The 144,179-nt window shown below is 38.3% G+C and overlaps 4 protein-coding genes and 1 non-coding gene across 6 annotated transcripts; 3 read left to right on the top strand and 2 right to left on the bottom strand.

Moving 5' to 3' along the window:
* Window positions 1-27,356: 27,356 nt before the first annotated feature.
* LOC127445092 (CRACD-like protein) lies at window positions 27,357-48,655 on the bottom strand. 2 transcript variants are annotated; one of them, XM_051704861.1, is made up of 12 exons: window positions 48,620-48,655; window positions 39,695-39,903; window positions 37,817-37,874; window positions 36,296-36,452; window positions 35,436-35,565; window positions 35,058-35,219; window positions 34,885-34,953; window positions 34,172-34,396; window positions 31,442-32,816; window positions 29,903-30,321; window positions 28,606-28,723; window positions 27,357-28,457 (listed from the first exon to the last, which is right to left on the bottom strand). In XM_051704861.1, exons 3-12 carry the CDS (start codon window positions 37,863-37,865, stop codon window positions 28,306-28,308), a joined length of 2,856 nt encoding a protein of 951 aa, XP_051560821.1. In that variant the 5' UTR covers window positions 37,866-37,874; window positions 39,695-39,903; window positions 48,620-48,655; the 3' UTR covers window positions 27,357-28,305. The 2 variants fall into 2 exon arrangements, with proteins under 2 accessions (XP_051560821.1, XP_051560822.1); XM_051704862.1 differs by having other exon boundaries at window positions 37,817-37,871.
* Window positions 48,656-49,162: 507 nt separating this feature from the next.
* LOC127445255 (testis-specific gene 10 protein-like) lies at window positions 49,163-63,519 on the bottom strand. Its single transcript, XM_051705177.1, has 17 exons — window positions 63,467-63,519; window positions 60,131-60,281; window positions 59,789-59,944; window positions 59,082-59,261; window positions 58,678-58,755; window positions 56,381-56,532; window positions 55,939-56,054; window positions 55,619-55,773; window positions 55,386-55,441; window positions 54,600-54,768; window positions 53,977-54,108; window positions 53,668-53,853; window positions 53,087-53,254; window positions 50,527-50,729; window positions 50,332-50,436; window positions 49,935-50,117; window positions 49,163-49,622 (listed from the first exon to the last, which is right to left on the bottom strand). Exons 2-17 carry the CDS (start codon window positions 60,209-60,211, stop codon window positions 49,592-49,594), a joined length of 2,151 nt encoding a protein of 716 aa, XP_051561137.1. The 5' UTR covers window positions 60,212-60,281; window positions 63,467-63,519; the 3' UTR covers window positions 49,163-49,591.
* Window positions 51,385-51,457, top strand: trnar-ccg (transfer RNA arginine (anticodon CCG)). The gene has a single exon. It is a non-coding gene; the product is annotated as a tRNA-Arg (tRNA).
* Window positions 63,520-66,690: 3,171 nt separating the features above from the next.
* Window positions 66,691-93,852, top strand: LOC127445498 (serine/threonine-protein kinase 10-like). The gene is made up of 18 exons (XM_051705627.1): window positions 66,691-67,493; window positions 69,163-69,327; window positions 75,152-75,200; window positions 75,569-75,718; window positions 77,190-77,262; window positions 77,350-77,544; window positions 78,258-78,339; window positions 79,114-79,245; window positions 79,646-80,350; window positions 81,836-81,966; window positions 82,699-82,822; window positions 83,969-84,148; window positions 87,045-87,174; window positions 87,737-87,861; window positions 90,238-90,429; window positions 90,849-90,974; window positions 91,043-91,156; window positions 91,377-93,852. Exons 1-18 carry the CDS (start codon window positions 67,344-67,346, stop codon window positions 91,521-91,523), a joined length of 2,970 nt encoding a protein of 989 aa, XP_051561587.1. The 5' UTR covers window positions 66,691-67,343; the 3' UTR covers window positions 91,524-93,852.
* Window positions 93,853-122,903: 29,051 nt separating this feature from the next.
* zp3c (zona pellucida glycoprotein 3c) lies at window positions 122,904-126,024 on the top strand. The gene is made up of 8 exons (XM_051704337.1): window positions 122,904-123,404; window positions 123,632-123,744; window positions 123,854-123,957; window positions 124,281-124,452; window positions 124,572-124,920; window positions 125,053-125,141; window positions 125,360-125,424; window positions 125,870-126,024. Exons 1-8 carry the CDS (start codon window positions 122,904-122,906, stop codon window positions 126,022-126,024), a joined length of 1,548 nt encoding a protein of 515 aa, XP_051560297.1.
* The last annotated feature ends 18,155 nt before the right edge of the window (window positions 126,025-144,179 follow it).

Genomic DNA, 144,179 nt, shown 5'->3' with positions numbered 1-144,179 from the left:
AATAAAATCACACCATGTTATTTGAAGTACATGATATCAATAGATGTCCAGTTAGCGAACTGATTGAAGAGTCATTTTGAAAGAGCACACAGATGAAATTGTGGCTAGAAAAATGTCAAGGAAGCGTGCATGTACATTTAATGATATTCAAAAAGAGTTTACATTTCTAAAAAAGGAGTCACAGACAGAGCCTAGTAAAGTGAGGTGTGAGATTTGTGGAGCTCACTTTTCCATCGCCCATGGAGGCCACACTGACATCGCGCAGCATATTCATACAAAAAATCATGTGGATGCTGCTAAAAGTGTGCCACACCAAGTGTTAGCGATTGTTTTGTGAAGCAAAGTTGCGAATCTGACAAGGTGCATGCAAGTGAAGGACTTTTTGTTTATCATTCAGTTGTGCACGGCCACAGTTTTGCACATTCATGACCTGAGAAAAGTCTTGCAGGCCAGGCTAGAGGAATCATTCATACCCTCTGACATTAAAAAGCAGTTGGATGCCCTGCATGGTTGAAGCTGGTGACATGCGAGCGGATGATTTCTTTTGTGCAGTCAGAAAATTTTATTCGGTTTCGGTGGATTACTTCCAAAATTGGAGCTGCTCAGAACACAGAAAAATTTGAGTGGGCCGTACTGAGAGACATCCCAGAGTGGAAAGACATTCAGAGCAGCCTCGAACACTTCCACTCCAGAAACCCCACTCTCAGTTTGATTGATGAAACCACGCTCTTTGATGAGTGGCCTTGCATGAAAAACATTGTCACTTGTCGCAAACCATGTCTGAGAGATGGACAGATGTTTTTCGTGAGCTGGAGAGCAAGACCATCAACTCCGGAGTCTTAGCCAAGGTTGTGGAGTTTGTTTTATGCCTGCCTGGGACATCTGCATCTGTGGAGCGTGTGTTCTCATTAATGAATGCAGCATGGACAACATGGATAAATCTCGGACTGCATTTTACGATAAACTCTTGAAAGACAAGTGCATACTGAGAAAAACTGCTGCCAGCGAAAAGTACAAGGTGACAACAGTTACAGATGCGGATGCACCCTCTGCTTTGCTGTGGAGGGGGACGTGGTCGTGTGTCTGTCAGTGGGGAGAGAGGAATCTGTAAGAACCATCACCTGGTGATTATTGACTCTAAACGCCTATGTCTCATTTCAGTGATGGCGGAGACAGGTTTTAAAAGGCCAGTGGAACGCCAGACCGAGAGAGAGAGAGAGAGTCACACACACACACAAACTTAACTGGAGCTGAATGCTGTAAAGCTATTTATGTAGAATCCCTGAGTTTATGTTGACTGTTATCACTGAAGCTGATGAGCGTGAACTGAAGTTCCTGTTAAAAAGACCAAAGTGTGACTGAAATCCTGAAAATAAAAGTACACTCACGTAGACTGCAACAATGGCTCCAGCGTCCTCCTTTCCACCTCGAAATTGTGAACTGTTACATTCGCATTGATCTGCGCCTAGGTTATAATACGTCAATTTCATTTTTGCTGGGAATGGGCTGTCCCATTTTCCACAAGCAGGAATCTGGTCACCCTATATATATATATATATATATATATATATATATATAAAATGTATGATGTTTCAGTTTTGCAAACTGATTTCAGTTGAGCTTGGACAACTCAATCCAAAATACAGGAAGAACATTTTTCAGGCAAGTAATTTAATTATCCTCTTTTGTGTTAGATTATGCTATTTGTTTATTTTTTGGAAGAGCCTGGAAAATTAAGATTAAATCCCAAGGGTTTGGTTGGCTAAATTATCAGGAAGAGATTATCAAGATTTTTTTCGAAACTAGAGGTGGAGAACCTCCACTACGTGACTTTGCCATGATCATCCAGTAAAACGTGTTCGGTGAGGCCTTCAGAAAGGGCTTGCAAGAGGATGCTGCTGTAGATGATGGAGCAGAGGCCCTACAGCTAGCTGGCTGATTACATCGCTACATGAGTATGGCTTCAAAGACTCCCCCGCTGCCCAGTTTGACCAGATAAGGGCACTCAGGCCACGGTTCAACTCCTGGACAGGAACACAGAGAGGGGTCAACAACAGGACCATGAGGGCCTTCGTGCACAGGAAGACATCAGGGACAACAATGTAAGAAAAACAGAAACAGATTGGGCTGCCCATGTTTTAGCATATAAACTATATATATATATATACAGTATATATGCATGCTGGAAAGGCATATTGTTTAATTCATGTTAATTGTCTAGCATCGACAGGCTTCCAGCAAATATTATTGAAATTACTAAAGAGTTTATAATGAGGGAAATGTAAAAAAAAAAAAAAAAAAACAAGTCTAATGAGCCTAAAATACATGAAAGTATAAAACATTCACAATTCTTTGCACCAAAACTAATCAAAATGAGGCTGATGCTGCATTTTCAGGATTCTCAAATTGATATTGTATTTTGATTATAATCATGAAGTGCATAATTTTTATTTACTTATTTTATTTTATTTATGTATTTTTTTTTCTGAAATTTCAGGTTTGTTGTGAATTGGTCTTAAGGAGTTTTGTGATTAAAAAAGTCTGTGTAAGATTTCCTTTCAATGATAATCAAAGGAAATGCAAAAATTACATCACAAACTGTGTTCTGGCTCCACACCATGCAGCTCACTGAGATATGAAATAGCATTTCTGCAAGAACATTTTTCAAATGAACTGCAAATACACTTGGTGTTTACACAAAGTCAGGTGAGTTTATGTAGAATGCATTTTAACCATTCTAGAAGACCAGTCAGGGGCTGTTCACACCAGGTTTGTTTTTGCATACCATGCTGTTTTTCAATTCATTTTTTTTTTTTTTTTTTGGTTTATGTAAACATGTGCTACATGGACATCTTTGACCATTGCACCGCAAATCAATGTTTTTTTTTGGTGTCTCATTCAGGAGCGCCACTTTTTTTAGATATTGTGTCAAGTTAAAAATAACTTAAACTTTTTAAACGCTTTAAGACACATATGTTCTGTACTGTTCGTTACACGGCATCTAGCTTCTTCTTCTTTTTTTGCCCAAGATCATGTTCGGGCTGAATGGCCCTAAGACTTGCTTGTACTTTACTCTATTTAAATCTTGTCATCTCACTGTAGTTAGATGAGTTTTACAGTTCCTGATGCATTCTGTCCTTTTACAGGCAGAGACTCATGCAGGCTTAGAAGTCCAACTCTGCTACTCCACAAGTATGAATCACGGAGCTCATGGTAAAGTTGTGCTACATCTAAATAACCCCTGCACTTGTGCTTTAGGCTGAGTGTCAGCACCTATTGGAGCTCATATATCACAGAAAGGGCCTGCAGTGTGGAGATCATTCCCTCCTACATTGGCTGAAGTAAGGCTTCAATCACTGCCTATTCAGAGCTAAGAACTCCCGAGACAAGCCTGAGGGGAGGTGGTCTTCTTGGCCTGCTTGGAAAGCTTTTGACAGGTAAAGTCACATAAGCACAAATGAAAAGGTGATATCCAGTCCAAACAAGCCTCAATACACCTAATGACGAAGACGTGCAAGGCGTCCACTACAGACCTGGCTAGTTTAACATAGCAAAGAAAAGGACATGTTGTGAGTCTGGGTGCAACAATCTGCCCTCCCACATAAAGGATAAGCGGTATGATGATATATATATATATATATATATATATATATATATATATATATATATATATATATATATATATATATATATATATAGATAGATAGATATTTGTGTGAACATTAGTGGGCAGTAAGGTTTTATGTTTTACACGTGAGAACAACAAAGAAACATAGAGGAAGGCAAAAATACAAGGAATTGCTTTAAGGGGTTGAGGGGTTAATACAGAATTTAACATCACAGGTGTGATTATCAGCTTTTTTTTTACATCGATTTACAATGACAACGACAACACAGCTCATCCAATCAGAATTTGAAGTCTTAAAGGTATCATGAATTTTTTTGTTATATAATTTTATTATCGTCCCTGAGGTCCACTTATAATGTCAATAAAGTTCTTTGCACCAAAACTGTCATTGTTTAGTAATAAATGATCACTTTCCACCCTGTTTCTGGTCCTCTGTCTCAAACGCTGAAGTATCTTTCATTTGCAAATTACTAAATTCACTGGATTATGCAAAAATAGGCAAGACCACACTGAATTTCTAGCAAAAAATAACTATATTATGATTTCAGTTTGCTAATACTGTAATATTAGAAATTTGGACATACCGCCTACTCCTATATGACCCTTTCAGCAAGTTACTCTTACATTGAACATGAACAGCCTGGTGTCTAGACACTTTTCATGTGAAAACGAAAAAAGAAAAAGGCTTATCTAGTGACACTTATCCAGCTTAACACAAGGCTTCAATTTCAACAAATTTGTGCGTCGTAGCATTTTGCTTGGATCTGTTGTTATTGCCTTATTACATTGCATTCAAAGAAAACAATAACATCTGATGAATGTAAGAATTATGACTTGGCTAGATTCATTTGCTCCTAAATGGGAAGTGAAAGGCCTATGAGTGATTTATAGATGCCCCAAGGATCTAAAGTTTAATGATTAATGTTCAGTGTCTTTTGTGACTTATATCCCCATTTAAATATGACTCAGAGCTTGAGAGAGAAGTCTTCAGATCTTGACTCTGCAGGCACCGACCAGAGGCCTGCTCAAATGCCAGTAATCGTGTTTTGTTTGGACAAAGTTTCTCTTACATTAAAATAATGGGAAACAAATTGCCTGAGCATGTCCCTCCTTCAACCACGGGATTCCCAAATCCAAATCCACCATCGTGGTAAGAAAGAGGGAAAAACTGAATCACATGGTGAGCCGACTGCATGGAGTCACCATACATCAATACCGAGATCCAACAAGGGGGTAAGAAGGGAGTAAAAAACCGAGCTGAAAAGACCAGCTCAATCCACTATGGTTTAGTCTATGGTGGTCCAAGCTGGTTTTGTTAGGGCTAGTTTTGAGCTGGTCTAGCTGGTCAACCAGCATGGTATTCACCTATTGAAAAACAAAGCTGGTTTGCTGAATTTAGCTGGTTTAACATGATCTAGCTGGTCTTCCAGGATGGCCAAGCTGGTCTTGAGCTGTTCTAGCTAGTCTCCCAGGTCTCCAAGCCTGGCCAATCTGGCGTTCTATTGTTTCAGGTGGTCAGCCAGCTGGCCTTTCAGTCTGACCAGCTGACAAGTGCCCAAAAGCCCTGTAAAACCAGCAAACCAGACCAGTCTGACCAGGTTAAGAGATCAGTTAAGATATGAAACCAGCATAGGCTGGTTTAAGCTGTTTTATTCAGCTGGGTGGTGAAGCTGGTTGGCCAGAAAGGTCTATCTTGTGAAGCTTATAAAAAGTTAAAAAGCCAGATGGGGAGTCTGGGTGACACCAGCATCCCAAGCAGAGCTTCCTGGCATGGGAGCCCCAACATGAATAAATCACATCATAATCCCTGTCACCACAAAGAAAATGGGAAAAGGAAAAATCAGACCAAGCATTTGGCTTGCAGAGAGAAAGAAAGACCACAGTCACGCTGCTGGGGAACAATAGAAGCCTTTCACATGAACTTGTATAAACATTCATGAGAAGATGTGCTCACAAAGGATGAGGGTGACATATCAAAGGCAAGGGACAGCATACACTACTGTGCACCATCAGCAAGTGTCTAATGCGAGATAGAACCAATAGTCCAATATGGGTGAAAGGCAAGAGAGAAGATCTGCATTTGTCAGGGAGGTCTCTCTTGTAAAGGGAGCTGGGAGTGTGTGTGGCGCTCGGGCGGGGTGTGTGTACAAGAGTTTCTTCGAGTCCCGACATGAAAAGGAATTCTTTCATCATTGCTAATCTGCAAAACATAAACATTAGAGCATCCACATAGTCTGTGATTCTCTCTCTGTGTGCTTCAGGTCCTCCACCCTGTGGATTGTGGCTAGGGATGTGGGAACTTGTGTTTGTAAGTGTGCGTGAGGAGCTTTGACTATTTGTTTATGCTTTCCAGAGTCATTGTAATTGCATAGATCGATATCCTTAAGGTCCCAAGGCAAGTTTGGAAGAAAAACAATTAATTGTCGCCAGTTTGAGAGTCTGGAACGAAAAACCCAAAAATCTATAGGGGCGTTTACACTAACAGAGTTTTGCAGCGACAAAGCGACCTGAAGTCACTAATTTCCAATGAGAATGACCAATTTCTGGTATCATTTGTGACAGCAATGCCACAAAGTGGAGTAAAGCTCAACTTAATGCAAATTAGCTTTAATGCAATGGCATCTATCAATGAGCAGACAGTTAGTTATCTGCCGATTTATAATAACAATAACTAGTGGTGTTTTCCATGGCAAAACTCGCTGCCACAATGTCCCACCAAGGGCCTCAGTGCACTTCCCTAAGTCAAAAAAAGCACACCCCCATATCTGTACGACATTCTGGTGCTGAGATATGGTGTTCTGGGTGGTTGGTAGGGCATTGCTAGGTGGTTGCCAGAATGTTGTGTGTGGCTGCTAGGTGTCACTAAACTTGCCTTACTGCCACAAGTGAAAAGAGGCCACCCCCATGTCCCCCATGACTTTCTGTACCGGAGATATCAACCCTCTGCTCCATTTTTAATGTTTAGTCTAAGGGCTTTTTTTAGTCTACTGAGCAAACATCATACGTCCTACCTCTTATAAAGTCATAGCATAACCCCTCCTCATTAATCCAGTCAGTCTGATTCCTCATCCATGGGTGTGCACCAAATGTGTGGGAAGAGTTCCGCAACAATGTTTTGGCGGGTTAGGAATTTGGGAACATATTTGGGCTATAGCAGACATCCATGCAAACTCTCAGGTAATGTTGGAACAAATTTTTGGCACAGACAGCTACAAGTAACTATCGCTTCTTGAGTACTGAGGTTTCATTGTAATGCAACGAAAGCATGTTCAGTGGGACCACAGGCTTCCAATGCATTGGCAAAGCATTTATGTACTCACAAAGAGTGTGTTTTGAGGATAAGGGTGTGCAAAAAATTTGATTTAATGTGTGGTTCCTTATGTTTGTTTGCATGCATGAATGCCAAACCTTATATTGCTTAAATGTGGGTAAATATGTGGTTCTGTGGTACTGTGGAACTGGAGGCCTGTGGCTACAAGCTTGAGCGTGCTTAGATTAGTAGGAGACAGACAGTCATATTCTCGAAATAACTGATAATTAGTCGTATTTTCATGTCTAGCTCACTGTTCACTAATCACATTTAAAATCACCATAATTGCATTTAGGGAGCAAGTGTGGTGGAAGCGCATTACTAACCACCAGGTGAGATCCGATATATTCACCAATCAGCAGTTCAGTGTCCAAACAAGCTGTTACTTACTTCTCAGGTGAAACCTATCCATGGAGAATCATCCCTCACTGAAAGATATCGTAATTCATTTTTAAAAAATGTCATGTGAAATATTGTCGCCTAAGACTCAAGAAAGATTATCTTGGGGTCTATGGCCTGAAACTTTTCATTTTGCTCCCCAGTGCCTTTTCTTTCATATACATACATACACACATGTACACACGCACACACACACACACACACATTTAAACAAACTTAGACACTCCCTGCCTGCATAAAAGCCAAAGCTGTTTTTGGAGCATTTTAGAGATAAGGCCGGTCAGTTCATGCCAAAGTACCAGCATAATCCAGTTTTCAGCCCTCTTCTCTTCGGTCTCCCATTCAGCAGTCACTGTCATTCAGCCGCATATCTGTGACAGATTAGGCCAGATCACCCTGGATTACCTTCGCCACATCATGCCCCTTGACACTGTCCATGAGCCGTCACATTCCCTCTCTTTCTTACAACATTTCAACCTTTCAAATAGCAAAGGGAGATGTATACTTCTATGGCCGAGTCTAAGGGGAGGCTAGAGGGGCACTGCCCAAGTCGGACATTGAAACCAATGCAACTGAGACACCCTCCTATCCCATTTCATATTTCCCACCCTAAAGGTCAAAATGCCCCCCCAAAGATCACATCCTAGAACCGGCCCTCCAATTTTTTTGCAACAAATCATCGCTGCTGAAAAGGATATTTTGAAAACTGGTTCAGAGCATTGGATGCTGATATGCCGATGTCTTTTTAAAAGGATAGTTCACCCAAGAATGAAAATGTCATCATTATTTGATCACCAATGCTGAGAGAACAATGGGGACAGAATTAAAAAAAATATATATCTTGACCTGCAAGACTTGCTGGTCAACCTGCTTCATCGTACGTTTTGCTGGCAAACAGCATGACTGTGCTGGTCCTGCACCAAACCAGCACTAATTAGCAGAAACCAGCATGGAAATTCTGGTTCTTTTCAGTAGGGATAGCACAAAAGAAAGATGAAGGGCACGTGGACTATGGAAAAACAGATAGAAAGCATGAGTGGTGTACTGGTGGAAGAAGAAAGATAATCCCATTTTGTGTAGGTCGTATGTGAGACTGTACTGTCTGCGGCATCCGTGGTTATCACCCCCCGAGAGTTTGCTGAGGCTAGAGGACGAGGGCTGTAGTTTAGAGCTCTAATCCATCCCAAGCTTGGGCATTAACTCTGTCCCTCTATTCACACTTGCTGCTCCAAAGCCACTGTATACAATTTACTGAGCCCTCCACAGTGTCATCTGCTGACTGCAGTATTTAACTCCATTATGAGTAAATATAATCTCGGCCACACAGTGAACATTCACTAAGGTCTTTAGCTCCTAATACAGTCCTAGAGATGTGAGTATGTGATCTTTCAAAAGTCATATTCTGTGTTGTTTTAGGCTGTCAGCTTTTGAAGCGTTTTGTCATCTAAAGCTGTCGTCACCATTACATAATGTGCTTTTATTTGATGTTATATGAGCAAAAACCCTTTACAAAATGCCTGTTATTGTTATAACAGATGTTAAAACACCACTGGCCTTTCTGTTAAATGGTCCTCAGAAAGAAATACTGTATGACCTATAATACAAAAAATTAAGAGAAGGCAGACTGACTTTCCTTTGTTTCCCTGTTCCGTCTCAATGCACAGTGCCCTCAAGCGGAAGACCATGGAATAGCATCTAAAATGAATAATTCAAACACAAATTATTACATTTGTAAATACTCTTTTGAAAACATATTTAAAATGTTTAATGTACTTAGATGCGCATAGTGTATTTGTAGGTTTGTTGTCTTCATCAGGCTTGACTACACCATATAAAAGCATCACCAAGTCAAGTCCTATCGATTAGGTAGAATAAAAAAAAAAAAAAATGACAATATTGTGTTTTAAGGCTTTAAATGTAGATAAATGCAGTACAGAACGTGCAGTGCATAGTCCACATTATCGTCTGTAAAAAGCCATATTAGAACCACCCCTACAATCAAAACTTTGACATGACTTTCATTCATATCAAACTCATACGCAATTTGCAACATGATCACACAGGAAGTCGGCATGTTGTTTCCGAGAGTTCCGGCACTCTAGACCATAATATACTGTTTCACCGAAAAGTGCCATCTCCTAATCGCATTTTGGTAAGCACAGACTGATTTTGGCTAAAGAAAAGTCAACCTACTCAATGCCATCTGATTTCATGAAACGGCTTGTGAAAATACGATTTCTTCTCTCCTATGGTCAAACACATCCCCTGAACTCAATCTAAAATCTATCATCTATACATAAGAGATGAATGGAATAACTTTCCACAGGTACAGCCATGAACTCTTATAATGCTCACACCTCCTGCTCTGAACTTACTGCGCTGCATCAGCTTCAAAGAAAACTGAGCTTGAACCATGTGTATGGTTATAATAATTAAGTATTTCGACAAACTAATTAAGAGTTACAGTTAAAGTCAGAAGTTTACATACACCTTAGCCAAATCCATTTAAACTCAGTTTTTCACAATTCCTGACATTTAATCGTAGAAAACATTCCCTGTCTTAGGTCAGTTAGGATCACTACTTTACTTTAAGAATGTGAAATGTCAGAATAATAGTTTCTTTCATCACATTCCCAGTGGGTAAGAAGTTTACATACACTTTGTTAGTATTTGGTAGCATTGCCTTTAAATTGTTTAACTTGGGTCAAACATTTTGGGTAGCCTTCCACAAGCTTCTCACAATAAGTTGTTGGAATTTTGGCCCATTCCTCCAGACAGAACTGGTGTAACGGAGTCAGGTTTGTAGGCCTCCTTGCTCACACAAGCTTTTTCAGTTCTGCCCACACATTTTCTATCGGATTGAGGTCAGGGCTTTGTGATGGCCACTCCAATACCTTGACTTTGTTGTCCTTAATCCATTTTGCTACAAATTCAGAGGTATGCTTGGGGTCATTGTCCATTTGGAAGACCCATTTGCGACCGCGCTTTAACTTCATGGCTGATGTCTTGATATGTTGCTTCAATATATCCACATAATTTTCTTTCCTCATGATGCCATCTATATTGTGAAGTGCACCAGTCCCTCCTGCAGCAAAGCATCCCCACAACATGATGCTGCCACCCCCAAGCTTCACGGCTGGGATGGTGTTCTTCAGCTTGCAAGCCTCATCCTTTTTCCTCCAAACATAACTATGGTCATTATGGCCAAACAGTTTAATTTTTGTTTCATTAGACCAGAGGACATTTCTCCAAAAAGTAACATCTTTGTCCCCATGTGCACTTGCAAACTGTAGTCTGGCTTTTTTATGGCTGTTTGACTTGTGGAGGTCCACAATTTCTTTCTTTTTTTTTTTTTTTCTGAGGTCTTGGCTGATTTCTTTTGATTTTCCAATGATGTCATGCAAAGAGACACTGAGTTTGAAGGGAGGCCATAAAATACATCCACAGGTACACCTCCAATTCAGTAAACCTCCTATCAGAAGCTAATTGGCTAAATGTCTAAAGGCTTGACATCATTTTCTGGAATTTTCCAAGCTGCTTAAAGGCACAGTTAACTTAAACTTCTGATGCACTGGTGATATAGTCAATTAAAAGTGAGACAATCTGTCTGTAAACAATTGTTGGAAAAATTACTTGTGTCATGCACAAAGTAGATCCAAAATGACTTGCCAAAATTATAGTTTGCTAATATTAAATCAGTGCCGTGGTTAAAAATTCAACCTATGTGTATGTAAACTTCTGACTTCAACTGTAGATTATTAGTTTACAATCAAAAGTTTGGAAATGCCTTCTCATTGTTTATGATTATTATGGTTGCACTGTATTTTACAGTATGTGTACTTTCAGTATACTTACAGTGTACTTACCCAAGAAAGTACTGAGTAATATTAGGTAACTACATGTACTTAATATGGGTTAAAGGTATAGTTCACCCAAAAATGAAAATTCTCTCATTATTTATTCACCCACATGATATCCCAAGTGTGTATGACTGTCTTTCTCCATCAGAACACATTTGAAGAAAAATCTACACTTCTGGTGTGCACCCGGGGTTGAATGATGTCAAAGTTTGGTTAGTTTTGATAATGTGAATGCAGTTTTCCGAAGTTGGGTGCGTACCCGGGAACCGCTCACGGGTCCGCTTGAAAAGGTGGTCTGGGGTACGGTTCATGTGAACTCTGGTGCGGTTCGCTACTGATTTGAACACAATCGTACCAAATCACGGAAGTGAACCGATTGTGATGATGTTTTAATTTGCATCATTGAAGGCTCCCGATTGCAGTTATTATGGTATAATGCATTTCTCTTACCTGCTTGTGTGCAAATACACCGCCTTCATAGAGCAGCTCACATTCTTCACATCTCTCGCAACGATTCCGGCAGACAAACGTTAATATTCATCAGATCATTGCACATTCCGCGGGAGACAAACACAAGTGTTGTTCTGTTTATGCAAGTTTTCGTGGTAAATCCAAAGAGACAAACTTTAATACTTCACTTAACACAGTGATGTCTTCTCGAGTTGTTACCTAGTTACAGTGGTAAACAGCTGCCACTTGTGCTCACGTTGATGATGTAATCAGACCATTGTGAGTAAAGAAACACATAAATACAGATCTAAACCAAAACCAACCAAGCTACTGTACAGTGTTCCTCCTTCTCACTTGTAAACAGCGCTGCTCTTCCGGCTGTGACGCACGTGCATCAGTTCTAACATGTTTCAAATTCCAATGCGATTACGTCACACGCGTGTACCTCTCCTGACCGTAAACATGATTTAGGGTGTGTTCACACTTGTAGTTTGGTTCTCTTGGTTCTCTTGGTCCAGACCAAAAAAGAAAATGATACATTTAGTCCTGGTTCGCTTAGCATTCACACTGGCATTTTTAACACCGAACCTAAAGATATAAAACAAAAGGTGTAAGGAAAAGGTCACAACCTGATTGGACAGCTTTTATGACATATATTTTGCGACGTAACTTGATGAACATCCAAAACAATGCTGGCTGCTGGGCTAAATGTACTCGTTGGACCCACTTTCCCTTAACCTATCACTGAACATTTTGAACACTTGCACATTTTTGTGCATTTTTGTGCATTTTTTCCAGTATACTGGAAATATGCTCGTCGGACCAAATGTTAATAAGGAACTTTACCTCCTCATTGCTCCATGTTTGCCCTCTGCTCATTTTGTTTTGCGTACACCGCTCTTACCGCTCTTTCTATGCTATCAAATCATGTGATTTTTAGGGTCGCATCTTGTGACATCACATCCTGTTATTGGTCCGTTTAGACATCTTTGGTCCATGCTGCATTCATATATCAGTCGAACCGCACCAGAGTTCGTTTGGAAGTGGACACCTGTTTGGTGCGCACCAAGGTTCGGATGGCAGTGTTCACACTTGTTCAAATGAACCGCACTAACAGAGCAATCGCACCAGAGTTCATTTTAATCGAACCAAACCTGCCAAGTGTGAACACACCCTTAGAGTTAAAAAAAAAAAGTACTTAAATATTTATCTTTATCATACCAAAATCAACGTGTTGCTTTAGAAGACATTAACAGCTGGTGTCGTATGGATGAAGTCTGTTGTCTGTGATGTCTGTGATTTTTGGAGCTTCAAAAGAGAAATCACCATCCACTTGAATTTTAAGGACCTACTGATCTAAGATTTTTCTATTTTTCTTCAAATGTGTTCTGGTGAAGAAAGAAAGTTGTACACACCTGGGATATCATGAGGGTGAGTAAATAATGAGAAAATCTTTCATTTTTGGGTGAACTATCACTTTAAGGTTAGGGTTGGGGTTAGGTTTAAGTTTAGTACCTAGTAATTAATGTAGTTGTAATTATATAGTACGTAAATGTAGAACAGTACTGTAAAATAAAGTGCTACCATTATTGTTATAAGTATATAGTAAACATTTTATTATAATAATAGAATAATAATAAAGTCACAACTAAAATAGTAATAATGAGAAGAAGAAATAAGAAATTCCTATGTATGCTGGGTAGTTTATGGCTGCTTTTTTCCCATATCTGGGCTAAATCATCTATTTAAAAAAAATATTAATAATAAAATGGTTTACAATACGTTTCCAGTTGTTAACATTAGTTAAAAGTAGCTAACAATGAACAATACTTTTACAGCATTTATTAATCTTGGTTAATGTTAATTTTAACATACTGCATACTAATACATATAAAAAAAATTAAGTTGTATACAATAACATCAGTTAATACATTCTGAACTAACAACGACCAATTGTATTTTTACAAACAAACATTAAGCAAGATTAATGAATGCTGAAAAAAATAAAACAATAAATAAATAAACTTTGTTCATTGTTAGTTAGTTCATGATCCCTTATGTATTAACTCATGTTAACAAATGGAACCTTAAAGTGTAAGTGTTACCAAAATATTTTTGTACCATTTTAGTTCTTTAAAGAAATTGAAGAAATGCTAAATGTAGGTACAATTTATTTTTGTAGGCAAATCTAATTTCAAGCATTTAAGCATTGCCCTCAGATCAAAAAGGATTATAAGATAATTAAAAGCAAATTCAGTCAAATGTTTTTACACTATTGACTGGCCTGTTTAAGGAGTTTATCCCTGCCACTGACGTCTTTGGCTTACACATTGAGGGTTTGTAAGGCACGATTCTTTTCTTGTAAAGCTGCTGTGGAACAATATCCATTGTGAAAATTGCTGTACAAATAAACAGAAATTGAAAATTTCAGAAGAAGGTTCAGTCAAACCACCCTACCAATCAGGTCTGGTCAAAACTTCAGAGGCAGTTGTGCAGTAACATAGCTAAAGTGCAGTAACATACCTAAATACATAAAACCTTTGACTAGGACCACTTGGAGAAAAATAGGGAACATAACTGGGTTCTAGTTGTGAGTCTGGCCACCTTGACTGGACCCAGTGCGGGTGTCTTTGCGACCCCCTTTAGAGCATACACAAAGACAAGACGAGCCAGGGCTTACCGACGCCACAACAGCGGTGCGGCCTCATTGTTTTCTGCTCTTTCATCTCAACTCTCTCAAAATATTTGGAGGAATGCTCTGAATAACATGAAGGTACTGAGAAAGACATGCTCTGTATATTGTTGAAAGGAACTCTCAGTCTGTACAACTTTTCATCAAAGTCTATTTTGTTTTGATATATTTAGCTTTTTTTCTATTCCCAACATATTTGCAATGCGAAACACAATATGGAGGATATACAGTATTATTGTTCTAGGGATCAGGTTGGAGATCCGGGGCCATCTGTCCATTTATTTTTCATGCTTATCGTGATTTGAACATGCTGAGGAAAGAAAGAGATGATTATGTTAAACTAACAGTGGGTAATAACGGAATATAACAAAGTAAATGAAATCAAGTATATAATATAATATGCTAAATTAAAGGGATAGTAACTTTACCCCAAAATTTAAAATATTGTTGTGTCATTCCAAACCTGTATGATTTTCTGGTCACACTTTAAATTAGGTGGCCTTAACTACTATGTACTAACATTAAATACATACATGACTATGTATTTATCGTGTAACTATATGTTGTTCTGCAAAATGCCCACAGTTGCTGCTACTGAGGTTGAGGTACGGTTAGGTTTAGGAGTAAGGGTATGGTTAGGGTTAGGATTAGTGTTAGGTTTTGGGGTAAGGGTTGGGTTAGGGGTAAAGTTAACAGTGTAACTACAAAAGTAATTAAATGCAAGTATTTTAAATGCAATTACAATGCAACAGCATGTATGTACACTAATAAGTACATTGTATCAATTTGTTAAGTACATAGTAGTTAAGGCCACCTAATATGAAGTGGGTCCGATTTTCTTTTTTCAGTGGAATACAAAAAGAGCCTCAGTCACCATTCACTTTCATTGCATTGAAAAAAAGTCTAGTCCCTAACATTCGGCCTAACATCTGCTTTTGTGTTCTGGGATGGATTTGCAACATGAGGGTCTGAGAGTAAATTATGACAAAATTATATTTTTTATTTAAATAACCCTTTAACCATTCATCAATACTAAAAAAGGTCTGCTACCTACCCATGTATTCTTAATGTCTCTCAGCTGAAGTGTTCTTGAATAAAATGAAATTAAGTGGCAGCTTTAACCGAGCTATAAAATGCACAAAGATAGCACGCTGTTCTTCAAGTGATCAATGACAGCCATCTGGGCACATTTGGGCAGGGCGTAAAGCATTGTCTCTCCCTGTTATCTGTTCAGTGGCATGTTCGTTGGGACGCTGCATTGATTAGGCCTTGAGGGGGCCCTGCAGTGCTGCTCCGTCACAGGAGCCAAATGAGTGACAGCTCTAATGAAGTGTATAATCATCCAGGCAGAAGCACCAAAGCTGCCAAAACTTCAATCAGTCCACGTGATGACCAAAGAGTCTGCTCGCTCTTACGCTCAAAGTAAGTGGTTGGCCCTCTGGGACCACACCACTCTGTCCCATCTTTGAACATTATTCATGCAGCTATTTGGTGCAAAAACCTATTATCAGCAGTAGTCTGGGCGATATACCGGTTGCTAACTGCAACAATGAGTGAGTTCACATGTACTTTAAAAGTTCGATTTCAGTCATACTAAAGCAATAATAGTCTTTTTAAAAGTCATGCAAACCATTTAGACCGACTAAAATCGAACCAGTCCGGTTGTTTCAAACTCCAACAAACAGACCTAGATGCCACTGTAGATTGGTTCCATCTAGCATACGTCAATCAGTCTACAATTGGCCTTGGTGTTATACATGCTCTGAAAAACAGAAGTGCCACGTGGCATTTATTTAACCCGGAAGTCGAATGCAACACAAAGCAGAGAAGAAGAAGAGTAACAACAACATAGTGGGTGTGCCCTATTCCCTTCGAAGACTTTACCATTCACTCTTAGAACTTAGGAGGGCTGAAAGGTGTGTGGCTCAAAAATAACATTTATTCACAACTGACCTTTTAAGTCATTTTTCTTGGAAATTCTGTTTGACGTGATCTTACAGCATGGCTACAATGATTGCTCTCCCTTCGAAGTGCCCTTCGGAGACTGATTTATCTCCTTTGTAATGCAGGTACACATGGCGAATGCTAGAAATGTTCATTTTTGGATGGTTTAGCAGTCTGTAAACCATTTACACACCCGTGACACATTGATGTGCCTCTAATTACTTTTCTTTTGTCTATTGACTAATCCTCCTATCTGTTTGCTATAGCTCATATCATTCATGTAAATGTATATCACCCAACACAAATTTTTGCTGTAGCTATTCATGTCTTTCTTTAATAAAACAAGCATTAAAAAAAAATTATGTTACATGAAATCTTACATGGACTATTTTCACACATTCCTTCCATCATAAAATATAAAAAAAGAAGGTAACAGCATACTATGGCCAAGGTTAGCATGCTAGCATTAGCTTCATGAATGCAGGATTACACTACATAACAAATTATCTACAGCTCAAATCTCACTTTCAAATATCATTGAGTGGTTATAACAGCTTCTTTTACTGATCTCATGTGGATTCCATTCATAAACTGAGGCAGAAAGCATTACTTTTATTGAATATATCCACAGTTTTCCTGAGCCACCCCTGGGCCGCGCCATGATGATTCTAGTTGCCTGTTTTCTGTTTCTGGTCTCTAGTTTTTTTTTTTTTGGAGTAAAAATGTATTTGTGCTGTCATAACAACTCAAAGTAGTTTATGATATTAACGTAACTAACCTCAGACAATTCATGTCATCTACACACTCAGGTGAGGCACTGTCAATAAAAAACGATCATCTCGACTCTGTAACGTATCGGCACTATACAACCATATGTTTTTTGACAAATTTTACAGATGTAATACCTTAAACATTACATTACCGCTAAGAATATACGCGATGTGAGTGAAAACACGGAGACCGGATATTGAAAACAGTTGAATCGTGAAACACTTCCGCATTCAGGAAGATAGTCTGGAGCAAATGACAACTACAGATACAGAACATTCTAGGTACACAGACAACAAATACCAGTGATCGCTAGGAAAAATTGACAAACTATATATTTTTTAATCGTCTATTTATTCACTACATTTCTACCCAGTCTAAAAGTTATTATTAAGGTTTATACAGAGATTATAAGAATGAAAGTGAAGCAAAGCTGGGCTTGTATAATTAGAACAATCCAGGAGCAAACTGCGACATCTCTCTTCAGACATCACCATAAACACAACGGATAACATACATCTGATCTGCATCAAAAACAATGCGTAAAGAACGTAAGAAATTCACATGGCTGTAAAGTTGTCCATGTTGTTATGACTGTTGTGTTGGTCTCACTGTAGCTGACCTTGATGCACTACTATAACACAAAAGGTCAACTGTTTTTTTTTTTCAGATTAACATTTTCATTGGTTGATCCTCAAACATGACACATAACAAAGCAAAACATACATGCACAACCATTATCGCCCTTAAACCCCACTATTTCCCTTTCCCCCTCCCTATCCCCAACCCCACCCCGACCCCCAACAAACATCCCTGTGGCCAAAGCCTGAGTACACATGCAGATTTTTTATATATATATATATATATATATTAAAAAAATAATAAAAATAATCACACACATTTAAAACTATAAATCCCTCTCCACTGCCCCTCCCTGAGAGCATTTTAAAAAGGACAAATAGCTGCCCCACTTTTTATTAAATAACTCCCGATTGCCTAGCCTTCTATATGACATTTTTTCAAAAGCTTATGCACCACACCTCCCGCCACCACCCCTGGAAAATCATCCTCCTTTCTTATCGTGGCTGCTAATGGTTCCAGGGCAAGACAGAACAATAAGGGGGAAAGAGGGCAACCCTGTTTGTACCGCCGCTACCGGGTGACTATAAAGTAACTTAATCCGTTCAATAAAAGTATTCCAGAACCTGTACATTTCCAAAATCTTAAAAAGATAATCCCATTCTACCATATCAAACGCCTTTTCAGCGTCAAGTGAGATGGCAGCGACTGGAGTCTGATCATTCATCACTGACCACATGATATTGATGAAATACCTAATGTTATCAGAAGAGCTACGGCCCCGAATAAACCCCACCTGATCTATATGTATAAGAGATGTCATAACTTTACTTAATTGGTTAGCCAAAATTCTGACAATATTTTAAAGTCTAGCTGGATCAGGGAAATTGGACGGTAACTCTTAAACTCACTTGGATCTTTGTCCTTTTTAAGAATCAGACTGATCCGGGCTTGTGTCATGGTTGGCAGAAACTTTCCATTCTTTAATGATTCCGTATAAATTTCTAGAAAAAGTGGAGCCAGTTCTGTAGCATAAGATCTAAAAAATTCAGCGGCAAAGCCATCTGGCCCCAGAGCCTTGCCTGTAGGCAAGGCCTTAATTACCTCGTCAAGCTCCTCCAAGGTTATCTCAGAATCAAGAGTATTTTTTTGAACTTTTTGGAGCTTGACAGCCATGATCACTATGAAATGCCGTTGGACAGAAAGTCTGGCCAAATAAAAGCACATTAAAATCATTGCAATATTCATGATGTTGCTTCATGTTAAATGTTTTTGCCAGCAAAATCATGAATATATCATGAATATTCAATATATGTATTGCTCTAGATGGTAGCTTATTTTTTTTTATTCTATTTAAATACATGCTTGAATACCCTATCAGATGAACAAACATATTGGTTAGCCATCATCATTTTATTTCCCTGTGTGAACATCAGTTATCAGCTAACCCCAACATTGCAGTGGTATAACAATATCATATCTATTTCACATTTGTTTTCCACTCATCTGTACATTTTACTATTATAAGGCAGATCTCTTTCCATCCTCCTCTCCCTCCACGTTCAACAGAGGGGTTCTGAAGTGCAGTGGAACCTCTAAAGGCTCATTCTCTCTTTGTTCTATTATTCACAAGCCTGGGCTTCAGAACTCACCCGGTTCTCAGCGGGTTTTGAAGATCTGCTTTTACAGCACACGAGAGATAGAGAGACGGACAGATCAAGCAAGCAAAATACAGATTCTCTGGAGAGATGTTTCCACCTAGGACCAGGACCCACTTGAGAACCTATGCAGTTCTGTGCTCAAAGAGGCAGACCATTTATTAATAAGCTGGAAACTGGTGCCACTCATTTATTAATATTGATACCATGTTTATCGACTACATTTCCAAACACCTGACTGAAAATATTCTCATCGTCTCATCTGAAACCCCATTGCTTTTGATCATTTACACAGTCACAAGGCAGCAAAACTGTTTTAATTTTAGCACTTGAGAGAAAGATGCCTATTTGTTTACTGAGACTGCTCATTTGTACCATAAGCGGTTAATTGTGAGCTTAGGGCGCATGTTTATTTTTCCTTTTAGATTTTTCTCTTCTGCAATGTCCCACAGGCATAACATACACTTTGGTAATAAGGACCAGACAAATGTTTAGCACAAGCAGTGCTAGATGCTTTGATGTGCTCTTAGATTAAGTCTACAGTGATGTCTTCAAAAATACAAATATAAAGGGAGCAAAGTTAATACAATCTTCCCATCTGCACTTTCCCCCAAAGCAGCATCATAAAAAGCTCGGCATGAAGTGCTGCGGCAACTGGAGATTTGTACGGACCTTGTCGAAAACTTCTGATGAACCATTCCCCTGAGAAGCAAGCTAAAGAGGACCTTCAGAGGGATATCTCTGGCTTATTTTATCCCAGCAGAAACTGTACTTCATTGAAAAGCAAGCTTTTAGCATTAGCAGCTTTGAACCAACAGCACAACTGAGACTGGTTTCTTAATAATCCAAAACTCTATAGAAGAGTGCTGATCAAACTTCTATCTATCTATCTATCTATCTATCTATCTATATATGCTGTTTCAGAAGGAAATTGGTACTTTAATTCACCAAAATGGCATTCAACTGATCACAAAGCATAGTCATATGTCATTACTGATGTAAAAAACAGCACCATCACTATTTGAAAAATGTCATTTTTGATCAAATCTAGACAGGCCCCATTTCTAGCAGCCATCACTCCAACACCTTCTCCTTGAGTAATCATGCTAAATTGCTAATTTGGAACTAGAAAGTCACTTGCCATTATATCAAACACTGTTAAAAGCTATTTGGTTCATTAAATGAAGCTTAACATTGTCTTTGTGTTTGTTGCCACTGTATGCAATAGACTGGCATATCTTAAGGTCAATATTAGGTCAGAAATGGCAAAAAAGAAACAGCTTTCTCTAGAAACTCCTCAGTGAATCATTGTTTTGAGGAATGAAGGCTATGCATTGCTTGAAATTGCCAAAAAACTGAAGACAACTGGACAACTGGCTCTAACAAGGACAGAAAGAGGTGAGGAAGGCCCAGCTGTACAACTAAACACGAGGATAAGTACATCAGAGTCTGTAGTTTGAGAAACAGATGCCTCACATGTCCTCAGCTGACAGCTTCATTGAATTCTACCTGCTCAACACCAGTTTCATGAACAACAGTAAAGAGAAGACTCAGGGGTGCAGGACTTATGGGAAGAATTGTAAAGAAAAAGACACTTTTGAAACAGAAAAACAAAAAGAAAAGGTTAGAGTGGGCAAAGAAACACAGACATTGGACAACAGATAATTGGAAAAGAGTGTTATGGATCTTAACCCCACTGAGCTTCTGTGGGATCAGCTAGACTGTAAGGTGTGTGAGAAGTGCCCGACAAGACAGCCACATCTATGGCAAGAGCTACAGGAAGTGTGGGGTGAAATGTCACCTGAGTATCTAGACAAACTGACTGATAGAATGCCAAGCATCTCCAAAACTGTCATTGCTGCATGTGGAGGATTTTTTGATGAGAACTCTTTGAAGTAGTTTAAGAAGTTCTGAGCACTTTTTTCAAATTGTAATAGTAATTTTTCACGTTATTAATGTCCCGACTATACATTGTGATCAGTTGAATGCCACTTTGGTGAATAAAAGTACCAATTTCTTTCCATAAGAGCAAAATCTGTACATTATTGCAAACCTTTGGCCGCCAGTGTGTGTGTGTATATATATATATATATATATATATATATATATATATATATATATATATATATATATATATATATATATATTAACACAAAATAATTCACAGAATGAGTCTTCTGAAAGTCTTTTTTGTGACAGTTGACAGTTGATCTCATCGAAAAATCTGATGCCTAAAACAAGCTAATTTTAAGATAAAATGAACCTTTGTTTTAACCCAAAAATGATGCCAATATTATGTCCTGTACATCTATAAATATAATATATTGATCTGTTTCTCACCCACACCTTTCACATCGCTTCTGCCTCCTTGCCTCCACTATTACTTCACCACTGATAAAATGATGCTATATGTGCTTCAATAATTATTGCTTGCTTGAGTTTACTAAGCTCCTGGAACAGACAAGCAAGAGAAAATTATTTTATGCCTGTCTAACGAGGTCAAGTCACTTTCAGATGTACTTTAAAGTAGGTTTAAATAAGATATAAGTAAAGCATGTTCTGTATTTAGAGTGTAAGAAAGATTAGACAACAAGATAGAGAAATAGATATTAAAAAAACAACAACAGGAGGGCATTAAATCAAGGCAAGGGGCTTGTCGTTATTTTCCAATGCTCAATTAACAGCTCCTGCCCGCATGCTTTTTCTCTAGGTCATGAATTATTTATCTTTGAATTGTTAATAAATAATAACAGAGGGCTCAGGGGATCCCGCCTGGTCAATTAGGCAATGAAGAGGGTGAGACTAAGCAATGGGGGTCTACACATTATTAACATCATCCAGATCTCTCACTTGCTTCATCTTCATAATATCGCTCTGCCGATGCAATGCCCATCTTCAAACAATCCTGCATATCCAGTCCTCATTTTCCTCACCAGTTCTTCTTTATATACCTCTTTTTGCTGTCTTTTCACCAATTGCTCTGGTTTAAGAACTCTAATATCCACACCGTTTAGACCGAGTTTCTATGATTTTTGCGAGTGGTTTGTGTTTGCCAAGGATTTCTACAAGAATATATTCTATATTTATTCTACAAAATAGAGACTGCAAGAAGCAAATTAGAATCAATGGAATATTTTAATGCTTGAAAATGTTTATTGATTCAAAGAAATTTCCTTGACTTTTAGGATTTAATTCATTTCCACGAGTTTTCCAGGCCTGGAAATCACACACACACACACATAAAAAAATCAAAACAAAATCTGGATGCCTTATTTATTTTTTTCACAAATAATCTTCATCGGATCTACTGATGGCTGCGGACTCTGGAGCCATCACTTTCCTGGTCCTTTTAGTCATCAGTTCTGCTTTTGACACTATCTCTCATAGCATACTCATTGCTAGGCTCTCTGCAATTGGCATCTCAGGCATTGCTCTGTCGTGGTTCATTTCTTACCTCTCTGGCCACCAGCACTACATTTCTATTCGTCAGTTTAAATCAAATTCTGTTCCTGTTTCTCAAGGTGTCCCCCAGGGTTCTGTACTTGGTCCGTTGCTCTTCATCGCCTATATGCTTCCTCTAGGTCACATAATTCACCATCATGGCCTCAACCTTCACTGCTATGCTGATGACACTCAACTTTATATCAGCTCTAAGCACACTGCCCCATTCCCCACAAGTTCCCTCTCTGAATGTATTAAGGACATAAACTCATGGATGATCAGTAACTTTCTAAAACTCAACACTGATAAAACTGACGTACTGATAGTTGGGTCTCCAAGTGTTTTATCACGTCTCCCCGATCAGTTGGTTGATATAAATGGTGTCCTGGTCAGACCCTCCTCTATTGTTCGTAACCTTGGCATTATAATTGACCCCACACTCTCTTTCCATGCTCACATCTCCTCTCTCACAAAAACTGCTTTCTATCATCTCCGTAACATTGCGCGATTTCGCCCCATTCTTAGCACCAAAGATGCAGAAACTCTTGTTCACGCCTTTATTAATTCTAGACTTGATTATTGAAATGCCCTCTTTTCCGGCCTTCCGACTAATAGAATAAACAAACTGCAAAACATCCAGAATTCAGCAGCTAGGCTTCTCACCTACTCAAAGAAATCCTCTCACATCACTCCCATACTTTGTAGGCTACAGTGGCTGCCTGTCTCCTATCGTATCCAATATAAAATTCTCCTTACAACATTCAAAGCTTTACATGGTCTTGCCCCCTCATACATCACTGATCTCGTCCACCGCTACACCCCATCCCACTCACTCAGGTCATCTGACTTGGGCCTATTATTCATTCCACATTGCAAGCTGACCTCACTAGGTGGTAGGGCTTTTGCACACTTGCCCCTTTGCTTTGGAACTCTATTCCTCAGTCTCTCTCCATACATGATTTCAAAATCAATCTCAAAATATATCTCTTTGACCTATGCTTCTCTGACTCTTAAATTGGTTATTTATTTATTTATTTATTTTTTTTTGTTTTGTTTTGTTTACTCTCATCCTGTAAAGCGATCTCGATCTATATAAAATAAACTATATATATATATATATATATATATATATATATATATATATAAAACCCATGTGCACCAATAAAAAAAGTTACTCAGAGGTCCTTAGAGGACAAAAATGTCCGCGTCAAAAAACTACCATAAAAATATTAAATATTAATATTATTTTCCACTTTCACTGACTTAATTTTTTTAACCAACATTAATCCTGATCATAACTACCAACTATTCATTCTTTTTCAGGATTTTAACCATTTAAATGCCAGTTTGTTTACATAATGCCACTGTTATTTTTTATACACACATGCACACACACACACACACACACACATGTTGGTGCAGCTATCATTATGAGGACTCTCCATAGATATAATGATTTTTATACTCTACAAACTATAGATTCTATCCCCTAACCCTAACCCTACCCCTAAACCTAACTCTCACAAAAAACATTATGCATTTTTACATTTTCAATAAAACATCTTTTATTATGTTTTTTTAAGCGATTTGAATTATGGGGACACTAGAAATGTCCTCATAAACCACATTTATAGCATAATACCCTTGTAATTACCAGTTTGTAACCTCATAAACCACTTAAACCTGCCCACACATACACACATACACACACATTTCTCAATACACACATACAAAACACACTCTGACATCCATACCAACACACCCACACAATTTAAGCTGCATCATTTATTCAATTGGCCTGCAGTGCTCTATAATACAGCAAACAGAAAACTGGAAAAAGCATGTATTAGCTCCATAGGCTAAACATGATTAAAATGGCACCATCTGGTGGAAAATATTACAAATTAAAATTTTGAAGCCAGTGCCCCGGAATGCAAGCATAATATCATATAATTCATAATTTTATGCTTTAATGGCACTGGGATCAAATATTGAATTTTTAATGGGTTTCAATGCTGACATTTTTTCCTTAAGGTCCTGAGTGTAGCTATTTTGTGTACACAGTGTATAGATGTATTATAAGAACTGAGGTTGAAATATCAAAATTCCCCCAAAAATACACACGTCTGGCAAAATTTATGCCGTTGGCATTAACACAGCCAAAATGATCGAAAAAACTCAAATGAAAAAGACAATAATGTCCCAAAGGTCGCACAAGGGTTAAAAAGACTAGAGATGGCCCTGGTTGTGGTAGTTCAGTGTGATCTATTTGACAGTAGACGTATTAAATGGACTGTATAGTCTACTTCTATCTCTAACAGCATCATTTTCAATCGCGAAAAATTCAATTTGGCATCTACCCAAGGTTATTTGCAAGCAGTTCTGCATTGTATGACTTTCTTTCTTCACCAGAACACATCTGAAGAAAAACAGAAAAATATCTTAGCCCAGTAGGTCCTTAAAATGCAAGTGAATGGAGATTTCTCATTTGAAGCTCCTAAAATCACAGACAGTCAGCATAAACGTCATTCATACGACACCAGCTGTTAATGTCTTCTAAAGTGACACAATCGCTTTTGGTGCGGAAAAGATAAATATTTAATTCTTTTTTAATTCTTAATCATGCTTATGGTCAGGAGAGGTACGCATGTGTGACGTAATCGCATAGGCATTTGAAACATGTGAGAACTGACACACGTGCGTCACAGCCAGAAGAGCAGCGCTGTTTACAAGCGAGAAGGAGGAACGCTGTACATTAGCTTGGTTGGTTTTGGTTTAGATCTGTATTTATCTGTTTCTTTACTCACAATGGTGCATTTGTGTGCCTATCCTAGACGTCAACCGAGTGGAGAGCCAGAGATTACATCTGTATCCATGGCAACACGAATACATCACACGAGAGACCGCTTGGACTCCAACTTCTCGTGAAGCGTTGGATTATAGTTAAAAAGTACTTCAATATTCATCTTTTTTCACACCAAAAGTGATTGTATCGCTTAAGAAAACATTAATTTAACAGCTGGTGTCAGATGAATAACGTTTATGCGGACTGTCTGGGATTTTTGGAGCTCCAAAAGAGAAATCTCCATTCACTTGCATTTTAAGGACCTACTGAGCTACGGTATTTTTCGATTTTTCTCCAAATGTGGATCTTCTAGTGAAGAAAGAAAGTCATACACATCTGGGATATCATGAGTGGGTGAGTAAATAATGAGAGAATTTTCATTTTTGGGTGAACTATCCCTTTAATCTTGCTGCAATGTGTGATATGTCCATGAAGAGATGACATAGCATACCTTTATCTTTGGCCACTTTTTCTGATCCTGCCTTCTTTTTTCGTTCTTTTAAAAAAAAAATTGATATTAAACTTTTCATCCTCGAAGAAGCCAATATTAGCTAGGCAACATTAAACAGTTACTTCTATAACTCAAGTTACTATTCCCTGTCCTATACAGACTTCATTATCGAAGGCCAAGAACCTTGATATGGTCTCGATTTCATTAATTACAATAAATAAATAAATAAATATAATTGAAACTACAGTGGATGTATAAGGAAGGAGAGCATTTACTGCATTTTGTTATTTTACTGATTTGACTTGGACCTTGACCTGTAGCCTAATTAGGAACTGACAGTCTCAGTCACCTTTCACTTTCATTTTATGGAGAAAAATAAAATAAATAATAAGATGAAAAGAAAGTGAATGGTGACTGAGGCTGTCATTCTCCAACATTTTCACTTTCACTGATTATAATCAAATGCTGAGATACCCTCATTGTTCCAAACCTGTTTCTTCTATGGAACACAGAAGGAAAAGTAAATAATGACAGAATTCAATTTTTTGGGTGAACTATACATTTTTAAGGAATATACAAGTTAAACTTATTCAACAACATTTGTGGCATAATGTTGATTACCTTTACCACAAAAAAATTATTTTGACTTGTCGAAAATAAAAAGGAGATTAAAGTGAGGCACTTACAATGGAAGTGAATGGGGCCAATTTTTGGAGGGTTTAAAGAAATAGTTAACACAAAAATGAAAAAATAAATAAAATAAAATAAAAATGTACTCACCCTCATGCTATTCCAGATGTGTATGACTTTCCTTCTTCTGCAGAACAGAAGAATATCTCTATTCTGTAGGTCCATACAATGCAAGTGAATGGGTGCCAAAATTTTGAAGCTACAAAATGCACATAAGGGCAACATAAAAGTACCCCAGACGACTCTGGTGGTTAAATCCATATCTTCAGAAATGATATGATAGATGTGGGTGAGAAACAGATAGATATTTAAGTCCTTTTTTTTCTCCCTGCTCAGTCAATCTCCACTTTACTTTCATTTTGACATACTCCTTCTTCTGTTTTTGGTGATTCACAGTCTTCATACATATCGCCCCCTACTGGGCAGGGAGGAGAATTTATTAAATTTATGTTTCTCACCCACACCTATCATATCGCTTCAGAAGACATGGATTTAACCACTGGAGTCGTATGGATTACTTTTATGCCGCTTTATGTGGATTTTGGAGCTTCAAAATTGTGGCACCCAATAACTTGCATTATGAGTACCTACAGAGCTGAAATATTCTTTTAAAAAATCTTAATTTGTGTTCTGCAGAAGAAAGGAAGTCATACACATCTGAGATGCCAGGAGGGTGAATCAATCATGAGAGAATTAAAATTTTTGGGTTAACTATCCCTAAAGCTTATAATTTTATGAAAGCACTTACATTAATTCTTCCATTAAAACTCATGTATTATTTGAGCTGTAATGTTGTTTAAATCGTTGTTTGTACGGTCATTTTAGGGTTTACAGTGTTACATTGTCATAGCAACAAAGTTGTAAAAATTGGATATAACTTCAATCAGAAAAGGTTTGTATGTGATTTTATAACACTACAATAATGTTAACACTCATATAGGTTATGTATTGTGGCTATACTTTTGACACAGTGAGTATTTTAACGTTTCCGAATTTAGCCCCAGTGGTGTGCTAGTTAGGGTTTTTTGCTACGCTTGTGTGCTAAGATAATGTATCCACCAGAGGGCAGTGTAATCATCATGAATCCTTGGAGTGAACTAAGCTGGTGATCACCATCACCAGGAATAAACATAAAAAAGCAATTAAGTTGCTCTGCTAATGGCAGATATATATTTGTAACTGTTAAGTGATGTAGTTTATTATCACTATCATAAATTCATTCCTCTGTTGTTACATAACAACATATCATTGCTGTAAAAATGAACTACGGTCATACAGGTATGAACTCTATAATTTAATATATAGGAAAACTTGATCAGTAAAAGACAACAAAAGCCATGTGTAATATATTTCAAATTTTTTTTTGTAATTCTTTAAAGCTAAAGGAAAGCCTTGTCTGTTGCAAATGCACTATACTTAAAACAATCTAACAGCAAAACAACAATACAAATCTCACTCAGTCACTCACTCACACACACACACACACACACATACAACCGATCAATTATGTACACACATAATGTTTACATTGATTCATTGTAACATTCGCTATTCCAACATTCCATTTCTGAATGTCTCTGGTTGCTTGTTTCAAATAAATTCTAATGTTTTGTCACTCCAAGCTAAAGACTTCCTTTTGGCAAGCTCCATCCAAGATGGCTGAGCTCCATCAGACCGAACCTGCTGCTGTGAGTCTAATGATGAGGATGATGATGATGAAAGCTCAGATGTGATAGTTGGTACTAATGTAAAGAATCAAACACACACACACACACACACACACACACACACACATACCAATGTGAATGTCAGACTCATCAGATAATGATAAAACTTTGAAGAGCTTATATTAAAAACATAATAAAAATTATAGTCTAAACAGCAGTTTACATTCTGTGTTGGTGGGTGTGACAGGGCTTGTATTCCCTTCCATCTTACTGGGTACTGCTGCTCTCTTTGTTGCATCAGTTACTGATGTACTGATCCTAAATGCAGGGATGCTTTTATCCTACAAAACAATGCAATAGACAGAGGAAAATGTCAGAATGATATTTAGTAGGTGGAATATGATGTTGTTCACAGTGGTGTTCATTCATAATATACTGAAACAACAGCATGATTGCGATATGACTGGTCGACTGTACATTATCCCACTTATTAAATCGCTACTTAACCTTTTAATATAATATAAAATAATATAGCTGCAAGCGCAATTATTGGTGTCCAAGCACATATGGAGAGAGAACAGATTTGACAGAACAGATGCTGTGGACAAAGCTATTTTGGTGTCAAATTTCAACTGATTTATGCACAGTTTTCTTAAGTTATAGCACCCTTATCATTGATCAGATTTTGCACGTGACCTCAGAATGTTCTGTTGTCCATGTGTACTAAGGTTTTTTAAGTTTGGATATTGCGCTAACAAGATACAGGCCAATTAGACATAATGGGTCACACCCAAAAACACATTGGCTTATACGTATCTTCTGAACAACTACACATTCCAAAATTCTTATGATAACTTTTTTGTTAGGAAGGTCTGTAGATGATGTGCACCAAATTTTGTGTGAATCAGACAAACGGCCTAGGACAAGTTCTAGAACTTTGAACTTTGTTGATCAAATGGCTGCAGAGGTATGACAGTTTTTTAGTTGTAGCACCCCCTATGGGCAGAATTGTACAAAATTCTGCATGCTTCCTCAAAATGTCCTGTTGACATGTATACAGGGTTTTGTTACATTTGGAATTTGTGGTAAGTAGATATTGGTAAATGAATCAAATTGTGCATTACCAAACAAATTGATTTGCTTATATCTTTGTAACAATTTTACATTTAAATTCTTCTGATCAATTTTGTCATGAGGGTCTGTAGATGATGTATACCAAATTTCAAGCGAATTGGACAAACAACTAAGGAGGAGTTCGAAAAAGTACCTTCGGTGCTTGGACCCCTAATAAGAATAATACGAAAATCAATACAAATGCAATAGGTTCCAGCACCTTCGGTGCTTGGGCAAATAAAAATACAATGGAAGTCATAGAATATCAAAAATGATTAATCAGAATCAAGTATTTCAGAGAGCCATATAATAAATAGCTACGTAGTTATAAATAGTACATTTAGGGGGCTGTTAGGGGGCAAATAGAAAGAAAAATAAAGAAGCAAAGACAATCAGTTCTCACTTGCCTTAATGTCATTTAGTTTTCCTCCACCTGCTGATGGGCTAAATGTGTTCTCTGCCCTACAACCTGATGATACTTGCTTGTCATTTATTCCACTTGGGGTTGGTTTAGTGGGAGATCTCGGTGTTGTCACTTGTGAAGATTGCTGGTTGGCTGTCTGAATTGGTGCGTTTAGTGTGTGCTGTGTTTTCAATGGAAGAAACATGGTGGTTGCTGGCTGTGTTTTGGGCTGTGAGGTTGGTGTTGGAGGCTGCGAGGTAGGTACTGTTGGAGGTGGAGTGTGGACTTGCGGTGACTGATTTGTGGCTAATCTGCTCATGAATGGCTGGTAAGCCCTGGTCTTCTCTCTTGCTAGACTCATCCAGCCTGGCTCAGATCCAGCCTCTTTACTTTTTCCCAACATGTCTTGGGCAGATCTTCCATCTATAAATTGATACTTCATTTTAATAATAATGCTGATCAGCTTGAAACACTCTTAATTAAAGGGATAGTCCACCCTATTCTGTCATCGATTACTCACCTTAATGTTCCAATCCCGTATGACTTTCTTTAGTGGAACACAAAAGATGTTAGGCAGAATGTGAGCCTCAGTCTTCATTCACTTTCATTGCATCTTTTTGCCATATAACAAAAGCGAATTTTGACTTTTGGGCCTTTCACACCGAATGCAATTTTGCGCCACTCATTGTTATTCTTTATAATAAGCGCTAGATGGACGTCTTTGACAGTTGTGCTGCTTCTTGCTGTTTTTTCCAGCATCTTGCACAACAGCACAACATTTTTAGACGCTGTGCCATGTTAAAAAGAACAGAAACTTTTAAAAGTGCATCTCGAGACCCCTGCGCTTTGTTATAATTGTTGCACTCTAATATAGCTATATTTAGCACAAGAATGTGTCAGTCCCTAACATTCCTTCTAAACAAAGGAACATACAATATGCAAGTATGTGAACACAGACACTTCTAGCTACACAATCTCAATTTAGTGCCTTGTTGGGTTCCAAAATATGTCAGACCACAATTCATAATGCAACGCAAGTATGCGATGCATTCTCAATGTTGACATAAGGCGCGCTATTGCAGATTTTTATTTTTCAAGTCAACCACTGTCATGGCGGAGCAACAGTTTGAAAAGAATATTGCTGAGAAAGTAAGTTAAATTTAATATATTTAGAGAAACTTATCTGAATATCAACACATACAAATGAATGAAACAGACATCTGAAGATAACTCTATCGCCCCCTTCATTCTGCTACCATCTGCATTCTCGTGTTTGTGTAAAGTTTTGCGTAATGCATAATGTTTCCGGACTAACATCTCCTTTTGTTTTCCACGGAAGACAGTCAATCATATATGGGTTCAGAGTGACATTAGAGTGAGTAAATGATGACAAAATTTGTATTTTTGGTTAAACTAGTCCTTATACAATAGTTCCATTTGGTCTATTTCTTAGTTTTCTGCTTGCAGCAGCTCTATGCACTGAATTACCACCATATAACATAACATATTTTAAAGGTAATAAAGAGAAGAAAGACACACTCACTATCTGTGGCAGCAAGCTGAGAGTGCAGATTCTGTAAATCTTTTTTTTCGGGAACACTGGGCTTTTTGTTGGAATTGCCATCCAACATATTTTTGGAGGTATCTGCTTTCCCAGCATGCTCTTCTGAGGCTGCTAGCATTTGATTGGGCTCTAAACTGTATCGCTTGGTTTCATCCATAATTTTGGAAACCTCAGAGCGGTATCTCAGAGACTCAGAGGTGGTGCGAAGCTGCACCCCAAAAGCACTCTTCCGGTCTTCAGGTTCCTCTGTAGAGGTCTCAGCCTTCTTAAGATGGTTTCCTAGTGCTGGTTTGGACATAACAGGAGATATTACTTCTCTATGGTTACTGCTCTTTGTCTCTTGCAACTGATGAAGGAGCTGCAACTCTGTTGGTTTCATCTCCCTTGCTTCGTCCTTTAGAGGCTCTGGGTTGGGTTTGTTGGATTGCATCTTGATTCCTGGAACATCTTTCGAATTTCCCTCATCCTGCTTCGCCGCAGTCTCACTGGTCATTTTGGAGCGATATTTAGCAGGTCCGATGGAAAACTGAAATGCTCCAGTGTTAAGTGTCTGTGATTTGGCATCACCCTCTCTTGCAGAAGGGGGCCCAACAACTCCTTTAAAGGGTGCTGTAGTCCTACCAACCAGTTCTGGTGTAGAAGATTCCACTCCAACTTCCCAAGGCTTCTGAGAGGCTTCTGTGGCACCTTTAGGAGAGGGAGGGTTCCTTATTTCCATTTTTGTTTTTTTGGTTTGAGGCACAGGTACAAGTTGTACTTTGAACAGTGCTTCTGCTTGGATCCCACCTTTGTTCTCATTTGATCCTTGAGATCTTTTTTCATCAAAAATCAAGATCTCTTTAGTTACAAATCTCTGGATTGGTGAATGGACTCTTAATGGATCTACTTCCCTTGATGGTTGGATCTCCTCTGCCTCATATCTCTGGATAGGTGAATGGGCTCTAAATGGCTCCATGTCCCTTGATGGTTGCATGGATTCAAGATAAAGTTCTGAAGGTGATACTCTGCCAGAAGACAGTGTGGTCAATCCAATGGGTGTCGGCTGCAAACAGAGAGGGTTGGCGGTGACCTTCTCCTCAGGTTCAAGAGACTTGAGGGTTTCAACATCAGTAAATGGGGGATGAATATCAATTAAAGTGAGTATCTCCTCTTGGATCGGCAGTGAGTTTGCAGGTGCAGTTGTTTGAGGTTCTGGAGAGGTAGGTTTCTCAGTTAACGTCAAAGTTGGAGAAGAGCACAAGTGATTGTGCATTGTCTCTGTGGACATCGTGGTTTCAATATCATCATCCTCTTCAGACAGAACATTGTTCAAATCATTGAGACTTCCTGAGTAATGCTTGGGAGAGAGAGATACCTGGGAGAGACAGATTTTGTTGTACATTTTTGCAAATGGTATCAATGATAAGTGATATTTGTGTTCTTTAGTTGCACCCCTAACATCAATTAAAACTACACAGCTAATCATGTTCCCTCTAAAGGCTTGGGTATATTTCATTTTTCTGCATTGTGGATCAGATTGCGCCCGGTCGACCGCATTGCCTTTCAAAGTATACTCGTTTGACCGCAAGCGAATATGCACACAATTGACGCATGTGCACTATGACTGCTCTATGATACTCTTTTAGTACAGTCAATGACAGGTAAATGCACCGACGATGCGCACAGGCGAGGATTGTCCACGTGTCAAGGAAATCTTTACCACGCACAGACTGTGCTGATGACGAAATTTGCATCATGCATACTGTGCGCAGAGCAATCTGCAATGCGGACAACCTAAGTATAATTTGGCCTTAAGCTGTGCACTTCTGATGCTGCTCCAGCACAGATGAGGGAAAAAATCAGCACAGATAGCAGTCTCAAAATTGTGTAGGAAAACTTCAGGTAAATGAATGGTTCATTTACCATGAGCTATTGATTTTATTTTGTCAGTATGGAGCTGAAGCTGTGATAATTCTTGAAAACAAGGAAACACACAGCACTGAAAAATTCATGAAAGGACGCATCACCACATTTACTGCGAGACACGAGTGCACTTGGTGAATGCGGTAAATGTGCGGCTGCACACATAAACACTCAAATGCGCTTCATAGTCATAATGCTTCAACAAGTGTTAACACAATCTTTCGACTTACGTGAATGCAAACAGGTGCAACAAAATATCAGGTATGTGTCCAAAAATCGGATCTGTGAATTAGACCTTACTGTCTTAATGAATCCTAATATACCTGCTGCTAGTATGTATGTTAATCAATATTAATCAAACAACAATAATATTAAACAGGGAAACTCAGAAACTCATTTCATAAGCAATATTAAAGCAATGCTAACTTAATTAAAAAACACGTGAAGGCAACGTGGCTTTGTTGTAATTTAAGAGTAATATTTACACTATTATTTAACTATTTAATATTTACCTTTTTTAATATTTAGCATATTTTCACATTTTTGCTGTGGTATCGAAATTGGTAGTGAGAATAATGAACTTTCACTGGTATACCGACTACTGAAATTGGTCTCTATATTTTATATAATAATCAATGTATATTTCTCAGGTGGACGAAGGGTAGAATAGAAATAGGTTTTGCTCAACAAGGACAAAAATGAAAGGGAACATTGACAGCTTAATGGCTTCATTTGAAGTAACTTAGGGGATGTGAGTTTTTTGTTGTTGTTGTTTTTTTTGTTGTTTTTTTGTCCTTGCTGTCTTACCATTGGCACTTTTTTGCCCTTTGTACTGGCTCTTTGGTTCCTGGGTTTGATTAACATGCGATGACGAGCGGCCGAGTTATCCAACCTTGGTGTGTAATACACAGGGCTAATGAAGTCAACTCCTGTAGAGGGTGTGTACAAAGCTGAGGTGGGGGAGATGATTGGCTGAGGAGACAGCTTAGAAACTGGCGATAAAGGCCTTGATGATGACTGGAAAGGATCACCCTGGATGAGACAAAATTTGCTAGCGTCATATAATGTATATATGCAGTATTCATATAATGTATATATGTAGTATCTTCCTTCAAGTGGCAGTTCACCAAAAATGTGTTCTTGCAAACCCGTATGACTTTCTTTCCTCCATGTAACACAAATGAAGATGTTAGGCAGATTATTAGGGACTGATAGCCTCAGTCACCATTCAGTTTCATTCCATACAATTCCTTGAAAGTGAATGGTGACTGAGAGTGAACATTATACATAACATCTCCTTTTGTGTTCCACAGAGGAAAATAAGTCTTATGGGTTTGAACTTAAAAAAATAAATTAAAAAAATCAATAGGTTGAGTAAATGAATTTAGATTTTTGGGTAAACTATCCCATTTCTGTTCCTCTCAAAGAGCCTTTTTAAAGCCCTGAGCGTTGAAAGCCTATTATGACATTGATATCACTAATTGACATTAAACCAGGGTTGATTTTGAAAATAATGTTACCTGTTCCTCCTCTTCACTACCTGTTCCTGCTAAACTTAGACAGCTCAGATGTTTCTGAGGTTCTGGATACTGGAAGAGAAATGGCATAAGGATTCAAATCATTTTCCAGGTGTTTTAGGTGGCTGTGTTTAAGTCTAGCCTACAATCTGTGTATATCCCTGTTCTTTGTTCACCTTGTAAACTACTCCATGCATCACTCGCTCATGGAAGGACATCTCAGGTGGGCTGCAAGGTAAACCATCGTCCTCTGAAGTTGCTCCCGAGTCCTCTGTGCATTTACCAGGGATCGACATTGGAGGAGGGCCCAGACGCAAGTTCTGTTGCTGTAGTTTTAACTATCAAAACAAAACAGAATCACCTAACAGTAAATTTATGGAACACCTTCCTCAAACGTCTGCAAAAATGAATTAGCCAATAAAAATCTGACTCAGATCAAACTGCTGGTACTCAGTAAGGATCCTTGTACCTGATAAAATCTAATCTCCCTCAATTAAATAATCTGTGATTGGGTTTGCCAGCTTTCAACCTCCTTACAAAGAACATTTCCTTACTTGCAAAGCCTTAATTTTGCCATGAACGTTCTCTTGTGAAAAAACCCGTGTTGGTTCTGTGGACTGGGTCTGATCAGTAATAAAGATGCTATCATGGGACATCGCCCTGGTGCTCAGGCACTGTGGGTACCTGTGGGTCAATTTGAATAGGTTTGTGTTATTTAGCTGGACATGGATACTATAAATATGGATTCAGTCATAACTTCATACTTTCAGTATAATATATATACTAACACAATATAGCACAATACATACAATACGATAACACAATGTAGTGTACAACATTTTTATAATTCAAAACAATAAAATATCAAACTTTGCCTTTTTGATATCCTATCAGACAGTCAATAACAATTGCTATTTTGTGTTACAGTAAATAATGGCCAGGATAGCACTTTTTTTTTAAATTGATTAATGCACTGTAGCGTATTGTGTAGTTTTGTTCAAGTTTTGATTTTTGTCTTTTATTGTGAATTTTAGTTCTGTGTCATGTCATAGTCTATTTCCTGTTCCATTCCTTCCTGGTTCCTGTCTTTGTCATGTGATCTTCCTGTTTTGTCATGTGGCAGTTTATTAATATAATCTAAAAACGCGAAAGTACCAATACAATAATACAAAACAAAAATGAACATTAACTTAAAAATAAAAGATATGACAAAACAAAGGACATAAACCGAAACATAAAAAAAAAAAAAAACACACACACACACACGTCACATACCGTCGTCACAACAGGAACCAGTAAGGAATGGAACAGGAAACAGAACTATGACATGACATGGAACTAAACTATAAAATAAAAGACAAGAAACAAAACTTGAACAAAACCACACAAAATGCTACACGCATCAGCCACTTACAAACAGTCGTCCTCAGAGTCATATCCTTCCCTCCCACCCTCTGGAGCTGTGATGTCACTGGCGGACTGACTTTGCTTCATCAGGCCTTCACTTTCCTTTTTCTTCAGTTTCCCAAAAAGACGTGTCTTCAGCTGTTTAAAACGTGACTTCTTCCTCCCTGTGGAAGACCAGAAATCAACAGTATTGGTTTAAATAGATCAGAAATACACTTGTTTTTTAAGATTTACGCATTTAAATTTTATAACATGGCATTTTATTAATTACATTTTGTTAAAGGGATTGTTCACCCAAAAATGAAAATTCTCTCATCATTTACTCACCCTCATGCCATCCCAGATGTGTATGACTTTTTTTCTTCTGCTGAACACATATGAAGATTTTTAAAAGAATATTTCAGCTCTGTGGTCTATACAATGCAAGTGAATGGTGACTAGAACTCTGAAGGCCCAAAAGGCCAGTGGTTAAATTTATATCTTCTGTATCATTAAGATAGGTGTTGGTGAGAAACAGATCACTATTTAATTCCTTTTTTACTGTAAATCTGCACTTTCACTTTTACTTCCACATTCTGGGCTGGTCAAAGGTGGAGATTGATAGAAAAAAAGGACCCACACCTATTATATTGCTTCAGAAGATATAGATTTAACCACTGGAGTCATATGGATTACTTTTATGCCTCCTTTATGTAGTTTTTGGACCTTCAAAGTTCTGGTCACCATTCACTTGCATTGTATGGACCAACAGAGCTGAGATATTCTTCTAAAAATCATTTGTGTTCTGCAGAAGAAAGAAAGTCATACACATCTGGGTTGGAATGGGGGTAAGTAAATGATGAGGGAATTTTTATTTTTGGATGAACTATCCTTTTAAAGATTACTCAGTTACATTTGAGGGAATTTTATTATTAAATTAAAATGTGCAAATCTTTAAAAAAAAGGCTAACATTTTTTTTGAGTGACAGATGCATGACATTATGTGAAGGAGAGAAAAAAAAAAGACTAAATACCCATAAATGAAATGATTAGATCTGATTGGACGAGACACTTTGAAGCCTTTGTAAATTAGCTGATAAACACACTCCTGTGCTTCACATTATTTGCATTCCATATCAATGCGTCATCTTTCTTCGTTCTTTGGCAACCATAAATAGCCTGAATTTAGGCTATTTTAGCTCTTTTTTTTTTTTTTTTTTTTTGCTATTTTAGGTTAATAAAGAATTGTGGAATGTCTGTTGTGATCATTATTATTAATAAATGTGATTATGTGTTGAAAACTGGTGTCTTTTTTCAAATTACTGTTGCTGCCATTTTATAAAAGCAATAAGCCACTCTAGGCCAAATGTTACAGTGATTTTACCATGGTTAAGAGAGTTTTAGGCACTTTTGTTTAGGTTTTAGGTTTTAGGAACACCCCTTAACTATAGTAAAAATCACTGTAGCATGTTGCCACTCATGTACTGTTAATGAAGAATGTTCTCATTTTTTGTGAATATATCTAAAAAAAAAATAATAATTCTCCAACCTGTGAGTTCCTCTCCATTCTTGTCAATTTCTCCAGTGCTGGATTCCATGTTTATCTGCTGATCCAGATTGCATGAGAAAATAAGTATTATTTATCTTCAAAAGACATGAAAAATAACATAAGGAAACATTAATCTCTGACATGTGATGATGCTCGTTAATATGGATGGTCTGCAGACTGGCCAAATGCAATTGCCAATCAGACTTTATTCAAAAACCTACTCTTTTGTGTGGAAGAGACTTATCTACTGCATGTCTAGCTGTAAAAACCAGCTGATCACAGTTGACTGATACACTCTGTTTGCACACTTTATTACATCACTTCCTGTGTTCAAAAGTGAGTTTGTTAGTTTCTTCTGCAATGCCCTTATAAGGAAAGAGCTGATTTGCTACTGTTTTCAGTTTAAAGATCCTCATGAAGCGAAAAATATACGAACAGATATGGAAACAGCTTCAAGTCAGACAAATTTGAATAGCCTAATTTAAGTGGCACCTTTTGCAAGCCTAAATCAAATGGCGTATTACTGTTAAATTGAGTATTGTATACTGCTGGCATATGATACGTTATCATATCACTCAGAATATTGCTTAAATGATTCAATGACGTAGACAAAAAGGGAGAGATTTACCCTCTTTGCTTTTATTTTCACAAACATGACCATACAACATACCCTGTAAGGCCGGTCTTATTGGCTAACCACAGATTGTACAAATGTCTCCTGTGTCTTTTTATTGGCATTGTATTGTGATATATCAGTGGCCTCTCGTAATACAAACATAGACATTTATGGGGGGAGAATAGTTAACTTTGGCCTGGGCAGAGACACCAGTTGCCCAGTGATTCACAAGGGTGATGCGATGTTACAGCGAGTATTAGACAAACAGTGTGTGTGCACCTTTGCCGCAACCTGGGTAACCAAGCCCTTGTCCAAGCACACTCATATCCACACACATTTCCTCACTTCTCAGTATTAGTCTTTGGAGTGTTGTAGAAGAGTGGAACATACTGGCATAGGTATAAGACAGATTTCTGCATAATGCTAAATCCCTAACCCAAATTAATATGCCTGTTTAAGAAGCACCACTATTTAAAAAAAAAAAAACAGCATTCTGATGTCATTTGTCATGGCTGTAACTTTATGAGCTACAGGGGAAACTAAAAGAATTAGCTTTGCCCTTTATGTTGTGTGTGTGTGTGTTTGTGTGTGTGTGTGTGTGTGTGTGTGTGTGTGTGTCTAAAAGATTTTGCATGATATGATTCTATTAAAAACCTGATCTATTAAATCCAACAATGTTTTGTGTACACTGCTGTACAGGACATAAGCCTTGGCACACATACACACCTATTACTATTGTCCTAACTCCTTAACCAAACAATCATATGACAGAAATTTGCCAATAAGCTCTGCTTTACACTGTGTCTACTGTCATGTGGCTGTAAGCATGACTAAAGTATTGTGCGTCCACGTTACCTTCATGTACACAGAATTCAAATCAGCACAATACCAGACAATACCTTCTTGTTTCACCAAAAGACCAAAAATCAATACGCCATTATGTCATCATAGAGGAAGGCTAAACATCAAGGTTCGAATTTCCAAGTAATTTTCCTGCAGGTTGCATTCATAAATTTCAATGGTCTTTATGAAGCATTTCGACACTGAAGCCACACTTCCAGTATAAATGTATGAATGTCATTGCATTCAACAGCAAGATATCAGACCAAAAGGAATTTATTTTAAAGATAGAAAGATATTTACAAAGATAGGAACTCTTTACTTTTTATTTTTTATTTTTTTTTATTGATTCCTAAATGTGTTGTTAAATGAAAATGAAAAAAAAAAAAAAAACATGAAATAGAAAATTCTTCTTAACTTACCAGCAGCTCTACGTTCAGTACGTTCAGGCAGAATGATATCTACTTAGTGGTTCAGTTGTTTTCTACTGTGCTTTTTTTTCTTTGGTCCCCGCTCCCCATGATAGTTTTAGATTATTGGCATCTGCAAATGAAGTTTAATAGGGCAGTAGTTGTGCAAGGTAGAAAGACAGAGTCAGGGAAAGAGAGACAGAATGCGTGTGCATGTCTGTCTGTGTGTGTGTGTGTGTGTGTGTGTGTGTGTGTGTGTGTGTGAATGAGAGAGAGAGAGAGACAGAGAGAGAGAGAGAGAGAGAGAGAGAAGAGAGAAAGAGTTAACAAAGAGTTTTCAAGTAACAAAGGATGACAGGGTTGTAAATTAGATGTATTGTGAACCTAGCTGGGGTCACATCTTCTCAGACACGGTCACTGGGTCCGTGTGGTATGTCCCACAACTTTATGAATTCTAACATGGTAAATGCAAAAATGCATGTAATTATAGATATTAAAGGAGCAATATGTAACATTGACATCAAGCGTTTAAAATGGGTACTGCAGCCCAAATTCAAAATATTGGAGAGAGTTGTCTCCCCACCCCCCTACTCCCCAGACTCGAAGCTCATGCGGGTTGCCAGGTTGAGGACACGCAACAGGAACGAGCAAACTGACAATGGCAAGCGACTTACACTGTAAGTTGATCAGCTAATATATACGACTGCAGTGTTTTTATTGTTTGCAAATTATAAACCAGCTCATGTGGATTTTATATAACTCTGTCAGTGTTAGGTAGATGTATTGCTGGCTTCCATGGCTGCAGCACGCTATGTTTCATATCTGGCAACCCGGGGTGTTGAAATACTATTTGGAAATGGGCAATGGGCGGGATCACACAGGCCAAAACACAAACAGAAATTCCGGCCCGGAATGGACATTTCAAAGTAGAAAATACTGGCTGTAGCATTGTTTCTGGAGCAGCCAGTATTTCAACTTAGCATGTTTCTTAAATCTTTGATAACATATTATGATAATTTTATGCTTTAGTACAGTAAATATATTACATATTGCACCTTTAAATGGATAGTTCACTCACATATTAAAATTATCTAAGAACTCAGTGATTTGTATTAGTAAAACCCCTTACTAAAGTATCTTTGTCTACAGTAAGAGTTAATAATTATGGTAGGCAGGTGACTTTTCTCCTAAAATATTAAAGAGAAGTGTGACTGACAAAATGGCCATTCAAATTTTACCACAACATCCATTTCTGAAATGATATGTGACCTGATTATCATGTTTTAGGTAGGGTGTTCATTGTGATTGAGGTTTAATCAAGGGCATGGCTTTTTTATCCGACCACAAATGTCTCTTAGAAACAAGAAGCTGAACACACACACACACACACACACACACACACACACACACACAGAGTGAGAAGGACAAGAGAATTCTTTCTGTAGTCTGAATCTTGAGCTGGACAGTTTGCCATTGCATTACTTAAATGTTCTGAAATAATCAATGCATGACTGAGTACTATTACTGTAGTAACAGAGGTGTTACAAGTTGTCATGAGACTTTGTTTTCTGGTCATAAATTTGATCATATGCATATGCACAACCAGTAACTACATTTTCTTTACCAGAAAATGTAGTTACTGTATTCTAGCACTCACAGCTTCTCTTAATGCAGAGTTGTGTGTTGTAAAGTGTGTTGTATATGGGAATTTAAGGTGTCAGATGGATATATAACTCCAGATCACTCAGTCATAGTTGCAGGAGAATTCACAACCCTGAACTGGTCCCCTGGTTTGCCAGACATGTACCCTGTGGAACATCTCTAGGATACAGTTAAACGTTCACTTTAACTGTGGAATGGGATGTCCTGCTCCTAAACTGACACCAGTGTTATATCGCCACCTAAGTCCCATTTACAGGTGCATCTCAATAAATTAGAATGTCTTGGAAAAGTTCATTTATTTCAGTAATTCAACTCAAATTGTGAAACTCGTGTATTAAATAAATTCAATGCACACAGACTGAAGTAGTTTAAGTCTTTGGTTCTTTTAATTGTGATGATTTTGGCTCACCTTTAACAAAAACCCACCAATTCACTATCTCAAAAAATTAGAATACATCATAAGACCAATAAAAAAAACATTTTTAGTGAATTGTTGGCCTTCTGGAAAGTATGTTCATTTACTGTATATGTACTCAATACTTGGTAGGGGCTCCTTTTGCTTTAATTACTGCCTCAATTCGGCGAGGCATGGAGGTGATCAGTTTGTGGCACTGCTGAGGTGGTATGGAAGCCCAGGTTTCTTTGACAGTGGCCTTCAGCTCATCTGCATTTTTTGGTCTCTTGTTTCTCATTTTCCTCTTGACAATACCCCATAGATTCTCTATGGGGTTCAGGTTTGGTGAGTTTGCTGGCCAGTCAAGCACACCAACACCATGGTCATTTAACCAACTTTTGGTGCTTTTGGCAGTGTGGGCAGGTGCCAAATCCTGCTGGAAAATGAAATCAGCATCTTTAAAAAGCTGGTCAGCAGAAGGAAGCATGAAGTGCTCCAAAATTTATTGGTAAACGGGTGCAGTGACTTTGGTTTTCAAAAAACACAATGGACCAACACCAGCAGATGACATTGCACCCCAAATCATCACAGACTGTGGAAACTTAACACTGGACTTCAAGCAACTTGGGCTATGAGCTTCTCCACCCTTCCTCCAGACTCTAGGACCTTGGTTTCCAAATGAAATACAAAACTTGCTCTCATCTGAAAAGAGGACTTTGGAACACTGGGCAACAGTCCAGTTCTTCTTCTCCTTAGCACAGGTAAGACGCCTCTGACATTGTCTGTGGTTCAGGAGTGGCTTAACAAGAGGAATACGACAACTGTAGCCAAATTCCTTGACATGTCTGTGTGTGGTGGCTCTTGATGCCTTGACCCCAGCCTCAGTCCATTCCTTGTGAAGTTCACCCAAATTCTTGAATCGATTTTGCTTGACAATCATAAGGCTGCGGTTCTCTCGGTTGGTTGTGCATCTTTTTCTTCCACACTTTTTCCTTCCACTCAACTTTCTGTTAACATGCTTGGATACAGCACTCTGTGAACAGCCAGCTTCTTTGGCAATGAATGTTTGTGGCTTACCCTCCTTGTGAAGGCTGTCAATGATTGTCTTCTGGACAACTGTCAGATCAGCAGTCATCCCCATGATTGTGTAGCCTAGTGAACCAAACTGAGAGACCATTTTGAAGGCTCAGGAAACCTTTGCAGGTGTTTTGAGTTGATTAGCTGATTGGCATGTCACCATATTCTAATTTTTTGAGATAGTGAATTGGTGGGTTTTTGTTAAATGTGAGCCAAAATCATCACAATTAACAGAACCAAAGACTTAAACTACTTCAGTCTGCGTGCATTGAATTTATTTAATACACGAGTTTCACAATTTGAGTTGAATTACTGAAATAAATGAACTTTTCCACGACATTCTAATTTATTGAGATGCACCTGTAACAGCTTCTGTCCTCATGTGGAAATCCACCAAGTTCTTTTGTTTTGCTAACATTTGAAAGCAAAAAGATCCTCTGACTGCAATCTTTCAAGGTCTTCAGGTAATGCCTGAAATATGCTTGGAAGTCATGCAATTGTCTTAGGCTGTTGTTCAGCCTTGCATGCTACCATCTACAGTAGCTGCCAAATATTAATGGATCTTTTGTATGTAAATAAGCAATTAAAACAACAAGGCACACCAGTTTTTATCAATTACAGAGCCATGGCCAAATTGATTAAATAAGTAATTTAGTTCAAAAGCTGTGCTACCTGTGATATTTACGCCAGTAATGGCATTGAAACCTTCTGGCTGTACCATGCCAGGTGTGTTTTATGTTTTCATTTCAGCTGTGTTTTCTGGACATGGTTCATGGAAAATAACACTATTTCAGATCCCTGCCCTAATGTTCCCAGCAAACTAGAGCATATCTTCAATCTCAGCTGAGTTGTGGTGACCGATATACTTATGTAAATGTATCTCTTGCGGTGTGTAAAGTCTTGCAAAGTGTGAAGGGTGTTCTCATTCTAATTCATAGGTATACGTAAATTATTCCTTTATGTCTTTCTAAGTTTGGATTGTCACTAAAATATACAATATCAATGTACTGACACTGACAGCATCTAAAACTTGAACCTTTTTATGTACAGTATATACAACTTCAAAGATGTAAAAATCTTTAGGAACCCTCTGAAGACTGGTTGAAACTGAAAAATTACTGCAAAATATGAACAGTGCACAAACAGTAGAACAAGCATCTAGAGAAACATCTGTTTATAAAAGAAGAAACATCAAGAAAAAAACTAATTCACCTAATCAAATAATCCAGTATAAGGTGCGTAAACAGAAAGAGTGGAACACCAGCTAAATGAACCGCTTTACAAACAGTTAATTACCTCGCTCAAACGCATCCTATTTATACATTAGATTAATCACTATATCCATGACATATTCGCAACAGTACAACTTGCATAATAAGTAAATACTGTATACTGTATATATAATATGTATGCACAGCACGCTAGTGAAGGGCGCTGCTCTGTTGACACACATACATAGCACACGCAGTCTGGTGATGCGCTCGCGGCTATTTTCCGCCCTCAGAGCTCACTGTTATTTTCATGTTTGCAGCTTATCCATTAACATTAGAGACACATCTGCAACTTCCCGTGAGTGCAAGTGACACAAGAGGAGTTTCCCAGCAGACCTTTCCTAAAATAAACTGTAAATCAAAAGCTTGCACAATTTACGAATGTCAACAAGCTTTAAACAACCTTTCGGCCTGCTCATAAAGAACCTACAGATGCAGGGGCCTGGGTAGCTCAGTGGTAAAAGACACTGGCTACCACCCCTGTAGTTTGATAGTTCGCTAGTCGAATCCCAGGGCGTGCTGAGTGACTCCAGCCAGGTCTCCTAAGCAACCAAATTGGCCTGGTTGCTAGGGAGGGTAGAGTCACATAGGGTAACCTCCTCGTGGGCACTATAATGTGGGGCATGTGGTGAGTTGAGCGCAGATGCCGCGGTGGATGGCGTGAAGCCTCCACATGTGCTATGTCTCCGTGGCAACGTGCTTAACAAGCCACGTGATAAGATGCGTGGGTTGATGGTCTCAGATGCGGAGGCAACTGGGATTCATCCTCCGCCACCCGGATTGAGGCAAATCACTTCGCAACCATAGGACTTAAAAGCGCACTGGGAATTTGGCATTCCAAATTGGGTAAATAAATAAAAAAAAAAGAACCTACAGATGCTACATTGATCCTCTATGAGAAATCCAAGCATGAGACAATATTATGTAGCTGGCAACCAGTGGTTTTGACCTTGGTCCAGCCAAAAACCCTCTCTCTTATTCTCTCTCTTAGATCTATCTAACTTTAGCTCACCTTCTCTGGCTTCATTCTTTCAGACTTGACCTTCCCTTCTCTTCAGGAATGAATGCACCCATTCAAGTACTGTGTTACTCAGGTGAAATGCAATCTGCACAGAAGAACAAAAATCAGGCCCACCTTTGTACATTGTACAGCCTGTGGTAGATTTAGTAGAGGTTGTACAATTCAGTACATTAACTAAAAAGCACTCAAAATCCCATGACAAACTTTGTTAAGGACTGATATTTTTTTTCCAGGCTGGCTATGAGACATCTAAAGGATGTAGAGGAGACATTATTAAAATACATCATTTTGTTGAACTATGAAAATTAACTAGGAACAAGTTCCAATTTTATCTAGCAGGGTACTAGTTATAATAGTAAACTATAGTATAGTAATGAACGCTGTCTGCCATAGGTCTAACAAATAAACAGCCCCACCCCAAACTCATGCGATTGGTTGAGCCAATGATGTGTCAGGCTGGTCGGGATTCTCCATACAACCAGCAATCTTTCAAAAGCACCACAGTGTTTCTACTTATTGCCTATTGTCGTGTGTATTCTGTTGATTCATGTCTTTTATTTTGAAATTCTAGTTCCTGTTTCATGTCATGTGTTCCTGTTTCCCTTGTCATGTGATTTCTGTTTTCCCTCCATGTTCATGTGTCATGTTTTCTTTGGTTTATTGTTTAATTAGCTTGTTATGAGTTCTGTTTGTTCATTGGTTTATGTTCTCCCATGTCTTGTATTTAAGCCTCATGTTTTCCATTGTGTAGTTGTCTAGTATTGAATGTGATGTTATGTGTTTGTCAAGCCATAGTCAAGCCCATGTTTTGTTTTGTAGTCAGGGTTATTGGTTCACGTTTGTAAATAAACTGCACTTGGGTTCTTCATCTTCATGTCATCTTCATTGTCAGCAGCCAGCATACGTTACACCTATGAATGGGCAACCCACTCTCATGGAGAAGTCATATGGATTCATACAAGTTGGCTAAATCGTATGTGATCATTCATCGAACAAATTACATACTTCTGAACAGCTTGGTGCTCTTTCTCTAAATCGTGTAAACTGCAAACATTAACTGCTCAATAGAGAGGGTGACTAATCTGCTTGAACATTAACTGTGTTTTGAAGATACTCAACCCCTCCTTAACCCTGCTTTCATCTTAAACTAACTGATCTATGGATTATCTTTTTTCCTTTTCCTGTAAACATCATACAGCTGTTTTTGTTTTTTTTCTCCCCTTTACTCCCCAATTTGGAATGCCCAATTCCCAATGCACTCTAAGTCCTTGTGGTGGCATAGTGACTCACCTCAATCCAGGTGGCAGAGGACAAATCTCAGTTGCCTCAGCATCTGAGAACATTAATCCACACATCTTATCAAGTGGCTTGTTGAGCATGTTACTGCAGAGACATAGCGCATGTGGAGGCTTCACTCTATTCTCTGCAGCATCCACACACAACTCACCACATGCTCCACCAAGAGCGAGAACCACATTATCACGACCACGAGGAGGTTACCCCATGTGACTCTACCCACCCTAGTAACCAGGCCAATTTGGTGGTTTAGAAGACCTGGCTGGAGTCACTCAGCACTCCCTGGATTCAAACTCACAACTCCAGGGGTGGTAGTCAGCGTCTTTACTCGCTGAGCTACCCTGGCCCTATCTTACAGCTGTTTTAATAAAAGTGTAGGAGTTATATCACAACCTGAACCCCTACTGCTCTTTACCTAATCAACCCTGGGCTGGTTTTAGTTGAAAGAGCAGTAGGGAAGGAGATTTACCATTTAGTTCTTCGCAGATTATGTCAGATTATGTGTAAAAAGCATCTAAATATGCCTGATTCTATCCCTGACTGTAGGACACTAGCCAACTAAAAAGTATTTGGACACTTTTGGACACTTAAATACCAAATGTATGCACTTTATTGCATTAGATAACAAAATATCAAACAACTTTTCTGTGGCATTTATTGCAATTACTTTTAACCAACCGGTGGATAGTGGAAGGATGAAGTCAATTCCCATCAAGTTCACACAAGTTTCCTTGCAGAGTAACTGCATGTATTTCATCACATTAAAGGTATAGTTCACCCAAAAATGAACCTACCATCCCAGATGTGTATGACTTTCTTCTGCTGATCACAAAGGAAGATTTGTAGAAGAATATCTCAGTTCTGTAGGTCCATACAATGCAAGTGAGTGGTGGCCAGACCTTTGAATCCAGCATAAAAGTAATCCATACGACTCCAGTGGTTAAATCCATATCATCTGAAGTAATATGATAGGTGTGGGTGAGAAACAGATCAATATTTAAGTCCTTCTTTACTATACATCTCCACCATTGACCAGCCCTGACCAGTAGGTAGCGATATACACGAAGAATGTGAATAGCCAAAAAACAAAAGAAGAAGAATGTAGATGTGAAAGTGGAGATTCATAGTAAAAAAGGACATCAATATTGATCTGTTTCATCTATCATATCACTTAGGAAGATATGGACGTAACCACTGAGTCTTGTAAATAACTTTTATGCTGCCTTTATATGATTTTTGGAGATTTGAAGTTCTGTCCACCATTCACTTGCATTGAATGGACCAACAGAGCTGAGATATTCTTCTAAAAATCTTCCTTTGTGTTCAGCAGAAGAAAGAAAGTCATACACATCTGGGATGGCATGAGGGTGAGTAAATGATGAGAGAATTTTCATTTTTGGGTGAACTATTCCTTTAACACAGACAAACCCTGCTATGAATAATAGGCTCTTTGTTATATGCCAGTTACTTGGTATCTCACTAAAACTAAACTGCACTAAAACTGAAGTACACTTCACATGTCAAGTACAGTAACCATGTGTTTTATAATGATCTACTATCACAAGTAATGCATGCACATGCTTAACTGAACACACTGTCCTTACAAGTGTATGACATCATGCGGTAACACAGCAAGTCTAATGCACAGAGAGTTGGTCACTCAGGGATTTCTTTCCAAACTCTTTGCTATTGTACATATTTGTAATAATAATAAGAATTGAAAATCAGTTGGTGAGATGTATGCACTCAGTAACAGAATAAAAAAAATGAGCATCTCTATTTTCTTTTACTTTAATATCTCGAATAGTCTCGTTTCATTTTATATCTCCAGACAAGAGATTATTTTTAGCTTCAGATAGGAACTTTGTTCTTAGAGTTTACCTTTTCAACAGTTTAATATCCTTCTTCACCTTACTTTCTGTCTAAACCAATAACCAAGACGTCTGCATTCAAAATCAACAGCTATTCTGCACATAATAACCAATGCTTTTGTACTTCTGATAGCGGCTGCATGTCAAAATATAAACTGCTAGTGTATAAAAATCAGTGTTTTCAAGTTAAAGATCTCTTAGAAATATGCGCTCTTTTCTTGGAATTGTATCATCTTCCCAGAAATAACTGTCTCGATGTTTACTAAAACTCCAAACTATTATCACTATTCTCCGTAGAGAGGATAAGTAGAAAATAAAAAAACAGCAGCTTCACAGATGTCTTACCTTTGTGGAATGAATCTGCAGAAGCGCGCAAGTGCGCGACTATAATCAATAGCGCTTGTCCAGCTCGAGCTACTGTGGAAATAATCTAGTGCGCTCACGTGATTGGTTACACCCCAGACGATGATGTCACACAGCTTCACGCAGAGCGCAGGAAGTCGGACAGGTGAATAGTGCCTGGAGAAAGTTGGGATGTGTGATCAGATTCAGGATTTGTGTATTTGAGGTATTGTTTTATTTCAGAGATGATATTATATTTTTGCAATGTACATAAATATAGTATTGCATAGTTATTATGTTGGGTAATTACCATATTCATGAGAAAAATGGGCACTTGGCAAACTAAATTTCTCACATTTTATAAATGCATTCAAAATATATGTTAGCCTTTTTAGAAACTGAGTACTGAGAAAAGGTAACATTGTAAAGGAACTAGATTTATAGTCAAATTACTTTTTAATTATTAATTTGACTATGTACTGCTTCTGCACTAGTAATTTTCAAATGTAAGTTTTATTGTATTGAACAAAAGCATAAAAAGCAAATAACATTATTCTTGTGAAGTGCAGTTTTCTGGAATTATTCATGCTAATAGATGCAAAAGCATAGTGAAAAACACTTCTCATTGTGCAGCATTTGTTTACATTCAAGCACACTGGCATCTTCACAGCTGTCCTGATGTCTTTATACAAAATACATACAAATGCATTTTAATAAATACAAATTCTATTAAATGAATAAAGCAGAAACATATATAATTATCATCAAACCACTCCCAAACAATTTACAACTTAAATTCTGTGTGCTTTAATGACAAACACAGAAATTCTCAATACAGTAAAATTTAGATACATTAATTGCTTAAGTGAAACACATGACCAAGATATCACAGTAAATCTGATCGCATCAGTGTCTATTGATTTTCTTAAGGCAGAATCCAGCCAAAACATGGATGATTTGTGCAATGAGAGCTTCTCAGCCGTAAAGATCTGTGAAAGTCTGACTCCTGTTGAAGGATAAAAAAAAATGTATTATAAACAAAATAAACATAACCAACACCATCACTAACTGATAATATAAAACTAGAGTGACAAATACATTAGTAGTAATGTAGCCATGCATAGTATTTCCAAAAATGAAATAAGATTAAGAGATAACATAGAAACTGAAATCACTGTTGGGGCAACAATGGATGTTGACCTGCTGAAAGTTTATGTGATCCTGTTCCTGATTATGAACAAAATATGGCCTGTCACCCCAGCCATCACATTCTGAATAAAGATTATTACAGGTGTGTGCAGACTGCATCTGAGCACACCTGTTGGGGTGGTGTGACACAAGCAGAGAGTCAGATGAGTTGTGATCAGAGCGTTCTGGAGACCAGGATTTATGAGGGCTCAGAAAGCGATGACGGGAAGGGGATAAGGAGCGCATAGTGGAGGAAAGGACAGGATATATCGCTGAGAGACCCTGCCTGTGCAGCTCCTGTACTGCACGCTCCCTGAGAGAGAGAGAGAGAGAGAGAGAGAGAGAGAAGGGGGAAAATATAGACAGACACAATTTGACATTCTAATCAAGTCCTTATGGTGAAAGGATAAACCATATATAAAATACATAATACAGTTCACACACACACAAATTCACTGTCACTAAGCTTTAGTGTCAACTTCTTGGTCTTAAAATCTTACTGTTTGGTCTTACGGTTTGTGTCTCACCTCTCATAGCACTCAGTGGACAGGTGTCTCTTTGTCATCTCAAGATCTCCCTCCAGCTCGGCTGATCGTGTCCTCAGCTGAGCCATTTCCCTACTCTGACAGCTCCTGAGAGAGAAAAGAGTGAGAGAGTGAGAATGAATGGACATATGTGCTGCTCTCTATGAGTCTATGTGTGCATATGTGTGCTACACTCACACTTTGCTGTCAGCCATGCTGAGTTTGTCTTTCAATATTTGTATTTCAGTCTGTCTTTCCTGAGAAGTGAGTTGTCTCTGTAGCTCCTTTTCTCGTGCAGACACCAGCAGGCTCTCCAGACTCTGAACAGAGAGACGTTCACTGGCCAGCTGCTTCTGAAACTGTTCCATCTCAGAACGGCATGACTCCAGCTCATGCTGCACCTGGATGTATAACACATTAATGTTTGCCATATACATGTCAGACAGGAACTACAGATTATCTACTTCTCTGGAGTTTTGTTAGCAATATGCAAAAGAGAAAGTACTGTGGGCAGTCCGAGGCTAAGATGCTCAGTCATGCCACTTGCCCAGTGGCTTAATGCAGTGATTCGCAAACTGGGGTAGGCGTACCCTGGGGGGCACTTAAGCAGATTCCAGGGGGTTATGCGAATAGAATTGGATAAGGCATCAGTCTCCAGAGCTGGGGATTTTAGGTTCAAGTCCCATCTGGGACGTATCTGAAGGACTAAATTTAAGTGGGTGCAGCAAAATTAACTGGGTAATTTGCAAAGCTGCTGGCCAATGAAAGTGGAACGCACTTTCTCTTCTACAGTGCTCTGTACAATAAGCATCAGTTATAAATGTTTAGATGTGCCAAACACAGAAGGCCCAGTGGCCAAATGGATAAGGCATAAGCCTCTGGAGATGGGGACTGTGGGACAAACTTGGGTGCAGCAAAAACACTGTTTTTTTTTCTCTCTTTTTTTTTTTTTGCCAAGCTGCAAGCCAATCACAGTGGAACTGCCTTTCTTATGTTTCTGTGCCAGTGTTGTGTACAATAAGCATAAGTTATCGCACAATCAGGCCAATTGCAAATAACCCAGTGGCCTAATGGATAAGGCATCAGCCTCCGGAGCTGGGGATTGTGGGTTCAAGTCCCACCTGGGTTGTGTCATAAGGACTACATTTATGTGGGTGCATTAGTTTAATTTGCAAAACAGCTAGCCTATGACAGTGGAACTGACTTTCTTATGCTTCTCAGCCAGTTTTGTATACAATTAGCATCGTACCATCAGTGATTGACTGTGGCCAGTCCAAGGTTAAATTGCTCAGTCATGCAACTTGCAAAAGCCAAATGGATAAGGCATCTGTCTCCAGAACTAGGGATTGTGGCCTACCTGGCTTTAGTATGAACTGCTAGATTTAAGTGAGTGCTGCAAAATTAAGATTAATGTGCATTGCAGCTAGTCTATCATATTGGAACTGCATATCTTCTGCTTCTCCGTCAGTTTTGTGTGCAATAAGCACCAGACTATCAGTGAACAGACTTTGGGAAGCATGAGGCTTCTTTAAATGTGTGCAGCAAAATCACCTGGGTAATTTGCAAAGCTGCTTGCTAATCACAGTGGAACTGACTTTCTTATGCTTCAGTGCTAGTATTGTATACAATAAGCGTAAGTTATCGGACAGTTGGCAGTCCGAGGCGGAGATGCTGAGACAAACCAGTGGCCTAATGGAAAAGGCATCAGCCTCCTAAACTGGGGATTGAGGTTGAAGTCCCACCTGGGTTGCACAATATTAACTCTAGAAGACTTTATAGATATTACAGCTAAATTTTCTGTTAAAGCATGATTTTCTGTAAAGCTGCTTTGAAACAATGTGTGTTGTGAAAAGCGCTATACAAATAAAAATGACTTTACCCAACTTGACTTGTGTGAAGGACTACCTTTAAGTGGGTGCAGTAAAATGATCACATTAATTTGCAAAACACCTAGGCAATCACAGTGGAACTGCCTTTTTTATGCTTCTCTTAAAAAAGTCCTCTTCAGGTCCCACCTGGGTCACATTAGAAGGACTATATTTACTACATTTACTTCATTTACATTAAGATTAATTTGCATTGCAGGTAGTTAATCATATTAGAACTACATACCTTCTGTTACTCCATCAGTTTTGTGTGCAATAAGCACCAGACTATCAATGAACAGACTGTGGGAATCATCTCAGCCTCTGGAGCTGGGGATTGTGGGTTCAAGTCCCACCTGGGTTGAGTACTTTAAATGGGTGCAGCAAGATCACCTGGGTAATTTGCAAAGCTGCTAGCCAATCACAGTGGAACTGCCATTCTTATGCTTCTCAGCCAGCTACTGGGCAATATCAGACTGTGGGCAATCCAAGGCTGAGATACTAAGACATGTTGCAGTTGGAGGCCCAGTGACCCAATGGATAGGATATCAGCCACTAGAGCTAGGGATTGTGGGTATAAGTCTCACCTAGGTTGCTTATGAAAGTCTTCCTTTAATACCGTAAATGCACCATCATTTTTGTAAAGCTGTACTATAAGCTAAGTGTTAGGAACAGACCTTTAAGTCTTATGTACAGTGTAGTAGCTCTGAGCTGTTAACTCAAAAGTTTTCACTACTGTGCCATTTTCATTGTGGAAACAATAATGTCAACCAATGTTTGTGATATACGTGTACTCTAAGGCACAGAGGAAATGTTAGCTAAATGTAAAGTTAAGTTTCATACACACACTCTTTCACATTCTCCACAGTAATAGAGACATCCTGAGTACTCACAGCCTCTTTGCTGGCATCCAGTTTGATGCAGAGTTCTCTTGTTTTTTCCAGGTCAGACTGCACCTGTGTGTGCTCAGTCTGGGCCTGCCGGAAATCGTCCTCCAAATGAATGAGCTTTAGATTCAGCTGAGACAGCTGACTATTACAGCTTCGCTCTGCACTCAATGCCTGGACACAGAAACAAACAACCTAATGAGATATTTAGTTAAAACATTATATATTTATTTTATACTGCATATTAAGCCACACACTAAATAATTATAAAATAATTGCACAATACAAAACTGAAACTCATTGCCCCTATGCACATTAAAGACCTGGACAAATCGCAGACTAAGTTTATTGAAGCATCTGCTATTAGTCGCAACATATCTCACAAGTGTGCACGTTAGAAGAGCATCAGCGATGGTCAGCGATGATCAGAGGCTTTTAGTCGCAGAGTACAGTAATTGCAGACCTAAAACATGAAAGGGCGATGAACTTCAGTCTTGAAGTGTACACTTGGCTAAAAATGAGTATCTCCTGGATATTAACATCATAATTATCATCACCACCAATATCATTATGACCAAGTGGCTGACCTCTTGCAGGCTGCTCTCTAAGCTGCCTGCTCTTTCTTTGAGACGAAGTATCTCTGAGTTAGAGTTGCAAAGCTCAAGACGGAGTTCAGTGATGGTGGTTTCAGCCTGTCTGGCCTGTTTTTCCAAGCTCTCCACCTGAACAGATGCTTTCCTTCGAGACTCTTGCAGATCCCTGCACTCACCCTCCTAAAGAGCAGCAAACAAGACTATAATCAAAATTGACTGGAGCCTAAGTATGCCAATGACAATGAAATACTATCACATTTACAGACAGTTACAAAGAATATAATTGTTGTCCATTTAACACACCTTTTGTTTAAGTGACTCAACCTTAACAGACAGCAGATCTTCAGTGCGTGAGATGTCAGCAATGTGATCATGTACTTTTCCCTGCAAGTATTCTATTTCCTGATTAGCTTTCTCCAGCTTGAGCTGTAGAGCCTGAAATGTAAGAAAGAAATACTTGGTTAGGGGACATTTCCACCAATATACAATATATGCATGTGGCAAAACGGATAAGGCATTAGCTAAAGTGGGTCACACATGAAGGTCTAATTAAGTGTGTGCAATGAAAAAGAAAGATAGATCATACATTTAGAGAAAGACAGAGCTTCAGATCATCAAAAGCTAAACATGTTAATTTACATTGTAAAAACTATTAGCAACCAGCAACATTTATATAAAGTATGTCTGTCCCTCAAGGAAAGATTAGGTAGAGTGTTGCTTCCTTGCAATGCCAGCAGACTGTGACACCAATCAGTCAATACATCCAGCAGTTTTAAGCTGGACTTGTGGAGACATGGTTAAACATTGATATGAGCAGATAGATGCGTTCTCCCTATCTGGCCTGGGATATGTTAATTAAATGAGTAAATTTGATCACATGAGAGGTCTTTCCTTATTTATTGAATTACCCCTGTAAAAAATGGTACCTGCTTGTCCAGATGTGCTTTGTCATGGTCGTCCCTGAGCTTAATATTCTCCTTCAACAAGGCATCTTTGACTTTCATCATTGCAACCACCTCTTTTTCAGAGTCTGACATCTTCCTCTTCAGAACATCCAGCTCTCTTTCTTTGCCAATCACTGTCTCCTTCTGAGCTCTGGAGATAGTACGTCACATCATCATTGAGGTGGCAGCATGTGGGATGGTATCCATGATTGTAAATTCAATACCATGAATGTATTTGACCAAATGAACCATTTAAGGATATGCATCCTATGCATCATGTTTTTAGTATTTAGGAAATGTTTTTAGTATTATTTACACTGCGCAAACTATATAAATGGGAAAACCACAGAAAATAGCACACAAATTCAATCTAGGATATGATACAGTCTGTACTCAGGCAGTTATTGCACTACAAAGAATAAAAGGAACTACAGTCAGTAACAACTGTTATACCAAATTATTGCTAACACCCAACATTACAATAATTTCGAGAAAGGCTAACCGAAGTTGACTGTGGGTCACATTCTACATCACTAACAATTTGCACAGAAAGTTCCCGGTAACAACCACTTTATATACAGCGATGTACCCATTGATAGACCATTTAAAAAAATCACAGGGGTATCATTCTGTAATTAGCTTATACCTTGAGAAAAATCATACAGAAAGCTATACATTATACAAAGCTTTGGTAACTTTTCCCTACAAAATGGTTTAGCTTTCCAAGGTCAGAAGTAAACAAAAAATGAACCTAAACACAGAACTCACATCAGAGTTGTCTCAAGATCCTCAGATCTCAGCTTCAAACCCCTGATGGTTTTCTCCTGAGAATAAACAGTGATTTTCATCCAGTAAATATACATTGTAAATGATAACACTTTTCATGATACACAAACAATAAAGTTCTACTGCATGCAAGTGGGTTGGTCATGCAAAGTGGCATCCGACAAACTGATGAGAGACTCTGTATGAGTCAATGTAAATGTGTTGGTGTGTGTTACCTTCTCATTCAGCTGGTTATTTGCTGTGCAGAGCAGATCAGTCTTCTTCCCTAGCTGCACCTGCAGTGTGTTTCTTTGCTGGTCCAGCTCTGAGATTCTACCCTGCAGTGTGCTAACATCTTCCTGCAGAGCAGTCACCTGCCTCACCAGAGACTCTGATACACACAAAGAGACACAGACAAATCAAAAGTTATGATGTGTATCCAAAATATGATATAACCTCTTGTTGTACATGTTGGCACAGTATCATCTCAAACATCTATGCCTGAATTAATGTAACGGTTTCAAAAACTAACAGACTAAATGTCTTCTATTCTCACCATTCTTCTCATCCAGCAATTTGTTTTTCTCCTGAATGTTTTGCAGCTCTCCAGTCCTGCTGGTCAGTCTCCATTGATTCTCACTCAGAGAGCTTTCCATCTGACTGTTTGACAGTCTGGTACGCAGACACAAAGCAACAGCTAACTAATATTCAACACAGACATGTAGCAGTTGTTCATATTTTGTAAATCACACTAAGGTGACGTGTTACCGATATTGTTGTGATTCTTAAAGTTAATGAACTTGCATCTAAAGGAATCAAATATGCATTAAGTAAAGTTTGTCAGCAAATCACAAACCTCTTTGCTACGATCTATAACCATTTCAGATTCTTCATTGCACTCTTTTAAGAATTAACTAGTTAATAAACTAGTAAACCCAAACACTTGCAGTATTGCCTTTAGCACTGAGCATTAGAGTTGCTATTGAATCCTGGTGTACCTGAGACTACTGCACTCATTCCGCAGACGGCTGAGCTCCTCATCGCTGGCGTTGAGTTTTCGGCCAATTGTGTGAACTTCCTCCTCCAGACCAATCATAGTCTCCCTCATCTCAACTTGCCTGCCCTTCTGGTCCCCCCGCTCCTGCTCCAGCTGGGACACAGACACACCACCACCACCAGTTAGGGATAATGACACTTGTCCATTACAATAACTGTGCATTATGTTTTGATGAGGGTTTATGATTTTGATTAACTGATCTTTTATTTTTTTGTGTGATTGCTACTGTTCTTTCCATTATTTAGTTATATTATGACAATAACTGTAGTCAGAGTGTAAAATGGAACAGTATAGTATAGTATAGTATAGTATAGTATAGTATAGTATGGTATGGTATGGTATAGCACAGTATAGTCATAATTTATTGCTACTGTTATTCACATAATTTAGTTAGATTTTGACAATATTTTTTATTCTTAGTATAGTATAGTATGGTACAGTGCAGTACATTACTGTACAGTACAGTCCAGTACAGTATAGTCACAATAGATTGCTACCATTTTTTCCTATGCTTTAGTTAAAGGAATATTCCAGGCTCAATACAAGTTTAGCTCAATCAACAGCGTTTGTGGCATAATATTGATTACCACAAAAATTTATTTTGACTCGTCCCTCCTTTTCTTTAAAAAAAGCAAAAATCTTGGTACCTGTGAGGCACTTACAATGGAAGTGAATGGGGGCCAAATTTTTCACATTAAAATACTCACTGTTTCAAAATTATAGCCACAAGACACAAACAATATGTGTGTAAACATGATTTTGGTTTGATAAAATTGCTTACTAACCTTTTCTGTGTAAAGTTATAGCCACTTTTACAACTTGGTTACCATGATGATGAAATGTCAACAAACCCTAAAATGACGATTTAAACAACTTTACAGCTCAAATAATACACAAGTTTTAACAGAAGAATTAATGCAAGTGCTTTTATAAAATTATAAGCTTCACATTTCTGTGTTTAAACCCTCCAAAATTGGCCACATTAACTTTCATTGTAAGTGCCTCACTGTAACCTCTATGTTTTTAAATGAACTTTTGTGGTCATCAACATTTTGCCACAAATGCTGTTGACTGAGCTTAACTAGTATGGAACATTCCTTTAAATTATAAAAATAACTTTAGTCAAATTAAAGTATGGTACAATGTAGTACATTACTGTATGGTGCAGTACAGTACAGTACAGTATAGTATGGCATGTTATGTATGGTATAGCACAGTATAGTCACAATTGATTTCTACTGTTTTTTTGCATAATTTAGTTATATTATGATAATATCTATAGTCTTAGTCTAGTATAGTATGGTATGGTACAGTGCAGTGCAGTACAGTACAGTATAGTATGGTATGTTATGGTATAGTATAGCACAGTATAGTCACAATTGATTGCTGCTGTTTTTTGCATAGTCTTAGTCTAGTTTAGTATGGTACAGTGCAGTACATTACTGTAAAGTGCAGTATAGCATAGCATAGTATAGCATAGCATAGTATAGTATAGTAGAGTAACAATAGATTGCTACTTTTTCACATAATTTAGCTGTGAAATAAATTAGTTTAATATGACAATATCTATAGGCTTAGAACAGTATAACACGATACAGTGCAGTGCAGTATAGTCACAATATATTGCTACAATTTTTTCCAATTATTTAGTTATGTTATGACAATAACTATAGTCAAAGTATAATATGGTACAGTGTAGTAAAGCATAGTGCAGTGTAGCGTAGTGTAGTATAGTATAGTATAGTGTAGTGTAGTATAGTATAGAACAGTGTAGTACATTACTGTACAGTACAGTACAGTATTGTATAATATAATATAATATCGTTTAATATAGTCACAATAGATTGCTACAATTTTTTCCCTATAATTTAGTTATATAATTATGACAATAACTATAGTCAATGTAGTATGTATACAGTATGGTACAGTGTAGTACAGTAGAGTGCAGTATAGTATAGTATGGTACAGTGCAGTACATTACTGTATAGTACAGTACAGTACAGTATATTGTAGTTTAGAAACCTCATGCCACATCACGTCACTATGGTTTAACAACTGTATATTATAGATTACATTTACATTTATTCATTTAGCAGACGCTTTAATCCAAAGCGACTTACTAATGAGGAATGCAGCAAAAGCAATTAATCCTGAGGAGGCAAAAATATGAGAAGTGCTTACAGTTGTCATCACTGGTCAGATTACAGACAGATTACAGTATAAAGATGGAGCTCTTACTGTGAGTACAGCAGCCTGCAGGTCCTCCACCCTCTGCTCCAGGTGAGCTCTCTCACTGATGGCCGTCTCCTGAGAGATCTAAGGCAACGTTCAAAGGAAACACACATTCACTCAGCGGGCTAAAAAAAGCTCTCTCTCCCGGTATCATTGCTTCCCTCCCCAGTGAGATGACTCAATTCATTTCTGAGCGCTAGTGAGGAGCTCAAGTGCGTAAGTGGTTTTCCTTCAGTGCTCCTCAATAACATCTTCATCAGACGGAAACAAGTGAATGTGAAAACACATGCATACACCTGTGAACAACATCTTATCCAACAATGACAATGGATTCAGGGTATCTTAACATCTGACAATGAGCTTGTAAATTGAGATGAGCTCTCTCTCTCTCTCTCTCTCTCTCTCCTCACCTTGAGTCTCTCTCGCAGACTATCTCTCTCTGTAGACATGCGGTGGAGGTCCGATGTAGCCTCATCCCGTTCAGCTTCCAGTCGTTTTAGGATACTCTGAGCGGTCACACTGTTCTTGGGCCCTCGCGCCGCCTTTGACTTCATCACTTCTCGCCGTAGAGCAGCTATTTCCTCTTGAGCCTGCAGGGGGAGATAGGAGACAAGTGAGGCCACATTGTTTACTAAATAAAAATGTAGTGCCCATTTTCATTTATATGTACGCTTTTGGCAAATGCTTTTATCCATAGTGACTTAAAGTACATTTAAGGTCTACATTTTAAAAGCATGATTCCTGGGAATCAAACACACAGCTTTTGAATTCCTTGAATCATGCACTGCCAGTTGAGCTACAGGAACTATGTTAGTATTGGGTAGTCTGGTTACATCTAAAGTGACTTTTGATATATTTATTGCATGGACAGTCCCTATGGATGAACCAGCATTGACCTTTAACCATTAGGCTAGACCACCACATACACAAATTTCCCTTTAACCAGAGCACTCATTCACAATTTTGAAGATATACAAATAGTTAATGCAATTTATACCTAGATTAACTACATGATTTTTTTTTTAAATTGCTTTATATTACCTCAATCATTCCCAGACATGATACAACAACATGATACCAAGCTCACAAGACTTCTGGAAGCTTTGGTGCTGTCTACCTGCTGGTAGTGCATTCTGGTTTTGTCCCGTTCAGCTGTGAGCACTTTAACGTTGCCCTGGGTCTCTGAGAGGTGGCGCTCGTACTTCTCCAACATGTTTTGCAGCTCATCTCTTTCTCGTAAAACCCTTATCAGCTCTGAGTCATAAGTGCCACTCTTTAAAAACAGAGAGAGATATAGACCGAGAGTTTTTTACACTGGCATACCACACTCCAAATACAAAACCAAGTGATTATGGTATGACTTTGAATTAAAAAATTCTAACTAACAGTCTAACCGTTCAGTTATTGATGTGAATGAAAAAAAAACCCCACCAATCTCACTAATACAATTTAACAGTACTTTAACAGGTGAGTGTCTGGTTGGACTCCTGTGGGTTGATGCCCCTTTGACGGGGCTGGTAGAGCGACGAGCCCTCAGCATCCTTCTAACTTCCTCAGCCTCCTGCTTGGACAGCAACTGAATGAGCAAGACTCCAGAACTTGCTCTCTAACTGTGCATGGAAATGAAAAAGTCAACAATGATGGTAAAACAATGTCAACGTTTTTATTAATTAATTGTGTTGAACAGAAGAATGCACAACTGTAAGAATTCAAAATCTTTTCTCAACATTATTTGTATTTATGGAATACAGGGTGGTTCACTGGATGTCTCACTGGACGTGTCGTTTACGTCTCACTGAACGTCTCACTGGACGTGTCGTTTGGGTCTCAATGAACGTCTCACTGAACATGTCGTTTGCATCTCACTGAACGTCTCACTGAACGTGTAGTTTGCATCTCACTGAACATCTCACTGAACTTCTCATTGGACGTGTCGTTTGGGTCTCAATGAACGTCTCACTGAACATGTCATTTGCGTCTCACTGAACGCGCAGTTTGCGTCTCACTGAACATCTCACTGAACGTCTCACTGGACGTGTCGTTTGGGTCTCAGTGAACGTCTCACTGAACGTGTCATTTGCGTCTCACTGAACGTCTCACTGAACGTGTAGTTTGCGTCTCACTGAACATCTCACTGAACGTCTCACTGGACGTGTCGTTTGGGTCTCAATGAACGTCTCACTGAACATGTCGTTTGCGTCTCACTGAACGTCTCACTGAACGTGTAGTTTGCGTCTCACTGAACATCTCACTGGACGTGTCGTTTGGGTCTCAGTGAACGTCTCACTGAACATGTCGTTTGCGTCTCACTGCACGTCTCACTGAACGTGTAGTTTGCATCTCACTGAACGTCTCACTGGACGTGTCGTTTGGGTCTCAATGAACGTCTTACTGAACGTGTAGTTTGCGTCTCACTAAACATCTCACTGAACATCTCACTGGACATGTCGTTTGCATCTCACTGGACGTCTCACTGAACACGTCACTGGACATGTCGTTTGCGTCTCACTGGACGTCTCACTGAACATGTCATATGCGTTTTACTGAACGTCTCACTGAAGGTGTTGTTTGCCTCTCACTGAACGTATCACTTGAATCCGGAATCACTCACATCATGCAAAACAACATGAACATAGATCAAAATATCACTCGAGAGCAAAAGACCACACGATCAACATACTGTAAAAGGTTTCACTGTTATATATTTATATATTTGTTGTATATTTATGTGTGTGCGCTCCAATAAATATTGATTCAGCATTATTTTCTTTTTTTCTATTTTTTTTTCTTTTGGAAAAAACATTCTAGTAAATATACAGTGGGATTCACTAGTGAAAATGCTTCTTCACGCCATTGTGAAGCATTTTAAACTCTTTTATAATTTAATGCAAAAGTTTTCATTACAAATTATATTATCAGAATAACAATTTCAGTAAAAGGTAGTTGTGTCGAAGGTGTTTGTTTCCCCCGTTAAATTGTAACAATTAGATTTAGGCCTAAATTTAGCATGTTCTATAAGATGACCTACAATCTAGGGCAAGAAGACTGTAACTTCTCCACGCTGTCATTTGATGTTTATAAAATGTGTAAAATACATTTCATATAATTCTTAATCAAGTTTTTTATTTTTTTAATAAAACACTAAACCAAATATTCCATGTTATTATGTATTTTTTTCGCAGTTAAGTTGATTAATTAGATGATACATAAATAATGACAGACAAATCATTATCCCAGTAAAATTGATACATCTGAAATAAAAAACGTATTCTATGAATTACATACAGGCCTATTAATAATCCATATTTAGACACAGTGTTTAAGACACCTATTTTTTTTATTAAAAGTTTATAAAACATATGGGTGGGTGGCATGATTGCGACATCGCCCGATTTTAGGGTTCCACCCACTTCCGAAATCTCTATTTAACCTATGGTAGTACTGTATGTAAATGTAGTAGCTTATGTGTATCTAACTGTATGTTATGTGAAGCTCAAAATGTGTTTGACAGCCAGTTGCACCTCATGAAATTTCAATGTGAAAGTAATGAATACTGTTCTATATTTGTTGCATCATCTCTTTAAATAAATGAAAAATGAAACATCCAAATTTATCAGAATATATTCTATTATTTTCTCATTGTCTTGAAAATGTTTTGAAAATTTGACACATTCTGGGCATTTTGTGGATCCATTTGTGACCACCCATACGAAACATGCTGGATCGCTAAAGACCCGCGGTGTGTAATAATGTTTGCCGAAACACCCATTAAAGGGGTCATGTCATGAGAATTCAAATGTTCCTTGATATTTTGACATATAAGAAGTCTTTCTACTATAAAAACATACTGTAAATTTCAGAACTCAAAACTTAATCCCCAATACAATAAAAGCATTTACTGAAACCAAGTTGCCGAAACACCTCCTTCTCTGCATCAGTATATTAGTGATGTCACAAAGGGTACTCATTAATTCATGACCGACTCTACAGCATAAACATCAACGCCTGCTTTACATCATCGCACCCTTGGCCCCACCCACTGGGGGGTCAGTTCATAAAGAGAGAGTGAGAGAGCAGGACATAGGCCTTCTGCTTTGCTTCTTGTTGTTTTGTGCATAAATTGCTCAACAAACTGTTCTTTCGCCCATCTGTGCTATTTTTAATTGTTGGTCTAATTGGTTAATGTAAACACACACTAGATGGACATCTTTCACTGTTTTGATGCGTTTCTGGCGATGTGCACCTCAGTGCAGGATGATACTGTAAACTGGATGTGTGCGTCTTCTATGGTAGACAGCATTATTGAATATAATGGATTCTATTGCTTTTGACGTGACGCCCTCTCGCGTCTGATGTAGACAGCGTGTGAGTGTTAACAGCTGTGCTTGAGATTAACAGTTTAATATATTTGGATGCTATGTGTTGGATCTGTGTCATGTGTAAACCCTGAAATGTAGCTTTATAATATTGTGGTGGGGTTGTTCATTCTCTGTCGATTGAATTTAAAATATGGCTGTATTTGAGGGGCTGCACGATGTTAGCCAATCAGAACAGTGGGCGTTTACGTTGACGTTTAAAGGAGGAGCTGAAGCCAAAATCTAACCTTCAGACAGAAGGCCAGAAATAGGGAGGAAAATGGTCATATATTACTAAATTATGACTGTTTTGGTGAGAAAAAAAAACTTTACTACCATTATCAGTGGACCTCAGGGAAAAGTATAAAACTATATATAAAAAGGGCAATTCATGACCCCTTTAAGGGTTAAGAAAGTTGTGCATGTGGCGAAAAACATACCTCCACCTACTGTTCTTTCATATCAGCAAAGTTCAGTCTGATACAGTTCTGAATGCTTCTGATCCAGTGTTGCCCTCTGCTGGGCCTCTTCTGTAACTTCAACCCACAAAAATAAAAACTTTAATAAAGAATGTTTAAGTAGAGCATTTGTGTGCATAATATCTTACAGTACAGATGACTAACCTTTAAACCTGTTTTTATTCAATGTTTTACCAACAATCAATTTTGAGCTGTAGTTTGATCCCCCTGTTTATCAAGACACATGTTACGATTTACTATGTAAAGTTATTGATAGTGATATTGAAAATATCTTCCAATTCAGCATTACTAGGTTGTCTGTTAATAATACACATTGTCTGAATCTACAAACAGCAAGTTACCTAAAGCAAACCTTGTAAGTTAATTTATATTTACTGATTGTAACGTGGCAGAGGTTGCCATGGTAACTGAGATACGGCTGCACATGTCATTGAAAAAACTCGAGCACAAGATAAACACAATTAAACGTCTTAAACTGTCTAGTGCAATATAATATCGCATATTCTACAAGACTGTAGTTGTAGTTGTAGCTGTAGACTGATAATGGTCGCAAGAAAATTCGCTATTTACTCCAAAAGTGTTATTTTATTGCATTGACATCAATGTATATTTTACAACAAATGGCAAATAAAATCATTCGCAGTTGATCTAAAATTCAGCATTAAAGTCAATCTCAACCTTCAGTTCTAGCTTTGAGTCTGCACGACGAAATCTGCAAATAAACTCTGCTTTCATGACAAAGTAAGTATGTTGTCTGTGTAAATTTAGCACAAGTTTGTATGCATTACCTTTTGCTGTGTCTGGTGAATGTAAAGGAATTAATCTCAACACAATCTCAAAGCTCTTTACCCTGAGGGATCAAACGTCCACACTGACCAACCACAGCACGGCATTAAACTGCAAGTCAAGATAAACGAGAAACGACAAGCACTCACAACACGCCTTCTTCCTCCGTTTGCGTCCGTTGCCTTGACTACATAGTTGAGCACGCGCACGCGCAGTTGTTTTAAAGGTATAAAGGCGCGTTCATTAAATTGCGATGCATAAAAACAAAAATAAATATAAAGTAGAATTATTATTAATAATAAATAAATGTAAAATAGCAAATTATGAGGACATAACCAATAAAAAAAAAAAACATGTTTCAAATGGTTTACTAAAGGGGGGTCTGGGTTGCTCAGCAAGTAAAGAGGCTGACAATCACCACTGACGTCACAAGTTCCAATCCAGGGTGTCCTGAGTGACTCCAGCCAGGTCTCCCAAGCAACCAAATTGGCCCGGTTGCTAGGGAGGGTAGAGTCACATGGGGTAACCACCTCATGGTCTATAATGTGGTTCCTGCTCTCGGTGAGGTGTGTGGTGAGTTGTGCGTGGATGCCGCAGAGAATAGTGTGAGGCCTCCACATGCGCTATGTCTCCGCGGTAATGCGCTCAACAAGCCACGTGATAAAATGACAGTCTCAGAGGCTGAGACAACTGAGATTCGTCCTCCGCCACCCAGATCGAGGCGAGTTAGAGCACATTGGGTATTGGGCATTGGGGAGAAAATAAATAATAATAATTTTCAAAAAACAGCAGATTGGCACAATGTTACAGACAGTAATATACATGAGGGACCATAAATACAAACTATAGACAAAGACCTTCTGATAGGGAAGCCTACAAGGTTAGCATAGATTAGCGCAGCATGTCCGTCCCATAGACATTCTATGGTGGTACACTGGTGAGGAGACGAGAAGCCGTTCTCTTTGAATGGATGTTTATGGAGGAGATGCTTCACAATGCTGAATAAACCAATTTTGTTAGGAAACAGCTCATCATTTAATGAATTAACCACCTGTCCGCTAATCTTCAACATGTTGTACACTAAACAATCCTTTTGGAGTGAACTATGTGTGAAGTTTACTATGATAAATTGATGTTTTATAAGAGAAGTCACAATATTATAATGCATTAAATGTTTCAGAAACAGATATTTAAGTCCTTTTTCACTAAAAATTATCCTCCCTGCCCAGTAGGTGGTGATATGCATAAAGAATGTGGAAGTGAAAGTGGAGATTTATTGTAATAAAGGACTTAAATATTGATCTGTTTCTCACCCACACTTATCATATCACTTCTGAATATGATGACTTTCTTTCTTCAGCAGAACACAAATGAAGATTTTTAGAAGAATATCTCAGCTCAGAAGGTCCATTCAATGCAAGTGAATGGTGACCAAAAGTTTGAAGCTCCAAAAAGGACATAAAGGCAGCATAAAAGTAATCCATACGACTCCAGTGTTTTAATCCATATCTTTAGAAGCGATATAATAGGGGATAGTGTCTGGGTGAGAAACAGATCAATATTTAAGTCCTTTATAAATATTAATTATCTTCCCTGCCCAATAGGTGGCGATATGCAGGATATAAATCGCTATAAACAAAAAAAGAAGAATGTGAAAATGAAAGTGGATATTTTTGGTGAAAACAAATAAGAAAAAAATGACTTAAATATTGATCTGTTTCTCACCCACACCTATCATAGCTTCTGAAGACCTGGATTTAACCACTGGAGTCGTATGGATTACTTTTAGGCTGTCTTTTTGTACTTTTAGGAGCTTCAAAAATTTGGTCACCATTCACTTGCATTATGAGGACCTACAGAGCTGAAATATTCTTCTGAAAATCTTCCTCTGTGTTCAGCAGAAGAAAGAAAGTCATACACATCTGGGTTGGCATGAGGGTGAGTAAATGATGAGAGAATTTTCATTTTTGGTTGAACTATCCCTTTAATCCTCAATGATTTCTGTTCAAGTATTAGTGCTGCATGTATTTGAAACCTTTTCATGCAATTCAACACTGAAAATCTGCAATATCAACGGATTATCTGCAATATCTGTTATGTTCTTATTTGAATGAATAGAAACAACCGTTTTTAGACGCCGTGTATCGTTTAAAAGAAGACTCTAGACACTTGCGTTCTGCGTTTTTTTTTTTTTTAACGCAAGAACAAGTTTGGTGTGAACAGCGCCTTAAGTGACAGACATCCACGACAGCAGGCGACAATAAAGCGCGAGCTGTAGAACAGAACACGCTGGAAGAATCCGCCGCTCCGCGTGAACGCGCACAGCAGCAACACAAATCCACTAGATTAGAGGAGCCGCGGCGCGCGCAGGGGGCGCACACTTCTCCAAACAAAAACTATTGTGTGTTTACATGCATTTGTAGCAGTTTCCCTTTTAATCTACGACCGGAGCATGTGTTATCGAAGATTGTGCTTGTATTGGATATATGTTTTTTTTTATTTATTTATTTTTTATCAGCATTCTGTTAGACTATTTAAAGAAGAAGATAAAATGCACTAATTGCATTTTTATCTGGTCCATGAAACTCCGAGGAACAACAACAACCTCCTGATTTACTCCGCGAGAGCCAGACGTTTCGGATTATTTAACTATAACCCAGCTAAAGATCGCCTCTAGACTGTTGCACAGAGTAGATTTTTGTTTTATTATTATTATTTAATTTAATTTTGTGTATATGGTACAGTTGACGTCAGATCTAAGAATTGCTCGAATTAATAGGGTATTAGTTTCTTTGTCTGTCTATGAACAACGCATCGACAAATCACTATATGACTACTAGTGTAATAGCCTATGTAACAAGTTCGCTGGTTATAACATGCACAGAGAAACATGTCAAATCACCAGTCCGACTATTTCCTTATTAGACAAATAACTGAATAGTGTTGCATTGCAATGGGAATGCAGTAACTATTGCATTACGCCTATTTATACTTTTATGTAAATATAAACATTTGTCAAGCGACTAGACAAACTGACAAGTGCGATCTGGCTATGTCCTTCTTTAATTTCCGAAAAATCTTCAAGTTGGGCGCAGAGAAGAAAAAAAAACAATATGAACACGTGCACAGAGATACAAATCCGGAGGACGAATGGGAGATTGTGGGAGAACTGGGTGATGGAGCCTTTGGAAAGGTGTACAAGGTAAGATTTATATATATATATATATATATATATATATATATATATATATATATATATATATATATATATATATATATATATCCTATCATGTTTTCAGTTTTTTATGCTTTATTGTTAAACAATTAAACAGAATATATGACCACTTTCAATTTACTAAATGAATGTAAAGAAAAATAAAAAATAAATAAAAAAAGTGGTTTCCTTCAGTTTTTCTTGTGCATGTTTTTTTCCCCATAATCAAGAAATAAGAATAAAAAGGCCTCATGTAATCCTTATTGTAATCCTTTTCTATTAAAAATAATAATAATTAAAAAAAATACATCTTTTTTAGAAATGTGAACCTCAGTACCGAAAGACCAAGAAAATGTCTTCCATATCAATTCAGAGAAAGTGCACACAGTTACTGTGGCTTTGTCAGTTGTGACATCATTACCACTCTGATGACATCATCAGGCCCATACTACTAGTTGTCATTTAAATGACATCATCCCTGTAGCAAATGTGCAGTCTGTTTCATTGTTTTCTGCTCTGGTTCCCTGAATGTCTGCTTTGTCATAAGGCTTTTAGTTGCTTAGTTTGTTATTGGGATAGGGTGATTTGGAGATTACATTTTCTGAAGCTTGAAACCTGTTGGAGTAAAAAAATGTTTACTATATCAGTACTCGGTGCTCATTGTTTAACTGATTTTCTAATAACAGGAGCAGAGATAGATCGAAATATCGGCCAGGTTGATTGATTGGCCGATATATGGCCATTTTGAGATTGTCGGCAATGGCAAATTACTGTGCCTGATTGGCCAGCTAACAAAAGAGTTGAATGAAAATGAACTTCTATAGAGCCTTGTCAAACGATTGTGCACATTTTTCACTTTGTAAATATTTTTAGTGAATTTACATGGTAATATCGCTCATCAGCCACTCTGATCTCTCTATATCGAATCGGCATCGGTTTGATTTGAAGTCATGTGAAACACTTTTTATTGATTGATCCCATGTGGAAATGCAGTAAAATGTTGACAGAGTGAGAAAAGGAATGATTTTTATGGGTACAATAACTCTACCTTTAGACAGTGGCTGTAATCATTTCAGTGCCTTTTTAAAAAATATATAGCGTTTAAATGGCATTAAATTTGCTCATTAAGTTAGACCTGCTTTCATTTTTAAATTCTTACTACAATCAAAAAGCATTTTAACCTATTTTTAAGATTTACGCATATCAATTTCATAACAAAATTTCATCAAATAGGCCTTTGACCCGGTTAATTTTTAGTTTCTAAATAATATATGATACCACCCTTGTACAGAAACCATATATTGGGTCAAATGTTCTGTGTGACCTTCAGTGCAGAAAGACTCATTTGGATGAATGACACTGAATTTGATCTCTAGTAAACAGGTTTGAGTCCCATTGACTGTATGATTCTAATTAATAGTTTTGACCTCTAATCAGCTCATTAAAATTTGCTGGTGATTGAAGGAGATTATGGATTGATATCATACGCAATCTGTATGTATCAAGCCACAAAATTAACAAAAAATAATGTTTATTATATTGAGTCATGCAGGTCTCCATTTCTTTATCCAGCTGTGCTTGACGAATATGTTGAAAGATGTCATAAATGCACTTTTTCTTGAAGATTAATATCTCTCACACACACTTTCTCTCTCAGGCTCAGAGCAAGCAGACGGCCATTTTTGCTGCTGCGAAGGTGATCGACACCAAAACTGAAGATGAACTGGAGGACTACATGGTGGAGATTGATATCCTAGCATCATGTGATCATCACAACATCGTCAAACTGCTTGATGCTTATTACTATGAGAGCAAACTGTGGGTGAGTGTGCATTTGTTTTATTTTGTGGTGTTTTTTTTTTTATTTCCTCATTACACAGATTTCATTCTGATCCTGTATTTTCCACGCTGGCAGTTTTAACTTAAAATCATGTTTAATCATGTTTATATGTCTCTTAATGGGTTGCATGGTAACTACATAAATCCTGCTCTTTTCTGTTATGAAAAAATCCCCATTTGAACAATGGAAAAGGATCAAACACAAAGAGACAGCCCTGCCTTTTCAGTATTGCTTCCTTCCTGCTCAAGGGAAGTTTACTTCAAATAATCACCTACCACACTTTTTATTTGAAGAAGTCCCATTACAAATGGTCTCTCATCAGACAGAGATGTGTTGTGTTTTCACAGTGAGACTAGTTATAAGCACCTGAGGATTATGTTACTCCTCTCAGTCAATGCCTGTTTTCTTCCACTACATTGTGTACTGAACAGTGTGTGCTGGTGAAGATGTACAGATTTTTCTCTGACATTGTAGTACACCAGGAAATAGACTTATATTGACTTCGCCCATTTCCTTTTGAAGACGTTTGAGGGTTTTGATTTGTCGTGATTTAAGGGATGTTCAAACTGAATTATTCATCAGGTGTTTGCAGCTCCAAAAAGCAGATCAAGTCAGCATTAACACAATCCACCAATATCTAGTCTCCTGAAGTGGATCCAGATTGGATGCATCTTGCTGTCAAGAGACTGCAATGGCAAGGTGTACAGTGAAAAAGGAGTGTCATTTTGGTCTGTTCTCACCCAAAACCAATTGGTTCATTTCAGAAGACATTGATTAAACCACTGGAGCCTTATGGATTACATTGATGCTGATTTTATCTCCTTTTTGGAGTTTCAAAGGCCTCGTCACCATTCACTTGCATTGTATGGACCTGCAGAGCTGAGATTTTCTTCTAAAAATCTTCATTTGTGTTCAGCAGAAGAAAGAACATACATATCTGGGATGTCATGAGAATGAGTAGATGATGAGAATTTTAATTTTTAGGTGAACTATTCCTTTGTGCACACATAATAGATGTGTTTTCAGCTGGTTCTTGAATCCTGAGATCGTATCAGCAGATAGTGTGGAGGGTGGAAGCTCATTCCACCCAGTGCTGGTCCTCCCAATAGGCAAATAAAGCAAGTAGCTTAGGGCCCCCGATTCACCAGGAGGCCCCCACACACAAATTTATGCTTAGGGCCCCCAAAAGGCTTGGACCGGCACGAATTCCACCACAGAGGAACAGAGAGAGTGAATTATCATGAAATGGATTTTGTGCCTTTTTGCGATGGGGCCACCAGGTGCCACTCATTCATTGACCGTAGAGAGCGATTTGGGACATAGACCTGGAGGAGTGAATTGAAGCAAGGGGGTGCTGTTCCATTGGCTGTCCTGAAGGCCAGAATCAAAGCCTTGAATTTGATGCGAGCAGCTACTGGCAGCCAGTGGAGTGAAATCAAGATTGGGGCGATGTGAGCCCTCTTTGGCTGATTGAAGACCAGACGTGCTGCAGCGTTCTGGACCATCTGCAGTGGCTTAATCGTGCTAGCTGGGAGACCGCCCAACAGGGCAATACAGTTGTCCAGTCTTGAAATGACCAGAGCTTGGATCGGGAGCTGTGTAGCATATTCAGACAGGAAAGGTCTGATTTTCCTTATGTGGTAAAGCGCGAACCTACAAGACTGGGCGGTTGATGAGATGTTGGCAGTGATGTTAAGGTGGTCATCCACCTCCACTCCCAGGTTCCAGGCTGTCCTGTTTGGCGTTAACGTAGTAGAACCAAGATGAATAAATAGGTTGTGATCACAAAGAATTCTGTCTTGGCAAGCTGACAGTGATATTCCTTCATCCAGGCCCAGATCTCCGAGAGCAAGGCAGAGATATGAACTGAGACGGTAGGGTCGTCTGGCTGGAACGACAGGTAGAGCTGCACATCATCTGCATAGCAGTGGAAGGAAAAACCATGTGCCTTAATGACTGGTCAGAGTGATATTGTGTAGATTGAGAAAAGGAGGGGTCCAAGCATTGATCCCTGAGGAACACCAGTGGTCAGCTTGTGTGACTTGGACACTTCTTCTCTCCAGGTGACCCTGAAGGATCTGCCTGTGAGGTATGACTCAAACCATCCAAGCGCAGTTCCTGTGATGCCCAGGTCAGAGAGACTGGACAGGAGAATCTGGTGGTTCACTGTATCGAAAGCAGCAGACAAGTCAAGGAAGATGAGGACAGTTGATTTGGAGTTAGCTCTCAGGTGGAGAGGATGGGAGGGGACAGATGGTAGGATGGTTAGAAAGAAGCACTTTGGATATCTCAGTCTTGGAGAGAGGAGAGAAAGAGGAAAACAGAGGATGGGATGTGGAAAGAGAGCTGTTGTGGGTGTGTGGTTTAGAGAACTGGCTGCTGATTCTCACTACTTTGTCAGTAAAAAACATGGCAAAGTCATCAGCAGTCAGAGAAGAAGTGGGAGGAGGTGGAGGAGGATAGAGAAAAGAAAGTTGAAAACAGTTTACTGGAATCTGAAGTGTTACTGATCTTATTCTGGTAACCTTAGCAGTAGAAACACTAGAGGAAAAAGAGGAGAGAAGAGATTGATATTGGCTCAGGTCAGCAGGGCCTTTTGACTTGGGCTACTTCCTCTCCGCAGCCCTGAGCTCAGTGCGGCAATCATAAATTGTCTCCGAAAGCCAGGGGCTAGAGGGTGTGACACGTGCTAGCCTGGAGGTAAGAGGACAGACACTGTCAAGGTAAGAAATTAATGTTGAGCAAAGAGCATTTGTAGCTTCATTTACATCAAGTGAAGAGAAGCAGTTAGTGGAGGGAAGGGATGCAGAGACCATAGAAGAGAAGCAAGTGGGGGAGAGAGAGGTTATGGTTATGTGGCAGAAAGAAACCATAGGTGCATTGAGAGGTAAGGAAGAAGGGAGAGTGACAGAACTTGAAGAAGAAGTGGTCAGAGATATGTAGAGGAGTAACGAGGATTATCAGATATACAATCTAGCTGTTCCTGCTCTATATGTTGAAGGGGTGTGCAATTGACACACATTGCCTTTAAATAGTATTTAGACACTTAAGCTACACTTAAAGGAATATTATGGGTTCAAAACTTTAAGTTAAGCTCAAGCAAAAGCATTTGTGGCAAAAAGTTTATTACCACAAATCTTTCTTTTTTTTTTACTTATTGGGTTACAATGGGGCACTTACATTGGAAGTGAATGGGGATAATCCATAAGGTTTCAAAAGTATAGCCACAAGACCTAAATAATTGCATGTTAAAATGATTCTAGTGCGATAAAATCGCTTACCTTTTTTTGTCGTTATATAAAATTTTACAACTTCGTTGCCTTGACGACATAATGACATAAACCCTAAAATGGCTGTAAAAATGGTGATTTTAAACAATTTATCTCAAGCTCAAATAATGCACTTGTTTTAACAGAAGAATTATTGTAAGTGCTTTTATAAAATTATAAGCATCACATTTCTGCATTTAAACCCTCCAAAAATTGGCCCCATTCAAAGTGCCTCACTGTAACCTCGATTTTTTTATGAAAAGTATGTAATAATTTTTTGTAGCAATCAACATTGACACAAATGCTGTCAGTTGAGCGTAACTTGTATTGAACCCGGAATTATCAATTAAAGCTGTATGAAATAACAAACCAAGTGGCGTAATTTCAAAGAAAGAGGCACAAGCACACCTTTCGAGTGAAAAAATGCTAAAAAGTTATAAAGCAATAAATACACTGTTCAAAATTAATGTAAAGGGTATTTGGATACTTTAAAGAAGATTAACACGGTTAATGTGATGAGCTAGATGGTGTGATGATGACACCTTTGTAAACTTGACTGGAACTGACATCATACATCCACTAAAAATGACAAATAGGTGTTTAAAAGTCATTGCAAATATGGTTGAGAACAGTTAAATTAGTTCTGAGAAAATGTCTTGGTTTGTTTTTAATGTAATGAAATCCATACAATTTAAGTGTGACTTAAGTGTCAAATGTACTGAATGTGGCATAGGTAAGGATTTCTTATGTATTAACAGTGAGATCACTGGAAACAAACAGAATTGCCCACTCAGAGGCTGTACAGTAGGAAAGAAAGCCTCATCTTTGGTGTTAAGTATGGCCATTGTAGTTCAGTTTGACAGTGGTCTATTGTGGGCTATTGTGTTGTCATCGCCACCGGTCTAAACCAACATCTCGCCCACAGTGGAACGATCCAGCAGCTCTGAGCATGAATGCCGTTGACTGTTCTGATCACTGCTATTGTATCTGTTTGTACACACAGTAGTTTATGGTTCAGATTTTAATGTTGTTTGAATGTGAACTATCTTTATCTGGGCATGTCTTTTAAACTGAAGCCGCCATACCTTGTCTTTTATTTAATTAGCCATTTAGACAAATAATCCAATGCAAATTATAGTACATTTGACTTATTACCTGGATAGTTCCTTTGGAGCAACCTGGGGTTAAATATCTTGCTTGTGGGGTTTCAACCAACAACCTTTTGGTCTTCAGCCAAGGTTTTTAACCACATTGCCAATATTCTGCCATTCTTGGATTCATATAAGCCCTTGATGTATTGGTGCCCAAATGTTTTTCTACTACTGACTATGTGAGCGGGTGTACCAATGCCTGCCCGCCCTCTCCAGATGACTAGCCTCAGCCGTGACCCTCTGCAGTCCAGCTGATGTTCACGAAAACTCTAATCCTATTAAGACAGACTTGATTTTGGCACAGTGCTAATGTGTGAAAACCCTTCATCCCTCGTCATGTGCTTATACAGGCCTCTCTGACTTGATCCACTTATGTCATTCACCATATTGAGGTGGTGGAAAAGCCTTCAAGACTCAGTCAGCAGCTTCATTGACCAATCATAGCCCTGCAGTGCAGCTTTGTTGACCTGTCACAGCTCTACAATGTAGCTTCATTGACCAATCACAACTCTACAAAACAGCTTTATTGACCCATAAAGTGCAAGTATTTTTTTAATAAAAGAGTCACAGTTGCTACAGTTTCCCTAGGTGTGACGATTTTGTTCTTTTGAACATATGGGATGGAAACGTGGCTTTATCCGCACATTGGTTTTGTGATATTATGGTTTTTCGCATAAATTAAATTTGCATCTTGGAAACAAAGCTGTTATTGTTTTTAATTCACCTCTAGAGGCCACTGTTATACTGCAGAACCAAGCCATTTTAACTGTAGATACCTCCAGCGCTGGCAACAAAGGAACACAGAGGAATAGTATAAAAAAAAGCAACTATCAGCACTGATTAATCTGTAAAACCAATATATCGTCTACCTCTAGTCGGATGTCCCTGTTTTACCTGGTCTGGATGTTGTTTTACTGAAGTTTTGGTCTTTTCCATTGATCTGCAATAGACTGAACTGAATTTACAGTTCTAAAGCTCTTGGTTTAGTTAATTCTGGGTTTGTTCATTGTGTACAAATTCATGCACACAAGAGTTAACAAGTAATTTCAATGCACAACAGCTTTATGAATGAGGAAAGCTATTCTATTTTTAAACCAGTGACTGGATTTAAGCCTGTAGGTTTGCAGTATGTATGGGCGGTTCCATGTTAGAACAATTGGATAAATTAAATATTATTCATCCACAGTGTCATAATACTGCCATTGTGATTTTTTTTTGTTTTGTTTTTTGTGTTGAACTTTGAGAAATAAACAATATGCTTTTCTCATTCAGTCTGCCTTGTGCCATGTAATATTGTTTCTGTTGTAAAACACTGTGATTGTGTGTCAGTGAAGTCCTTCCTGTTTTATGTTCATCTGTAATTGTAATTCATGTTTTCTTCTGCAGATCCTGATAGAGTTTTGCGGCGGTGGAGCTGTAGATGCAGTCATGCTCAGTGAGTGCACACAAAGCATTTGATATGCATGACTTAATCAGGAAAAGGTCACTTACAAGTGCATGGAGCATTTACGTTTTTTAAAACTCATTTAACCCTTGACAAGGGCGAGATACACTTGAACTATGTTGACCATTACGTGATTTAGTGATTCAGGCTTTCTCAGCTGTTGCAGACATGACTCAATCCCTGCAATCAGTTTGGTTCACCTAGTGAGTAATAGTTCATAGATTTATTCCATGTCTCTTAAACAAGAAGTTTTGCAGCACATTAATTTACTAATTTATGTGTGAAAAAAGTTCTGCAGCAGAAGTAGCCCTTGAATGAAAATGTTGTCTTTTTTGTTGTTTATTCATGCATTTGTGTAGATCTGGAAAGGCCTCTGACCGAGCCACAGATCAGGGTTGTCTGTAAGCAGACTCTGGAAGCTCTGTTGTATCTGCACGACAACAAAGTCATCCACCGAGACCTGAAGGCAGGAAACATCTTGCTTACACTGGATGGAGACGTCAAACTTGGTGAGTGTGTGTGTGTGGGGGGCAATAGATTTTGTGTACTGCATTAAGAGCAAATTAGTATTCTGTATTCTTTAATTTTTGCTTTTAATCTTCTAGTTTAGAGTCAAAATAATCTATTTATTTTATTTTATTATTATTGTTATTGTTATTATTTAAAAGGGATGGGATTGGAAAATGTTGCAAATAAAAATTCACGGCCAAAACAGAAAATTCTGGACACATTGAGCTGAAAAATATTAATATTAAAGGAATAGCTCTTTCAAAATGGAAAATGTTCTCGTCATTTACTCGCACTCATTCCATCCCAAATTCAGATGACTTTCTGATGACTTTTGAAAAATATCTCAGCTGTTTTTGTCTGTACAGTGGGAGTCATTGGGGTTCAAAACTTTCAAGCTCCAAAAAGGACAAAAAAAAAAAACAAACAAAAAAAACAGCATAAAAGTAATCCATACATCTCAAGTGGTTTAATCCATGACTTCCAGAATCAGTTCTCACATGAACATGCAAGCGTGCATGCATCATATCTGAGGATGCTTGAACAAGCTTCTTACATGAACACGCATAGGAGAGCTGGTGGGAAGTGAAGATTTATAATAAAAAAGGACTTACATTTTGTTCTGTTTTTCACTGAAAGCTATCATATCGCTTCAGAAGACATCGACTGAACTACTCAAGTCGTATGGATTACTTTTAAACTGCCTTTGTGTCTGTTTTGTAGCTTGAAAGTTTTGGACCCCAATGACAAAATTGACAAAAACAGCTGAGATATTCTTAAGATTATTGTCTTTTTTGTTTTGCAGAAGAAAGAAAGTCATCCGAGTTTTGAATGGAATTAAGTAAATGATGAGAGAATTTTTGTTTTTGAGTGAACTTTTCCTTTGATAATTTTGTCAGATTTTTGGCCCATTTTCTTTTTTAGATTAAACAGTTTTAAGCCATTTTTGGTCAAACAAACATTTTTACTGCCTGAAATTGTGGTGCATCATTAATATTTATTAGTAAAAAAAAAAAAAAAAAGAGAGAGAGAAATAAGTTTAATTGTGACTGTGTTCTTTTTTATTAAAGTTTTTTTTTTTTTTTAAGTATGTATTACAGTGCAGCAGAATATCTCAGCTGTTACAGAGGCCCTGTGCTAATGAGAATTTTCACTACATATAATAGTGCAGAGACACAGAGAGAAATAGAAGAAGGTCATTTACATGTCAGACTCAACCACAGCTTAAATAAACTTTCTGTCACTGACCCAATGTAAATTCATCTAAACTGTTGGTTCTTGGATGATGCTGATAAGCAAAGCAATGTGTCTCCTTCAATAAGCCTAACTTAATTTCTTGCAGATAAAAACAATTCAATGTGTACGGACAAATTATTCTGATACAAAACTTCTTTGTTTTGCTGTTACCTTGAAAGCACAAATGACTGTAAAAGCTAAAAAAAAAAAAAAACATCTTTCACCTGTATCTTTCAGCGGATTTTGGGGTATCTGCCAAGAACATAAAGACACTCCAGCGAAGAGACTCCTTCATTGGAACCCCTTACTGGCAAGTCAGAGTTTCCTACAAAGGAGAAAATGACCCATAACCATACACATTAATATGTCTTATTGATATCTCTCTCTTCTCACTCAGGATGGCCCCTGAGGTCGTGATGTGTGAGACATCTAAGGACAGACCGTACGACTACAAGGCTGATATCTGGTCTCTAGGAGTTACTCTGATCGAGTTGGCCCAGATCGAACCGCCCAACCATGAGATGAACCCAATGAGAGTCCTGCTGAAGATCGCTAAAGCTGACCCACCTACTCTCCAACAGCCTTCAAAATGGTACGATACAGAGAGAGATTTGTGTAAATAGTGCAACATGTTTATTAAAATAGGATAACAGCTTTTATTTTGCTTTGTTTTTTGTCAGGTGTTTTTGTTTTGGCTTTTTGTGTTTTATGTCTTTTGTTTTTATTTAGCTTGTTTTCTATTTTATTTTGTGTTGGTTTTTGTTTTGTGTCTTATTTTGTTTGTTTTTAATTTTATTTTGGTTTTTGTGTTTTGTTTTTATTTTGGTTTGGGTTGTGTTTTGGTTTGTTTTGGCTTTATTTTGTTTATTTTATTTTGTTTTGGTTTTTGTTTTGTTTGTATTTTTATTTTGTTTTGTTCTTTTTATTATGTTGTTGTTTTTGTTTTGATTTGTTTTTTTTTGGGGGGGGGGGTATTTTTTTATTTTTGTTTTTGTTGGTTTTTTCCTGCTTTTTGTGTTTTGTTCTGTGTACTTTGTATCTTGTGTTTGTTTTTATTTTTTGCCTTTTTTGTGTTTTGTTTGTTTTCGTTTTGTTAATTTAGTCTTTTGCTTTTTGTTGGTTTTTATTTTGCTTTGCTTTGTTTTTTGTTTTATGCCTTTTTTGTTTTTTGTGTTTGTTTTGTTTTAAAATTGCATGCTTAAAATGTTATTAATGCTTTGTAGAAGTAAAGATTAGTGAAGATGAACTTCAGGTAACAACAAAGTAATTTTTGAAAAAAACAGAAATAACTCTGTCTTTCTTCAGGTCTCCTGAGTTCAGTGACTTCCTTAAACATGCACTGGATAAGAACGTGGACAACAGGTGGAGCACAGCACAGCTTCTTCAGGTGAATGCTAGTGCAGGTGGCCGTTTTTGCTGCTTGAATCAGCAGCTGTTCGTTTATAAGTTTGTGTGAGTCAGGCACTTTCCGTGCCAGTTTTCATCCCCTAGAATTGACGTCAGCAAAGGAGCTTTTCTTACCGAGGCTTTAAGTAGACCAACCTAACACCGATCTCCTCACACACATACACACACATGATCACACGCATTTACAAGATCTAAACTGTTCAGGAGAGAATTTGTTTACTGAAAGCAGCTGAATGGGTTTGAAAATTCAGAACTCAAGTTTTCCTCAGATTAAGCTGATAATATCTAAGAAGCTGCATATTCTCAGACCTGCTATAGACTGTCTGCAGCAGGTAAGAGACGTGTTAATAATGCAGAGGTAGATCTATACGGAATGTTCATTTGTTTTGTATTATGTTGCATGCACTTGAGTTTCAGGCACTTCCTATTTGGCATGGCACTCAGTGTGTTAATCTGTTTTGTTTTGCTGGGGAATCTTATGAAGAAATGTCTGGTTCATATTTCACCTAAAAATCAAAAGGAAATAATTTGTATGAAGAAAATTAAAGTTTTTTTTTTTTTTTTTTTTTTCCACCATTAATGCCTTTTACATTTCCATGACTATCTAGCATATTTTACCCCCAAATTCTTACCAGTGAATCAAAATGACTTTTTTTGGATGTGACTTCTTTAGTGTCTTATTATTTTTTCATGTTCGCATTTATAATTAAATATGTATGGTGTGTGGTAACGGTAGTTTCCTTTGTGTATCTAGCACCCATTTGTGAGTAATGTGACTGATAACCGACCCTTGAGGGAACTCATCGCTGAGGCCAAAGCGGAGGTTACTGAGGAAATCGAGGAAGTGAAGGAGGAAGAGGAGGAGGAAGATCATGAAGGAAACCTAGTAAGAGATTATTAACATTGTTGAGAAATTTAGAGGACTTTTCACAGACACCAATTAAACATAGTAAAGAATACATGGTCTAGAATACTTCACTACAATATATATGTTAAAACATGTGGTATAGACAGTAGTTAAAGAACTGGGCTGGTTACCGAAAGATTTTGGGTTCAAACCTCGTAAGAATCTCTGACACATAGTTTAGATTTGTTGCATAGCAGTTACAGTATGTTTAATTTAATCAGTATGTATGAAATTATTGTACTTGTGTCTTGATCACTGTACTACTCAAGTCCTTTGGTTTGCAATATTTATTGTCAACTCCCTTTACTCAATACCACAACTGGTGTACAATGATTTCATGGTGGTTACACCAGCTAATATGAAATGCTCTTTTCCTCAGCTGCTTCCTGGACACAAACGTGCACCATCTGACTCTAGCATTGGAAGCTCGGAAGACGAGAAGCTTTCACAGTCACCATTCACCTTGGAGTCTGTTCCTGAGAAGATCGAGGAGGTTTCTACTCTCAAACTACCAGATGATAACATTCTAATTGTAAATACGAATGAAGCAGAACCTCTAAAGGTGGAAGAGAAACATATTCAGGATGTAGCAGTACCTCCAAAGGAATCTCAAGTACATAAATTTCATGACAATGCTGTAGAACCAGAGGTAGCTCTTCCAGAGAGTCCTGAGGATGGAATAGTTCAAACGGACGAGCAACCAGTTAAACCTGTTGGAGAGAAAGTGGAAGAGGAGGTCAAGAAACCAAAAGGAGAGCCAACAGACACTCAGGAAGATGAGAAAGAGGTCAAACCGACTGAAAACAAGGAGAAGATTGGCAATGGTGAGCTCATGAATGAAGTGCCCACATCAGACATCTCCACGGTGAAGAAACCAATCAGTGAGGAGGCCTCAAAAAAGGTTGAGAAGAAGAAACCTGCTTTGCCTGAGGAAAAGGAAAGTCTATTGAAGCCCAGGTATAAAAAGAAGGAAGACTCAGACTCAGGAATTGGTTCTACAGCTGAGAACAGCAGCATAGACATGAACTTATCCATCTCTAGCTTTATTAGCAAATCCAAGGAACCAGGAACCGTCTCTCAGCAGGTGAGCAATACATAATTGAAGGTGAAGAATGTCATTTCTACACCATTAGCATCACCAGTTATCATTAATGATCATTTTCAAGCAAGTGAAAATCCCAGGAGATCAGCAGTTACAGAAATACTCAAACCAGCCCATCTGGCACCAACAATCATGTCACAGTCCAAATCACTGAGATAAAATTTTTTCCCCATTCTGAAGGTTGATGTGAATATTAACTGAAGCTCCTGACCCGTATCTGCGTGATTTTATGCACTGCACTGCTGCCACATGATTGGCTGATTAGATGATCACATGGATGATTTGTGGTGCCAGATGGGCTGGTTTGAGTATTTCTGTTACTGCTGATATCCTGGGATTTTCACACACAACAGTCTCTAGAATTTACTCAGAATGGTGCCAAAAACAAAAAACATCCAGTGAGTGGCAGTTCTGCAGATGGAAATGTCTTGTTGATGAGAGAGGTAAACAGAGAATGGCCAGACTGGTTCGAACTGGCAAAGTCTACAGTAACTCAGATAACCGCTCTGTACAATTGTGGTGAAAAGAATATCATCTCAGAATGCTATTCTGAGATGCGGGTTGGCGCCGTTTTGGCGGCACGAGGGGGACCTACACAATATTAGGCAGGTGGTTTTAATGTTGTGGCTGATCGGTGTGTGTGTAATATATATATGTGTGTGTGTGTGTGTATATATATATATATATATATATATATATATATATATATATATATATATATATATATATATATATAATTATTTTTTATTTCGCTATATCACCCAGCCCTAGTCTTTACCATTCATACTGTTCTTATTTACCATATTTTAATTAGGTTTTTTTTATAAATATATTTGTCTTTTTCAGTATTATTAGAAATGTATTTATTTATTATAAGAAATATAGTATTAATGATTATTAAATAACATGCATTAATATTTAGATGTTTATATAATTTAATATATTTAATAAATATTTTTATTATATAATATAGTTGTATTATATAAATAATAGTGTATATATACTGTAAAAATACTGTATATATACTGTATGTGTATATGTATATATGCAAAAACTGAGAAAATGCCTTATTTGTAACTAGATTTGACCTTGTTTTAGTTTTTACATTTTAAATGTTTTGATTCTACTTGGCAACAATGGTTGTTTGGTTGAAATTAAGTTTCCTCTGTTAAAAATAAAAAATAAATCATCTTCCAAACCATTTCATTTCATAGTACAATATCGAGATATATTAAATATTGTCAAAAGGCTTAAAAATATAGAGATTTTTTTTAATTATATCACCCAGCACTAGTCGCTACCATTCATAATGTTCTTAAATACCATATTTTTTGTATTTTTTAAAATAATTTATTTGTTATTTATAATGTTTTGTCTTGTATTTTTTAGAAATGTATTTATTATAGGATATATAATAGTTTGATCTTTTTAAATGTGTAGTCCCAATTTGTTCAATGATTTTCATAGGATAACAAGAGACAGAAAAAGACTCTGAAAAAGACTCGCAAGTTCATCGTGGACGGTGTGGAAGTCAGCGTAACAACATCTAAGATCATCACAGACAATGACACGAAGAGTGAGGAGATGAGATTCCTCCGGTGAGCTATCAGCTTTAAAACTGCTCCTAGATCATTTACATGTTTGCTTCACATTTACATCACATTTGCATTAAACTCCGGCTCTGCCTGTTTCATGCTGTGGCTGAGAAGTATATTTACGGAAACCTCTTTTGAGCCTCTACCATCGTTTTCAGCACTGACAAATATTTGGCATTATTAGAATTAGGATGAGATGTGATTTGGTACATGTACACAGACTGGTAGTTAAGTACAGAATAGGTTTAAGTATCCAAGCTGGCCAATATTAATTCTGAACAAAGCAACAGAACGTTTCCTTTCCCATGTTTGGTAAGTGTTACTACTAATGGGCCCTTGTGAAGCTCACTTTATTCCAGCAGCAGATGCGCTGTTAGTTTGGGAAAGTGAAAACAGGCTGTGAGTGACACTTCCTGTCCCTGTCTGGCAGTGTGATTGCATCCTGTCAGGCTGATTCGTGTGAGATCCAGAAGAGCTTTGCATTTCTCATCTATTAACAGGATTTACCTTACAGTGTTTTATTTGCATTAATCATAATAGTATCCTAAAATAAATGTCACTATAAAAAGTTTATTTACAAATATATTGGCTTGTATCAGGCTTTGGCATTTGCCAGCGGCCTATGGTCAAAATCTAAAAATGGAGTCATTGAAATCAAGCTTGAAAACATAAGGCTCACCACAGGTCAGACTGTTGTTAGATGAGTGGGAAATTTCCCATGTGTGTGTGTTGCAGGCGTCAGGAGTTGAGGGAACTGAGGCTTCTTCAGAAAGAGGAGCAGAGAGCCCAACAACAGCTCAGCAACAAACTCCAGCAACAGAGAGAGCAAATCTACAGACGCTTTGAACAGGAAGTCACGGTGAGAGACAACAAAGAAACCATTCACACAAGTTTTTATACTGTTCTTGCTAAAACTGGGTCACATCATGGATCCAAAATCAATCAAATGAAGGATGCAGAAGGAAAGTAGTTTCTCTGAAATAAATGTGCTAGACATGGCAGTTTTACAGTTATTCATCGACTATTGCTAAATGAGCTGTGGTTGAATGTGCTTTGATCATGATGTCTGTTTTACTAAACTGAGATGGTTTGATTTGAATTCTAAATCAGTTTACTGCAAATAAAGCAAGAAGCTTTATGAAGAGCAATTAAGAATGTCCTGTAAACAATAGGGTTTCCCTGTTCCACCTGGCAGTGGAGATGGAGCAAAGATCATGAAAGACCTGAACGGTCAACTGCTCCCATCTAGAATGGTTTTGACCTTTGCTGCAGCACTTGCCATCAAGGCAATTTGTGCACTCCTAAGACAACAAATGGTGACACCAAACCCTGAAATACACTCGAGAGCCTTAGAGAATTACATCATATGCTCAGTAGCTTAATTATTTTGGGAGTACGTAATCTGTGTCAGGCTATTAAAGGGAGGTCAATCGCTATTATAAACAACCCAGAATCATGCCAGTTTGCCCGGTCAATAGTGATTTTCCTCGTTCATTATTTTGGTAGCTTTCTACACACTAATCATGTTGTTTGTACTCAAGTTTTCGTAATGCCATTAATCAAACCAAGCAAAGGCGAAGTTTTACAGATTCTCATGTTTTTGTTTTTGTTTTTCACTGCTGGATGAGAATTTTGGTCATGTAATAATGTTTATGGAAAACTTGGAAATACTGTGTCTGGGAATTTTACAATTGCAATTTGGCCTGGAAAAAGGCATGGAAATGAATGAAAATTTAAAAATGCATGGACATTTTTGTAGTCAATCTAAATGTATCTTGTTATGCTCAGCTCAAAAAATTTCATTGGCTTGAAATTGGTCTTTGTGAGTGCAATCTCTTCAAAAGGTATATAGAAAGTTCTTATCCAGTAATCATGAACAACTGAAAAAGTTTATTGGTTCAAAATGTGCAGGAACCCTGTTTTTAGTCGAGTAGGACTAATTCTATCTCTGCAGGGCTGCTGCTTGTAGCTCTGCTCTATAAAGTTTTTTTTCTTGTCTTTCTAGAGCAAAAAGCGTCAGTATGACACAGAGGTGGAGAATCTAGAGCGGCAGCAGAAGCAGACAATTGAGCGTCTGGAGCAGGCACACACGGACCGTCTGCGAGACGAAGCCAAGAGAATCAAAGCTGAGCAGGACAAGGAGCTCACCAAGTTCCAGAACATGCTCAAGAACTGCAAGAAAGAGGTCTGTAAGATTTTAGAAGTTTTTGTTTACCTAGTTTCCATAAAGTGCTTGAGATCTGTCGATTTTGAAAAACCAAACTACAGGAACATTTAAGATATCAGGGTTCTCACTTGGTTGTAAACCCCTGCAAAATATCTGCCAACAACAAAAGGGGCCATATTGTGCACATTTTTTATTTTATCTTTCCCTGAAGTCCACTTACAATGTTAGTCAAGGTATGTTTTACCTAAAATCATAATTTAGTTTTAAATGAAGTTCCAAACATAAGTTCGGGAGGAGCTTGTTCATCTAGGTCTGCCAATCATATCCCAAGGATAAATAAGCAGCTGCTTCGCTTGCACCAGTGATGACTCTTCCGGTATCTCTCCACCTCCCATTCTCCACCTTTATATGTCATAATGCCTATATCAATTATTTCAAAATTGTGTTACTTTAGTCAGATAATCAAGAGTAGGGCTGGTTATTGATACAGATTTTTAAATTCAATTCCAATTCACAAGCTCTCGATTTGAATTCATTCTGTTCTATATTGATTCATATGGGTATGTTTCAGTTATAATGTCCCTTTTGCTTACAAATGAAATAAATTATTTTCCAGCTAATGCTGTTAATTATATAGTGGACCTCCTAACTAGGTACACTACGAAAATATAAAGTACATTTTATTAGTTCATCATTTTGGTCACATTTTGGCTTTTTAGAAATGAACAAATCCATGTATTCAATCAATAAATCATATATTATATTTCATATATTATTTTTTGTAACATGTTTGTTGTTTAATTGCATAATTCATACTTTTTACAAGTATTTACATTGTTGAACACGTGCTAAAACCAGTACTGTCTCATTAATAAAACCGGCATTGTTAACGAGAGAGACTCGAATGGTTTTACTTCATCTTTGCAATGCATGATTAGAAATAAATATTTGTTTTTTGAAGTTTTTGATCAACAACTGACTGTAGAGAACAGAAAGGGTATTAAAGGAGAATTATTCAATGGCAGATCGGTCGCGTGGTCGCAAATTGGTTGGACACACATTACACGGAACAACACGCAGTGAAAGGATCTCGCTGCTGAATACTTTACCACTATACTACACATTTACTGGTGAGTGAAATATTAAAACCAGTTGCCAAATATCTACATTTTAGCTGCATAAAATTTGGTTGAAAATGCCATTGATTTCCACTCATTGTAGTAAAGGGTTGCGCATAGAGTAAAAGATCGATCTTGGGATTTAAGTATTGAAATTGAGATCGATCAAATGAAGATTGGCATACATTGGAAAATCTATATTTTTACCTACCCCTTGTCAAGAGGGGGGGTCTCAGAGCTCAAGCCTCAGTCCTGTGCTCAAGCCCCTCCGTTATGGACAGCATGCCAAATACATTTACCTTAATTCGCTCCAGGACCACATGAATCAGTGAACTCGTGACATGAACATTTTCCACCCTCTCTCTAATCCTGACAGCTGTTTCTGCCACTGTACCTTGAAGACTTGTATATGTAAATTACCTCTGTTATGGTTGGCTAACAGTTTTGCATGAAAAAGTTTTACATTTCCGTTGATGTGTAAATGTGGATGGTCATATGTTAATGTAACCGAGGTCGGTATGTTCATACCATTGCTTTTTTATTTATCAAACACACGTTTCTGATGTGAAATCGGATTTCTTTTCAAAACAACCTCGTCAAACTACTACTTTATGGATTCCTGGCCAAAATAAAATTTAACTGAATTTGGGCATTTGAGTCAGCCTGCATAACCTAAGATAGCACAGACAGTCTGTGTCCTTCCATAACCTGTTTAATAAGGTGGATCAGAGGTGGCACTTTTCAGTTTGGTAATTTGTCACCCACTCTCATTTGCAGTGTTTGACTGTGTGTTGTTTACTCTCACCAGGTTAAATATAGGCCTGTTTAGAGGAATGATTAGTTTGCAGACTACAACCCCAATTCCGCTAAAGGTGGAACAGTATGAAAAATGCAAATAAAAACAAAAAGGGTTGAATTGTAAATAATATTCACCCTGTGCTATATTGAAAGCACTACAACAACACATTATTTGATGTTTTACCTTGTGAATGTAATTATTTTTATGAAAATATACAATTCAAATCAAATGATTGCAACACACTCCAATAAAGTTGAGACGGACAATTTAGGACTAAAAACAAACAGGTGATTTTAAACCGGTGACACAGTTGGAGCCTCCAAAAAAAGCCTAGTACTTTAAGAATGAGGATGGGTCGAGGCTTGCCAATTTGCCAATGAAAGCATCAGCAAATAATCCAGCACTTTGAGAACAATGTTTCTCAAAGACAAATTGGAAGGCTTTTGGGCATTTCACCCTCTACAGTGCACAATTTAGTTAAAAGATTTATAGAACCCAGTTAAATCTTGGTGTGTAAAGGTCATGCGTCTGTAATGGATATCATGACATGGGCTTGGTAACACAATTTGTTAAACCTTTGTCAGTCAACACCATTCACGCTGCATACACAGATGCCAGTTAAGGCTTTACTATGCAAAGCAGAAGCCATATATCAACACTGTCCAGAAGTGCTGCTGACTTCTCTGGGCTCCATCTTATGTGAGATGGAAAGCAGAACAGTGGAATTGTGTTTTGTGGTCTGATAAATCCACATTTCAAATAGTTTTTGGAAAAAACAGCCATTGTGTTTTTCCTGGCCAAAGACGAAAAGAAGTCACATCCAAAAGTAAGTTTATGTCATGGTATGGGGGTGTGTTAGTGCCCATGGCACCATTAATGCAGAAAGACATGTACACATTTTGGAGGAAAATATGCTGCCATCCAGACGCCATCTTTCCAAAACCCATAATTGGCTATTGTAAAGCAAGTTGTTAAAGCTGTGATTGTTTGTTTGTAGGAGCAGGTGTTTCTACAGAAGCAGCAGCAGGATTTGGACAGCGCTCTGAAGAAGATCATTCAGCAACACAAACAAGAGCTTGCCACTATCGAGAGAGACTGCCTCAACCACAAGCAGCAGCTACTGAGAGGTCCGTTTACAAGATTTGTTCTTCCTGTTAAAACCTGTTAATATACAGTTTTTTTTTTTTTTTTTTTAGCCTCAGCATTTCCGAGACTATTCAGACTGAACTCTGGTCAGTTGTTTTTTTAGAGGGAGATTTCACCACAGTTTCCTAATACTGTTGTTTACAGTATTGCCATAGAAACTAGAGGTCGACTGATAGTGGATTCTGCAGAGTAATCAAGGTGGTGGAAAACTGATAAGCCGAGAACCAAAAAAGCACTGATAAAACCGTTATATCGTTCTACCGCTAATGGAAATTGCTCTATATAGCAGCTTCAGGTTTTTCGATGTAGTGGCAATAGCAGGAATTGTGTGATTTAATGTTTGAGAAACCAATCCTTAACATTTACAACTATGGAATCCAAAAATACAAGTGCAAAAGTGGAGAACTGTACCCTGATATTCTAGTACTGTGCTAGATTTTGCAACTAGACTCTTTGAACATAAAGATTAGTCTACTAGGATACTATTAGGATCATCTGTGATCCAGTTGGTTTAATGCTGTTCTTCTATTTGGTTCCCTTTAGCCCGAGAAGCCACCATGTGGGAGCTGGAAGAGCGCCACCTACAGGAAAAACACCAGCTGCTCAAGCAGCAGCTGAAAGACCAGTACTTCATGCAAAGACATCAGCTGCTCAAAAGACACGAGAAGGTCAGTCTGTGCTCAGATCAGTCTTTATGCATTTGACATGGTTGAGCTGTCTGCATACATCTGATTACAGAACAGCAGTTCAGCATATAGCACCAAAGTGACTCTTAAGGCCTCAATATACTTCCGTAGAAGTTCTTCTTCGTTCTTCGTTCAGGGGTGAAAAGAAGTTCTAAACAGCCAAGCAACGGTATACTGTTTCCGAACATTCAGACACCCGCCACACCAGTGTGGGAGGCATTTAGAAGTACATTAAAATCAGAGGACGCTACATGTTAAACCTTAAAAATGTGTTATCAATGACTCATTCTGAGTAGAATTCACATGAGGTCAGTAAAAGAAGCTGTTTTAACCACTCAATGGTGATTTAAAGTAATATATATACAGTAGAATTTTTTTTATTTGTCTTGTTTACATTATGAATTCATGACGCTAATGCGCTAACATGCTACACATGACCATATTATGTGCCCGTTCCACTCTGTTATTGTAATATATAATGACACTGATTCCATTGCAAAGATGAGTGTATAAAAGTGTTAATGTGCAGAACAAAGATAAAACAATGATGATAGGCATATCTTCAGACAGATGTATGTATGGCATTCGCTGAAGATGGCACATGAGTGAATGGGCACTTGAGAGTATTTGAGAAGGTTTGATTCCTTTAGTTAGTAGACAAAAAAAAATAAAATAATCATATGACTTGGTTTTAGAAAATGTCTCAAAGCAAACGATCATACAGATGTAGGTACATTTGCACCAGCTTGCTAATAACTCTGCACATCGATGTGTTCATGTTGACTGATTTTGACTCCCTGAATAACAAACAAAATTAGCCATCCGCCTCAAGGTAGGTGGAGCTCCTGGTCACACCTACCGATGACGTGGACCAATGGTAGTAAGGTGTTTAGCAGCCGATAAAAATGTTTCCTAAAAGTTTGCCCTGGCAAGCTGTTACAAACCACCGAAACGAACGCAAAAACACCCTCTTTTTGGCCAGATTTTGTTCTAAATGACGTCACAACCAATCGTTCTTCGATTTCGTGGGAAGTATATCGCCTTTATTTATGTTAAAATACAAAAAAGCAGTTAGCTTATAGAAGGAGTTTTCCAAACTTTTTGTACTAATTAGTAATCTATAATGACCCGGTGACCTTAATAATTTACTTGAGGTACCCCATGAAATTTAAGTAATGTTGATCCTTTCAAAATATAGCCTAATGAATTTAACAACATCTTTACCTGATCACTTAAAATATATGTTTAAATATAAATAATTAGGAGAGTGTTTTATGTTTATCTTCTGTATATATAATAATTAGGGCTGTCAACCATTTGAAACTTTTAATCAAAGTAATTACATGATTTTCTGATTAATTAATCAAATTAATTGCATATATAAATGTTTGTCGAAAAAGGCCTTCAAATAACAGTAATTCTATATATTAAGTATAAATATATTTAATTATGAATATAATATATATTATAAAAATAATAATTCAGATAAATTATATGTATCACTTTATTGTGGCAGATGAGGAAAGCATTGATGAGACAATGCAAAAAGTGGCTTTAGAAGGCAATATTGTTTATTTCCATATTATTTAACATAAGCCTATCATTGGCCTAAAGTCCACAGCAATCCATTTTGCATTGAATTATTCAATCTGTTCAAGATCATAAGGGCTTTTCAAAGGATGCGGCAATGTACACATGCGTCAGACGGATGCTTTTGTCATAAACAGCGTTTTTAGGTTGCTGTGTCAAGTTAAATGTTGTTTGAAACTTAGAAAAACATCCCTTGAGACCCCTGCATTCTGAATTGTGCTCCGTCCAGCTGTTTGAGCATTCATCCTCATCTTGTGCCTTTGTTAAGCAAGCCTGAGTGTGGTTTGTTGTCTGTACAGTTGCGCGCTGCCTATACAGCTGGAGTTTTGCTTACTGCCCCCTGCTGAAAACAAGTGGTACTTCAAGCTTGAATTTAGTAGGATCCTATTAAAGTCAGGGGACATGATTAATGGCATTAATTTTTAATGCAAATATATACTGTGTGTGTGTATATATATATATATATATATATATATATATATATATATATATTATTAATCGCACTCTATTAGAAAAATAAATTCTATAAATCTTTAGGCTTATAAATACATTTTATCAAATGTATTATTATTTTTCAAAGTTCTCTCATTAACCCCTAAATATTGCCTTTAAATATTGACAGAATTCTTCAATATTGCATCAAAAAATAAAAGATGGAAGTTTGGTAAAAGAACAAATAAACTATAATCAAAGTTTGATTCTCTTATTCTAACAGTGCAAAAGTTGCTATTGGTATGCTATTGGTGATAAGTATGTGTTTGTGTACAGGAAATGGAGCAGATGCACAGGTATAACCAGCGTCTGATGGAGGAGATGAAGAGCAAACAGATGCAGGAGAGAACCAGACTGCCCAAGATCCAGCGTAGTGATGCGAAAACCCGGATGGCCATGTTCAAAAAGAGCCTGCGCATCACCACCACAGGGGTCACACCCGAACTGGAACGAGAACGGGTCAAACAGGTCAGGTTCATTCAGGATAGTGAAGTCAAGCTAAAAGATTAGTGATGACCAAGAAATTGCTCCCTAATTTCTATTCAGTTAAGTTTTGTTTGGGTAAAGGCTTAGTTCACCCAAAAACGAAAATTTTCATCATTTACTCATTCCAAACCTGTACCACTTCTCTCTACCGTGGAATACAGAAGACGACATTTTGAAGAATTTACAGTACTGGTCATTTATTTTGGAGCTTTCAAGTATGTATAAAATCAATCCATACAATTTGTGCGAGTAAATAATGACAGAGTTATGACTTAATGATAGAATTATTCCTATAAGTTAATTGTGGTCTGTCGTCAGTTGTTGCACAACTAATTTTTTAGGTAGTCAAAGTATTAGATTATTTGTTGTAATTATTATATATTTGTGTGGCTGATGAGCAGTTTGCAGCACAGGAGGACAAGAGACAAAAGAACGAGCGTCTCCATCAACACCAGAAACATGAGAATCAGATGAGAGACCTGCAGACGCAGTGTGATGCCAACATCAGAGAACTCCAACAGCTACAGGTACACACAAACACACACATTCGAGAAACAAAACATGAAGTAACCATCCGTCTGTGTGTGTGTTTCAGAATGAGAAGTGCCATCTGCTGATCGAGCACGACACTCAAAAACTGAAGGAACTGGATGAGGAGCACGGTGCAGAACTGAAGGACTGGAGAGAGAAACTCAGACCCCGCAAGAAGGTATCACACAGTTTATTATTCGCAAACTATTACTAAAGCTTTGACTGAAGTTTGACTTATCAAAGCTCTTCTTGTAAAATGGATTGTTTCTGACTTATTGCTTGATTCTAGCTCCAACAATATTGCATGTTGTATTCATGCGCTCCCATAAGGAAACTTTACTTACTGCAGTTAATTATTCATCAGTATACTAAGAACATTGTTAAACCACTGTGTGCAGGCCCTTGAGGAAGAGTTTGCCCGTAAGCTACAAGAACAGGAAGTGTTCTTCGCAATGAGTGGAGAGTCTGCATGCCTTAACCCATCGTCCCAGAGTCGCATCTCAAAGTTTTACCCTGTACCGAGTGTCCACTCCACAGGGTTTTAATACCCACAAGCACACTCCTGCAAATTGCAAAAGCACATCACTACACACACACACACACACACACATAGTCAAAGCACACAGAGATGCTAAACTGTGTTTGTGACTGAAACTCTGCTGCCTTGTTCCCTCCGCTCTGATGTCAATCAGAATAAAGAGGAGGAGTCACCTGTCTAATTTTGCCATAAGCTACAGAGAGAACATAAAGCGTTTGTTTCGATTTTACTCTTAATTTTTTATTTACATTGGAATAATTCAAACTGGATTTTCAGTGTGGCTTCCCTAAGCATTTCAAAAATGATTTATTAAAGGAATATTTCAATTTCAGCATTTGTGGCATAATGTTGATTACTGCACAAATGTATTTTGACTCGTCCCTCCTTTAAAAAAAAGAAGCAATAATCGAGGTCACAGTGAGGCACTTACAATGGAAGTGAATGGGGGCCAATTGTTGGAGGGTTTAAAGGCAGAAATATGAAGCTTATAATTTTATAAAAGCACTTCCATGAATTCTTCTGTTAAAACTCATGTATTATTTGAGCTGTACAGTTGTTTAAATCAGTAGTTTACAGTAGTTTTAGAGGTTGTTGACATTACATCGTCATGGCAATGAAGTTGTACAATTGGCTATGAAAGGTTTAGTGATTTTATCACACTAAAATCATGTTAACACGCATATTGTTTATGTCTTGAACTTTTGAAACAGCGAGTTTAAAAATATCATTTACAGATTGGCCCCCCATTCACTTCCATTGTAAGTGACTCACTGTAACCCAGATTTTTTTTTTGTTTTTTTTTTTAAAGCAAAGACATTTTTGTGGTTATCAACATTATGCCACTAATGTTCTCGATTGAGCTTAACTTGTATTGAACCCAGAATATTCCTTTAAGAATATTGTGGTTTAATTCTGTATGCCACTAAATTACTTTTACCGTTTTTGTTTTCGTTATGCATTTATACATTTCGCAATTGATTTTTCTGAATCTAAACGTGGCCATTTTTTCGTTGTATTGTTAAGTTCATATCAGAGTATATGGAATGACTGTTTGGCTTCAGGCTAATTTATTTGTATTTAAGGAATCGCTGTTTAATGTCAAAAGAGATCAAAATTAAAGTGAATGTTTAAATATCTAGGTCAATCAGTAGAATAAAGAGCACAATGAATTTGCTAATCAAAAATTATAGAATGGTAATGAATTGCTCTACACTTTTTATTGATACATTCTTTAAAATGGTAAAGTCTCGGCTGAAATTCGAATCGAGTTTGAATGGCACATTATGTAAATACCTTTTCAGTAAGGACACAAATCTGTAATTTATTGTTTTTTGTTTATTTACTGTATTACCAGATAAAAATATTTTTGGCTTTCAATTTGTAACTTTTTGCAAGATTTATTTATTATCATTGAAGAACTCACTTTATATTACATGTCTTTAACTACTATGTACTTAAGAATTTGATACAATGTACTTATTATGTACAGTACATGTTGTTTCATTGTACTTACATTCAAAGTACCTGAAATTAATTACATCTGTAATTAAACTGTTTACCTTACCCCTCGCCCTTACTCTAAACCCTAACCCTACTTCAAAACCTACCAATACCCCTATGTCAGTAGCGGCAAATGTGAATCTTGTGAGAATTGTGCTGAACAATATGTAGTTGCACAATAAATATATTGTATTGCATGTATTTTAATGTTATTACATAGTTAAAGACACCTAATATAGATTGGTCTATACTTCAAATAGCAACCATATTAATTTCTTTAAAGGTACAGTATTTTAGCATATCAACTACTGTATGCAAATATTCTGACATCACTGTGGTATAAAAAGTGCATTCTGTGCTTGCACTGCTATGCAACAGCAATGTGAAAATGTATCCAGAATAAACCATCTCAACTTGTATCTAACCTCAAAGCAAGATCAGTCTCTAGACAGTAAGTCCTCTTATAAAACACCAAATAATTTTGTTAATTTGAATGCATACCAAGTATTATCCATACATATATACAGTACATTTATACTTTTCTGTAAAACTGTATAGAGGACGATGGATCCATATAACACTGTTTAGTCAAATCCGGCAGGTGTTCTTTTATTCTTGTGTTTTAGCTGATTTGATTTTGATTTTTAGTACTAGAATTTATTTCTATAAAATAAATCTCTGTTAACTTTCACATTGCAAAAAACCTGTATTGCTTATGTTAACAAGCATTTGTGGTGTGGTCTGTAAACCCCATGTGATTTCTGACTGATTGTAAAGAACATTGCGTTTGTTTTACAGCACATGCTGCTGTAAATAAACTCAGGTGGAGTCTTTCAGTGAGAGAGTGCTGTGCACCCTTCAAGTCTTGCCTGTGTTTGTGTTTTTATAACAACTTTGTCCTTATTTGTGATATTTGTTATGCATTTTCAATTTATACGGTACAATTAGCAACATAATGTAAGAAGTCATGTGTTTGTGTCAAGGATCAATTAATTGTGATTATAGGAAGCAATACGGTGATTAAAACATTTGCAGTTATGTTTCTGGTCACTAATCAGTTGTCTGTTTGTTTAGGAATATTAGATATTAGATACTGGTCCCATATTGATGCTATTGGATTTTTTTAGTACAAATCATATTGTCGTACTATAAAGCATGTGTTTTTATAATGAAAGCATTTAAACAATGCAAACATTCATCATTTCCAACCATAATTTAAAAAACAACAACATCCACCTCAGACTATGCTAAATCCCATTTTGTAATCATGCAAGAGACCCACAGTGATATCTTTTGAAAATAAAGAAGAAGCAGTTGTTTAAAAGAGGACTTGCATAGAAATGATAAAAAAGTAAAGGTGAAATTGATTGTATAATGCTTGTTGATTCAATGTGAAGATATTTAACTTTTAGTGCATTTTTAGAACAACAAAAAAAAAAAAAATAGGTTACCTTGAAATATGTACCTGTCTTTTTGTGAATTGAATTTTTAAGCATTAGCAGCTCATAAAAGTAACTAAAAAGATGCCATTTGTCTAAATTCCTGAGCGCCACCTCCTGCTTCGAGTTACATATGAAGCCTCACCTGTGGAAAAGAAAAATAGTCGTATTTGCATAAATTTGTTGACATTAAATACTTTTAATAATTTTTTACATTTGACGTGATGTCACATGCTATACTCCATTTAAAACAGCATTTTGCTAATTATTTATAATTATAATGCATGCAGCCTTTATGACCTCAGATTAATTGAGACTACATGGAATATTTGGAATATTTACCAGTACTTATAAAAATTCATGTCACACCACTGGACCATTTAAAATAAACTAGTGAATGCAGTAGTCACAGAACCAAAGATTTTAAAGTTTAAGGGGGTAATGACATGAGGAAAAAAAAAAATATATATATATATATTATTCTATAAAAACACTGTAAGTTTCAGAACTCAAAACTTCATCCTGACTGCGAAAAGAGCATTTGTTGAAACCAAGCTGCCAAAACATTCATTCTCTACTTCCTCCACATTGTGATGTCACACTGTTGTTGCCATTTGCATCTGACTGCCAACACAACAACACATCAATGCAGCCTACTTTACCTTATCACTTTCGTAGCCCCGCCCAGTAGCGGTGAGCAGTGAGATGGCAAGAAGAGAGAAAAGGTCAGTCAAGAGCAGAGAGCCAATCATAACCGTGGGCGTTTACTGTCAAGGCTTAAAGGAGAAGCAGCACCAAAACCAAGCATTTCTGACAGAGAGTCAGAATGAGTGTGGAAAATGGTCATGTTTTACAATATATGATTGTTTTTTGTGCAAAAAACTTTACTAATAGTATAAGTGAACCTCGAGACACATCATCGGAGGTGAGCTTCCCTCCCTCCAGGACATATATACCAGGCGGTGTGTGAAAAAAAGCTCGGAGGATCATCAGAGACTCCAGCCACCCGAGCCATGGGCTGTTCTCACTGCTACCATCAGGCAGGCGGTATCGCAGCATCAGGACCCGCACCAGCCTACTTCATGACAGCTTCTTTCCCCAAGCAGTCAGACTTTTGAACTCTTGATCTCTCACGATCAATATACATAAGCACTGCACTTTATTACTCTTATATCTCACACTGGACTGTCTTAAATTATATTCTCTCTTAACAACACACTGGCAACTGACTATCAACCGACAGCCTGAATGTCAATACAGTACAATACAACCTACTGTATATTTTATATATACTATATATACTATTTTTATTGTATAATGTGTATTCTATATTGTGTGTATTGTATACTGTACAATATTCTATATTGTATGTATTGTAAACTGTACATTGTATATTATTATTTGTATATTGTGTTGTGTGTAATTATGTGTATATTAGATATGTAAATTGTGTTGTGTAAATCTGATGTTTATTGTAAATTGGTATAGGTCTCATCTGTGTCTCATCATTGTCATGACTGCTATGTTACTCGGAACTTCACCCACTATTGCACTTGTGTATATGGTTGTGTGACAATAAAAGTGATTTGATTTTGATTTGATTTGACATGTCATAAGTAACATGTACCTTTCTCTCCTTTGGGTCCAGGATATCCCACCTCCCCTTTCTGTCCAGGACTACGTGGTGGTCCAATCATACGATGTTCTATAGGAAGCACAAGAATAAATTATGCAAGTAGAGCCTATAAAATGTAAATTAAGTTTATTCGTGCCTCTGAAGAAGTCCACAATCTCAGTCATGTTGGCATAAGGGAATTCTGGACTGATTCCTGGAGTTCCAGGGGGCCCTGGAATTCCCGGAATACCTGGAAGACCAGGTGGACCTCGAATCAATTTTACACCGTCTTGCTCAACCCTGTCTCTTAACAAACCGTGGGCTGTGGAAAAAAATGCAAACATACTGTATGAGAACAAATAACTCCTACGTTCATAATGTATCAACCCATATTTTGGGTAGATGCCTTTTCAAGGCCATTTTAATGTTGGTGCATAAGGAAATTTACACCTAATGTAATCTGAGACTTGCTTCGCAATGGCTGGATAATCCAAACGCTCATCAGGATCAACTTTAAAAGAAAGAAAAAAGCACCATTAAACTGCTGAAAAGAGACTGCTGTCCTCTATATAAACTGACAACAACTAACAATTTATGTAAGCTTCAAAGCTAAATCCAGACACTTATCATAATCAGACAAACACCAGCACAATAGCGCTGATCCACTTAAAAAGGCAATCTGTATCTCTTATAACTGGGGACATGGAACGGCATTCGCAACCCATTTTACCTTTATAATGTGATGTGTTTCTAAGTGAAACAGAATATTAATTGAAAAAAAAAATGGATTTTATCCATCGGAAATTGATTTGAGCATTACAATGTAACAGGCATGTGGTCCTGGAAGACCTTGGAAACCAGCACCTAAAGCAAAAGGTTTGATACAAATGGGAGTATCAAATGATATTTTAATAATATGTGCTCCTGTACAATATCCAAGGAACAGTTCTCCCAAAAATGAAAATTGTCAACATTTACTCGCAACATTAACCCTTATGAGTGATCAATGACTCGAAGTTTTGGTCTGTTCCTCACACTCATTGTATGACTTCAGAACACATGGAATGGGGGGGGGGCCTGGGTAGCTCAGTGGTATAAGATGCTGGCTACCACCCCTGGAGTTCACTAGCTCACCAGTTCAAATCCCAGGGCATGCTGAGTGACTCCAGCCAGGTCTCCTAAGCAACCAAATTGGCCCAGTTGCTAGGGATGGTAGAGTCACATGGGATAACCTCCTCATGGTCACCATAATGTGGTTCATCCTCTGTGGGGCACATGGTGAGTTGAGCATGGATGCTGTGGTGGATGGATTATTATTTTGGAAACTTCACATTTTCTCCTGTGTGTTTCATGGAAGGAAGTCATGCTGGTTTTATACAATGTGAGTGTAAGTAAACGATATAAATTTTCATGTTTGTGTGCAATACAATCCACGGACTTTAATCAAACCAAACCCTAAACCTGAACTGTTTCACATAACATTTACAGGTAGCTATCAATATCATTTAGGGCACATGAGCCAGGGGTTAATGATCTAAAGTCCTTTTATACTGTACAATGCACATCTAACCAAACATTCATGACCTTGAGCACTCATCCAGCGACTTCCTGAGTGTTAAAGCCATATCCACCTGGGACACCTGGAGGTCCTGGAGGGCCAATCAGATACTGTCTCACCTCAACTCCTATAAATAACCAAAGAATGTTTGGATTCCTTTTAAATGTTGCATAAAGTAGAATTGTGAAAAGTGTGAGTTGATTAGTTGAAAGTTACAATAGTTTACAGAATACAAAAAAGAAACCCTGAAATCAAAGTTAAAGCCTCTTAATGACAGTCATATAACATTTCACTTTTAGACACTTTCTTTGAAGGTAGTCAATAACACGGTTAGCCAGAGCATCATCAGAGGTTGATCCAGGTGGTCCTGGTGGTCCAGGTGGACCTGGTGGACCAGTCAGGTATTCTCTAATGCCATCACCTATAAAAGACACATAAAATATTACAAATTTGTTTATTTATTTATTTAATACAAAATGATGGGGTTCATGTAGCCCCTTTGTCAAGCATAGTATAACTGGTAGTTGCTTCTGCAGAACACAAATGAAAATTTTAGAAGAACATCTCAGCTCTGTTGGTCCTCACAATGCAAGTGAATGGTGACCAGAACTCAGAAGCTCCAAAAAGGACATAAAGACAGCATAAAAGTAATCCATATGACTCCAGTGGTTAAATCCATGTATTCAGAAGCGATATGATAGGTGTGGGTGAGAAACAGATCAATATTTAAGTCCTTTTATACTATAAATCTCCACTTTCACTTCCACATTCAGTCACCTACTGGTCAGGGCTGGTCAAAGGTGGAGATTTAAAGCAAAAAAGGACTTAAATATTGATCTGTTTCTCACCCACATCTATCATGTCGCTTCTGAAGATATAGTCTGATGGCTTCGGAAAAAAGCAGATTATTTCCTCAACAGGCCGCATGTTTTAAGGAAATAATTAAATCATTATTTCCTGAATGTAGATCGTTCATGATTAGATTTATTATGGTCATGCATACAGTGAAAATTGTGCCTTAGCATTCTTCACACCTTTAAAACTTAATTCTGAGGTAGTCTGAAATTTGTTGAACAGCATCTGATGAGCCGTCACCAGGAGAACCGCGAGATCCAGGAGGCCCCGGAGGTCCAGGTGGACCTGGTGGTCCCAGAGAGCTTCTCGATCCTCCACCTTACTAAAACAATCACATGAAAATCTTTTTCCCTCAATGAAGAAATGTTGCTTGTTTTGACCAGGTTCATGTCTATGTAGAAATGAGAACAATGAGAACTATAGAGACATATTTTGCCAACCATAGGAATATCCTGGAATTCCAGGTGCCCCTGGGACTCCAGCATCCCTATATTTGATAAATATTAACCAAAATATAGTGCATAGATGCAGAAAAAAATAACATAAATTCCAATGTAACAATAACCTTAAAAGGAATATTCCAGGTTCAATACAAGTTAAGCTCAATTGACAGAATTTGTGGCATAATGTTAATAATCACAAAGAAAATTAAGACTTGCCCCTTATTTATATATATATATAAAGTGGTTTAAAGTACCTTAAGGCACTTACAATGGAAGTAAAATAGGGGCCAGTCCATAAATATTAAAATATACATTGTTTCAAAAGTATAGCCAGAAGACGTAAACATTATATGTGTAAACATGACTTTAGTGTGATTAAATCAGGGATTTACCGGCGTTACAGCGTTTACCAAAATACAGGGTTTGCCTGTGTTACATCGTCATGACAACAAAGTTGTAATATTAATTATAATTTATACAGATAAAAGTTAAGCAATTTTATCACACTAAAATCTTTACGTCTTGTGGCTATACTTTTGAAAAGTGTGTGTTTTAAAAAAAATTTGGCTCACACCTATTGTCACTTATACTGAACCCAGAACATTTCTTTAAGTTAACACACTAACATGACAGTTATATTGAGACACGCTAACAGTATTGTTCCTGACATGGACTGATTTTGTTCTATAGTACCTTTTGGACTACCACGAGGTCCAGGTGACCCTATACCTGGATTACCCTATACCCTATACCTGGATTCAGAGTAAAATAATCTGTCTAGCTGAAGAGCAATTACTGTGGTCCTAAAATATTTGGACACTTGAGCCACACTTAAAAATGTACAAATTTAATTATAATAGATTACAATATATCAAACCAAGAGGTCTCTGCAAACAAATAATGATTTTCTCAGTACTAACTTAACTTTTCTGTGCCATTTTTGCAATTAATTACTTTTTTAAGGAATGCATAAAGTCAGCTCCCCTCAGATTCACACAGGTAGCTGATTAACCACAGGTGTAGTTCATCACATTTCCTATGGACATGCTCCACTATGTTTTACAACCGGAATTTGCACAAATAAAAAATTCTCTCATCATTTACTCACCCTCATGCCATCCCAGATGTGTATGACTTTCTTTCTTCTGCAGAACACAAATTAAGATTTTTAGAAGAATATCTCAAATCTGTTGGTCCATACAATGCAAGTAAATGGTGGCCAGAACTTTGAATCCCCAAAAATCACAAAAGTCAGCATGAAAGTAATCCATAAGACTCCATTGTTTAAATCCATGTCCTCAGGAGCGATATGATAGGTGTGGGAGAGAAGCAGATACAAATTTCAGCAATTTTTTTTACTGTAAATCTCCACATTCAATTTTGCATTCTTCTTCTTCTGTTATTTGGCAATTCAAATTATTCGTGCATATCGCCACCTACTGGTTGGGCTAGTCAACGGTAGAGATTTAAATAAAAAAAGTACTTAAATATTGATCTATTTCTCACCCACACCTATCATATCGCTTCTGAAGACATGGATTTAACCACTGGAGTCATATGGATTACTTTATTGATGCCTCTGTGCTTTTTGAAGATTCAAAGTTCAGGTCACCATTCACTTGCATTTATGGACCAACAGAGCTGAGATATTCTTTAAACAAATATCCATTTGTGTTCTGCAGATGAAAGAAAGGCATACACATCTGGGATTGCATGACAGTGAGATGAAAGATTTTAAATTTGGGGTAATGTTTCATTACAACACATTACACAATGCATAATAACAGTTCAAATGAATGCATAGATAAATAAAAAATGTAGGGATGCCACGGTGTAAAAATACTTAAATAAACGCAATCAGCCGGGAGAGGGATAAGGTGGAGCTGCAGTTTATGTTTATATGAAGCTGGCTGAAAAGCAATGTGTGTTTTTGTTTTGTTATACACTGAAAAGTGTTTATTAAATGTCTGTGTGGATTGTTCACCCAGTCCCCGCTTCCTCCTTTCCACTTTGAGAACCTGATTTGCCACATTGATGCCGAAACCCGGGATTGGAGGAAGACACACTACCATGGAGTCCTCAACGCTGCTGTCAGCGAGGGGGCGGAAGAGCCCGTTGCTGTCCACCAGGAGGTAGAGGAACCCGCTGCCAACTACCAGGGGTGGAGGAACCGCTGCCGTCTGCCCGGAGGTGAAAGAGCCTGCTGCCATCAGCCAGGGGGCAGTGCAGCAGGGGGCAGTGCATGTGGCAGCGTGTTCGGGACCCTGAGTTTTTTTTTTTATCCTCTCTCTCTCTCTCTCTCTCTCACTCTCTCTCTCTCTCTCTCTCTCTCTCTCTCTCGGGCTCTCCCGCTCTCTCTTTCTCTCTCCCCTCTCCCTCCCCTCATCCTACTCAGATTCCCAGTAGGCGGGGAAGACCAGCCGGTGGGAGGATGGCCGAAAGGGCAACACGGGGGGCGGGGGAAGTAAGTCAGGCCGGAGGTTGCCCCAGCCTGAATCAGGCGTTGGGGGTATATGACGAGGAGGAGGGCGTGACCGGGCCGTAATAATGGATGCCCGGTGCTGAATCAGCCCAATCAGCCAGGAGAGGGATAATGAGGAGCCGGGGATGCCAGTTCTTGAGAGAGAGAGAGAGAGAGATGCATGCAGCAGTGTTCATGTGTGTGCGCTTTTATGTTATGCTGGAAAGCAGTTTTATGTTGTGTTTTGTTTATTAAAAGTCTTTTTGATTGTTAACCCGGTTCCTGCTTCCTCCTTTCCCGATGAACAACCCCAAACCTTTGGATGGGAACATTGCTTACAGGAGGCAAACAATAACGGGAACATTGCTTACAGGAGGCAATTTAAAGTCCGATCATGACTAAAATTGACATTTATTGTTGAATGCTGTGAATTTGTACAGAAGCAATGCAACTGATTTAAGGATGATTTAAGATGCAACTTTTCAAAGTTTACTCGCTGATAGCACACCAACGCACAGCGCGCTGTCAGCACGCTTAAACGTTACAAAAAGTGGCATCTTTAATTCATATTCTTTTTTCTAGGACTTCTGTCTGCTTGTTTTACATCAGTCGTCTTCAGTCAGTCATTTAAATGCTGCCAAACAGCCAATTTAAGTCGCTTTTTTGATGGATATGAATCTGGTAGATTGAATTCCTCTATCATATTTTGGAATTTGTGTGTTTAAGCTTCAGTTTCACGTGAATTGAAAGTTTACATTCAGTGTGCGACACCTGGCCATTAAATCACCACACGGCCACCGTCCGTAACCATAGCAACATTTCCAGTACCCACATAGTTATGAGATTTTTCCCATTTAGGCTTACAAAATCTTACATAAAACTCTTTTATATTATATATTTATACATTATATATAATATTTGTGCCACATGTAAATTAAGCATTTCACAGTTTTTAACCGTAGATGCTAAATTCTTAGGGTTAAATTAACCATGATATCTTTAATTGCGGTTAATAGTAAAACTGTATAATCCTGTCATCCCTAATTCAATGCATACTCTTAAATATTTATCCACTGTATCATATCAAACATTCAGTAAAAGCATTAGGGTTAATGTTTCAGAAAAAATATACCCTTTCAAAGAATTACAATTCTTACCTGCTCATATGAAATGCCTGTCTGCTTTCCTCACCATGAAAAACAACTGATCATTTCTATGGACATCTTTAACATCTTCAGTAACTCCACATATGACTCATGTGTTATATTTCATCTTTTCTAAATTCATACAAAAGCTTTGTGTGGGTAACAGACCTACAGACCAAAATTGCACATTGTCAGCCACTGACTGTCTTGTGAGTTTTATTCCTGCAGGGGGCGCTTGACGCTCTGAACACCGAATCGTCCATGCGTCCATATTTAAATCTAAAACGCTTTATATTCATTTGGAGACATTTCACACTGAATAGTTATTTTTAATAAAAACCGATAATTGCAAGGATTCATACCTGTGAATGAAAATCCGCCTCAGCATTATCTATAAAAGCATTTAAAAAAAAAAATCATCATCCTGTAATAATAAACTACTGTGAGTTAATGCATCCTGGCCAGCGCTGAGAAAAGTAACAGGTACCACGTGACTCCTCCGTCTACTTGGGCGATATCAACTCGTACAAATCAACAGTATTTGACAATGTGAAACATTGGAGATTTTGAAAGTGATCACACTTACTTTCTGCAGTCTCTGAAGTGCCAGGCTTGCCATCTTCTCCTTTCTCTCCCTGATCTCCCTTTGGACCTATGGAGATTCTAACATCAGTAAACTATAACATTTAAATTTCCATATTTTTGGTTTTGAGAAAAAAAAAAAAAAGAGCATACTACCAGGTTGACCAGGAAGCCCTGCAGGGCCAATGGGACCTGAGGTAAAAAAAAAAAATTATGTCTATGATGAGCACCCTGATGTTACCTGATAGCCCCGGTGGTCCAGCAGGACCTGGAGCTCCAGGAGGTCCTAGTACGCCCACAGTGGTTGCACTGGATCCATCTAGAACCAGAGAAAAGGGCATGGAATGATGTCACCATCAAATGAGCCAGACTTTTAAGAAGAAACTCCAGAAACTGTTATTTATAAAAGACAAGGCTTCATAAATATATGGAATGTGTATATACACAAACAATATATACAATATATATGTTTAACTGGGTTTTTATACTTTCTAAAGAAATATTTTATATTCTTTCAAAGTTGTTAAAAGGTGGTTGCCACAGTGTTGCTTTGCTGTTGCTAAGCTTTTCTGGAGGTTTTTAACTTGTTGCTATGTGTTTGCTAGGATGTTTGAGTGGTTGCTATGGCGCTAAAGTCAAAAGAGGCCACTCCATATGATATTCTGGTTCGAAAATTGTACTGATCACATAGAAAAGCGACAGCACATGTTTCATCATTCATGTCCATAGCTCAAATGGTGTTGAACAAATATGTGCCGAAATGTAATACTTAGGGTTTACTCACCCACATGCCATCCCAGATGTGTAACACTTTCTTTATTTCTGAACACAAATTATGATTTTTAGGAGAATATTTCAGATCTATAGGTCCATGCAATGCAAGTGAATGGGGGCCAGAATTTTGATGCTCTAAAAAGCGCAAAAAAGCATCATAAAAGTAATCCATACAACTCCAGTGTTTTAATCCACATCTTCAGAAGTGATATGATAGCTGTGGATGAAAAACAGATTAATATTTATGTAATTTTTTTATCATATATTTGTCTCCCTGCACAGTAGGCGGTGATATGCGTGAATAAGGTGAATCACCAAAAATACAAGAAGAAGAATACAAAAGTGAAATTTAAAGTGGAGATTGACTGAGCAGGGAGAATTTATAGTACAAAAATAAATATTGATCTGTTTTTCACCCATACCTATCATGATGCTTCTGAAGATATGGATTTAACCACTGGAGTCTGATGGATTGAGTTTATGCTAACTTATGTGATTTTTGGAGCTTTAAAATTTTGGCACCCATTCACTTGCATTGTATGGACCAACAGAGCTGAGAAATTCTTCTAAAAATCTTCATTTGAGTTCAGCAGATGAAAGAAAGTCATACACATCTGGGATGGCATAATGGTGAGTAAATGATAAGAGAATTTTCATTTTTGGGTGAACTATCCCTTTAAGGGTTTACTCAAATCAGAAACCATTAGAATATGCAATAGTGATAGTGATGCTTGTACTAGCATTTGTCTTCTCTCACCTGCAGAAATAACTCGTCTAGGCTCACCTGTATCACCTAAAGACAGAACAGAATTTATAATGTTGGATATGTATGATATTTTGGTTTGTATGTGTGTAATGCATTTATACACATGGACAATTGCATAAAAATAATATCACAAGAAATATTACCTTTAGGCCCTGGCTGGCCTGGGGTGCCTGGCAAACCTACAGTTAAATAATACAGTAAAAGAAAAAAATAGCAGGAAACTAAGACTCAGATGTGTCTGGTTTAGGATTAGTCTACAAGAGTCTGCAAGCCTGTTACTGTTGGCAATATTCACCAAAATAACACTAATAAGTAAACTGTATTAAGTATATGTAGCAGAGAATGAAGTTAAATCAAACCTGGTGGTCCCTGGAGTCCTGGTGTACCTGTAGATGTTCAGATGTTCAATTTACAATTCTACTTTAAAGACCATAAAAAGCTACTATTTTCATTTAATTCAGTCTAGGTGGAGAACTTTTCTTTTATACCAGGGATTCCTGCATCTCCAGGAGGTCCTGGTGGCCCCCGAGCACCAGGCAACCCAACTGGACCATGATCCCCTTTAATTCAAGTGAAGAAATTAATAGGAACAATTTACAAACTACAAGCATGAGAGGAAAAACAATTCTCAAAAATTACCTCGAATTCATTTAACACCATCTGGTCCTGGTGCACCTGTTGAAAGTGAAATATGATTGGTTGTTCTTTTTTTTCCCCAGGTGTGTCATAAAAGTCAGAAGGGGCTGTTTTCTAAATCTATTTGTGTAGATTCTAAAGGGAACAAATGCTGTTTTTGATTTTGGTGTCCATTTAACATCAGAGTTTGATGCATTTACAGTAGGGCAAAAGCTGTTTTCAGAACGTGTGCACACTATCCAACCGCACCTGAGTTCATTTGAAATGGTCTGGGGTATGGTTCATGTAAGCTACAGTGCGGTTTGCAATTGGTATAAATCTGGTTAAATTTGCAAAACTATTCTAAAAAAAGAGTTCAGACAAAGCAATCAAACCAAGTGTGAAAGCAGTCTTAGTTCACAAAGGATGCGTTCAAGACAAAACAGAATTAGGACGCATTTTTGAAAGTTTCATTGTTTTTCACTTCACACTGCATATTAAAAACATGGCGGGATGAGATGCTGAAAAGCAGTGAGAAGTCACTCAATGGCCAAAGACAATTAAAAATAACATTGAGAGAATACAATAGCGTGGCCCGTTCCTTGTGAATGGTCTCTTTGACTTCTCTTCCTATGATGAAACCCAACTACTGATCCTTTAGAACCTTTCTCATCAGGAGGCCCCTCTGGTCCAACCTGGCCTGGCTCACCTGACAACAAACAGAAGAGATTGTCATATTTTGAGATCTTCACAACATTGTAAATTAAAAAGTTTTGTCTTCATATTGCAACGAGTGCTTATAATATAAATTGTTGTGTCATAAGTAGGGTTGTCAATTTAACTCATTAATGTAGTGCGTGATTAATGTGTTAAAAAATTAAAGCAATTAATCATGCCCCCTGTCCCGTTAGTAATTTTCGCAATAAAAGTAAACATTGTCATACAATCTGAGCAATTCAAGCTTGAAGTACATGTTTTTATGAGCTGCATCAGTAGGGGGCAGTCAGTGCACCTCAACAAACCTCACAAGAAGCAAAGCCACAGAATGAGAGGCGGTGACACAGGAAGCATTCTTGACAGCTGGGCGAAGCACAACAGAATATAGGGATCTCACGATTTTCAAAGTTTTAACTACTTTTAATCTGACACAGCATCCTAAAAATGAGGCATTTATGATGCTAAAAACCAGAGAGATGCTTCAAAAGTGTCCAGTACATGAATCCACAATAAAAAATAGCAGATATGGAATGTAAGAACACACCCTGTGAGAAGAACAGGAAAGACTGACAAACTTAAATGCTAAATTAATTGCTGTAGACTGTAGGACTTGTCAATGGTTTGGGAATAAAGCCAAAAATATATTAACTTCTAAAGCCACATTTTCTATTGTCTAATCAATGCATTTCTTGACTGACACAATAATACAATACACTCACTGAGCTTTTTATTAGAAACACCTGTACATCTACTTATTCATGCGATTATCTAATCAGCCAATCGTGTGGCAGCAATGCATAAAATCATGCAAACATGGGTCAGGAGCTTCAGTTAATGTTCACATCAACCATCAGAAAGGGGAAAAAAATGGGGCCTGTGTAGCTCAGTGACTAAAGACGCTGACTACCACCCCTGGAGTTTGCAAGTTCAAATCCCAGGGCGTGCTGCGTGACTCCAGCCAGGTCTCCTAAGCTACCAAATTGGCCCCGTTGCTAGGGAGGGTAGAGTCACATGGGGTAACCTCCTCGTGGTCCCTATAATGTGGTTCGCTCTCGGTGGGGCGCATGGTGAGTTGTGCGAGGACGCGCTATGTCTCCGCAGTAATGCGCTCAACAAGCCACGTGATAAGATGCACTGGTTGACGGTCTCAGACGCGGAGGCAACTGAGATTCGTCCTCCGCCACCCAGATTGAGGCGAGTCACTACACCACCACAAGGACTTAGAGTGCATTGGGAATTGGGCATTCCAAATTGGGGAGAAAAAGGGGAGAAAATAAAAAAAAAAAAAAGGGGGAAAAATGTGATCTCAGTGATTTTGACCGTGGCGTGATTTTTGGTGCCACACGGGCTGGTTTGAGTATTTCTGTAACTGCTAATCTCCTGGGATTTTCACACACACACAACAGTCTCTAGAGTGTTCTCAAAATGGTACAAAATACAAAAAACATCCAATTAGTGGCAGTTCTGCAAACAAAAACGCCTTATTGATGAGAGAGGTCAACGGAGAATGGCCTGACTGGTTCAAGCTGACAGAAAGCAGAATGCACAACATGTCGAACTTTGAGTCGAATGGGCTACAACAGCAGAAGACCACGTTGGGCACTTTATTAGGACCATAGCATTCCTAATAAAGTGCTCGGTGAGTGTATATGTCAATCTGAATATCTAAATATATAATATTTATATTATACAGTGCATCCGGAAAGTATTCACAGCGCTTCACTTTTTCCACATTTTGTTATGTTACAGCCTTATTCCAAAATGGATTCAATTCATTATTATCCTCAAAATTCTACAAACAATACCCCATAATGACAACGTGAAAGAAGTTTGTTTGAAATCTCTGCAAATGTATTAAAAAAAATAAATTAAAAAAAATCACATGTACATAAGTATTCACAGCCTTTGCTCAATACTTTGTTGAAGCACCAATTACAGCCTCAAGTCTTTTTGAGTATGATGCTACAAGCTTGGCACACCTATTTTTGGGCAGTTTCTCCCATTCTTCTTTGCAGGACCTCTCAAGCTCCATCAGGTTGGATGGGGAGCATCAGTGCACAGCCATTTTCAGATCTCTCCAGAGATGTTCAATCGGGTTCAAGTCTGGGCTCTGGCTGGACCACTCAAGGACATTCACAGAGTTGTCCCGTAGCCACTCCTTTGTTATCTTGGCTGTGTGCTTAGGGTCGTTGTCCTGTTGGAAGATGAACCTTCACCCCAGTCTGAGGTCCAGAGCACTCTGGAGCAGGTTTTCATCAAGGATGTCTCTGTACATTGCTGCATTCATCATTCCCTCGATCCTGACTAGTCTCCCAGTTCCTGCTGCTGAAAAACATCCCCACAGCATGTTGCTGCCACCACCATGCTTCACTGTAGGGATGGTATTGGCCAGGTGATGAGCGGTGCCTGGTTTCCTCCAGACATGATGCTTGCCATTCCGGCCAAAGAATTCAGTCTTTGTTTCTCATGGTGTGAGAGTCCTTCAGGTGCCTTTTGGCAAACTCCAGGCGGGCTGTCATGTGCCTTTTACTGAGGAGTGGCTTCTGTCTGGCCACTCTACCATACAGGCCTGATTGGTGGAGTGCTGCAGAGATGGTTGTTCTTCTGGAAGGTTCTCCTCTCTCCACAGAGAAATGCTGGAGCTCTGTTAGAGTGACCATCGGGTTCTTGGTCACCTCCCTGACTAAGGCCCTGATCGCTCAGTTTGGCCGGGCGGCCAGCTCTAGGAAGAGTCCTGGTGGTTCCGAACTTCCGAACTTCCGAACTTCTTCCATTTATGGATGATGGAGGCCACTGTGCACATTGGGACCTTCAATGCTGCAGACATTTTTCTGTACCCTTCCCCAGATCTGTGCCTCAATACAATCCTGTCTCAGAGGTCTACAGACAATTCCTTGGACTTCATGGCTTGGTTTGTGCTCTGACATGCACTGTTAACTGTGGGACCTTATATAGACAGGTGTGTGCCTTTCCAAATCATGTCCAATCAACTGAATTTACCACAGGTGGACTCCAATCAAGTTGTAGAAACATCAAGGATGATCAGTGGAAACAGGATGCACCTGAGCTCAATTTTGAGTGCCATGGCAAAGGCTGTGAATACTTATGTACATATGATTTTTTTCATTTTTATTTTTTATAAATTTGCAAAGATTTCAAACAATCTTCTTTCACGTTGTCATTATGGGGTATTGTTTGTAGAATATTGAGGAAAATAATGAATTTAATAAATTTTGGAATAAAGCTGTAGCATAACAAAATGTGGAAAAAGTGAAGCGCTGTGAATACTTTCCGGATGCACTGTAATTATAATTATTTGTATTATGTACTATTCATATTGAATTATCTATATTTGGGGGCCATTCTCAGCAAATATTGATATATGCAAATAATTGCAATTAATTTAAATAATTAATCGGTATGTCATGTAATTAACTTGATACAAATTTTAATGGATTGATAGCTCTAGTCGAATGCTCACCCGTAGCACAACGTGGCCCTCTCTCTCCTTGATCACCTAATTAAAAATAAATTAAAAAAAAAACATTTGAACACAAATATCAGAACAAAAAAACGTAATACCTACATGTAAAAAAAGAAAGAAAAAAAACCCCATTATTCCTAGCATTATGTAGCTCAGGCTTTGACTGAACTTTGACACCAGCTGGCCCAGCAGGTCCTTTGTCACCTGAAAAGAAGAAACCAGAAATGTGTTTAAATTATAATTATGAATGGAAATATGCTAAAGAGCACTAAGGGGAGATTTACCCTTGGGTCCAAGTTCCTAGAAATTCCTAGACAAGCTCTTCCCAAGTCTGCTCGACATAACAGGCCATAAGCTGGAAATCGAGCAAGCCCACAGGGTCCCAGCTCGGAGATCGGCTGAGGGAGACAGGCCCCGATCAATTCTGGTCAAATTTCTGAGATGATCCGATAAAGATCTTGTGTTACACAAGGAGCAAAGGAAAGCTTTCTTGGAAGAATCACAACATTTTCTTGTTCCCAGACTTAGCGAATTTGACAAGAGAGAAACGTGATCGATTCATGAAATGCAAGAATCTCTTACATCAAGATCGCTTTTGCACTGATGTTCCTGGACAAATTGAGAATAGATACTGAGGATGGCCGCAAAGTATTTACATGCCCACAGCAAGCACTGTCTTTCATAAAAACATTAGAGTGAGTAAGCCTTTTGGTGATTTTCATGTTGCTGTCTAGTGGACCTGTCTCATTAAACACTCACTCAACTGTCCGAGGAAGCTGAGAGCCTTTTTCGTTTCTCTTTGTGCTGGTTCCGCCTAGCAGCTGGAGATTTTTTGTACTGTATCATTTCTTCAGGACAGCTTGTGGATGAACTGCTTGTTTTGGGTGCTTATGCCTCCTGTTGGCTGGAGTTGGTTTTGTGAAATATTACTTTCAGGGCATTGGAATGAGTTTGACTGCCCCGAAAAACTGAACGGCCCGTTTTTGTTTTGTTTTGTGCTGGTTCCGCTAGAGGCTGAAGCTTGTTTTGTGGAGGAGCACACCTTCGAGACAGTTAAGTGGATTGGATGAATCTACATGCTTTTTGTGTGTGTGTTTATTCCACTTATGGGCTGGAGTTTGTTTTATAGACTATTTTTTGTTGTATAATTCTGTCTCACAAATTTGTACAGAAGCATCGTGCTTGAGCGGCAAATTTGTCGCGGGGACTCTCGTAGGCGTACATGGACTGTTTGAGGTTAGAGGGATGGACGCCAGTTGGCGCTTTCGTGCGTGGGGTTAATGCGCACGTTTTTCTTTTTTCTGTTGTTTTGGTTCTGGGGGAAGTTCAGGGTTTGATTGTTGCACCAATGTGGAATGTGGTCTTTATATTTTTATTTTTGACACACAATCTATTTTTTCTCATATGTCAAAATGTCAAATGCTAATGTGAGTGGATTGTCTCTCTCCACGTGGAATGTGAATGGGTTGGGGCACCCCATAAAAAGAAGGAAGGTTATTTCTTTTCTTAAACGTAAGAAATATGATAATGTGTTTCTTCAAGAAACCCACAGGAAGCTGAAAAAATTGGGAAGATATGGGATGGGCATGTTTTCTTTAGTGCTGGCTCAAGTAAGAGCAGGGGGGTCATTACATTGATAAGTAAACATCTACAATTCAAATGTCTCAAACAGATTAAAGATAAATTAGGAAGAGTCATTATTGTTTTAGCAGAAATTCAGGGGCAAAGGTTGATTTTGGCTAATATTTACGCACCTAACCCTGATGATCAGGGCTTTTTTATAGATCTTGAAGGGATGTTGCAAGCCACTGGCACCCCTTATGATATAATATTGGGAGGAGACTTTAATCTTTTGATGGACTCAATCCTTGATCATAGTGATGCAAAAGTGTGTAAGCCCCCTAGAGCAACTTTGACGCTTCACAGGATGTGTAAAAATCTTGGTCTTACAGATATTTGGAGACTTTTGAATCCATCTGGTAGGGACTATACATTTTTTTCATCAGTCTATAAGATCTATTCTAGAATAGATTTTTTTTATATCTATGTCCCTCATTTCATCTGTTGTTGATTGCTCAATTGGAAACATCTTAGTCTCAGATCACGCCCTGGTGAGTTTAGAGGTGTTGCCACATACGGAAAAAAAGAAATCATAAAGTTGCCGATTTGATGTATCCCTTTTGCAAAATCCTGATTTCCAACATATGTTAAAGGCTGAAATCAATGTTTATATGGAGACCAACTGGTCCTCAGTATCATCTGCGGGCGTGGCTAGGGAGGCACTTAAGGTGGTTCTTAGGGGTCGGATCATACAGTATGCCTCATTCATCAAAAAATCCAAAGCATGAGAACTCGTGGAGTTGGAAGGGAATATTAAAAGTGCCATGGCAGAGCTAAAGCGCCGAATGTCATCTGATGGCCTCAGGGAATTGACCCGTGTGGCAGCAGGGGCATGGTCAAGCGTCCGTCCGGAGAGAGAGAAAGCGGTAAGGGCGCTTGCACCTGAGCTAGATTATGTTTAACACCTGTTTCTAATTCCAGTGAGCATGAGGAGAGTGGCATATAAGCAGCCATACCACCAGCAGAAGGGAGAGAGAGAGTCTGGCAAAAGGAAGGCCACGGTACTCCTGAAGCTGTTACATTTATTCTGTTATGTTTGTGAAGCTAATGAGTTGAAGTTACTACATGCCTGTGAGGCTTATTGAGTTTGTGAAGTTGTAAAGCACTGAGGTGGCTGATTAAAAGTCTTACCTGAGCCTGGAAAACCTGCTTCCCTGTGTTCTCCTTTCACTCGAACCCCCTTACAACCAGATTGAAAGAAGACATAATACTATTTTGTCGCAGAAGGTGGAGTTTTGGCTATTCAGGGCAAGACAGTCATACTTTGAGTTGGAGGACAAAGCAGAGAAGCTTTGGCTAGATATATAAAGCAGAGAGAATCTTTTTCTACCATTCCCTCAGTGAAATCTGCTGGTGGTGAAATATTTACCTCAGCCATTGATATTAATAATGCTTTCAAAGAATTCTATCTTGATCTCCATAGTTCCACATCTTCGTCCACCGATGAAGATATTAGAAACTTTGTGGAACCATTAGAACTCCCTAAACTGACGACTGAGCAAAAACATTCTCTTGATTCTGAGATAACCTTGGAGGAGCTTAGCGAGGTAATGAAGGCCTTGCCTACAGGCATTTAAAAATGTCAAGTCTATGTCTAGGGATGCAAGGGTGCACCTCATTCAATTTAAGATTCTGCATCGTTTTTATTGAACTCCCTCTAGACTGTATAGGCTTGGCCTTAAAGACACACCTACTTGCTGGCGATGCCAGTTGGAGGATGGGGACATAGCCCATGTTTTTTGGTCCTGTGTTGAGATACAGGTGTTTGGCATATTTTGATAAAAGTTGATTCTGTGTTTTCATGTGTTGTTTGTGTAAATTATAATTTTGGAATCAATAAAATTTGTTAATGACAAAAAATTTACATCTGCTAAACATCTTAAAAAGATCAGATTACCATTCTAAATCATAAATGTCTCAAATACATCTACTGAATGTTATTTTTTTAAATCCACAAGGAAATGTCTAACAGAGAATAGCAGTGAACAACCTAAAAATACGTCTTCCAAATGTAAACACACAAATCAAATAGACATCTGGGTGATGTGCTATCGGGGAGGTCATAATCTTTTACTTACACTCATATCCTCAAGTGTGAAGGGTCAGGCTGGTCTTCCTCTCTGTAGGAACTGTGCTATAACTCATTGCTTTCCTCATTCCAGTTGGAGAAGAGGAGCTGAACTTGGTCACAGTCATGGTGCTGGAAACTCCTCCACCAGACATGACTGCAGAGGAGCCAGCACCACCTCCTCCACCTCTGGATATGTTCATACTATCTCCAGAAACACTAACTGAGCCGCCTGATGAACTGGAAACAAACTCAGAGGAGGAAATGGACCAAACCCTGCTGAAAGATCTCCAGCTGCTGTTGAGGAACCACTAACTGTTTTATAGAGGTATAGGTTATAGAGGTTTATTAACTGCAGAGCTAGAGCTTTTAACCATAGAGCTACTAATCGGTCCAGTGCTTACACTGATCTCACGAGAGGCTCCTGATGTTGAAGACAATCCACCAATCACAGATCCTGCTCCTGACCTGTTGCTGGCTGAACATCCAGACGAGGAGGTTGGAGAGAAGAAGGTACAATCTCAATAAATGGGCCAAACATCTCATTAAAATGCTGGTAAATACAGCTAAAACCATCTTGTGATGGTTTTACATGGTTTCTAACTTGTAGAAGCTGGTCATTAGCTGGTCCAATTTGGTTAATTAACTGGACAACCAGCTAGTAAATTCAACTTGGTAGACCATCTTGGTCTACCATGTTAGGGCTGATATAGACCACCTTGGCTAAGATGGTAGGGACTTGGTTGCACTGCTTAACCATGTCCCAAAATACAGCTGGTATGACCAGGTTTTTTTTTCCAGTAGTGTAATTTTAACATAAAGATTCAAATCAAAATGCATGTTCAATTAGAAAGTGCATGTTAAAGGGGTCAAGACATGAAGAATCAAATATTCCTTTGATCTTTTAAAATATAAGAAGTCATTTGTACTATAAAAACATACTGTAAGTTTCAGAACTCAAAACTTCCTCCTCACTGCGAAAAGAGCATTTGTTGAAACCAAACTGTCAAAAAGACTGTGATGTCACACTGTGGTAGAAGTTGGCATCTGACCGCCTCCACAACACATCAACGCCTTATCGCTTTACCTTACCACTTCTGTAGCATGCCCATTGGTCCTTTAAAGTCTTAAAAGAGAAGCAGCACCAAAACCAAGCGTTTCTGACAGAGGGTCAGAATGAGGGTGGAAAATGATCATGTTTTACAAATATATGACTTTTGTGCAAAAAAAAAAAAAAAAAAAAAAAAAAAACTTTACCAGTTTTAAAAATGAACCTCAATGAACATAATAAAAAAATTTAAAATAAAATAAAAATAAAAAAACAACCCCTTAAATCAGATGCTTGGCTTACAGGATATGACATATCTTCTGTAACTACCTCCTTCAGCACTGCTCTGAGTGGTGATCTTCTCCACCAGAGCAGGTCCTCCTGAGCTAGAGCTGGACACAATGGAGGTCAACACCTGTTGGTTGCTCACTGAGCTGCTGTTGCCCTCTAGTGGGGAGAGTGCAAACAACATACAGAAGTTAGCATTCCATGGTTTAATTTTAATTAATAATAATTTTCTTTATTTATCACACATTATACATTTGCACATATATAGTGAAATTCTTCTTTTTTCACATATCCCTGGGGTCAGAGTGCAGGGTCAGCCATGATACAGCACCCCTGGAGCAGATAGGGTCAAGGGCCTTGCTCAAGGGGCCAACAGTGGCATCTTGGCGGTGCTGGGGCTTGAACCCTTGACCTTCTGATCAGTAACCCAGAGCCTTAACCGCTGAGCCACCACTGCACTGGTTTGATATTTGACTGAGTAAAAAGACTGTCAAGCACTAATTACATAAATTATATGATTTATTTTTAGAATATTGGTAATTGCTTTGTTCCTAAAAAGTACATTTACTTTTGTAATTTTAAACAAGTTTCATATACCAAAGTTTTATGTAATGTAATTCAAACAATTACGCTTTAAAATAAGGTTTATTCATTAATGCATTACCATTTAAACTTACTTGGCAGAAGAGATGTCAGTCTTATGGTGGTTACAGTCTCTGTATGTTTCTGGATTTCTGTAGTTTAACACATTCAAGTCAAGAAACAAACATCTTCATCAGTAGATCACATAGTTTCCAATTTCCCATTTTTTCCCAATCATCCCAATTTAGTGTTTACCGTAGTGTTAATATTTGATGCTCACCTTTTCCAGAGCCTCCGGATCTCCCCTCTACTTTGACAATCTTGGTTGTGGTCAGTTTGTCCATTCCATGTTAACTGCTGTAAACCAAAGAGAATAGTTTTTTTGAAAGTGAATGTGCCTTTGGTTTGTTGAATTGCTCCCATCAATACAACAAGGCATAATTTCTCACAGACCCTCACTTTATTATAAAAATAAATAAATAAATGAAGAGGAAATTAATTGGAGAATAAAGATAATCAAAAAATTTTAAAGCACAGAATTCTGCCAGTGCAATCATACTTTATTATGCCTTCACATTTTCACACATCTAATGAGCATGTTGGATCTGTAGATTAACTATAATTTGTCTCTTTTTTTAGCTTTATGAAAACAATTGAAATATCCTCTAACAAAGTGTTGGTCAAATACAAGCAACAAGCATTGTGTGTAACTCCAGACAAAAGGTCCAGACAAAATTCTAGCTGAGATTACAGACAAACACAAATTTCCTTTGTGTTTCAGTTTGCTGTCTATTTTGATGAACATCTAATTACTGTACCCTTTTGCTAGAAAAGATCTAAATCTTGCTTTATATTCATCCTTCTTGATGTTTTCCATTTGCTTTTCTTTACAATATGTACCACCTTGAATCAGTTAACCAGAGATAACAATATAGAAAGTACTTTGTAAAATTCAACTTACAAATCTATGTGGCATGATAACCATCTCACAATCTGCCTGTATCATCACTCTTGTTTTTCAGTTCAAGTGCAATAGCAGCACAGCTCATAAAAAAGATTTTTCAGCTTTAATTTCAAGCACTCTTAACACATCTGGAGCCAAACAAGTTTAAATCTGAACTTTTCCTCAAGGCAGCAGCTATATTATCCTCCCATGACATACATTAAATCATAATGTACTGTATGTAGGATTTAAATTAAATTCATTCTGAATTTTGAAAGTTTGAAAGTCTGTCATTTGTATACTCTCTTTTATTAAATACCGTAGAAATCTGTGTGCTTTTTAAAAGCTACAAAATCAATCTTCTCTGCTGTGCTTTTAGAAATGTGAACAGTTTTTATTAGCAAAAAAATAAATAAAATTTTTACTTTAAAACTAAACAATAAAATAATTACAATTATTTATGTTTTTTTATTATGTAAAAAGTATAGATGTATAGATACAAATGTATTTATTTTTTAATCGAAACCATACAATTTAGAACAAAAAGAGCATGTGTATAACAAAAATAGGACAATTTTATTATTTATTTATATTTATTTATTTTACCTTTTATTAAAATTCCATTTACTTCACAAACGAGTGTACTGCATTCCAGACAATTTATCCATCCATCCATCCGTCTAGACCTTTTTTGCACCTCTGCTAAAGTGCAGCTATTCTAAGCCATGCTTATCATCACTGTGGCCATGTAATAGTCATCATCATGATCAACAAGGCGAGGGGGCTGTAACTCGCAGCACATCACAAGACCCCCATGTTTACATTCAACTTTACATGGAGTATTACTTATTTTTTTGTGCTTCAATCTCGACACAAACACACACATACACACATGTTGGTGCAGCTATCATTATGAGGACTCTCCATAGACATACTGATTTTTATACTGTACAAACTATAGATTCTATCCCCTAACCTGAACCCTACCCCTAAACCTAACCCTCAGGAAAAACTTTCTGCATTTTACATTTTCAATAAAACATCGTTTAGTATGTTTAAGCGATTTGAATTATGGGGACACTAGAAATGTCCTCATAAACCACATTTATAGCATAATTCCCTTGTAATTACCAGTTTGTAACCTAAAAAAAAGTCCTTGTAAACCACCCAAACCTGCCCACACACACATATACCCTCAAAAATGACATAACATGAGTGAGATCTTGATCTTCCATTTGGTTAGCTCTCTCTCTCTCTCATACAGGTGTGAATAGATTAAGAAACACACAGCTTAATGAGTCACCACTGAGTCACACTATCAGTCACTCATATCTCATTACCACATCTTCTGCCATCTACAAACTATAAATCTCACTGATCATTTAGTAATAAGTAAAAACTAAAAAACTTGGAATAGTATGACACATCTTTGACATGCCCTGATTTGACTGATTGTTACTGACCACAGATTGAATAATGATGTAATATAAACTCTTAGGGTAAAGCATGTTAAAGAATAGTAAAAAATGTGATGTTAAAGTTAGTAAATTAGATCATTTTGATTAGCCTTATGAATGGCCTTACATTTTATTAATGAGGTAATATTTTATTATTATCATTCATTTCTGAAGGTATGACTAGTATTATCCAAAAGTAAACATCTCACCGTTGCATTAATATTGGTTGTGCAAAATATAATAGATATGCTCTAAAAACAGAAGACTCAAAAATATATATATATATTTTTTTTTGAGATCATTGAATTCTGCAATAGTAGTGTAACAGTGTCTAGGAGAAGAAGAGAGGTGCAGGAGTAGATTCTTTTAATTATAAACATTGGAGTAGAACAATCACAGGAGTGGAAACTGAAGAAAGGCTCAACAACAGTAAACCACTGGAGTGGAACAAACACCAAACCTTAACTTAACTTAACATTCCATTCCATGCCATGCCATGCCATGCCATGCCATGCCATGCCATGCCATGCCATGCCATGCCATGCCATGCCAAGCCAAACACTTCAAGGACTGGCAAAGACTTAACAAAACTAGAGGGTATTTATACACTGAGAGACTAATGAGGGAATAGAAGTCAGGTGCGGATGATGAAGAACTGATAGAAGTGATTAGGGCAGTGAATCCTGGGAAATGTAGTCTGGGGGAAAACTTGAATCCTTGAAGAAGAATGAGGGAGACAGACTGTGACAAGTAGGTTATTTTTCTCCATTAACCAACATCTTACGGAGTTTTGTTTTGTTTTTGTGTGTTTTTTAAAAAAAATGTATTTATTATTTACTTGCCACGGTCATCGTTGGCTTGCTCACTGGGGGTCTAAATACAAATATTTTTTACTTGTTAAGGCACAATCTACAACCACATTTTTATAAAATAGCACCATTATGACTAAGACATTACAGCTTTATTTTCTGTTATAGCATAATTTCCTGTACAGCTGCTTTGAAACGACGTCTGCGAAAAGCTCTATACAAATAAAAATGACTTGACTTGAAATCGGTCTGTGGTTTACGAAATTAGAATTAGACCCTGAAAGTAATGGCCTTGTTTGTTTTGTGACAGAAATCTTTCTGTCACATTGTAGATTTTCTGCTTACCTAGAGACTCAACCACATCTCCTTCACTTAAAATCAAGAATCCAAGCAAACCACCTTGTAATCACAATGGACATATGGCATTATATTAGTCCTCCAGTTGTTCAATTCACACCCACACTTTATATTCTTTTATGCAGGGCAGCAATTTCAGCACAACAAAACCTCTGCCATACATTTTGCGTATTCAGTTTATTCCTTTTTCTGCACAAATATTTGTCTATATATAGTGACAACTATATTGACATTGTGACATCTAGCCATGGTGTAATATTTAATTAAAAGAAATTGAGACATTCAATGTCTCTTCACAATTTTGGACGGTTTTTAAATATTGCTAAGTACTCTCAAAGACATTATTGGTGAAGCAAAAATGTGTGTGTGAAAAACACTTTGGTGTAAAGTGGCGTCACTTCATAGACTTCAATGTATGTCATGTGAAAGACCCTTAATGTGTATAAATATCAGTCACTTTTGCACATTAATCATTGCTCTTCACAATCACAAAAGTGACCGATTATGGTTTCAAAACGGCAAATTTCTCTGAAAGGTGAGGAGTTTGGATCCCTGAAATTATAATTTTTTTCATGCATTTATTTATTTTGTGGAATTTGATCATTTTCCATGGCACACTAGTGTGCCACATCACAGTGGTTGGGAAACACTGCTCTATGGCCTACTAGCAAACCTAACTGCTTTCTTCAAACAAACCACACACCTTTTTCAAGTTTTTCTTCTAGACTTGTTTGTTGTTCAACATCCAATTAGAAACAGGTGAGTTCAGTCAAGTTCAAATGGGAGGAGAAAATGTTGCAGGCAGAGTAAAAGGCCGAAACATTGCAAGTACGCGAATGAAGACGCGAGCGCTTGGCCAATGCATGGCCTATGTGTAGTCCCATTGTACATTCTTTTCATGCGCTCTTGCGTTGCTCTGGAGATTACAACCCTCACACCACAAGGGGGCGATAGAGTTTTTTTTTTTGTAGGTACAACGAAACCGAATCACGAAAATTTGACTCTGTGGTCCGGTGTTTTATGAAGTCAATAAGCCATCTCAACATGACCAAAATGACTGGATATCCATAGTTGCGGCATTTCCATTTCTTCCTGACTCGGACAATTCGGTCCTGTAGTCGTTTCCATTTTCTCTTTGCAGTGTCGTTATCAGAATTTGGGGAAGCTGCAATTTCTTGCCAAGCATTTTCAATCGCTGTTTTATTAGAACGGAGAGGGGATTAGTGGTCGTAAATATGTTTGTATAATCTAACTTGTTCGGCAAGACTCTCCTCATATTGCAGCTCCGCCATGACAGTTGGTGACTGAAAACAGAAAATCCGCTCTAGCGGCCCTTGCGGCAACGCAGAGAATGCAGCACATTGGGTTATGAATTGAGCTCTCACACATTTCACTATGCAACGACGCGTGGAATCGAGCTTGCGAAGCAAGCTGCATCTGCGTACTTGCATGAAGTACAGGTGCATCTCAATAAATTAGAATGTCGTGGAAAAGTTCATTTATTTCAGTAATTCAGCTCAAATTGTGAAACTCGTGTATTAAATAAATTAAATGCACACAGACTGAAGTAGTTTAAGTCTTTGGTTCTTTTAATTGTGACGATTTTGGCTCACATTTAACAAAAACCCACCAATTCACTATCTCAAAAAATTAGAATACATCATAAGACCAATAAAAAAAAACTTTTTTAGTGAATTGTTGGCCTTCTGGAAAGTATGTTCATTTACTGTATATGTGCTCAATACTTGGTAGGGGCTCCTTTTGCTTTAATTACGGCCTCAATTCGGCGTGGCATGGAGGTGATCAGTTTGTGGCACTGCTGAGGTGGTATGGAAGCCCAGGTTTCTTTGACAGTGGCCTTCAGCTCATCTGCATTTTTTGGTCTCTTGTTTCTCATTTTCCTCTTGACAATACCCCATAGATTCTCTATGGGGTTCAGGTCTGGTGAGTTTGCTGGCCAGTCAAGCACACCAACACCATGGTCATTTAACCAACTTTTGGCGCTTTTGGCAGTGTGGGCAGGTGCCAAATCCTGCTGGAAAATGAAATCAGCATCTTTAAAAAGCTGGTCAGCAGAAGGAAGCATGAAGTGCTCCAAAATCTCTTGGTAAACGGGTGCAGTGACTTTGGTTTTCAAAAAACACAATGGACCAACACCAGCAGATGACATTGCACCCCAAATCATCACAGATTGTGGAAACTTAACACTGGACTTCAAGCAACTTGGGCTATGAGCTTCTCCACCCTTCCTCCAGACTCTAGGACCTTGTTTTCCAAATGAAATACAAAACTTGCTCTCATCTGAAAAGAGGACTTTGGAACACTGGGCAACAGTCCAGTTCTTCTTCTCCTTAGCCCAGGTAAGACGCCTCTGATATTGTCTGTGGTTCAGGAGTGGCTTAACAAGAGGAATACGACAACTGTAGCCAAATTCCTTGACATGTCTGTGTGTGGTGGCTCTTGATGCCTTGACCCCAGCCTCAGTCCATTCCTTGTGAAGTTCACCCAAATTCTTGAATCGATTTTGCTTGACAATCATAAGGCTGCGGTTCTCTCGGTTGGTTGTGCATCTTTTTCTTCCACACTTTTTCCTTCCACTCAACTTTCTGTTAACATGCTTGGATACAGCACTCTGTGAACAGCCAGCTTCTTTGGCAATGAATGTTTGTGGCTTACCCTCCTTGTGAAGGGTGTCAATGATTGTCTTCTGGACAACTGTCAGATCAGCAGTCTTCCCCATGATTGTGTAGCCTAGTGAACTAAACTGAGAGACCATTTTGAAGGCTCAGGAAACCTTTGCAGGTGTTTTGAGTTGATTAGCTGAATGGCATGTCACCAAATTCTAATTTTTTGAGATAGTGAATTGGTGGGTTTTTGTTAAATGTGAGCCAAAATCATCACAATTAAAAGAACCAAAGACTTAAACTACTTCAGTCTGTGTGCACTGAATTTATTTAATACACGAGTTTCACAATTTGAGTTGAATTACTGAAATAAATGAACTTTTCCACGACATTCTAATTTATTGAGATGCACCTGTATGTTTGGGCCTGGGCTGAGCTAGAGATTGTGGGTTAAAACATCCAAAAAGAGAGAAATCCCCTAAATTCATAAGGTCTTGAAAAGCAGTCATAGGTGGGGTGTCTGATTCATGAATCAAATTCTTTCTTTCTGTGCCATAGGCACACGTGTATTGATAGACCGTTTAATCGGCCGATATTTGGGCATTTTGGGATTAGCGCATTGGCCGATAAAAGTGTTCACTTGACCAATTAACATAAGTGTTAACTTGCCCTTGTGTTAATTCCAAAATCTACCAATAGATTTGTCAATGGATAGTCAACACCTGTTTTCAAATTGGGAAATTTGAGTAAATATTGCATAAAATAATTGTTTGTTTAACTTTAGAAATGTGTACATTTATTTGCTGTTGTTAAAATGTTTGTCTGCATATGTATTGGGCATCCTGTTCTCTAGATATGTGTATCGGCATAAGACATTAAAAAACTTATACTGGTCGACCACTATATACATGTACACAGAGTATACGACTATAAAACTATAGTAAAATATGTGGATTATGGACAATTTCTATAAAATATGAGTTTTTCTTACTTGTAATGACAATAATAAAAAGAAGAGAACGTTTATGTATCCTGCAGTGCATGGAAAACAATTCAGCACAAGTGATGTGAGCATGAGTTAAAATAAAAAACAATGCATATCCAATATTTCAAATAAGCACCAAAGATTGAAGCTGCCAGAAGAAAAATAACATTTGTTATATGGATTAATTTAAAAATGAAATCTTATACAAACACAAATTTCTATAGACAGTAGTTAAACTACTACTTTTAGTTAGCCACTAGCCTGTAAAACAAAGTTGCAAATAAGCTATGTATATATTATTATAACACGTAATAATTTAATTTGTGTAATTTGTAAAGAGAATGTAATGTAATATACAGTGCGCATTAAAAACATCTAGTACATGGCATCTCACAGAAATCGATCGCTGATTCGCGCTACAGTCCGCTACATTCTATTGTTTCTCCAATCACTAGTTTGCTACATGCAATATCAACTTGTGTCCAGCAGATGTCACGCTTTAGATAATAGTTTGCAGGTGCACGTTTCAGGCTGCAATTATCATCAGGTGTTGCTTGTTACAAGGATCCTACAAATATCCTGCCAGCACTTTCATTGGTATGGTTGGTCTTAATGAAAATAAGGTGTAGCAGTGGTCATACAAAAACGGTAGATGATGTGGGTGAACTTTATATTTATTGTTCTTCTTAACATAAAAAATGTGGCGGATACTTCACCTTCTGAGGCAGATGCTGAGAAGGAATGGCGCTCTGTCAAAAAGTTCAAACCAAGTGTTTTTGTGAGGCCGCAATTCAAAAGTGGTTCACACAACAGCCCAGGTCGTTTGCTGGAACTACCAGAGTGGATACGAACTGAAGCTTCTGAGGTTTACCGTGATTTCTTCAAACCAGAGATGGGCAGAAGGCCGGTTCCTGAGGTGGTCAAGTCAATTCTACTGCCTGGGAAACCTACACGGAAACTACCATCCTCCATGAAGAAAATGGTGCAGGTGTTGTGCTACTTGGACAAAATGTATGTGAGGGTTCTTAAGAGTGTGTTCACTAACCCCCAGGCATGGCAACACCTCACGCTGGGAAGCTGTCCTGTCAATAACATCACAACGACGCACTACTATTTTCTGTGTCCTCTAACAGGGTGTGGCATAAACCGGCGGGTATGTAGTGAGTTTAATAATAATAACTTATTATTATTGCCCAGCTGAAATGCCTAAAACCAGCCTAAAGTGGTTAGCTGGTCTTCCATCCTGGTTTTAGGATGGAAGACCATTCTGTAAGGCCAGTTAAGACTTTAACAACCCTGTTAATGTGTCCATTCCCTGTGCCCCCACCCCAAGCATTTAACTGTCAGATTTAAGTCTTGTGTGCGTTTCTCTTGTTTCAGGAGGATGATGATGGGGTGACTTACTCTAATACACTCTGCTATAAACCACCCAACACTGGCCTGGTCGTTTGGGAGCTGCCATTTTCTTTGCCCATTCGCTGTCGCTACACTAAGTAAAGAGCTGTTCACCTCTTGACCTACCCTTTTAAATTTATTGATTCTTAATAGAAGTGCATTCCATTGAGTCCTGTGTGGTTTCATATTAAACTGCATCTATTTTAGGTTCCATCGCTCTTATAAAGTTGGCTTCTTGCCCAAGATTATGAGTGAAACCTTGTACAGAGGCCTACAAACTAGCGGCGGAGTTACACTCACTGCAATGGATGGTATGTTTAGGGGTTTTTGTTTTGTTTAATATGCACATTCAAGCCTCCTATTCAGAGATCCCTTCATGTGCCCCATGCTGTAGTCCACTGTGTCAGATGTGTCTTGTTTGGTATCTGTTGCTGGAGAACTATTTAATTTGCTGATGCCCCTTTGACAAACAATCTTTATAGTTTTATAAAAATGGATCTCTTTGGTTTTTAGTATATTGAAGTCTTAATCTGCTCCACCTTAAAATAGCCATGGAAGCTTGCATGGAGCAATGGGTGGGGGTTAAACAATGGATACTACATGTGACGTGAATTTTCATGGTATGGCATTTTAGCATCTTGGAATGTACTTCCTGCTGGCCAGAGCATTGTCATTGGCCAACCCATATGCTTTGAAGCCCAGGGCCCAAAAAGTGAGAAATTTGAGCGGTTGTACCTGAACCGCTGTGTCGTCACTTCCTCTAAAATACATCCGATGGACAAATATGTTGTGGTAGCCAATTATGGGTAAGCGATTCTATAAGTTTGGAAAGGGCCTTGATGCCATTTGTACTCTAACTTACCATCTACTGTAGATTGTTTTTTGACTTATACCAGCAGTTTATTAACATCCCTCTTTAATGTAGATGCCTGGTGGACAGCAAGAACAATGCTCTGACTAAGTTCTACACCACTACAGAAAAGACTACTGTGAGGATGTGTTTTCAAACTTTTATATTTGAAGACATGGTTCCCCATTCCCAACTTGAGTCATGTAATCAGTCCAACTATAAGTCTGGCCACCAGTCATCCAGCCACGACACGGACCAGCCCGGCCACGGGCCTGATCCAGACTACTCTGGGTCTGGCCACGACATGGACCAGCCCGGCCACGGGCCTGATCCAGACCATTCTGGGTCTGGCCACGATACGGACCAGCCTGGCCACGGGCCTGATCCAGACCATTCTGTCCAGTCCCAACACGCTTCTCAGATGGTATAATTTGGAACTTTTTGATTTGCACCCTTGATTGCCTTTCCAAAACTGCACTGCTTAATCTTTGTTCTGAACCTTTTGTTTAAACTTTCTGAATGCTACTGGCTTTTAAACACACTCTTCCCATGTTAGTCATTGTTTCTGCATTGTGAGTTTGACCTGGGACCAGATATCCCGACAGCTGGTGCAAAATCCTGCATGTTTGACACCCAAACCAATATGTGAGTTTTAAACCTGAGCACTGATTGGTTTCTTAAAACATTACCCCTGCACTGAAGAGCACTTCCAGTATTTGAGCTACAATGGCACTTAATTATTTGGTAATCTGCTTAAATGCATGGGCATTTCCTTGCAAATATGTGGGTTTAAGGGTACAGTTGCTTCCTAGAGTTAAAACTGCACAACATCTGAATTAATGGTAATTGTTCCTGTTCTTTAGGTGGACTGAGCTGTATGGTGACCCTTCTGTCTGTGACTGCTGTGACTCTACATGTCAAGCTCCTGGTCAGTATAATGCCAAGAATATGATCTGGCTGTTGCATAGTCATGAGGGTTTTGGTTTAAGCTAAACTGACTTCTGCTCCATGCAGAAATCCCTGTTCAGATTCCAGTGAACTGTCTTCCATCGGTTGTACAGCTAGTCGTGCCCCTGAACTTGCGCCAATGTTGAGCTAGATGCCAACTCTTGATGGCATGCCATAGTGTCTTGGCTTAAGTCAACTGACAAATGGCTTGTAGTTGACTGCATATTAAGCTGCTATACAACTTTTAACATCTGCTTTAAAGCACGTCCCCTTTTAGCTGTAGCCTCTCCCAAATTGCTCCAATCCCAGCTCTTCAGTTTCCAGTGCTTCTTGCTCTTGCCAAGAGGATTAAGGGCTGTGGTTTTAAGCTAGCAGGTTTTTTTTAAATGGCTTCCAGGATTGACTCGTTTGTCTTATCTTGACAGCTACCAGTCACAAGTCTATGATCTCCAGTAAGTCTTGGGATGTGATGTTTAGGTCTGAAGCCCCAACACCTTTACCAGTGACCTCCACATCAACTAACTCCGCTGGTCAGACTGATTTGCCCTGGGACTCCGACTACTACTACTGGCCAGACTGACTTGCTCTGGGACTCTTTTTGGTTTAAAAGACCTAGATGTTTGAAATAAAGCATGTTTGAAATCTGACTAATGGTGCTTTTCTTTTGACCTCCAGTGTTTGTCCTGTCACATGGATTTACTTGTAGATCCTTTAAGAGCTTATACAAATGCATCTTTGGTTCCATAATTGTGAATTGCACATGCAGTTTGTCACAAAGTAGACTCCTGTATTCATTAATACTTGTCTAGTTTACCTGTACTTTGTGTCTGTGACTAAGATTGTTAGGCTTCCTGTTCCCTGAGTTCAGGACACCCAGTGTTACTAGGAACCTGAGGGTTCCCAAAGCATGGAAAAGCTGTCTAGATGTCCATCCATTGATGGACTACAAAGCAGTCTCAGGTTGCCATGAAAGTGCTTACTGATCAATTTTTTTTTTTTTTTTTTTTGGGGGGGGGAATGGGGTGAGCATTGTGGATCCATTAGAAGCTGGGTGTCTTTCATATGAGCCAGTGCGTTTCAGACATCTTTCTTGTAAAAGATACAAGACCATGTGCATCTAGGTCCCTATATTTCACCACTGGTGTCATTTTAAACTGACCTGAATTGAGCCTTGATTTTTTCCAGGGCTATCCCAGTTCTGGGATACTGGCTCAAGCTCTTGTGTCATCCTGCCATCTTAATTTTACCACATGTTTTGGGAAGGTATGGACTTATCTCTGCCAATTGTGAATTACCTCTTTGCATTTATTCTGTTGAAAATTGACATTTAAATTTGTTTCAACCCTCATGAAAACAGAACTCTTTACGAAGTCATATGGGGTGTTGATGGTGAACATGGCCAATATCAGCCTATTTGTTAAGGTTTGTATATTTAGGGTCTGTTATTAGTACCAATGCAAGTGCAGTTTTAAGTGATTTGATTCATCAGTTTATCAAATGTAAACTCTGCAAAAAAGAAATGTCCCTTTTTCAGGACACTGCATTGTAAAGAGAATTTTGTAAAAATCCAAATAACTTTGCAGATCTTTATTGTAAAGGGTTTAAAAGTTTTCCATGCTTGTTCAATTAACCAAACTATTAATGAACATGCACCTGTGGAACAGACTGTAAGCAATTAAGGTCAGTTATAAAAACTTAAGACACTAAAGAGACCTTTCTACTGACTCTGGGGGGGAAAAACTGTAAAAGAGTCCCTGCTCATCTGTGTGAATGTGCCTTAGGCATGAGGACTGCAGATGTGGCTAGAGCAATAAATTGCAATGTCCGTACTGTGAGACAGGAAGGACAGCTGATCATCCTATCAGTGGAAGACCACGTGTAACAACAGCTGCATAGGATTGGTACATATCACACCTGCGGGACAGGTACAGGATGGCAACAACAACTACCTGAGTTACACCAGGAACACACAATCCCTCCATCAGTAATCGGACTCTGCAATAGGCTGAGAGAGGCTGGACTGAGGGCTTGTTGGCCTGTCGTAAGGCAGGTCCTTACCAGACATCACTGGCAACAACGTCGCCTATGGACACAAACCCACCTTCGCTGGACAAGACAGGACTGGCAAAAAGTGCTCTTCACTGAGGAGTTGCGGTTTTGTCTCACCAGGGGTGATGGTCAGACTTGCGCTTATCGTCGAAGGAATGAGCGTTACACTGAGGCCTGTACTCTGCAGCGGGATCAATTTGGAGGTGGAGGGTCTGACATGGTTTGGGGCGGTGTGTCACAGCATCATCGGACTGAGCTTGTTGTCATTGCAGGCAATCTCAACGCTGTGCTATACAGGGAAGATATCCTCCTCCCTCATGTGGTACCCTTCCTGCAGACTCATCCTGACATGACCCTCCAGCATGACAATGCCACCAGCCATACTGCTCGTTCTGTAAGACAGGAATGTCAGTGTTCTGCCATGGCCAGCGAAGAGCCCAGATCTCAATCCCACTGAGCACGTCTGGGACCTGTTGGATTGGAGGGTGAGGGCTAGGGCCAATTCCCCCCAGAAATGTCTGGGAAATTGCAAGTGCCTTGGTGGAAGAGTGGGGTAATATCTAACAGCAAGAACTGGCAAATCTGGTACAGTCCATGAGGAGGAGATACACTGCAGTACTTAATGCAGCTGGTGGCCACACCAGATACTGACTGTTACATTTGAACTGGACTCCCCCACCTTTGTTCAGGGATACATTATTCCATTTCTGTTTGTCACATGTCTGTGAAACTTGTTCAGTTTATGTCTTAGTTGTTGAATCTTTTTATGTTCATACAAATATTTACACGTTAAGTTTGCTGAAAATAAAAGCAGTTAAAAGTGAGAGGATGTTTCTTTTTTTGCTGAGTTTATTCAAGTATGTGGGAGATGTTATCTTAACTAAAATGCACTACAAAAATCTTAACTTGGTTTTGGAAAGAAAAATCCCACATTTATTCTTTATGATACGGTCCAAAACATATGTGATCATCAAAAACAACCAACTTCAAAGTGAAAACTACTGTAATAATGGCGCCGTGGATGGCTGCCTCGGTGTGGAGCTCCTCAGTTTTTTTGTTGTTTTTGTTTGTTTGTCCTGTGTTTAGTAATCTTTTTCCAGTCAGTTTTAACAGAGACGAACTGCTGAACATTTGATAGCATGTACCAGACAATCTTTTCCCGGTTTTCGAATATTCAGATGTTTTGCTAGACATTTTAGTTGGAGGCGCAGCTCTGCTGTTCAAGAGATGCAGGCAAGGGAGACGAGCCGGTGCTTTGGTCAAACTCCGTCAGCATGGATTTCGAACAGCACTGCCGAGTATTCACTTAGCGAATCTCCGCTCTCTTCCTAACAAAAGGGACGAACTACATTTCCTCACCTGCACAAACAAGGACTTTTCAACCTCTGCTGCCTTGTGCTTCACAGAAACCTGGCTGAGTGAAGCCATTCCGGACAGTGCGTTACATCTGCCGGGCTTTCAGCTGTTCAGAGCGGATTGCATAGCGGAGTTAACGGGGAAAACGAGAGGCGGTGGAACATGCTTTGATATCAATGAAAGTTGGTGTACAGATGTAACAACGTTAAAGAGGATGTGCTGTCCTAATTTGGAAGTGCTCTTTATTAACTGTAAGCCCTTCTACTCACCGCAGGAGTTTTCCTTGTTTATTCTGGTGAGTGTGTATATCGCACCAAACGTGTGTTTGAACACAGCGCAGCAACAACTGGCTGATCAAATCACAGACATGGAACAACAATACCTGAACTCAGTTATTATTATTCTTATTATTATTCTTCCTGTCCTGTCCAGAGACAGGAACATACTGGATCATTGTTACACAACAATAAATGATGCATATCGCTCTGTTCCTGGAGCAGCTTTGGGACTATCTGATCACTGTCTGGTTCATCTTCTTCCAACCTACAGACAGAAATTAAAATCTGCTAAGCCTATAGTAAGAACTGTAAACAGATGGACCAATAAAGCAGAGCAGGAACTACAAGCCTGCTTCGATTGCACGGATTGGAGTGTTTTTGAGGCTACAGCCACAGACCTGGACGAGCTCACAGATACTGTTACATCATATATCAGTTTCTGTGAGGATGTGTGCATTCCTACTAGGACTAATTTAAAGTTCAACAATGACAAACCGTGGTTTACAGCAGAGCTCAGGCAGCTTCGTCAGGCCAAAGAGGATGCTTACAGAGCTGGGGATAAAGTCTTGTACAATCAGGCCAGGAACACACTGAATAAGGGAATCAGATTGGCTAAAAGAAGATACTCTGAGAAGCTGAAAAACAAGTTTTCAGCTAACGACACTGCATCAGTGTGGAGTGGCATGAAACAACTCATAAATTACAGGACTCCTACCCACAACCCTGTAGGGAACCAACAACTGGCTGACAACCTGAATGTGTTCTACTGCAGATTTGAAATCTCACACCCCCGCCCACTCTCACCTTCATTTCACACAAACACCAACACCTCCTGCAACCCCCCTCCTGATACTCAACCTGCACTTAAGATCTGTGAAGATGATTTGAGCCGCGTCTTTCAGAAACAAAATACAAGGAAGGCTTCAGGCCCAGATGACGTCTCACCAGCGTGTCTTCGATCCTGTGCTAACCATCTGGCCCCCATCTTCACACAGATCTTCAATAGATCACTGGAGCAGTGTGAAGTCCCATGCTGCTTCAAACACTCAATCATTATTACTGTCCCAAAGAAACCAAATATTGCAGGACTTAATGACTACAGACCTGTCGCTCTGACGTCTGTGGTCTTGAAATCATTTGAGATTCTGGTGTTGGCCCACCTGAAGAACATCACTGGACCCTTTTTAGATCCCATTCAATTTGCTTATCGAGCAAACAGGTCTGTGGATGATGCAGTCAACATAGGATTGCATCATATCCTGCAACATCTGGACAGGCCAGGGACATATGCAAGGTATACTCCACAATAAATGACACCAACTCTCTGTTCCCATGTCTATCTGTCAGTGGATTACCAGCTTTCTGATGGACAGGCAGCAGTTTGTGAGACAGGGGAAACTCACTTCTAGCACCTTTAAAATCAGCACTGGTGCACCCCAGGGATGTGTGCTTTTCCCACTCCTCTACACCAATGACTGCATCGCCAAGGACCCCTCTGTCAAGCTCCTGAAGTTTGCAGACGACACCACTGTCATCGGCCTCATCCGAGATGACGATGAGTCTGCATACAGAAGGGAGATTGAACAGCTGGCTGTCTGGTGTCGTCAAAACAACCTTGAGCTGAACATGCTCAAAATGGTGGAGATCATTGTGGACTTTAGAAGAAACACCCCAACACTGACCCCCCTCACCATTCTAAACAGCACTGTGGCAGTAGTGGAGTCATTCAGGTTCATGGGCACTACCATCTCACAGGACCTGAAGTGGGAGACCCACATTGACTCCATTGTGATAAAGGCCCAGCAGAGGTTGTACTTCCTTCGCCAGCTGAGGAAATTCAACCTGCCACAGCGCTGCTGATACAGTTTTACTCAGCAGTCATTTGAGTCTGTCCTCTTCATTTCAGTAACTGTCTGGTTTGGTTCAGCTATGAAATCAGACATCAGAAGACTACAAAGGACAGTTCGGACTGCTGAGAGGATTATAGGTTGCATGGTTCACAAGCATGGTTCATAGTACCACAAAGCGTCCCTATTCAGTTTGTATGAGCTCTAACTATGGAGCTAAATTCATGACTAAAATCTTTGAAGCATAAAAGCATGTCGAATTGCTCTAATCGAAAAAAGTTATGCATTGTATTATCAGTGCTTGTATTTAAATGCATTGAATTTACAGTGCTTGCATTTTGGGAGAAATTTAACATGGTTGTATTTTTAAGCATTAAATATTTCATTTGGAAACATTTCACAACTAATTTCATTATTAAAAATTAAACAATAAATATTTACCTTCCAAAGTTTGTTTCCTAAATATTCAGTTCATTTGAAAATACAGTCTAGATTTTTCTATAGTTAAAATTCAGCCCGTTCTATTTTGCTTACAATTCGCTTCCTCAAATTCTCAAACTCAATTCAAACTTCCACATCCGGGAACTACAGGAAAAGCAGCAGAGTACCGATGCACAGTCTCAACCTGGTACTATTCATTCTCACTAGTAAGTTGTGCAATGCGATTGGGTGTTGACTGCTGAAGACCAAAGCTACAGGTAGAGAGAACAGCCGTGTACATTTTGATAGTTTGTTTTTCAAAATTGTTCATGGGTAGAAAATATATACATATTTGATTTGCACATATGGGTGGGCATGAAACACACCTTTCCACTGATTGGTCAACCTGCACGTCATCAGTTCTTCAATGCCGTGTAACAGAATAATTATCCACAGCTGCTCAACTTGTAATGCAATTACATATCTCTCTCTGATTAAGCAACCAGACTAAGGAATGCCTGTGACACAAACCGTACTAGTCAGGGAAGGGTCTATAGTGGGTTCTGCAACCTACGTGTGCCAGAGAAATATTTGTTGTCTGTTTTAGAAATAGCCTATTGATGTCCCTCGCATCTGCAAGCAAAATATCTCAGCCTACTTCTTAGACACACAGCCTGTTTTATTTAGCAATCAGCTATCAAATCTCTATCAAAAGGTGTGGGGAAGCTGCGCACAGCGCGATCCACTGGACCGGGTGGCACAGATGCATTTACTTTGTAGTGAAGTTCAGACCAGTAAGTGGAATGCATTAGTTTTTAAAAATGTTTATAAAAAGATTGCCGATATATTGTCCAGGTTATTACATAACTCCGATGTTTGAAGCACTGATTGATGTGTAGGTAGGCATTACGTATAATGCAGTAGGGTGACCAGTCCCGAATTGGAAACTTTTTTGTCTCATTAAACATATTTGTCCATGATTGGGTTTCCCAAGACACTAAGTAGAACGTTAGTATCACTAAAGTAGTACTTCATCTCTTCGGTGCATTTCCCAAAAAGCATTAAAGTAATATAGTAAAAATTAAGTACATTAAAGAGGGCTTTGAACTGCTCTAAATAAGTGCTACTTAAATGTATCTTTCTCGCATTTTCACAGTTTATCAGAGAATAAGGAATGTTTAATAACTTGTATTGATATATTTGGATCATTGGAAAGCCATACCCAGAAACAAAGCTTTGGGTGTGCCAAGGGAAAACTGTGTTCAAGAACTGAAGCACAAAAAAGTGACATTTTTTTGTAACTTTAACAATTGCCATTCATATATGTAACCATTTTTAGCACTAAAATTATTTTCTATTTAGCCCTGCATTACATTATAATTAATCTTTTAGCCTTGAAAAATTAATGACACTTTTATCAATGGAGTTGGTAGGCCTGCACAGGTAAATGAAGGGACAGTTTGCACAAACTGACAAAAAGTACTACACCAGGTTTTACATTCACTGATTCAAAAATTTCATTTAGAAAAATGAATAAATGTGTGATGCATATTATGAAATAGAAAAATTACAATACTGTTTGCATCAATTTCCGGCAAAAGAAACAAACGTTTGGCAACATTAGAGACCCTTATTATGATTCACACTGCATGCGTTCACATACATAGATTTCTATCATTAATCTCTATAAAGGTAAGCATCAATCTGAAACCCTGTTTTACCTATGTCATCATTATTTAATTTAAATAAATGCTGTGATTGTCATTAACTTTCGGCGTCTCGACAAGGTTAATTTCCAAGCTTGTCAGTATTTCTGCATTATTGTCATGTTGAAAGTACAAACTCCTGGACATACTGGCCAAGGTTTCAGCGTTGGAACGGACAGCTCCCGTAACAAAGCATTTATGATCTACTTTATAATGAGCAATCTAAGTGCTGTTTTGGGAAACAGGCGTTCTCTATGTAAAATAACATTAGAAAAGCTGAAAACTGGGGTCAAGTGATGCCATGCAAGAAGCAGACGTGTGAACGATCAGCTCTGCACACTTTGCTAAATGTTTTATTATTTTCATATTATAATCTGGTGAAATTTGATACACCCAGTTACACATTTGCTCTTTGAGGCAAAACATGGCAAAGAAGTCAAAATCCTTGGGCTCTAGAGACATTAAAAGACACTTACGTGTTCAGGATGAAAGCCCCGACAGGCCTACAGACTGGGGACTCGATTTGGATGGCGCGGCGGAAGAGGTGATCCAGCGTCAGTTGTCCAACATGTCGGTGATGTTAATGAAGGTTCTAGCTGACTTGGAGGATCTCGTTGTAATACGTCGATCGATTACGGCGATGGAAATAAAATTCTCTGAGTTAGTTACAAGAGTGACTGATGTTGAGAGACGAATCGATTGTCTGGAATCTTCGGAGAGGGAATTAACCGCTAATCCGCCCGTGACCAAAGTTGATCTGGAACATCTCCTTGAAAAGCTTGAAGATCTTGAGAATAGAAGCCGCAGGAATAACGTTCGAATTGTTGGAATTCCTGAGCATGAGGAGCTTTTCCTGAGTCTGTTCGATATAACAGGCCACAAGCTGTAAATCGAGCGAGCTCACAGAGTCCCAGCTCAAAGATTTGCTGAGGGAGATATGCCCCGATCAATTCTGGCCAGATTTCTGAGATCATCCGATAAAGATCTTGTGTTGCAGCAGGCGAGGAGCAAAGGGAAGCTTTCTTGGAAGAACCATAATATTTTCTTGTCCTGGACTTTGCGAGTTCGATGAGAGAAATGCAATCGGTTCAAGAAATGTAAGAAACTCTTACATTAGCGAAAGATCACTTTTGCTCTGATGTTTCCGGCCAAACTGAGAATAGAAACGAAGGACGGTCGCAAAGTATCTACATGTCCCAATCAGGCAATGTCTTTTATTGAATCAATGGGTGAGTAAACCGTTGGGTGTTTCTCATGTGAGTGGGTCGACTCGTTGTATTTACTCTGGCTTTTGAGGAAGCTGGGCTTCATTTTGGTTTCTTTTTGCTTTTTGCGTTGGCTCCGCCGAGCGGCTGGAGTTTGTTTTGTGAATAACACTTTTCCTTAAAAAACTTTTGCATTGATGGAAGATTACTTTTGCATTGAAGTTCCGGGCCAGTTTGAGAGTAGACACTATGGATGACCGCAAAATATCTACATGCTCACACAAAGGATGTCTTTTATAAAGTTGACGGATTGTGTAAGTCATGGTATATACTTTTATGCGGCCTCTGAGTGAATTGACTCGACCATCCAGGGAACCGTGATGCCGGTTTTGTTTCTTTTTGTGTTGGTTCCACCTAGCGGCTGGAGCTTGTTCTATTGAATAACACTCCTTTGGAACAGCTGTGGATTAATCTGTTCATTCTTTGTGCTTATTCCTCCTACTGGCTGGAGTTTGTTTTGTTGAGTATTTTTACGGGACATTGGAATGATTACATCATCCGCTGAACTCATAACAGCCGGCACACTGAACATTCGTTTGTCTGTCCGAGGAATCTGAACGGTTTTATATCAGCAGGAATTTGTTTTGTGGAAGATCACACCTTTGAGACAGTTCTGTGAATGAATCTACACTTTCTTTGTGTTCATTCTTCATGTTGGCTGGGGTTTATTTTACAAAGTATTTTCTGTTATGTAATTTTGCCTCACAAATTTGTAGGCAAAATTGAGCAATCCGATGGCAAAGTTATTGTGGGGGCTCGTGGGCGTTCATGGACCTTTTGAGTTTAGAGGGATTGTCGCCGGTTGGTGCTTTCGTGCGGGGGGTTAATGCGCACATTTTTCTTTTTTCTGTTTGTTTTGTTCGGGGGAAGTTCGTGGTTTGATTGTTTCACTAATAGGGAATGTGGTCTGTATAATTTTGTTTTTGACACACAATTTATTTTTTCTACTATATCAAAATGTCAAATGTTAATATGAGTGTACTATCTCTCTCCACATGGAATGTAAATGGTTTGGGGCACCCCATAAAAAGAAGGAAGGTTATTACTTTTCTTAAACGTAAGAAATATGATATTGTGTTTCTTCAAAAAAACACATCTCTCCCTGCAGGAAGCTGGAAAATTGGGAAGATATGGGGTGGACATGTTTTTTTTAGTGCTGGCTCAAGTAAGAGCAAGGGAGTCATTATATTGATTAATAAACATCTACAATTCAAATGTCTCAAACAGACTAAAGATAAATTAGGGAGTCATAATTGTTTTAGCTGAAATTCAAGGGCAAAGGTTGATTTTGGCTAATATTTACGTACCTAATGCTGATGATCAGGGCTTTTTTATAGATCTTGAAGGGATGCTGCAAACCGCTGGCACCCCTCATGATATAATATTGGGAGGACACTTTAATCTTTTGATGGACTCAGTCCTTGATCACAGTGAAACAAAAGTGTGTAAACCCCCTAGAGCAACATTGATGCTTCACAAGATGTGTAAAAATCTTGGTCTTACAGATATTTGGAGACTTTTGAACCCATCTAGTAGGGACTATACATTTTTTATAAGATAAGGTTTATTCTAGAATAGATTTTTTTTATATCCAAATCCCTCATTTCATCTGTTGTTGATTGCTCAATTGGAAATATCTTAGTCTCAGATCATGCCCTGGTGAGTTTAGAGGTGTTGCCATATACAGAGAAAAAGAAATCATATAGTTGGTGCCAAATCCTGATTTCCAACAAATGTTAAAGACTGAAATCAATGTTTATATGGAGACCAACTGGTCCTCAGTATCCTCTGTGGGCGTGGCTTGGGAGGCACTAAAGGTGGTTCTTAGGGGTCAGATCATACAGTATGCCTCATTCATCAAAAAATCCAAACCACAAGAACTCAAGGAGTTGGAAGAGAATATTAAAAGTGCAGAGGCAGAGCTGAAGGGCCGTATTTCAGTTTTGGTTATTCAGGGACAGTCATACTTTGTGTGACAAAGCAGGGATGCTTTTGGCTAGATATATAAAGCAGAGAGAGTCTATTTCTATCATTCCCTCAGTGAAATCTGCTGGTGGTGAAATTTTACCTCAGCCATTGATATTAATAATGCCTTTAAAGAGTTCTATCTTGATCTTTATAGTTCCACATCTTCGTCTACTGATGAAGATATTAGAAACTTTGTGGAACCATTAGATCTTCCTAAACAGACAATTGAGCAAAAAAACACTCTTGATTCTGAGATAACCTTGGAGGAGCTTGACGAGGTAATTAAGTCCCTTCCTACTGGCAAGGCTCCGGGGACAGATGGTTTTGCCACAGAATTTTTTTGATCCTATGCTACAGAACTGGCTCCACTTTTGTTAGAAGTTTATACTGAATCATTAAAGAATGGAAAGCTTCCTCCAACCATGACACAAGCCCGGATCAGTCTGATTCTTAAAAAGGACAAAGATCCAATCTCCCTGATCCAACTAGATGTAAAAATATTGTCAAAAATTCTGGCTAACCGATTAAGTAAAGTTATGACATCTCTTATACATATAGATCAGGTGGGGTTTATTCGGGGCCGTAGCTCTTCTGATAACATCAGGTGTCTCTTCAATATCATGTGGTCAGTAGCGAATGATCAGTCACCGGTCACTGCCATCTCACTTGATGCCGAAAAGGCGTTTGATATGGTAGAATGGGATTATGTTTTTAAAATTTTGGAAATGTATGGGTTCGGAAGTACATTTATTGGTTGGATTAAGTTACTTTAGAGACACCCTGTAGCAGCGGTACAAACAAATTGATTAATTTCAGATTATTTTGCTCTGGATAGGGGCACTCGGCAGGGTTGCCCTCTTTCCCCTTTATTGTTCTGTCTTGCCCTGGAACCATTAGCAGCCTCGATAAGAAAGGAGGATGATTTTCCAGGTGTGATTGCGGGAGGTGTGGCGCATAAGCTTCTGCTTCATGCAGATAATATTCTATTATTTGTCTCTGAACCTACAAGATCTTTGCCTTGCCTCCACAGAATTATTAATTCCTTTTCTAAGTTCTCAAGATACAAAGTCAATTGCTCTAAATCCGAAGCTTTGGCTCTGACAGCCTACTGTCCAGTAACGGCTTTCCAGCCGGGCGCCTTCCAGTGGCCTAAACAGGGCATTAAGTATTCGGAGATTTTATTCCCAGCAAATGTGTCTGATTTAGTTAGTGTTAATTTTGACCCCTTAATAAAAAGGTTTTCGAGTGATGTGGGCAGGTGGGCTTCATTACATTTATCGATGATTGGGAAGGTTAATGTTATTAAAATGAATTGTATTCCAAAATTTAACTACCTGCTATGGTCTCTCCATGTAGATGTCCCCCTCTCATATTTCAAGCAATTTGATAGCATTGCGAAGTCCTTCATTTGGAATGGTATACGTCCCAGATTGCATTTTAATAAGTTACATAGGCCGATAGACAAAGGTGGGCTAGGCCTACCCAAGATTTTGTTTTATTATTATGCATTTGGCCTCAGGCATTTGGCTCATTGGTTGCTTCCACCTGAAAGAACCCCTCCCTGGTTTTCTATTGAACAGGAATTCCTTGCCCCTATTTTGCCACTGCAAAGCCTTTCTATCAAAGTAACCGGAGAAGTTATATCACGCCCCATTATTTCACATTTGCACGTGATTTGGACAAGAGTGGCCAGAGTATTAATTTGGACATTTATTTAAATGTTGCCTCAAGCATATTCCTGAACCCCATATTATGTATCAACAAGTCTCCTTTCTGCTGGTCAGAGTGGATTGTGAGGGGGGGTTACTAAACTCGGCGTCCTGTGTGAGAGTGGAGTGTTGAGATCTTTTGAGAATTTGGTTCATCATTTTGGGATTCCCAGATCTCAGTTCTATAAGTATTTATAGCTGTGCCACATGCTCTGTACTGTTTTTCGTAGTAGCACACACACCCCTAAAGTGGCAGGTGCTTTGGGAGAGGTGATTGCTGCTTTTGGAAAAGGTCATGAGGCATCAGTGTATTACTTCCTGCTAATTTAGAGCCTGGGGGATGGAGCCTTGACTTCTCTCAAGAGAGTATAGGAAAAAGATTTGAATTTGGTATTGGAGGATGGAGTGTGGACTAAGATTCTGAAAAATGTCAAGTCTGTATCTAGAGATGCAAGGGTTCACCTTATGCAATTTAATATTTTACATAGATTTTATTGGACCCCCTCTAGATTATATAGGCTTGGTCTTAAAGACACACCCACCTGCTGCTGATGCCAATCAGAAGTTGGAGACACTACCCATGTCTTTTGGGGGGGGGGGGGGGGGGTTAAGATCCAGGAGTTTTGGTTGAGGATTCTGAGTCATTTGTGTGATGTTTTGAACATTCAGGTTTTGCTTTGTCCCAGACTCTGTATTTTGGGTGATGGGGCGGTCATGAATTTAGGGGATAATCACATAACAAATTGGGTTCTGACCAGTCTCATGATCGGCAGGCAAGTAATTTTAAGGGGTTGGAAGTCAAGTGGAGCACCCTATTTTTTCGGAGTGGTGTGTGGAAATGGGAAGGGTAGCTGCATTTGAGGAAGCAGTAAGTAGAAGGCTGGGGTTTAGGGAATTATTTGTTAAAAAAATGGGGCAAATATTTAGTTTTTTGGGGGACTCTCGGGGAGGGGATGTGGAGAGTGTAGTGTAGTTTAATCATGTATGCTTATTATTATTTTATTTATTTATATATATATTTTTTGGGATTGTGTGTGTGTGTGTGTTATGTGGGACCACAGGGGTGTTCGTTAGGGGTCAGGGTGGGATTGTATTAGTGGGGTTTAAATGTAAAATGTTGATTCTTTTTATATCTGTTGAGTTTTTCACTGTCATGTGCGTATGAATCAATAAAAATGTTAATTACAAAAAAAAACAACAAAAAAAAGAAAAGCTGAAAACTGAGCTTTGACTTTTACAAATGCAGATGCTAGAAATTAATATACTGTTAGCCTAGATAAGATTATTTGAATTTTTATTAAATTTTTTATGTCTGTCAATTACATTCCAGATTTTAAAAATCCTCAACTGTGCAGAAGTTTTTTGGAATTATTTACTTCAGCGTCGGACATTAATATGCAGATATTCATGTAGTTCAGTAAATGCAAATAAATAAACAAGGCTCAATTTTCACCATGGTACAATGTTAAATAAAAAAATATATATGTTCCAGCAAATCATATTAATGGAATAATTGCATCTTACATATTAATTTAATAAACTGTGGTCACCCTACTTCATTATGCCTATGTCTACCTACACCGCAATCAGTGATTCAGGACCAGTTCTAGACATTGAGAGGCCCTAGGCAATTTCTTTTGGAGGCACCATTAATGTTTTTTTTTATTATTTTTTTTTTATCTTATTTCTATTATTTAATGTGGCATGATATATAACAAAGTGGTAGCTCATTCAAATAATCGCTTTAACAACTGTTTAAAGCAGTACTTTAAACTGCTTTGTTGTTGTTGATTTGTGTTTGTTTTTTTGCAAGCTTTGCCTAATCTAATCAAAAGTCAAGTAGTTTTCGACTATAGTTCTTCCACAGAGGTGTTTATTGTTGTAGCCTGGTAACTTCTAAACATCACAAAAAGCCTGTGCACCTCATAAGAGCTGCCAGCCAATAGATTTTATGACATCACTTGCAGACTTCATGCTGTCTGTGACTGAGACTAACCCTTAGTATTGACCAAATTGCATCCACCTTCCAACATTCTTGACTAAATTGTTTAGTGTTTTACAAGTACAGAAACTAAAATATAGAAAGTGCAAAATAATCAATCCCATATCCATACCACGTTTTGAAATAATAATGGCATACTTGTATTACTATTAATATTCATGTTCATATAACTTCTAGTCATTTCTGAAACTCCAACACACCAAAGAATATGCATTTCCCTATTTCCTGCTTTGTAGTAAACACTACAAGAATAAATACAACCATTTGAATAAATATTTTTTATTAACATTCATTATACATTATATTCATTATAATGTTATATTATTAATTACACATTATCTGTCAACTACTAATATGAATAGTCTATTAGAGGAACACATGGCATGGTGTTTCTACAAGAAACATGTTGAATTCAGTGTTACTGTGTCAAAGTACAACATCTTTAAGCTTGTTCTCTTTAAGTCAAGCATCTAGAAAAATGACTCTCATGCATGACTTGTGGGGCAAACAGAATAATATTTTGCATTTTATTTGATCGCCTCTCAATTTCTCCTGCTCTTGTTTTTGCGTACAGTTCATTAAACTATGCATTGCATCTCTTAAGCGCAGCTGCGAGATACGATTCAGAGGGAACATTACCTCTACCCAGAAGACGTGTCCGAGATTTTGCTATAGCAAAGTATGCCTACACATCAGATGCATTTTACAAGTTTTTTTGTTGCAACGCTGTCAATATGCTACATTTGTGGATTTTCCTAGAAGGACACATAGCTTATTGCTCACTTGTGAATGGGTTAAAATTTCTAATTGCAAGTTTTTAATTGCAGATGTGAGTGCACTGCGCAGCTCTTGGCCTTGTTTCACAAAAGCATCGTAAGCCTAGATCGTAGAACACATCTTATGATTCATCTTAGTTTTGCCTACTGCTTCCCAAAGCCATCATAGCTTAAGTAGCAGCTTTAACGATCATCTTAACTGATGTCGCTGTTATTTTATGATAGAGTAACGCCTGTTTCCCAAACCAGCAGGTATAGCGCCCGTTATAAAGTTGAACTTAAGTGCTTCGTTACGGGAGCTGTCCAGTCCAAAGGTGCTGTTCACTTTGGCCAGAATGTCCAGGAGTTTGTCTTTTCAACATGAAAATAAGGTGGAAATACTGACAAACATGCAGCTGTTTGTAACCTTGTCAAGGCGCCCAAATGTATTACCTAACTATTACAGAATTGAATTAAAGAAATTAGGCATCATTATGCATCATTCAATTTGTTATTGTAAAAAGACTATATGCGAGCTGATTTGAACCAGCCACTGGAGGAAGGAAGAAGAGGAGGAGCAAAAGAGACAGGGAATCTCTCACTGTACACTCTCACTCTAATCTCCTCTGTTAACCATATTTCAATTATTTATTAAGGCATTTTGTATTTCATTTTTAAACTGCGTGGTCACATTACTCACATGTCTTCTTAAATAATATGTTTAATAAGAACACGTCGTCTTTCTATTGCCATTACAATTATGCTTATCAATGAAGGCTAATATAATGTTGTACTGTATTACCTGTCTTAGACCTATCATGTTGCATGTGCAGAATGCCGAGACTGCCTGTTGATTTCATAGCAATTTTTTCAACACTTTTTATCCTCTGACATAGTTTCCAATGACTTTCCAATGATCAAAATATATTAATAAAATGTATTAAATGTCCCATTGTCTTTGATTAACTGTGAAAGTTGCCAGAAAGATATGTTTAAGTTCCACTTAATGGACTTAAGAGCGGTTCAAGAGCGTTAATTTACTGTTAATAACTAACAATGCTTTTGGGAAATGCGATTTAAGATTACTAATGGCTACTAACGTCCTACTTAGTGCTTCGGGAAACCCAGCCAAGGTTAATAATAATAATAATAATGCATAAAACAGATATATAAACGGATGAATAGATAAAATAAAATCACAGAGAGCAGAAAAATGTCAATGGCTTTTCTCATCGCCTCCTCTCCTTTCTGACACCCAAGGGTGCTCTCGCCGCACCAAGCGTTGTGCAGCACCACATTTCTGTCACCGGTATCACTTCTAGGAGTAAAGACCAGACCTCTCGATTGGTTAATGTTCCAAAGGCGCAGGTTCCACATGTCTCCTTGTCTGGCTCTCTGCAATAAAAAGGTGAGTTATATTCAATTAATGTCATTGGCAGGACTATACGGCCCACACTGTGTTCATTGATGCTGGAAGCTTTCATCTCGACCCACAAAGCAATTTGTGAAAACTAAACAAATGCATGTAAATGCACACATGATGAACGACGCATTGATTGTATAAAAGAAATACACAATAGTTCACAACTGTTCAAAACTATTGCAAAGCAAAATCTAATTATGTAGTTAATTAGGATGAATATATCTTTAAACATTTCCATGGAGGTAAATTACAAATGTTTATAAAGGTTATACACAAATATAATGATGTTACTATGACGAGCAGCACTGGTCCACCCAGATTGACGGCTGGTCCATCCAATCAGATCTGCCAGAATATAGGCCTACTAATAGTTTGCAAATAAAAATAAACTGTATTTTGTCACACGCAAAATAGCTCACTTGATATTAATCATATTCATGTTAGAAAATGTAGTTAGACAACTGTTTTTATTTCAAATAAGAAAATTGATATGGTTTTGGTAAATTGAAATGGGTCGTGTCGCACTTCTCACCGAATCGGTTTGCTCTGCTTAGCAGATAATTGATAACGTTTTTTCCTCTATCGAAGTACTTAACATCCAACACACAAACAACAGCCACATATAAGCAGTAATAGGCTGACCGCATCCTCTTTTACCCGAGCCGGTCCTTTTTTCGGACTTCTGGTCAATTGTCTGGCATAATCAATGTTGCTGTTGTCAATGCGCCGCGACGGCTTGAAGCTGTCTACACTGGACGCGTCAAAGCGAACGTTCTAAAAGCCGTTACACACTAGTAAAAGCGAACGTTCTAAAGGCTTGCGAGTAGTTCATTTTCAATGAGAGGTACGCGTAAAGCGGCAAATCGCAGGCGTTTTTGCTAGCGGCATTTGGCAAGCCATAGTATTCATATACGCCTGGTCGGGCGTCTGATTGCACACTGACCCGTCAAACGCGTGCGCTTTGACAGCAAAACGCGCGTCCTCGACGTGAGATTTGCCATAAAAAGGCGCGTTCTTAACGTACGCTTTGGGGTCACGGAAAACGCACATTTTTGACGTGCGTTTATCATAACAAACATGGGCGTTGAATACGTGCGTATTGAACGTGTAAACGGGTAAACCAAACAGGCAGTGCAAACGTGTTTGAAGTGTCCAAACAGGCGAAAAGAACGCCTCAAAATTGCATGTCGAAAGAGTGTGCTCACTTTTTAGGGCTCGAGTCTGTCAAGTTTTTGTCTGCTTTATGGGGTTTAGGACTCTTGTATTATCATTAAACCCAACCAAAACAACATGGAATTATCGAGGACAAATTTGACAGAGGATTATTATTGTTGAGTTATTATAATCCAGTATAATTTAGTTCAACAAAAAACAGACAGAGCCTTGCGTATGTAAACATGAAACTTTTCTTTAAAATGGCAGTGGGGGGATGACAGTGGATAAATCTATCTTCGATCAAGGCCAAAACTTTGTAAGCTTTGTAAGCTCCCCAGTTGGAGCCAATAAAATACACCACATTTATGATCAGCTTGTATTTTAAATGTTATTTATTTACTTAATTTTATGTGATGTACCTTTACCCTGCAATTCATTCACCCACCGCTTATGTCTATAGCCTATAGACAGAGATGTGATGCCCTGTACAGTATTCATACACTAATATATTATATATACACACACACACACACACACACACACACACACACACTAATATATATATATATATATTATATATATATAAAATCCACTATCATCCCCCCACGGCCATTTCAAAGAAAAGTTTCATGTTTTCATACACAAAGCTCTGTCTGTTTTTTTGTTGAACTAAATTAAACTCAATCATAATCCTCTGTCAAATTTGTCCTCGATAATTCCTTGCTGTTTTGGTTGAGTTTGATAATACAAGAGTCCTAATCCCCATATAATGGACAAAAACTTGACAGACTCAAGCCCTAAA

This window comes from Myxocyprinus asiaticus, chromosome 8 (genome assembly GCF_019703515.2).
Source record: "Myxocyprinus asiaticus isolate MX2 ecotype Aquarium Trade chromosome 8, UBuf_Myxa_2, whole genome shotgun sequence".
In the NCBI taxonomy this organism is placed as follows: Eukaryota; Metazoa; Chordata; class Actinopteri; order Cypriniformes; family Catostomidae; genus Myxocyprinus; species Myxocyprinus asiaticus.
The sequence above is the reverse complement of the archived record's forward strand: the minus strand, read 5'-3'. Positions and strand labels throughout refer to the sequence as shown.

Bases quoted from the DNA above. Each gene is read 5' to 3' on its own strand.
- LOC127445092 (XM_051704861.1), bottom strand. From the start codon at position 37,865: ATGGAATCCAGCACTGGAGAAATTGACAAGAATGGAGAGGAACTCACA. The intron at 32,817-34,171 runs GTAAGACAGCAA...TGTCTCTCCCAG, and splicing joins AGGGCAAAAAAGTGCCAATG to GTATCTCTCTCTCCCAAGCA. The intron at 28,458-28,605 runs GTAAACTGCTGT...TCTTTACATTAG, and splicing joins CACACCCACCAACACAGAAT to TACCAACTATCACATCTGAG.
- LOC127445255 (XM_051705177.1), bottom strand. From the start codon at position 60,211: ATGCTGAGGGCTCGTCGCTCTACCAGCCCCGTCAAAGGGGCATCAACC. The intron at 59,262-59,788 runs GTAGACAGCACC...CTCCCCCTGCAG, and splicing joins CCAGAATGCACTACCAGCAG to GCTCAAGAGGAAATAGCTGC. The intron at 50,118-50,331 runs GTGAGACACAAA...TCTCTCTCTCAG, and splicing joins TCCACTGAGTGCTATGAGAG to GGAGCGTGCAGTACAGGAGC.
- zp3c (XM_051704337.1), top strand. From the start codon at position 122,904: ATGATGTGGGTGAACTTTATATTTATTGTTCTTCTTAACATAAAAAAT. The intron at 123,405-123,631 runs GTATGTAGTGAG...CTCTTGTTTCAG, and splicing joins GGTGTGGCATAAACCGGCGG to GAGGATGATGATGGGGTGAC. The intron at 125,425-125,869 runs GTCAGTATAATG...TTATCTTGACAG, and splicing joins CTCTACATGTCAAGCTCCTG to CTACCAGTCACAAGTCTATG.
- LOC127445498 (XM_051705627.1), top strand. From the start codon at position 67,344: ATGTCCTTCTTTAATTTCCGAAAAATCTTCAAGTTGGGCGCAGAGAAG. The intron at 81,967-82,698 runs GTGAGCTATCAG...TGTGTGTTGCAG, and splicing joins GAGGAGATGAGATTCCTCCG to GCGTCAGGAGTTGAGGGAAC. The intron at 82,823-83,968 runs GTGAGAGACAAC...TTGTCTTTCTAG, and splicing joins GCTTTGAACAGGAAGTCACG to AGCAAAAAGCGTCAGTATGA.